The sequence below is a fragment of the Osmia lignaria genome, chromosome 4 (genome assembly GCF_051020975.1).
Source record: "Osmia lignaria lignaria isolate PbOS001 chromosome 4, iyOsmLign1, whole genome shotgun sequence".
Lineage (NCBI taxonomy): Eukaryota > Metazoa > Arthropoda > Insecta > Hymenoptera > Megachilidae > Osmia > Osmia lignaria.
In genome coordinates, this window is record NC_135035.1 from 4,183,608 (window position 1) to 4,310,910 (window position 127,303).

Here is a 127,303-nt window from a genome sequence, read left to right on the forward strand (position 1 = left end):
TGCCGATTACTCCGAGACGTATGGACCAATCGGAACGAAACTTTTTGCGTGTTGTAGAGTATAACTCCCCATTGGTCCCGTCAAAAAGACATTTTGCATTTTTTCATTGCAAACGATTATTTTGCAAAGAACGTAATGCTTGATTTACATTTTGCACCGATTACTCCGAGACGGATGGACCAGCTGGATCGAAAATTTTACATCTTGTAGTGTTTGGAGGGGAACGAGGGGTTCGTGCCGATATGGAGTCCGAACAATTAATTTTACACGAGAGGTAGTCTAGATAGTCAGTTTATTAAAACCACAGTATTTGAGAAGACACAAAACGGTGGAGGAAGGCCGGTATACCGTGCGCGTTTCGCGCGGATAACAAAAGTACAAGCGTATAATCTCGGCCGTTCACTCCCGATTCACCCCATTCACAAACGTTCAATGAAGAGACCAAATAGGTTGGATTAACCCGAAACAGTTTCAAGCGGTTCGAATCACGAGGTCGAGGTATCCGTTAAACGCTACACGACACGTGGCGTCGTCTGAAAATCGCGTCTCGCGAGGTTTTCAATCACCGTTTACTAGTGTTAGGAATCGGAATTATCGGCTGATAACACTGTCCAACAAATTTTAACTTTTTCTCTGTTTTCTAATAGCCACTGGGTGATCGTTGTAGAGCTTCTCGTCCTGAACACGAATCCGAAAACCGAATTGCTCTATCACCCTCAGTTTTCGAAAAACACGAGTTTTTGTAAAAACATGTATTTTGGGGGGAAAATGACGTATTACGCGGAAACTAAAAGCACTAGAACGTTCGCATTGGTCTCATAAGATAGAGGAGAGTTTCCCGAATACATTCATATATATAGTTATTATATTACATGGTTCTGAATAGATGTAAATGTTGATGAAAGTTTAAAAAATACCCGGCGCACGTATTTCGTACGTATTACTTTTGTATTTTTAAGAAAAGTTTTCTATCTAGCGCGAATTCTCTATACAGTACCGAATTTTGTAGACATTTCCGAAGAAGAAACTATATGGGGTAAGTATTGGAGCAGTATGCACTTCGAGTAAATCGAAAAAATATCTGCCGGAGACGCGTGCACGGCGTTTTGCCGCCAGGCGGCCATAGCTCGCTCTCTTCGCCTAGTCAGTGCCGTAGCTACGCGTAATCAACACTAATGGTGGGGTTTAATATACATTCACCTTTTATATCTATAATGTTTGATTTTTTTTTTGCTATTATTATTATTTCATAATTATTATTTCTCTTTTGTTGTTATTCATCATTATTGTTAGATACCAACAATAAAATGATAAAATACTTTAATTTAAAATTTTAAAATCGATTGACAGACATTACGACTTTATCAATCGACAGTCGATTGAAGACAATTTTGAAATTTGTTTATGATATAGAAAGAATAAAGTGTATAAGATAAAGAATTACCTGCAGTAAACGAATTTAAAAATATGGAAGTTTATTTATCATGGAAATATAATTTTCTACGCTATGATTTTCAAGAAAATTATAAGAAGGTTTCTTGGAAATTCAGTATACTATTGAAAGCCTTTTCGAAATGAAAATGTAATACAATGTAGCGCTCTTTCTAAATATAAGCACCACTTGTCGTTTGTTTCGAACACTCGATACAATCAAAGAAACAATAAATATCTTGAAATTCTCTGGCTTGCTATGCACTGTTGAAGTCTGAATTTAGTTTCGTTTTGAAAATTGTCCGAGTCAGTCGTCCTAAGCAATTCAAAAAGTCTTCCGTCATATAGAATAAAAACGTGTGTTGGTATAGTGTTTAACATTTTATAAGTTATTATAGTTCATAGTATTTTGACACTTTAGTGCATAACATTTTATAAGTTACTTTAGTACATAGTTTTTTGACACTCTAGTGCATATTTTATGACCTATTATATGTAGTATATAGCGTATTTTATGTGTTGTTATAGTGTAGTGTTTTGTAATTTATAATAGTGCATAGTATTTAGTGTTGTGTAATATACATTTTATAGTACTTAACAATGTCGCGAATGTGTAGAAATCCACCAGACTCTTTTTGTTATATTTGTGGGGAGGTAGTTTTAAACTCTGAGTGCAGAAGTATAACACCTTTAATAAGGTTTGCATACGAACATTATTTTGGATGCAAAATCAGTGACCAGGATAAACAGTGGGCTCCACATGTTTGTTGCCAACGTTGTGCCACAGTTCTTTTAGCTTGGGTAAGAGGTACACGAAAAGCCATGCCATTTGCGATTCCCATGATATGGAGGGAACCGACAAATCATGCCATAGATTGTTATTTTTGTTTATGCAAAATTTCTGGCATTAACAAGAAAGGGAAAAAAAAGATAGAGTACCCAAATTTACCTACTGTTATTCGTCCCGTTGCACATTCCGAAGAATTACCCATACCAACACCACCATCAAATAAACAAAATCTATATGAGGACCAAACAGAAATAGAAAACGTTGAAACGGAAGAAAATGACAGAAGAACTCCCTCCCCCCTGGGGCCACATCTTTTATCGCAATCTGATCTTAACGATCTCGTACGAGATTTGCAGTTATCGAAAGAACAGGCAGAACTTTTAGGATCACAATTAAAACAGTGGAACTTACTCGAGAACGCAACAAAAGTGACACATTTCAGAACTCGAAATCATGCGTTATTAGAATATTTCACAACACACGAGGAACTTCACGTTTGCACCGATATTGACTCATTATTACATACTTTGGGTTTCGAGCATGATCCGAAAGAATGGCGACTCTTTATAGATTCGTCAAAACTTAGCTTAAAAGCAGTTTTACTACACATTGGCAAAGTATATCCTTCCATTCCAATCGCATATACTGCAAAAATGACAGAATCTTATGACATCTTCAAAACACTTTTACTCAAGATTCAATATAATAAATATAATTGGAAAGTATGTGGAGATTTAAAAGTGATTGGCATATTACTCGGACTACAATCAGGCTATACAAAATATTGCTGTTTCCTTTGTGAGTGGGACAGCAGAGCAAGGGAGCAGCATTATATAAAAAAAGACTGGACACCGCGGCAACAATTAATCCCTGGCGAGAAAAATGTAAAACATACAAATCTTATCGATCCTCAAAATGTTTATTTACCACCGCTACACATAAAATTAGGGATAATGAAAAATTTTGTTAAGGCAATGGATAAATCAGGACCAGGATTTGAATATTTAAAAACAAAATTCCCATCAATATCCGACGCAAAAATAAAAGAAGGAATATTCGTTGGCCCTCAAATTAGAAATCTGATGAATGATAACAATTTCACATTAAAACTGAATAATTTGGAAAAAGCAGTGTGGCTTGCATTCAAGAAAACAACACATAATTTTCTCGGAAACTATAGAGCAAGAAATTATATTTCCATAGTCAATAAACTCCTGAAAGCATGTAAAGAACTCGGATGCAATATGTCTTTGAAGATTCACTTCCTAGATTCTCACTTAGACTTCTTTCCGCCAAATCTCGGTGATGTGAGTGACGAACATGGAGAACGTTTCCACCAAGACATTTTTAGGATGGAAAAACGGCACCAAGGAAAAAAATCATGTGCAATGTTGGCAGATTATTGCTGGACTTTGATGAAGGACAACAAAGATGTGAAGTACAAACGTCAAGCAAGACGAAAACATTTTTAAGTTCGTTTACTGCAGGTAATTCTTTATCTTATACATTTTATTCTTTCTATATCATAAACAAATTTCAAAATTGTCTTCAATCGACTGTCGATTGATAAAGTCGTACTGCTCGTTAATCGATTTTAAAATTTTAAATTAAAGTATTTTATCATTTTATTGTTGGTATCTAACAATAATGATGAATAACAACAAAAGAGAAATAATAATTATGAAATAATAATAATAGCAAAAAACAAATCAAACATTATAGATATAAAAGGTGAATGTATATTAAACCCCACCATTAGTGTTGATTACGCGTAGCTACGGCACTGACTAGGCGAAGAGAGCGAGCTATGGCCGCCTGGCGGCAAAACGCCGTGCACGCGTCTCCGGCAGATATTTTTTCGATTTACTCGAAGTGCATACTGCTCCAATACTTACCCCATATAGTTTCTTCTTCGGAAATGTCTACAGAATTCGGTACTGTATAGAGAATTCGCGCTAGATAGAAAACTTTTCTTAAAAATACAAAAGTAATACGTACGAAATACGTGCGCCGGGTATTTTTTAAACTTTCATCAACATTTACATCTATTCAGAACCATGTAATATAATAACTATATATATGAATGTATTCGGGAAACTCTCCTCTATCTTATGAGACCAATGCGAACGTTCTAGTGCTTTTAGTTTCCGCGTAATACGTCATTTTCCCCCCAAAATACATGTTTTTACAAAAACTCGTGTTTTTTGAAAACTGAGGATGATAGAGCAATTCGGTTTTCGGATTCGTGTTCAGGACGAGAAGCTCTACAACGATCACCTACTGGCTATTGGAAAACAAAATTCGTATTGGACAGTGCAATCTCTGTCAGCTAATAGTTCGTAAACTACCGCTTTGTAAGGCGCTCGCTCCTCTGCTGTCCCCACCACCGATCTCTCTCTACCCACTGGATTCTTACCAAGAGCTACGTGCTCGTCACTTATTAGAAAAGAATTGAGAAGAAAGGATCGCGAAATATCAAAGGCTAAAGAGAGAGATACGGAGTGCAGACCAGAAGAACGAGTTGCAAACTTATCTTAAAACCAAACGTTTAAACTAAACTGACTTTATTCTATGACTGTAAAATAAATTGAGCATTTACAAACTAAAAACTGGAAGCTTCAGTCACCCCGATAGCTATTAAAAATCTCAACTTAAAACAACTAGGTAACCGTCTCCCGGTTGACACGACACTCGATTCGTTACAAGAGGGAACGAGGTGACACAATGAACAATACTAACATTCACTAGCTTCCGTACAATCGTCGATTTTTACAAAAAAGCTCAGCGCGATGCTAACAGTTCCGCTGCAAAACTCAATATGGCTCCGCGGTACGCGTCGCTCGCACGAGGGATTTAGTTACCGATAAAAAACGTGAAGCGGCAGCACCTCCCGGACGGGCCCCGTGTAACGAGGGGACCCTTTATTCGCGCGCTCACGCAACATGTAGAATATATCTCCCGATTGGTCCCGCAAAAATTTTTGTATTTTTTCATTCCTAACGACTTTTGTCGCAAAAAGCGGAACACTTCATTCATATCCTTCGGATTTTACGCTGCAGGGAATGTACCGATTGCGATGAAACCTTTCACATTTAGTAGGAGGTATATCCGCGATGATCCGACTTGCAAAAATTTATGGAATTTGTTAATAACTACTGTTATAGCGAAAAATTTATTACTTCATGTTACTCTGCAAGAAATGTATCGTTCGCGATGAACCGTTTCATATGTAGTAGGCTATACAGGGTGTCACATGACTACCTCGACAGACAAAGAGGGATGATTGCTAAGGTGATTCTAAACAACTTTTTTCTTTGACAAAATGTTGGTTAGAGCTTCGTGTTCGAGTTATTAACAAAAAACACCGACCAATCCGAGCGCGTATAGCGTGGTCTCAGGGATTGCAGTGTCGGCTATGAGAACCGGGTCTAACGTAGGTCGCGAACGAACGGCTTGGCACCCCGCTGGCATAGCACAATAAAAATACTGAACTAGTAGAACGTTTTTAGTCGTTGTTTAGAATGAATACGGAACCTAATCTCTTGTCGTCTGTCATAATGTAAAAAAGGAAATTCTAAACAACAAATAAAAATGATCGAAATGGAATAATTAATAAACGTTTGAATTTGAGGCTACGTTAATGATGAAAAATTTGAAAACAACTTAAATGAAACTTACCCATTCGTTCCTAAATTAACCTGCTATGCTGAAAGCAGATAATTGCCACTGGGTCACTGTGTCGGTCCCAACCATTCGACGAGAAAATATCTTGCCTATTATTCATACCTAAGTGCAATAAATGAGACGAGTTCAGTGGCCCTGAAATCAGCTGTTCTACCGAACGTGTTTCCTTTCCCCTCTCCCCTACGTGGGCCGCCACGCCGGTACCCTTCCAACTAGTGATGCGCACGAAACGAGACGAGACGAGATTTCTGCGATCTCGATCTTGATCTCGAAAAATCTCGAAACATGCGTATCGATCTCGAATTTTCGAGAATCTCGAATATATGATCTCGATCTCGATCTCGATCTCGACGAGATTGGCGATACAAAATATAGTTCAAAATATGCAAAGATCTGTTAAAATTTTAGCAGGAAAGTATGTATACTGTATACTATATATACTTGGTGTTCCTACCTTAACCTTTTTTTAAAAGACTTGAAAGTTGTAAGGTCTCTACTGTCGACAAAAAATTAGTTACAAAAGTTATTGTCAATTATTTACACATCTTCAGAAGTTAATAATAATTTTACTGGATGTCTTGTAGCTCTCCTATGTTACATAAAACACCCTGTATATGTTTGCATATTTGTATTTTATAATTCAATTTTATAAACGTAACTCCTAAAATAATATGAGCAATAAGTTTTCAATAAGCAATTTTATATTAAAATTCTAGACAAAGGTCATGTAGTAAGGAAAAATACAAAAGCAAATAAATTTTATCAAAATTTATTTATGTAAAATAAAAGTAAATAAATTTATCAAAATTTATTACAATAATGTGTGTAAGTTTGAGGTGTACCACGAATTCAGACATATTAATGACCTGGCAGATTCAGCAGTTAGCTGGTTACGGTGCTTGCGTATAATTAAACCAGCCTTAGAAAATAAACGTTCCGCTGGAACAGACGTGGCCGGCGTTCCTAGGAAGTCCCGAGCCATTGTTGATAAACAGGGATACTCTTTTGAATGAGTTGACCACCATGACAGTATGTCAACATCCTTATCCGCTCTTCTTGTGTTATAATATTTTGTTCATTCATTTGTCCAATCTAAATCGCTGACAGATTTCTCATATACAACACTCATATCAATGTCATCGTCATCGTCAGTCGAGGATTTACGGAAATCATTAATTATGGAGCTATCTGAAGAAATGAAATATTTGTTCTTATACAAGTCTTCAAATTTTTTAATACTTTGATCTTTCATTTCTTTTCCCCAGGTTGTGGTATTAAAACTTTCAATTTTGTGCCTCGGATCTAGTACGAGGCAAATACAGTAAATCCAGTTAGATTTATAATAATGTTTAAGTAATTTATCTCGACCAGCTTGGTATGCATTGAACAATTTATCAGTACGGTTTAAAGTTCGCATCTTATTTTCGATTTTATCTAAAAGCATATTGAATGCTACTATAACGTACGGTAAGGATACATAGCTGTCACCGCCAAGAAGAGTAGATACAGTTTTAAAATGTTTTAGAAATTTCTGTACTTCTAAGCACAAACACCATTCCTCTTCGGATAGTAAATACATGTGAAATGCAGTATTACTTTGAAACAGACTAATCAGTGCAGGCTTTAACAATAATGCAACTTTGAGCATGTCATGAATCGAGTTCCAGCGTTTACACACATCGATCTTTGGCGACAAAAACTTGGTGCCAGTCATGGTGCATGCACTTTTCAGCATATTTGTACTTTGCTCAGATCTTTTTAATTTTAAAAAGAGACCCCTAATTTTTTTAATGGGACTATTGAGAGCATTATTATTTGTTGTAACCATATTATCTTCATCTTCAGAATAATCGGAATTACTTTCTTCACACTCTTCCGAATCATCTAATTGTATTTCATGTAGCATATCCTGAACTCCCAAGTTTAAGATATGCGCAAAGCATCGAAAATGACAATCTTCACAGTCGAAATCGATACCTTCACCTTGTAAAATTAACTGTAGCTCTCGAATAAATACAGTATTACTAGCAACATTGTCCAAGACGATACCTATGATCACCACATCTACTTTAGCAAAATTGTTAAATAATTTTCAACATTTTTTTATTATCCGTAACAGTACTTTGTTTCAAGAAAATAAAAAATCGAGAAGTTACAAATTTAAACGATACAATTTCATTGTTTGCAACTGTACGTGATATTACCTTGAATCTTCGACTCAATATTGAAGTTTTTTAAAGAATTGTAGAACAACATTGCTATGTCCTTGCCAGTGTGGGCTCCGTTGGATGGTACGAAGTCTAAAACTATGGATTGTAGTTTCCAGTTAGCATCCACAAAATGTGCAGTAATACCATAAAAGGATTTTCCAGCAATGGACGTCCAACCATCGACCGTGAAGGAAATCTTGGATTTATTAGTTTCCAGTATATTGATTACTGCATCTTTCTTCTTTTTAAATATTTCCAATACACTTCTTTTCATAGTATCGCGTTTGGGATACTCAATGTTAGGATTTAATTCAGTAAAAAAGTTCTGTGTGGCAGTATCATCAAAAAAATTGAACGGCAAATATTTTATTGCCAACCACTGTACTATTTTTTCTGTGAAGCTAATATTGCTACATGAAGCCTGAACCTGATATTAAAAATAAATGATATTTATTTTTATTAATTTTTATTAACAAATAAATGTTATTTATGAACGTTATAAAAAGAACGTAAGCAACCTAATTTATAAATCTCAATAAAATTATATATTAAGTCTGTAGGGAAATTTTAATTTAATTATAAAATGGTTATTAAGGTTAACGTAAATAAAATAAAAATAAAAAGCTTATATACGGTAAACAGAGTTTTAGTATGCAAATTTTGAAAACTACAAACATTTTTTTTTATATACATAATCTTAAATTAAGTTGGTTGATTTTCAAAGAGAGTATCATCATGAGTGATTTTCGAGAACATTTTGTGTGTCCATCTTAAATTTTGTAAAGCGAAAACGGGTTAAATATATGACAATTTTGTTGTGTCAAATGTGCAATATGTAATTTGCGTGGAAACAAAATATCTTGTAACAAAATTAACCGTGAGTGGTATTTGGAAAACATATGTATCTAACAATAGCTGTACTCTTTTTACGTGTTATTCACTTTATCAAATCATGCTTGTTAATTTGCATGATTTTTTAATTATTTGTATATACAACACCTCATGCGTGTATACATTCATTTATATTTTACTAAAATTACCTTCGTTTGCAGAAAATGTAAAAGTTGCTGATTATTTGATTGTGAAGTGGATCCGTACAATTTATTAAATTCTTTTCTGTGAGCAATTTTTAAATGTCTTTTCAATCCCGTGGTGTTCGATTGTTTCATTTTTATGATTTTCTTTATTTTTTGTGTTTCGCATAACTTGCATATTCCAAACTTTTCTTTTTTATCATCTACATCCACATTATAATATATTAAAAGTTTTGTTCTTTGCGGTGTAGATGAAGAAGATGATATAAAAGGCTCTTCTCGACCGCCACTGTCAGAGTCTGATGAATTTGCACAATGCTGACGTTTAGACATGGTTACAGTGTTTCTAGCTGAATTTTTCCTTTCACCTCTAATATTGAAATATACGTTTTCCTCGGAAGGCACAGCCGAACTGTCTTTCTCTTCTACCTCTTCTCTCGAAATGTTCGAAAACCGGCAACGTTTTTCCGACTAAGTTCAATACACGCTGCACGTGTACGATCTTTGTCGCTGCGCGCATTTATTGCGCCTAGATAAAAAACAAAGAAACAAAAGGCCCGCTGACTGCCGGTCGGGACTTGCCATCAAAGGAGGAGCGACTTGCAATATAAACAAAATTGTATGTGGCGTCGTTTCTTAGCGCAGCAGTCACGACGTTATATGTATTGTCGCTCGGTTAAATAATAAAATATATTGATGAGATCTCGTCAAGATCTCGACGAGAATTTTAAATAATCTTGATCTCGTCGAGATCTCGATATGCTGAATCTCGATATCGATCTCGAATCTCGTCTCGATTTCGAGACGAGATCGAGACGAGATCGAAATTTATCTCGTCTCGTGCGCATCACTACTTCCAACCTTTGGGGTTATCCCAGGAATACCGGCGTATAGCCATGACGATGCTTTTCATTTAACCGCAACCCGCCACTAGTGTGGGGAAATTACGCATCCACATCGCTACAACTCCGATCAAACGGTAAAGACATTTCCAACCTGGGAATCAAGTCCAGGACCTTTTTCTTTGGCTAGGTCAGGACACAAGATATCTTTACTCCCATTTGACAAGGCCATGTCTTCGTAGCCTGATAGGTTGTCATCTGACTTCCTGGTCGACCTTTCTTTCGACCGAGTTTTGCTTCAGCCTAGACCATGCACGATACATCCAGTTTCTCGTTGGTCAAGCTGCGTTTTTAATCGACTTCGAAAAAGGAGGAGGTTACTCAATACGATCAGTATATTGAAACGTTAGTTATTCTTTTAAAAAGGAAAAAGAATATGTCGCCAGTAGAACAAGCGTACGATTTCCCCCACGAATCTCAAGGAGTGGTTCGCGTTCAGTGCGCGTTCGCGAAGGCAGAAGGAACGGCGAAGTCAGTAATGAGATGTAATTTTGTTGCGGTGTAACAAAATATTGATTTATTTAAAATCAGGTAGTTCAGTATGGCAAGAGAGCCTATCACAGAATAGTGGAAGCACCGCAAATCGAGTGGCAATTTATGCGTTTAACAATCAACGAAACACAATTCTCATCTACTAGATGTTCGATAGACGCGCTTATCACACGATATAATATACGACGGACTTGACTAGATTGATCGTCAATGATTCGATACAAGGCACGCAGATCGGATACACGCGCGAATCGGAAATGTATTACAAAAATAATAACGCAAAAGAAAATGCACGATACCAGTCGAGCGACTTTAACGCGACTCAAAAAACTCAGTCTTCTTTTATACGGAAAAATTACTGGTTGAATAACGCACTTTTAATAATCGCGGAATAATTATAATCGAATATAATATAATATAAGAAAATATAAGAAAATATAACCAAGATGTAACGAAAAGAGGCCAGAACGCAATATTGTGACTCTACTCGGAATGCGAAAAGTAATATACACACGACGGTTACAGAATTCCGTCGGTCGTCTACGGTTCAAACGCCTTTCACCAAGGACGAGTTATTGTTCGCTGAATTCGCTTAGGAAACATACACCGAAATCGCAAGGCACGAAGGTTGCGTGATCGTGGAGCGCGTAGGCAAAAAGGAATGTTTGAATTTACTAATCGTGTTGCAGAATATTGACTTTACGCACCTCTCAAATCGCAGAATAGCGAGCCAGTGGAATCCGAGGATACATCCGATTCAGCGTGGTTTTCACCTGCGAACCTCAGATCGACGGTGGCACTGACTTCACGATTTCATTTACAATCAAAGGATGAGAAAGTCGCGCACTAAGTCCCGACCCTCGATTCCTTTGCAGATTGAAATACGTGAATTTAAGAGTAACCGATAACCGTGGATTTGCCGGAATCCGTCAACGTTCTTCCTGTCGTACAAGGCGTACTCAAGGAAGAAATTAAGACTGCCAAGAGCGAGATCACGGCCCTCCAAATTGCAATGTGAAACTTGCCAGAGCACAGGCAAAACTACGATGACTCTACCAGGTTTCCCCAGGAATCAACGACGTTTTGGATATGTCTGCGTAGAGCGATCTTTCGAGGGTACTGAGTCCCAAGATAGAAGATGAAAGGGAGATGTCCAAGCTCGGGATCTAATCACGACTTGCTGGATCGCAATATTAAGACGGTTTTCTGTAGGAAGAGAGCCGTAGGCGAAACCATCCGTTCTGCTTGTCGGTTGAGACCAGAGTGTCGATCGCTGGATCGACACTGAGCCAGTGATGCCAGAACGGTGGGACGTGGGACAAATCTTTACCCTCTCCACGACGTCCCACGACGTCCCAGTGACTCCCCTGCCGCAGTTGTTTCATCTAACACAACCGTTAAAGATTGAAATTTCTTTATATCCTTACAATTTAACTTAACCAATTTTCCTCGTATGTCTTCGAATTTACGTACTGTAATAGTTAGAATAACAGTAATATCTAATTGAAGAAATTACTTAAATATTAATTTAAAAAATATCAAAGAAAGATGTAGTTCAAATCCTTTTTTTAACTGCTTCCCAAGTTAATGTATCTCATAGTATTAATGTATTAAAAATGTATTTTTATGTATTTGAAAAACGTTAATGCATTAAGAATCAGAACTGAAATCGTAAAATCGGGACTCGAACTGATTCTCCTGGTTTCTTAATTCAGCCATATTGCCATGGACGAAATTATATTATTTTGTCGATTCGTCGATGCTGCTGCCACGTGCTTTAGCGGCTTGAGCATCGATCCGATAACGTAGAAATGACGAGAGCAGTCGAACTCCGCCAAACCCGCAGAGCTCACACGGACACGTGGGACAACGCGCTTGTGTTAGATGAAACAACTGCGGCAGGGGAGTCACTGGGACGTTTCTTTTTTTAAGGCACTGTAGTCCCTGCCTAAAGTCATTAGTTCTAGTTAACAAAGCAACTATCAATTTCAAATCAATAACATGTAACATTAGATAAGTGCTGCTACGACTGTCCATGCGATCCACATCATCAAGGACGATGATGACTCTAAGGGGGGAGGGATGTTACGTCCCGACAAAGAAAATTTCTCCAATTTCTCCAATTTCAAGTTGCAAAAGCGTTGGCAATCAGGAAATCGGTTCATTGACTGACCTCCTTAGAGTCACCAGCGTCAACAAATTCTCTCTTCTTCTCGAAACGCTGCGTCAAAAATTATGTGCAACGCATAGACATTCCAACAGGTCAGTACACTACTGAACTCTTTCCTCAATCATGCGAAATTAGCATTTTCGACCTTCATAAAAAACCAATTACGGACAATAGCCACTCAGACGGCCATACAGTCGCGAGGTGTGCGGTCTTTCTGTCCGAGAAACATCTAGTATTGCAGAATACGTTGTCACGTCCTGTGACGCATTCTATATGCACGTAAATAAACATAAGTTTCCTTAATTTTGTGATTGATTTCGCAATTAAAATCAGTACAATATATGTATTGTCACGTCCTGCGACGCATTCTTGAAACTTCTATTTCATCACCCAAATTCTTTAAACTTCTATTGCACCATCCAAATTCATCGTTCCGCAAATTCTGAGTGAGCAACTCAGCCGGGTCGTCGTACGGCGAGAACGCTGACGATCCGAACGATGTGGTTCACCCGAATTGCCAAATCAAATGTCGACCTCATTTATCAATATAAAATAACGCGACCGGGCCCGCCCGCACGCAGTCAAATTTTACCAATAGTTCTCGTAAGAAGTTCTCATAGGCGCAGTTCTTATCAGTACATCTAAACGGTTCATCGACTTATCAACATAGTACGAAACCGAAAGTATCGCGATCAGACTAAATCACTCAGACCATCTGTAAATCATTAAATCCGCGAAGATAATCCGCGAAGTACCGCTCAGAGTTCGATACTCTAGAATCTACACGACTCTGCTACGAAGCTCAGTACTTCGACAGAGCAAGATCCCGGTAATATCAATAAATTAACTAAGTCTAGCGTTTATGACTCTGCTACGAAGCTCAGGGCTTCGACAGAGCAAGATTCTGTAAGACTCGATTGTAAACGTGCGCGAATCAAGAACTGTACCAGTAACGAATAAACATTCATTGTGATCGAAAGTGCGTGATCTTCACTCGAAACATCTACCCTACCGCTCCAACACCTGGACGACATACCACCACAGGTTCCGTCCATAGATAGGTTCTACTCATCCAGCGAAAGGTAAGTGAGAACCTCTATCTACCTGACAACGTAGATCAAATTACATAAAGTACGCCGAGGAATCAGTGAGAGAGAGAACTCCGCGACATTACAACGTCGAGCAGAGTTTCGTGAGAATCAAGTGTCACGCGAAAAGACTCAGCTTTCTCGTTAAAAAGACTAAAATTTTCAAACCATTTGTAATTAAAATTGTTAGTGTAAAAATATTTAGATTTATTGTTAGTGTAGAGTCATAGTCTCATCTTGTCAAGAACATTGTATCATCATCCGTGCGTCGAGAGGAAGAGAGAGAGAAAGGAGCGAAGGATCGAACTCGTTAACCGTTACTGTTCATCTAAATATCCGGTGAGTGCGATTAAAAATCTGGATACTCTGTCCTCAGAAATTAAGGAAAATTGTAATATCTTTTGAATACCCATTATATTTTCATACCTCATTTCTTTTGGCAAAAAATATATAATAGTTATTTATTCAATCTCGATAATTATTTAGTGCGTATTTCCCAAACCTTGTGTTCAATGAGCGAGAGGCTTGTATAAGTCTAGACCGAATCCGAATCCTATAATATCTTTCCTTCAGAAAGAAGGTGTTTAAGCGTTGCGTCGGATCATATCAATCCGCAGACTAGTCACCTACCACTACGCCTGCTCCGCACGTAACAGATGTAATTTCATTCAATCGCCATTTTCTTGAAAAAGTGCAAAAAAGTGCAACCGATTTTTTCAGATTCTGATAGAGGAAGGTTCACTCTTTCCTGTAGTAATAATTAAACATGTGGCAAGTTGTGGCATTTTTTTAAAATCAAGCTCAAAGTTGAGATTTTAGTTAAATGTAGGTACTTTGTTTCAATCAGATGCTATTATTTATAAATAGTTGTTATATTAAACACTTTTATTAAACCGAAATAAAGTTTTGGATGACGAACATACACGTTGCAATGATTAATAATAATAGTTAATAAGGCAGTTAACTGGTTAATAATCGTATCTGTTACTGCTTTTCCATCTTCGCGCGCAGCGGCCAAGATGGGTGTAATTTTATTCAATCGCCATTTTCTTGAAAAAGTGCAAAACAGTGCAACCGATTTTTTCAGATTCTGATAGAGGAAGGTTCACTCTTTCCTGTAGTAATAATTAAACATGTGGCAAGTTGTGGCATTTTTTTTAAATCAAGCTCAAAGTTGAGATTTTAGTTAAATGTACTTCGTTTCAATCAGATCCTGTTATTTAAAAAGTTGTTAACATTTTAACTTACTTTATGCACTGAATAGAATTTATACTCTCCTAGTAAACTTTATCATCCATTTGAATTGTATCTTTCTGAGTAAAATTCATTAGAATCGTACATTGAAGTTACGGGTAATATTATCAGCGTTTCGTTTTGACGAATTTCTACTGACTTTGAGTGCGAACCACGGCAAAACGGAAGCAAATATGAAAAAACGGATTATACTACGTTAAACTACAGTTTATCATCTATCGATGTATGTAATTAGTTTTTCAATTTTCGAATTCACGAAAATCGAATTTTGATCGCCGAAAGCCGTTTTGTCCCACTGTGCGTCGCGTCGTGGAGAGGGTAAAAATTTGTCCCACGTCCCACGGTTCTGGCATCACTGCGCTGAGCTCCTTCGATCCGGCGTTCGAAGGAGGGGATACGCGCACGCGCTCCACTGTGACAAAAAAGAAGGGATAGCACGTATCATCGCTATAGTTCCGATCTCCCAAGAAAAATCTATACTACTTTGTACTATACTATGTAACTGTACGAATGTACGGTTACAATATATATATCTTTTATTTCTTTTTTTATTTATTTATTTTTTTTTTCTGTGTGTCTTCATTGATTGCTCCGAGACGGATGGACCAATCGGAACGAAACCTTTTGCATCTTGTAGGGTATGTCTTTCGGTTGGCCCCGTTAAAAAAAATTTATCATTTTTTGATTTTTATTGCAAAATACAGGAAGTTTTTAATCTCAACATAAGATGATTTCAATGACCCTTTAATATGTTATCGGGGGCATGATTCTGAACAACTTTTTCATTATGCATAATTAACGAAAACTTTAGTTTCCAAGATATTTGTGAAAAACTATTGTTACTATTACATTGAATTGTACGTATGCCTAGGTGTCTCTACCGGTGTATCAGTCAGGATGCAGTCGCCGATTCTCTATTGTTTCTATACACATATCGCGTCGACCGAAATTCAGTATGCATATACATATAATAATAACTATTGTTATTGCAAAATCCGATTCTATACCCCTACTCTGTAAGGAATACACCGATTGCGATGAAACTTTTCACATCTCGTACATCTGTCCACCATGAACCCATTTGCAAAAATGTATGTAACTTCTTATTCTTAATAACTATCGTTACTGCAAGAAAACCTATTCTTTAGGATTATTCTGTAAGGAATGTAGCGAGCACGATTTTTCAAATTTGTCCCTGCAAGTAAACTTCGTCAATTTCTTTACTAATTGGTCGCTAATAATAAAACAAATAAAAAAAAGGCTTGGTTTGCTTCTTCACATATCAGGCGCTGGAACCTGATTTGGACTGTTTCTTTGCGAAAGCAACTGTCGTAATCTTTGCATTTCTGCAAGTGCTCTCTCGTCATGAGGTTTAACGAGGACTTTGTTTGGTGCTAAATCAGATAAAACTAGACCATCTAAACTTGTAACACGACTAAGTGCAACATAAGTTTGGCCTTTTGCAAAATTCTTTTTGTCAAGATCAATTACAGCTTTGTTCCCCTGTAATTTGTGCACCGTTACTGCCCAACTTAGAATAAGTGGTAACATTCTGCGCTCGACGTCTCCATAACCTTTTGTTGTTTTAAACGTTGCTGAAACTGGAGATATTGGAATGTTATCATCAATATCTTTGAATCTATTTCCAATGGATTCGTCATCAAATTTTATAAGTACTGAATCCGGCAATTCTCCCTGTTCTACTTGATCTCTCCAAAGTGCCGGCCATCTTTACTATTCCCATTGCGCCGTTTATCAAACCATCAGAAATTGATATGTTTCGTCGCAGCATAATTCGCGATCCTTCAGTTATCGTTATTGTATGAAATAATCCGCCACAATTATTTACATTTACAGGTATGACATTTTCTGGTGGCCTTTATCCATATGTAGCTGCCTCACGGGACTCGTCTATTGAATCAATGACGTACATTCGACGTGATTTTGCTAATTCATCTGTCATTTTTGTGTTATATTCATCCACTAATTTTATCGTTGGGAATATTCTTACTGCTGCACCATCCTCAAACTCTCCGGTTAGAGGAACTCTCCTTCGTTCGCATAGTATTTGTAGTTGAGAAGTTGTCACTTCCCCAAATTGAAGGTTATTCAGTAAGTCGATAAACTCAACGTCATCTCTTTGTCGCATATTATATATAATGGTGAGTTCGCAGAATGAAAATTGATGCCATAAATTAATTTCTGCAGTACACTAATGTGGCTGCTCAAAACACCAGCGTCCTGTTACTGATGTATGAGTATGAGGCATGGTATCGCCAAAGAGAAATACATTTACGCCGCCAAATAGTTTATCATTGCTTTTGAATTCTTGCAATCTTAAATGAATTATTCGCAAATTCTCATAAGATACCACTGATATCTCGTCAATAATCAACCACCTTGTATGACGCCACTTTCGTCTCTCCTGTTCGAGCCTTTGTTCTGTCAGTCGCCGATACCTCATTGCAGTACCTTTTTCAATAGGCAAGGAAAACATGGAATGCATAGTTTTCCCGAATATTTGACGGGCGGCGACGCCAGTCAAAGAAGCTACTTCAATGAAAGATGGTTTTATCATCGCCTCAACTGTAGGATTATAGCAGTGTTTAACATGTTCGACAAGTAATTTTAAAATAAACGACTTGCCGCTACCAGCTCCTCCGGTAATAAAAAGCAACATTTGTTCCGTATTTTCATCATCATTTTCTTTAATATCTTTCTCAATTACTGCGGAAACTGATTTCAATAAATCTTTCTGTTGAATATTGAGACTTCGAATACTATTACGGAACACGTCTTCTGGCATTGCAATTGTTTCTTGCTGTTGATCTTCATATAAATCAACTTGATCGTAATGTATTGTTTCGTCTGCATGAATTCTGACCGGATCTCTTAAATGTTCATTGGTTTCTTCTTCGTGTACAACATTTAAAGCAGCAGCCTGGGCGAGCGCCGCTTCAATAATTTGCTCTGCGTGAGTAAATTGTTCGACGGTTACGTTACCCAACATAGGTTTCAACTCGTGTTGCCGTCGAAGAAAACATTGTTCCGAAGATTCGTTTTCGCACATGAGTGTACTTTCATCACGAAATGGAATGTGACATACTATTAAGTTATAGAAATATCCTACTCTGTCACTGTTCAGGGTATAATATCGGCGGCGAAGTACAGCTGGTTTATTTCTTATTCGCATTCGGGTATTGTCCTTTAATTTTATAAATTTTGACCTTGATATTTCTTCAGCGTCATTTCTAATTTCTGCGTCTCCATCCTCTTCTGTCCACATTCCACTGGAAACTGTTTCATATCGGACAGCAAATTCAGCTAAGCTCAAATCCACTAGATTTTCTGATCTCTTTACGTAACGATCGAATATGTTATTGAAAAATGATGTTTCATATTCTTCGAATCCCAAAATTCTATATCTCTGCTCAGGCCGACAGCTATTTATAAATGCAGCTTTTCGCGAGCTCATTTTCAGAGGCAGATGACATAACCGATAAGCACATTCAGGGGCACTAACCACACGTTGAGACAGAATTGCCATAGATACCGAAAACAGTTGATCCCGGACGGTACCGCTCCGGCGTTTCGCTCGTGAAATGGCTTCTTTAATAATATTTCCTGTGTCCTGCGGCTCGCATTTACTTGCGTATTTAGCAATATAATATGCGACAGCTGTAACATTTCCGCATGGTTGAGTATCCATGTTTGCTTCCCAAAGCTTTAAAAGAGTTGGGTTGTGATTATTCACCATAATTTCATTTCCTGTTCTCTTAACTATGCAGAAACGTCCATTGTTCGCAAGTGTGTCATCTGGACCTAAGCACATCGTTCTTTCACTTATCGGTCTGGGGAATCCAAAACGACAACAACGATTATTATGATCTTTGTAACATGTAGCAGAATGTTTATGAAGTTGGACCTTTTGAACTATGTCCCTCATATCTTCGTCTTCTGCTTCCAATGAACAAAATACAACTTTCTCAATAACGTTGCGGCCTTCGTTGGTAAGGAAATCAGGTACGTTTGCACACCAATTAAGCATGTGCAAATATGGACTTCCCCTATTCTGAAATTGGATTCTATGCCAAAAATCGATAACAACGCCAAGCAATCGGAGTTTTTTAAATACTGCATTAACGCGTTTACACGTAATATAAATTGTCTTGCGATAACTACCGGGCGTCTCTGGACCAACTGTAGTCGATCTGCAAACGTTAGATTTTCAAGTTTAGTCGCTGAACGGCCTTCGGATAGTAGTAATGCCTTCAACATATCTGGCCAGTTTAGATCATTACAAGAGAACGTGGCAAATCATGTGGGCGGTCCAAGACTTCGGACCATGGCGATTAATTCCGAACAGCAGCGTTTCCAGTATGATACCGATCCTCTTATGTTTCTCATTGTGAGGTGTATGTTATCTACTAATCCCTGTGGAGTATGTTCCACTTGACGCACTCTACATAATACTGAAACACTAGCTTTTGTGCGGTAGTATTCAACAACAGATAATGCGAAGAACAAATAATCTGTTCGTTGAAATCGTTTGTCACTGCTCAGAGTACGCGCTTAGAAGTAATCCAGTGGTGTTATTGAGATGTCTCGATGCTCTCCGAATCTATTTTTTCCATCAGGAAACAGGAAGAACCAACACAGTACTTTCATCCTTCTCTCCCTCTCTAGGATCAAAGAAGACGCTGTTTTTCTATGTATATTCGCCAGTTTTATCGTATCATTTTCTGCGTTATTATTATTATTACTGACAGAGACGATACTCTTCAACGACATCAGTTATTCCCAAACTGTTATTGGTAATATTAGAAAAACATGGTCGCACATCTTTGTACAAAGCATTATTTTCTAATAGCCATTGTAAAGCTACTCGAAGTTTGCCAACGTCTATTTCAAATTGTCGTTGTCGCTCCAAATTTTCGAGGCTTTCCGCTACAATCATTATACCGGTTTGGTTTAATCTAACTGGACGTTGCTTGGCTACTTCGAACACATCGCGGGCAAATAGGACTACCTGACCTTTGCACCAATCCTGACTGAAGCGATTTTGAATTTTCATGATTTTAAGAAACGGTAGTATTCTGCACAACATTTGTTTTTCGATTTCACAATTGTCAGAATAAATTTTACCTATCAACGGAATATATTGAAATAATATTCAATGGAAAACAGCATTGCAAGGTATTAATTTAAACTGACTGCTGTTCGCCGTTTGTAACTTGGCCGTTTGCGCCTGATTGGTCGTGCCTGTTACGTCCCACCTTATAGGTGGTTATTCTACTATTACTATGTTCTGGGTTCCGCCGATCAAAACGCTAAAGCGTACCTTGACCTTCCTTGCTGGTAGCATAGGAGTACAGGACGGGGCGTTCAATTATTAAAGATAGGCATGTATGGTCTTTAGTATATATATATATTCCGTCTCTGTTATTACATACCCTTCGCTGACTTCGGGTGTTGTTGTCGCTCGTTCGTTCTTGTATTCACTCGATGGTCATTCACACTGAGGATCTCGGTTTTCGCTTGCTTCGCGGTTCGGGCGTTACACTAGACTCGCGAATCTACTGCGGGTCACGAATGGACAGAACTTCGTCCCTGCTTCACGCTATCACGGAACTGCGCGTACCTGCGTTGTGGCGATAACTTATACTCCCAAAAGGGGAGTAGGTCACGCTCTTTGCTTGCGAAAACCTGCAAGCAAAGGGTTTTCGCCATCGCATTCCGCGAGTTCCCCGATTTCGTATCGCGGGCGTCGCTAAGCGAAGAAAACGCTGATGTTACGCGGATTCCAGAGCGAGACCTCCTTGAAATGGCGAAAGACGAAAATGGGTTATAACTAGGGACGTAACATGCCCAACCTTTGCTCATACGGCTTGCAGCCGTAACGTATTATTGGTCGAAACAGCTATATCTACTGACTAGGTTGGTGTAAAATAAAATAATTTTTAACAAAAAACATATCCGACTTCGAAATGCACTAAAAAGTGTCAAATAATTTCTATTTCATTTATACCAATACTCCATAGCTATTAATAATATCTACTTAATCGTTAAACAGGATACCAAATACATTTCAAAGTTTTCGGAGGCGGCGCAAAATTAAAAATACCCGAATATACGATGCTGCCAATAACGATTTGACTGCGGTATGGCAATCCTGGTAATTAGTAAGTCGTAAAAAAAATTCGAATCGTTATAGATACGTCAGAAAACATTCGTATTTTTAACGATTGTATCAGAAGTTGGTAGCACTTCTGATGTACATATATACTGCAATTCACGAGAGACCACACTTAACTCGCGCAGCTCACTCGGTCTGGGGACATTTTTAATAACGTGTGTCATTCCTCTCTTCAGCTTGCTTTTTACTTTGCGATCATTTAAATGGTGGACAGAAACATATGACGTACGATAACTGATAACCGATGATGATATGGTATAGATACACGATACAACGAAATTCCTATTATTTTTCAAAGAAAAAATTATATGATCGCAAAGTAAGAAGCAAGCTGTAGAGGGGAATCACACACGTTATTAAAAATGTCCCCAGACCTACTGAGCTGCGCGAGTTAAGTATGGTCTCTTGTGAACTGCAGTATAGTGCATGTACATCAGGAGTGCTGCTAATTTCTGATACAATCGTTACAATTACAAATGTTTTCAGCCGGACCTATAATTTTTCTCTTACGACTTATTAATTACCAAGTTTGCCATACCGCAACCAAATCGTTATTGGCAGCATCGTTTGTTCGGGTATTTTTAATTTTGCGCCGCCTCCGAAAACTTTGAAATATTTGGTATCCTATTTAACGAATAAGTAGATATTATTAATAGCTATGGAATATTGGTATGAATGAAATACAAATTATTTGACACTTTTTAGTGCATTTCGAAGTCGGATTTGTTTTTTGTTAAAAATTATTTTATTTTACACTTTTTAGTGGAACCTGTAGTATTTTTAGGATAGTGCAAGGTGATTTTGGATTTCTGTTGCTTAGCTAATAACCATAAACTGAAGAAATATTGACCAAATTTAAATGGTTAATAAACAACAAACTTCATGAATTTTTGCAAGTGGGATCATCGCGAATATACAGAGTGTCACGCGACTACCTCTACAGCCGAAGAGGGATAATTGCTAAGGTGATTTTAAACAACTTTTTCCTTTTCCACAATGTTGGTTAAGGCTTGGTTTTCTAGTTATTAACAAAAAACACTGACCAATCCGAGCGGCTCAGGGACTGCAATGTCGGCTATGAAAACCGGGCCTGACGTAGGTCGCGAACGAACGGCTCGGCACCCCGTTGGCATAGCACAATAAAAAAACTGAACTGGTAGAACATTTTTAGTCGTTTAAAATGAATACGGAACCTAATCTCTTGTCGCCTATCATAATGTTTATGCTTTCAGCGTAGCAAGTTAATTTAGAAACGAATGGATAAGTTTCATTTAAATTGTTTTCAAATTTTGCATCATTAGCGTAGCCTCCAATTCAAACGTTTATTAATTATTCCACTTCAAACATTTTTATTTGTTGTTTAGAATCCTTAGAATTTCCACTTTTACATTATGACAGGCGACAAGAGATTAGGTTCCGTATTCATTTTAAACGACTAAAGGTGTTCTACCAGTTAAGTTTTTTTATTGTGCTATGCCGACGGGGTGCCAAGCCATTCGTTCACGACCTATGTCAGGTCCAGTTTTCGTACCAGTCAGTGCAGTCCCTGGGACTGCGCGCTATACGCGCTCGGGTTGGTCGGTGTTTTTTGTTATTAACTCGAAAACCAAGCCTTAACCAACATTTTGGCAAAGGGAAAAGTTGTTTAGAATCACCTTAGCAATCATCCCTCTTCGGGTGTCGAGGTAGTCGCGTGTCACCCTGTATATCCTACTAAATATGAACGGTTTCATCGCGAACGATACATTCCTTGCAGAGGAACATGAAGGAATAGATATTTTTCTATAACAGTAGTTGTTAACAAATTCCATAAATTTTTGCAAGTGCGATCATCGGGGATATACCTCCTACTAAATTTGAAAGGTTTCATCGCAATTGGTACATTCCCTGCAGCATAAACGCCGGAAGATATAAATGAAGTTTTTTGTGATAAAAGTCGTTAGGAATGAAAAAACACAAAAATTGTATTGCGGGACCAAGTGGGAGAGATACTTGTTACGTCGCGAGCGAGATACGGCGCGAGAAAATAAATATATTATAAAGAAGAAGCTATTGATTATTGGTTAATTAGAGTTTGATTGATTGATTCGATGATTTGTGCGACGATGTTCTGTGAAGAATTAAGCGCGAACAAGAAAGAAAGAACGGTCCCAGAGGGTAAATTACCAGAGCCTCGGTTTCGTAGGGTCGCCTTCTTTACGTGTGAATCGGAATTTATTCAATAACGTTATTTTTCGATACCTTGAGTCTTTATACTGAACGGAACGATCTAGAGGGAAACTTTCCAGAATACACGGTTTCGTAGATCGCCCGTTCTGCCTCACTACGTCCAGATTCGTCGTATTGGATAAAAATGAAATGGACAACTTACCAAGATCGTTGTAAAATAATATATGACAAGACTTTGTTTTGATTGCTTAGTCGCTGGTGTTGTCTAGAAATCTGGAAGTCAAAGAAGAGGTGAGAAAACTGCCACTTGCACTACGCGTTCGCGATCGGCCTTTATTACGGTGTTACGAGACAGAAAGAAAGAGAAATAATTAATATACGAACGAAATTGAAAAGTATGAAATGAATTTAACGTATCCGTTTGAGTCCTTGTCACAAAACCGCGAACCGAAACACTCTCGACACTCTGCCTTGAAGAGGAATTGCCGAGCAATCTAATTACGCGATTTTGCTAACAACTCTATCTCTACGCGAACACGGTCTCCCCGTCACGCACCTTGCGATTTTTCGACAAAGAGTCCTTTGCTTCAGTCAAGCGATCGTGTCTCAGGGTTCGACCCGCGATCAAGGGTCCAAAGTGGGGACATCATTTGGCAAATCAGGGTACGTGCCGGAGGGGAAATCCCGCGCGTATTGGGCTAGTTAGCCGCTCTTCCTAGTTCTCTCATCCCTTCTTGACTTTTCCTTCTACCTTCGTTTAAGGTTGTCCATTTCTTTCTACCCCTCTAACGCTACGACGGATTTCATGCGTCGCAATTCTAAAGTTCTGGAATATTCGAAATCTATTACGACTTAATTCAAGAGGCTAATTAATGCTAATTAAAGAGGCTCTTAAAATGACGTTTCCGGTATCGAAAGGGGTCTTCGTTTTATTACAAATATTTGCTTTACTGGTTTGAATGACCATTAGTTGAATAACGTTAATTATTATTCATTCGTTAATTATTCTATTAATCTCTTTGTTTAGCGGTTTACGCGAGATGCAACCGGTGTTTTATAATCGTCGACAAATTGCGGATACATGCGTGTCGCATTTAGTTAATATTCTTTCCGCGCTTTTTAGTTATTAACGTTCTTATTCATATTTCGACGATTTACGTATATTCGAAACGTTCCACGTTTAACGTTAACGACGATGTTTATTGTCTCGACCGACTTTTGTCTCGAACATTCGTGAACAGTTTCGAATTACAGCGGTTGTCACGCAAACCCTCGCATTCCAATATCATTCAAACAGTTTCATTTCGTTCAATTCCAATCATTTCCGTTCTTAATTGCATTCATTCTTTGGTGGCAGGACCGGCTGACGCATGCTTTGCAGGTATGAGAGGTACCTCGCTAATAGAATAGAAGAAAATTCTTCTTTATGTTGCACGGTTAAGTTGGGAAATTTCCAAGTGCGTCGCACTGCTTAACCGCGTGGCGAAAGATGTTGATAGTACCTCTCCTTAACCTTAGCGATTTCGAATTTCTATGTGTTTATTGCTACGCGGTTTCGACAAGGCAATCGTCCCAAGGAAGGTTAACTTCTTATTGTTTGAAAAGAACTAATTATAGCCTCCTTTGTGTGCCTCGCCTGGGATTATCTCCAAGTACGACGAGGTACACAAATTCAGTATATTAAACGATTAAACTATTCAACACTATCAGAAAGAAGATGAAAATAAATGTTAGCCACGGTCGGATTATTGAAAATAATCCGGACGTAACACTCTACAAGATGCAAAAACTTCCGTTCCGATTGTTCCATCGGTCTCGGAGAAATCGGCGAACACACATTTGGAAAAGAAAGTCGTTAGGAATGAAACAATGCAAAATATTTTTTTAACGGGACCAATGGGGAATTATACTCTATAAGACGCAAAAAGTTCCGTTCCGATTGGTCCACCCGTCTCGGAGTAATCGGCGAACGTACACCGCACGTACATGATATAGTATGTTTTTTTGCAATAAAAAGCGTTCGGAGTGAAAAAATATAAAATGTTCTTTTAACGGGACCAATCGGGAGACATACTCAACCAGATGCAAAAGGTTTCGTTCCGATTGGTCCATCCGTCTCGGCGTAATCGGTGAACATACATAAAGAAAAAAAAAAAAAAAAAAAAAGAAACATACACATCGAATTGAGTATCCTCCTCCTTTTCGAAGTCGGATAAATAAAGGAATAGGCGGTGTAAAAAAAATATGCAATTCTATTTAAATAAAAAGTGCATCTGCATTTTTTTAGTCCATCGTTGCATACACAAAGAAAATGAAGTCATAGAAAAATGAACATTATCATGAACATTTTACATGAACAGCTTTTTCCTATCTCTTACCAAATTCAAAATATAATCCGTCCCAATTGCGTGACGCACCCTGTATGCTTTTATGATGTAACGTATCCGTCTCGGAAATTTCCTTATTTGGTGTTACAAACCCTTCTCAAAAAATTTCCTTATATGGAATCGGATGTGCACACCCGACACCAACCGTCTTCTAGAAAAGTCAAGACCAACGCAAAGCAAGGGTGCGGTGCTACGGGTCAGGTAGAGTCAGTCCCCAGCACCCTTTTTACTCTAATTTTTGAGTATAAAAAGGGTGGCGGCAAAGGCACCTCGGGTCTAGTTGAAGTCTAGAATCAGTTCGATACACATCAGTACGTTCTTTTACGGATAATCTCCGCAACGAGGAAACTCTGCGAGGTCGGGTATTCAAGTCCCTTTCAAGCACTCAGTAACTATACAGTACATTGTCTGCTGTTAAGCATTATTCTAATCATTGTAGTCCGCCCCCGTTTGCTCGCGTTCGTGAAAACCGAGAAGGATTAGATTCTTGCTTCGCGGAATCGAAACTAAACTTCATTTATTCAACTCATTTAACTTGCAACCTAGAGTTTAATTCATTGAACACCGCGACAATTACACACAACAATTGTAAGGTCCCGGAATAGAGAATAAACTCATATTATTTTAACTTACATACTATTGTTCAATTATATTTACTAGTCCAGAAACCCACTAAGGTGTACCTTTACCGCTCGAGGTACATCAATCAAGTTACGAGACCTAATACTAACATTTCCTGCGGCTCCCTACGTTAGCCATACGTAGGTTCGTCCTCACGTCTTCACCTTTCCTGTGGCTCCTTACGTTAGCCATACGTAGGTTCGTCCACTATAACCAACCTCCTGGAGCTTCCTACGTTAGCCATACATAGGTTCGTCTCTACGTCTACTTTCTTAGGCTCCCAGTGTTAATAACAACACTGGTCAATCCATTAACAAATACCATAACCGAGATTAAGCCCCGGCTACGCAGCCGCCCCCTCCGGCTCGTAACAATGAACTGAAAAACATTTATTTAAAGAGTTAATAACGTTTTCTAATAAAGGGTATAGCAGGATAAGATGGTCAAAAGTGCCCTTGAGCCGAATTTGCTTCGCAATGCACCATTCGATAGCATATCCCAAAAAACCATGGTACACCAAGTTTCAACCCTGTACCTCAACCGGGAGGGTAGTTACAGGGTAAGAAAGAAAAAGTAGTTTTTGCCATATTTTCCCTATTAAATGGCATTCAAAAAATCTGAAAAAATTCTAGAATATTCTAGCCATGTTTCTTTATGATTGTGAATTTTCTCAGATTTTTCGGTTGCAAATCCTAGGCGTGAAAAATCAAAAACGCAAAAAAAAGTCGAAAAATAGAGATTTCGGGTAGAAGCTTTCGAGACACTAGATTTTTACTTTTACAGTAGTTAGATATTAGCATGACTGGTGTCCTCAATTTTTTTCAGATTTTTCATTCTGGTGCGTCAAACCGAAAAAAATCAAAAACCGATATTTTCGATATATTTCGTGCGATAACATGAGAAATACTTTCAATTTCTACATTTCCTTTACACACTTAGTGCATTATGTGATTTCGAACATTTTTGCACTGGATGCAGTAAAATCTGAATGGAGAGAGTGAAGTTATTATAAATAATTGAAAATTACGCACCTTATCCTCTAAAATATTAGAAACTTTTTCAACGTCGCCGATGGATAAGTCGGTAAGGTGTCCGACTATGGAACCGCTGGAAACTTTTTTGTCACGAGTTCGCGCCCCATGAATGTACAATTCTATTTTTTGTCATAAAACAATTTTATTTTAAATTATTAATCACATAAGAATACACAATAATCATTTAATAACGTATGAAAATAATTTTGAAATATTTTATTATTAAGTATACATAAAAATCAGTGGTACACAACCGACTCTTTGGCTATATGTACAATTAAGGTAAAATATACATATCTGTATTGATTTCAATATCCATCATAAACCAACAACCACACAACTTTTCAATTAACAAAATATTGGGAGCTATCCGTAATTAGAACAGTACGAAATCAGAAAATCGGTAGTGCACCACTTATTTTTATGTATACTTAATAATAAAATATTTCAAAATTATTTTCATACGTTATTAAATGATTATTGTGTATTCTTATGTGATTAATAATTTAAAAAAAAATTGTTTTATGACAAAAAATAGAATTGTACATTCATGGGGCGCGAACTCGTGACAAAAAAGTTTCCAGCGGTTCCATAGTCGGACACCTTACCGACTTATCCATCGGCGACGTTGAAAAAGTTTCTAATATTTTAGAGGATAAGGTGCGTAATTTTCAATTATTTATAATAACTTCACTCTCTCCATTCAGATTTTACTGCATCCAGTGCAAAAATGTTCGAAATCACATAATGCACTAAGTGTGTAAAGGAAATGTAGAAATTGAAAGTATTTCTCATGTTATCGCACGAAATATGTCGAAAATATCGGTGTTTGATTTTTTTCGGTTTGACGCACCAGAATGAAAAATCTGAAAAAAATTGAGGACACCAGTCATGCTAATATCTAACTACTGTAAAAGTAAAAATCTAGTGTCTCGAAAGCTTCTACCCGAAATCTCTATTTTTCGACTTTTTTTTGCGTTTTTGATTTTTCACGCCTAGGATTTGCAACCGAAAAATCTGAGAAAATTCACAATCATAAAGAAACATGGCTAGAATATTCTAGAACTTTTTTAGATTTTTTGAATGCCATTAAATAGGGAAAATATGGCAAAAACTACTTTTTCTTTCTTACCCTGTAACTACCCTCCCGGTTGAGGTACAGGGTTGAAACTTGGTGTACCATGGTTTTTTGGGATATGCTATCGAATGGTGCATTGCGAAGCAAATTCGGCTCAAGGGCACTTTTGACCATCTTATCCTGCTATACCCTTTCTCAGATTGCACGTTCCTTCGGTTCTTCAGAGTAGGCATATATTTTTCAGCAGCGAGGGGTGCTACGGTGCGCTATATAAAATCCACGCGTTCAGTCAGTCAGAATTTATCGGAGCGGGACAATTCTATCATTTGGGTGGAAAGAAGGATAGCACGATCACCGTACATCTCACTCTAAACACGCGCTAATGTTTCGCTTTCGTTCTTCAGACGTATCGTCGCGATGCCTCTGGCGAGATGAACGTTTGAATGCGTTTGTAAAAATACTTGAGGCGCTGTTTTTCTCCTAGATCATGTTGCGCGCACGCTAGCTGAGAATTAAACCTTTCAAGTTCATACCAGACCACGCAAGTGGCTCCACCAGGCCCAACGAAAAAACTGCTGTAATACCGACGCGACGTCCCAAATCGGAGAGGTCACGTGCCGTGTCTACCCCCTTTACCGTTGTTACTGAACTGTCGCTGGTCAACCAATTGTTTTTCGATCGCGAATTGTATCGCGAGTGACCAGTGGAGGTAGCCGCTAATAAACCACGTACCTGTTCAAAAGAAAAGAACATCTCACATTTGTCTTTGTTTTACCCTAAACCTCACTCCGTATCCTTGTCTGGATAAGACGTGCAAACCGTCGAGGTGTTTCAGTGATCATACTGAATCGTTCCGATACAATCATTGATAACACAGTCCAACAACTTTAAACATTTTTCTGTTCTGCAACACCTGTTGGGTGATCCTTGTAGAGTTTCTCGTCCTGAACACGGATCCGAAAACCGAATTGCTCTTTCACCCTCAGTTTTCGAAAAACACGAGTTTTCGTAAAAACATGTGTTTTGGGAGGAAAATGAACTAGTACACGGAAACCAAAAACGCTAGAACATTCGCATTGGTCTTAAAAGATAGAGGAGAGTTCCCCGAATATATTGATATACAGGGTATCCCAATTTTTTCCGGCCAAACTTTACCAACATATTCTATAAGCAAAAATAAGACAAAAATGTCATATAAACACAGGCTCTTAAATGCTTCATTAAAAAGTTATAAACAAAAATATGAAATGATAATTACCTGATGTCGTTCACTGATATCACAGTTTCGACATGAGCCAACAACTAAGTCAACGGCCCAGTAAGTAAACATTAGAGTTTAAGTAAACATGTGCCGCATATCAGCTACAAATGTGAAGATGCACAATGTTTCGCCTGACGCGGAATACAATGCCCGATAATTCTTGAAGGTTGGTTTATGACGTGAACGTGCGAAACAAATTCTTATGAAGATTAACTTTTCCCGTATTCCTTTTTGACTTTACAACCGACAATTTCACTTTTGCACGACAGTAAACTTTATTTTCTCGAGTCTCTTAATCCTCACACAATAGCTTTAAATTTTGCGGCTTACCGTCCTAACAACCCGAAGACATGTCATAAACCTGGAGTCCTAAAGAGTCGGCCAGCAACACGTGCACAACGGTGTTTGCCGACAAGTGTCAACCTGAAGGAAACCATGTCATGTCGTCAAACCTTCGAGAACCCCCTCCTCTCGCAGAGCAACTCACATCCTCTCTCCAAGAGGGGTGGCCAAAGGGCGTTGTCACGTCCGGAAAATTTTACAAAGTCCACCTCACGTTCCCTTATCAAGCCTTCGGGTTGTAGGAGTCTCCTCATGTAAGGGGCGTGAGAGGAATGAATTACTTCTTCATCGTTTTAATTCTTCTCCTCAACTCTGTGCTTTTTTATTAAGCCTTCGGGTTATAAGAGACTCTTCATGTGAGAAACGCACAGGGAAGAGTTTGAGCGTATAATTATTCTATTTTGGTCTTTTCTTCCCTTTAGTTCACTCTTTTATTTCTTAATTCCTCTATTTAATTTATTACTCCTCCTTGAAACTATCGTCGTACTCAACTGCGTAGTAATAGAAGCCAGCTTAGAAAAATTCGGTTTCGGCCGGGAGAAGTATCGTAAACAACGTCGCTACGCAGTTAGCCAGTGCTTCGCATTATAGGGGTCTCCTCGGGTTAACTGCGTAAAAGTGTAAAGGTACAACTATCCTTTGAATTTTTAATCGATGCTCTCCCCTCTTTTCGCGTAGGCGCCAGTCGGTCCCAAACCAAATCGTGTGTGCGAATTGAGTGTTGAAATGAAAGCGTGAAATAGCATGAGAATTTAAATATTTGAATGAATGTAAAGAGAGAGGGATGAGAACCCTCACAAGCGAACGTTAGCGAACGTTCGAGGACTGTTTAGAGACGATGGGTCGTACGGAGCAATAAAAGTCATTGTATCGAATTTCTAAGAATTTGCCTGAAACCAAGACCCAAGGGTAAATTTTGAACAAGAAGAACGTTCTCGAACGAATTTTGCTACGGGTACAAGAACGAAAATTCGAATTAATATCGCCCCGAAATTATTAATTAAATATCAGGGCATCGTATGCTATTATAATTTTTCGATGAACAACCTGCGTTACACCCGCAATTCGCATTACTGGTCAATTTTCTTCTTGAACGAATAATTGTCGATAGAACCGATTGTTGAGCCAGTTCACCGATTATTAAATCTGCATAATGGTGCGCCAATTTTCATAATTCATTAAATGCACACAGAGGTTTCTGTCTTGTCCAGCGAGCTGATTTGCTGAACACTTCGACCTATTGCCATTAGTTAAACCCCAAACGTTTACTAATTGGTCACTTTTGATAAACACCTCTCTCGCTGGGCTTTCTCTGCGGCTTCTAGAAAAACATCAGGGAACTTGAAGGGGACTGAATTCGTCAGTCTCTTACAGAACTTGAACAAGAACAGTCTTAGACAGAACTCTAAAGCAATCGGTCAATTCTCACTATCTTCCAATAGATACACTCCGACCCAGCTTCGTAATCTCTGTTCAAGTCATCTACAAACATTCTCACACACGAACATTTTGTATAATACATATCGGATTAAACGCATCAATAGTATATCATCTCTGAAGTTCATATCCTTATTATTGTAAAAGGTAATAAGGAAGTGCGATACTTCGTGGTGTGGTAACCCGCGTTACACCATGCGCTGAAACAAAGCACATGGTCACACCACGTTAAGACTACTACCATATATGTGCGAATTAAACTCCATCAAATTGATTTGGGCTCAAATTAAACGGGAGGTACGAGAAAAGAATCCTGCAACATTAACAAGCGTGGAATTGCAGAAATTTACCGAAGACGCAATTATAATAGTTCAGTTACTCCAGACAACTGGAAAAAATGTTGCGAGAAAAGATAATATAATACATGAAATTATGGGACAATTGGAAGCTGAGAAGAGTTCGGATACAGATGCTGAAAGAATAGGTAAGCAGCAACCTCATATTTATGTAAAAATAATTATAATTGCATACTAAGAAAAATAATGAAATTCTTATTTTATGTTTGCAGTCGACACTCAACAGGACAGAAGACTACTCGACGAATAAATCTACGCCTATAGTTTAACGTTCATCGCATCGGTGACTTCGCATCCTCTCACTTACTCTCGAAGCGTCTCATTTTCCTTCTTTGTCAAGCGGCGTGCTTAGTATGTGTGAGCGTTTCGACCAATAACGCGCGACGGTCTAGAATGCGTGTGCATTAGGCGTGACTATAAACCTCTGACCAATCCTACCCGCATTCCTTAGCCTCCGCAACATTATATCTCTGCACAGTACACGCGAGTCCACAATTTTTCGAAAGTCGTTGATTAGAAAACGCAGAAAATCAGCAACGCCTTTAACAGCACTCCGAGGTGCCATGGTGACCATCAGCCGGTTCGCCAGACACAATTCCTTCAAACGTTGCACAGAAAGTACCTCGAAAGTTTTCTTTTATATCGAATCAGCGGAATGGCATACGAAATCGGCCAAAAATAACGACTCCTCACGTCGACCAGTTGAGACATCAGTCAACTGCTTTAATTCGAACATCGTTCGGTTCAAACCAAGTAACAAACGAAATCGGTCACATAATCAACGCATCCGATCACTATTTCGATTAAACCAAACGCAATCACTTAAAATATCCAATATTAATTTGGCGGATACGTGTTGTCGAAGGTCGCGTACCGAAAGGTTTACTTAGGCTTTACAACCTTAACAAGGACAATAATCCGCGCGGCAATACACAACACCAATTTCTACACGACACGAAGAAACACACAATTTGGCGAACCCTACACGGTAATGGTAGATATCAAGGGGAGACCGGGAACAAAAGTAACACGTTATGAAAGTAACAACCCCCCTCAGTCCACATGTAATGTCCTCAGGAAGATTTATCGCTATAGTGGAAGGCACAGTCATACCCCCTCCCTTTATAGTCAGTCAACGCCGGGTTACCGCCTGAACTGCTTTTGTTAACCTAACCTTTGTGATTTGATAGCCACCAAGTAAGATTTTCTCCTTTCAAGTTTTTTGTAATAAACGATAGGCAATGCCGAGATTCTGAGGCAAACAGGTGTCTATGTATTTTTAAATAGTGCATTAACTTAACCAGATCTTTGATTTAGATACCGTCGATATACTTTCCAAATTATTAATTTTCAAACTTAAAAAACGTGGTTGGGGATAAAAGTAACACGTTGTCTCGGGGATGAAAGTAACACGTCGTTTTAGTGCATGAAATGTAAGGGTTGGTCTCATGAAGACTGTATTGAAGGTGAGCAGACTTATCTGTGCCATAATGGTATTTCAAAAATTGTTTGTGGACTTTATAACCGTGTTTTATGTAAGCTGTTAAAAGTTAAAAGTTGTCTTTGGGATAAGTTTTGATAACAAATTAACAAAGTTCCTATAATATTATATGTATAACTTATACAGAGGTTATATTGATTGTTGCAATAAAGATAAAACTTTGTATAACATGTGTTGCATTGACATTTAATTTCTTATGTCCCTATTCGTAGTATTACTTTCGTCCTGGACACCAGGACATAACACTTGTCATGTCTACGGACAACGTTCGTGGCTGCCTAATATGTTGCTTACATGGAACTTGAACCAGTGTGCATTTATAGAGAAATATATGGGCTACATGTAGGTATAACTTTTTTCAAATTCACTCTTAACACTCACTGGTAATAAAGCCAAACATGAAAAATGTTACTTTTGTCCCCGGTCTCCCCTATATCATTATACATACGCACATGAATTTTTATTTATAACTTTTTAATGAAGCATTTAAGAGCCTATGTTTATATGACATTTTTGTCTTATTTTTGCTTGTAGAATATATTGGTAAAGTTTGGCCGGAAAAAACTGGGACACTCTGTATATGGTAGTTATTATATTACGTGATTCTGAATAGATGTATGGTAAATGTCGATGAAAGTTTAAAAAACGGCCGACGCGCGCATTTCCTACGTATTACTTTTGTGTTTTTAAGAAAAGTTATTTATCTAGTGCGAATTCTCTATACAGTTCAAAATTATTTCTAAGCTAACAATGCTATCTAAAAATTTACAGAACAAATTCCATCAGTACATCTGTTCACTTCTATAATTTTTAAATAATTAGGATTATTAAACATTGGTTTATTTGAATTTTTCCATCTACTCTCATCCTATTAACACATTGTATCAATTTGACCGTGATCGTGTATTACAAAATAATTACATATCAAAACTTTGTAACAACTTCTTATCAGTGACTAATCTAATAATAATTATAATTACAATCTAATAATAATAGGCAAATAATTAATAATGTTTTATTAATAATATAAAAACATTCAATTATGTTTGAATTAAAATATGTGAAATTGTTACATAAAATTATTTTTAGTAATTTTATGCTCTCGTAATCTTCAAGTATACTCCCCCTTTCAGCGACAATAAGAACGACCTTGGGTCAGGTTTGTACGGAATGATGGTTTTCTCACAAACGTCAACCTTGTAATTTCGCAAGACTGTTATGATTCCAACCTTGCTTTGAAAATATGCAAAACGAGCACCTGGAAATATACAATAAAAATTTGCCTATCACAGTATATTCGTAGATACTTATATTACTTTATCATAGTCAAAACAATATTAAATCTGGTTTTATATGATTTGGTATAGAACAAGACAATTATTGTTAGCTTCAACTAGATCATTAACACGTTTAACCCGGCGCACCTTTTTATATTCTGCATGATGAATCAGCGCGTAGTTATAAGTTGTTTACTCTTTTGGCGGCACTTGTTTGCTTATTTTTATTTACGTTATCAGTGTTGATCACCGATGGTTCACGCCGTCTGATGTGAAAATTAAGTGTGGATCATCGGTGGTTTATGTCGTCAGATAAAATCACAATTTGTGGACCACCGGTGACTCACACCGAGTTGAACGTGTTAAATTTCATTAAAAGTGATGTGTATTAAGGGGCCAGATTCCTTCGAGGCCTTCTCCGAATCGATATAACGGCTATAGAAAAGAAACAGGCATCAGTAAAAACACATAAATTGGGAAGTTGAACATTTAACAGTGCGGGATCTAACGTCATTATGCAGAACAATAAATGGAAAATGAGAAGATATAGTTGCCAAATCACATTATTTGTGAGTTTTGTCGCGCTATTGCCACATCTGTTACAATTCTGACCATCAGCAAAATGAATCTGCTCAAGACGAGATTTTGATTGCTGCCGGATATAAAAAAGGACAGCGCGATGTTCAGAATCACCCCAGCTATCACCCCCTTAAGCAGCTTACACTCTTTCTGGGCCACCCTGCATATATGTTTTATTGAACATATACAGGGTGTCCGCGCTAAAGTGTGACAGCCGTTTTATTTCGTAACTATTGATGACACGAAAAATTGTTTATATGGAAATTGCACGGTACAATGGAGCCTATGTTTTGGCGTGATCGAAAATTTATTTACATTATTAGTTTAAAAAATATGATGGTCAAGTTTCGTTTTTTAAATGGAACTATATATTTTTTTTCAGATCATGTGATAGTGCTTTTCAAGACGAATCTATTAAGCTTTAATGTATACACTCGATTTTAATTAGTTTTCAAGATATAACGTTTACAAGTTTCCCGATTTTCAGTAGATACGTCTCGATTTGAGTAGCAAGTCGTATAAAATAATTTTTAACAAAAAACAAATCCGACTTCGAAATGCACTAAAAAGTTTAAAATAATTTCTATTTCATTTATACCAATATTCGATAGCTATTAATAATATCTACTTAATCGTTATATAGGATTCCAAATACACTTCTGTTTTCGGAGGCGGCGCAAAATTAAAAATACCCGAATATACGATGCTGCCAATAACGATTTGATTGTGGTATGGCAAGCTTTTAGTAATTAATAACGTTATAGATACGGCAGAAAACATTTATAATTGTAACGATTGTATCAGAAATTGGTAGCACTTCTGATGTACATGTATACTGTGTTGCGTGTGGATTTGAGATCTTAAAGAACGTTGGTAAGGTACCCGTGGGGCGCTAAAGCACCCTGCTCGCAAGGTGCGAAAATGAGTTTAACAAAACCGTTATTCACTGTTATTTACTATTACTAAGTTCAACTCTTTATTAACAAACGAGAAACTGGTTTAATAATGCGTTTATTAGCAGCGTGAGAACAACTTTGTAAATTGAGCGACAAAATCATTCTAATGATTCTACGCTTGGCGGAGGAGATCTTCGCGCGTTGTCGGTCGATGCCCCTTCCTTGGTGGATCCTGGATCCTCCCTCAGGATCATCCCTCGTCCAATGGTGGAGGAGTCCACTCCGTCCCGCGTAGGCCCCTTCTCCTGGCCATGGTCCACCCTCAGGCGCGTGGAAGTGGAAGCGCTCCGTCAAGACGCTAGAACGTTGCAGCGCACATGTGCTACGAGAAAGCGTGGGACCCAGAGAAATTTGGAAACGACAAGACGTTGTACTTGCCAAAGCAACTCTTGAGGAAATTTACGACCCTCCTAGAGTGCATGAAAAGACAGGATATCGAAAAAGACTTCGTAGCTTTTAAGGACCGTTCGTGACTTGGTCGAAAACAACGAATTGGCTATGGTCCATCATAAATTAGTCTTAGGAATTTTCGAAGTGAAACTACAGGGTGATCCTCTCGCTACGCTACCCAAAGGAAGTGCCGCCACAATAGAATGTAGAAGTCGACATCCCATTTCTGTCATCGCTTACTTCACCCCTGCAGCGAAGACGGCTGTGTGCGTGAAAATGTGTGTAATGAGCAGAAGAGTCCCATTTAAGCGCTGCGGAAAACAGAATATTTTCTTAACACATTTTCACGCACACAGCCGTCTTCGCGGCAGGGGCCACCTCGGTCAAGTAAGCGATGTCAGAAATGGGATGTCGACTACCACATTCTATTGTGGCGGCACTTCCTTTGGGTAGCATAGCAAGAGGATCACCCTGTATTCCATTCTCTGGATTTCAGGCCTTCTCTCAGCTCGATCACCCACGTCGAAGGGTTTACAATTTAATCTCTGTCTATTTATATAAGTGTTCGTACAGATGATGTTTGAATTTCGCTCTTAATTTATGACCTAAAGGTCCTCGAAGAACATTCAAGACATATCGATACAATAGACTATCGATAAATATTCCCATGGCAGTGTCGCCACACCACTCTAAACATATTCACGTGATAACGTTTCACGTTACAACTGCAATTCACGAGAGACCACACTTAACTCGCGCAGCTCACTAGGTCTAGGGACATTTTTAATAACGAGTGTGATTCCCCTCTACAGCTTGCTTTTTACTTTGCAATCATATAAATGGTGGACCGAAATATATGACGTACGATAACTGATAACCGATGATGATATGGTATAGATACACGATACAATGAAATTCCTATTATTTTTCAAAGAAAAAATTATATGATCGCAAAGTAAGAAACAAGCTGTAGAGGGGAATCACACACGTTATTAAAAATGTCCCTAGACCGACTGAGCTGCGCGAGTTAAGCATGGTCTCTCGCGAACTGCAGTATAGTTAATCCGCAATGGGTATGTTGATTCCTGTTGAATATTGTTTACTTGAAATTATCAAATGCGTCATTTGTCATAGGTTGCCGACGCCTGAACTAGGATCTTCCTAGTAGAAGAAAAGTTTTTAATTTGGCGCCGCCTCCGAAAACTTTGAAATGTATTTGGTATCCTATTTAACGATTAAGTAGATATTATTAATAGCTATGGAATATTGGTATAAATGAAATAGAAATTATTTTATACTTTTTAGTGCATTTCGAAGTCGGATTTGTTTTTTGTTAAAAATTATTGTATTTCACACTTTTTAGTGGAACGTGTAGTATTTGTAGGATAGTGTAAGGTGATTTTGCGTTTTTGTTGCTAAGCTAATAACCATAAATCGAAAAAAAATTGACCGAATTTAAATGGTTAATAAACAACAAATTCCATAAATCTTTGCAAGTGGGATCATCGCGGATATACAGGAGGTCATGCGACTACCTCGACAGCCGAAGAGGGATGATCGCTAAGGTGATTCTAAACAACTTTTTCCTTTGCCAAAATGTTGGTTTGTTTTCGAGTTATTAACAAAAAACACCGACCAATCTGAGCGCGTTCAGCGCGCGGGCTCAGGGACTGCAGTGTTGGCTACGAAAACCGGGCCTGACGTAGATCGCGAACGAACGGCTGGGCACTCCGTTGGCATAGCACAATACAAAAGCTGAACTGGTAAAACATTTTTAGTCGTTGCTTAAAATGAATACGGAACCTAATCTCTTGTCGCCTGTCACAATGTAAAAACGGAAATTCTAAGGACTCTAAACAACAAATAAAAATGTTTGAAGCGGAATAATTAATATGCGTTTGAATTGGAGGCTACGTTAATGATGAAAAACTTGAAAACAATTTAAATAAAACTTACCCATTCGTTTCTAAATTAACCTGCCACGCTGAAAGCAAATAATTCCCACTAGGTCACTGTGTCGATTCTGAACATTCGACGAGGAAACACTTCGCCTATTATTCATACCTAAGTGCAATTAATGAAGGGAGTTCACTGGCCCGATCATGAAAACAGCTGTTCTACCGAACATGTTTCCTCGTTTCCCAGTGACAGTTATCTTCTTTCAGCGTAGCATGTTAATTTTGAAACGAATGGGTAAGTTTCATTTAAATTGTTTTCAAATTTTTCATCATTAATGTAGCCTCCAATTCGAATGTTTATTAAATATTCCACTTCAAACATTTTTGTTTGTTGTTTAGAATCCTTAGAATTTCTTTTCTTACATTATGACAGGCGACAAGAGATTAGATTCCGTATTCATTCTAAACAACGACTAAAAATGTGCTTCCAGTTCAGTTTTTTTTATGTGCTATGCCAACGGGGTGCCAGAGACACTGCAGTCCCTGAGACCGCGCGCTATACGCGCTCGGATTGGTCGGTGTTTTTTGTTAATAACTCGAAAACCAAGTCTTAACCAACATTTTGGCAAAGGAACAAGTTGTTTAGAATCACCTTAGCAATCATCTCTCTTAGGCTGCCGAGATAGTCGCGTGACACCCTGTATATCCTACTAAATATGGAAGGTTTCATCGCGAACGATACATTCCTTGCAGAGTAACATGAAGGAATAGATTTTTTGCCATAACGGTAGTTATTAACAAATTCCATAAATTTTTGCAAGTGGGATCATCGCGGATATACCTCTTACTAAATGTGAAAGGTTTCATCGCAATCGGTCCATTCCCTGCAGCATAAACGCCGAAAGGTATAAATAAAGTATTACGTTTTTTGCGATAAAAGTCATTAGGAATGAAAAAATACAAAAATTTTTTTGCGGGACCAATGGAAAAATATACTCTACAAGATCCAAAATTTTCAATCCGACTGGTCCATCCGTCTCAGAGTAATCGGTGAAAACTGTAAATCAAGCATTACGTTCTTTGCCAAAAAATCGTTAGCAATGAAAAAAGGCGAAATGTCTTTTTAACGGCACCAAGTGGGAGAAATACTCTATAAGATGCAAAAAGTTTCGCTCCGATTAGGCCATCTGTCTCGGAGTAATCAGTGAACATATGCCGAGCGTACATGAAATAGTACGTTTTTTTGCAATACAAAGCGTTCGAAATGAAAAAATATAAAATTCAGTGGATATATTAAGCAGGTGAAAATAAGAGACAGGTATTTTTTTATAGCGGCCCAATCCCAAGTTTACGAGGTAAAATCACCCCTTAAAGTTTCAGCAGAAAAATGGTATCTCGAAAACTATCACAGATATGAGAAAACTTCTTAAGGAAAAGATTCATGGTTTCTTGAAGTAAAACAAAAAGTGATCACAGATTTTGTACAAAGTCCTTTGTTTATAACAAAAAAATGTATTGTTACATTATTTTAAGAGATACAAAAATTTACCTTATGACAAAAAAGGAATCGACATTTTTTTCTGAATTCATTGATATATAATAGGATTGATTTGCCTCCTACAGTTTTGTAAATTTTCATATACAGTAAAAGCTGGATATATGCAACAAACATTGGGACCCAGACGTTGCATATATCGAGTCGAGGTGTCTAATCTCGGGTTACACGCGACGAGCAACCAAGCGTGAACGTAGAAAAGGACAGACAGTGGTGGAAAGAGAGAGGTCCGATGATCAAAGGAAAGAGCCGAAACCTATCGGTGTGACTAATACTAATTCAACTATAAAACTTTTTTATTTTTGACTTTTTTTTACTGAAACTTCTACTAGCGTATTGGCCAGATTTTTCTGATTAAAATGATACCAAACACGATATAGTTTGAATTGTAATTACTTGCTAAAATTGATGTTAAAAGTATACGAAAAGTCAGAGAGATCGAATCAAAACATTGCATATGCATATCTAAGCGAGGTATCGAAGTTTGATCGGACGTCTTGCATATACCCAGGTTTTACTGTACTGTAAATTGTTAGGAAACCGTCTCTTGTGGAAGAAATACATCGTAGAAAGGAAATAGATGAACAGCGATCACCTTTATTATGCTATTCATTGTTAGTCATTTATTTCATTTTAATCGCCTTTAGCATATAAAAAACTGCACAAAATATCCTGGATTTTTAATATTTTTCGATCGGTTGTGTATTTTACATAATATCGAAAATATGTTGAGTTTGCTACAAACTGCTACACACGATCTGTACAGGAGACTGGTAAAATGCTGATTACTTAAGAAAAGCAGCCCGAAAATAAATCTGTTGTCAGATTTATTAAAATTTTTTTAGACAGATAACTTAGTATATTCTTTCAGCATAGAATGTGTTATTATACAGGACTCTCTTGATTTTGCGTTACACCCAAATATTCGATGTATAGGTAACGAAAATGTGACGCTGGCAGAACGACATAACTCGAGCGAGTTCTTGAATGCTGGCGAGCGTAGAAAAGGACAAATAGCGAAAGAGAAAGAGGTCCGAGAATTAAAGGGCCCGACAAAAAACATTTGTGTGAGACAATATTAATTTAACCATAACTTTTTTATTTTTCATTTTTGCTAAATGGAACTTTTACCAATGTAATTGTAAGGTTCTTCTGATTAAAATAAGACCAAACACGACATAATTTGCATTATATTTACTTATTTATTTAAAACCTAATGCAAATATATAAATTAAGTATAATTCAAATTATGTCGTGTTTGATCTTGTTTTAATCGAAAAATTTCATCAATACGCTAGTGGAAGTTTCATTCAAAAGAAAAATCAGTCATTAGTCATTATAAAGCAACGAAGCGAAAGTGCAGCATAAGTACACAAAAAAAACATGTATTTTTATGTATTAAAAAAACGTTAATACATTAAGAATCAGAACTGAAACCGTAAAATAGGAATTCGAACTGATTCTCCTGGTTTCTTAATTCAGCCATATTGCCATGGACGAAATTATATTATTTTGTCGATTCGTCGATGCTGCTGCCACGTGCTTTAGCGACTTGAGCATCGAGCCGATAACGTAGAAATGACGAGAGCAGCCGAACTCTGCCAAACCCGCAGAGCTCACACGGACACGTGGAACAACGCGCTTGTGTTAGATGAAACAACTGCGGTAGGGGAGTCACTGTGACGTCGTGGGACGTCGTGGAGAGGGTAAAGATTTATCCCACGTCCCACGGTTCTGGCATCACTGCCTGTACTAACCGATGTCATTGCTCAGTCGAGCGTGACAATACACGGGCTTCTCACTTTCACGGACCTCTTAAGCCGAGTATCCACCTGTATCAAACGCCCGTATCGTATCACCGTTCCGAACCCTTTTGAATAGGCAGACGTTGCCTCGTTGCATGCCACGGCGTGCTACGGCTCGGACAATAGTTCTTCGTTTCTTGAAAGAAACTCCTATAGGTGAGAAGTTTCGATTTGCTGCATGCTGTTTCTTTATTGTAATTGTCCAAACCATATCGTGTTTGGTATCATTTTAATCAGAAAAACGTCACAAATATCTTGGTAACAGTTTTATAAGAAAAACATGAAAAATAACAAAGTTCAGTCGTTGCATTAGTATTATCTCACTGATATATCCGATTCCAAATCGTATTATCTCGTGCCTCAAGTGTCAGGTTTCCACTTGACATAGCATTTCGGGCCTTCGCTTGGGTATGTTGTTTTTACGTTTCAAGTGGTCTCCGAACCTATGCTTTGAACAGCAAGAAACCGACAATTTTCGGATCGGCCCGTTCCTTCACCTCTGTATCACAGCCCAATAGAACTTTCGATACTCGGCAACGGAAAACCTCTGGAAAATTAACATTGTCCTTTTTCAATAATCGTACAGGTGATTATTAACATTGCTCTTTTATGTACAGCGTATCACCGAAGATAATTGATCTGTTTAAATATATTTAGACGATAAAATTTATCTACATAAAATTAGATTAAGTTCATAAATAATTTCATCGATTTTGAAATGAATCCAATAATACTACAAGATTACAAATAAATTGAAACCCAAGTGACGGCACGAAACGCTATGTCAAGTGCAAACGCATGAACCTTTCCTTCGATGGAACGGCAAAGAATCGACAAATTTTTCGGATGGGTCCGTTGCCTCCGTTCCTTTAGAACGGTACGCAGCAAAACGAAACTCTTCGCCTGTAGTAGTCCAGTCCTATTGCCGAACAGTTCCTATCAAGAAACGAAGAAATGTTGTCCGAGCCGCAGCACGCCGTGGCATGCAACGAGGCAACGTCTGCCTATTCGAAAGGGTTCGGAACGGTGATACGATACGGGCGTTTGATACAGGTGGATACTCGGCTTTACTCATTTCTCGGACCTCTCACTTTGCGGGCCACTTCAAACAAAGAAGAAGGGATAGCGAGTTGCTTATTTCGAGGCAGAGACCGCTTGCTTATTTCAAAGCAATATGTACTGTATATGCTCTCATTTTGACACTACAGTAAAATCTCTCTGGTTGTCCGTTTGTTGCCCTGGTGACACTGTCCGTCGGTTTCGTCTTACGCCTATGTATTTTTAACCGACTTCGAAAAGGAGGAGGTTACTCAATTCGATCAGTATATATTTTTTTTTTTTTTTGTGTGTTCACCGATTACTCCAAGATGGATGGACCAATCGGAACGAAACCTTTTGCATCTTGTAGGGTATGTCTTGCGATTGGTCCCATTAAAAAAAAATTTTTCATTTTTTCATTGTTATTGCAAAATACATGAAGTTTTTAATCTCAAGGTTGGACGATTTCAATGATCTTTTAATATGTTGTCGGGGGTATGATTCTGAACAACTTTTTCCTTATGCTTAATTAATGGAAAGCTTTAGTTTCCGAGATATTTGTGAAAAACTATTGTTTCTACTACATTGAATTCTACGTATGCCTACATGTCTCTATCGGTGTATGAGTCAGCATGCAGTCGCCGATTCTCTACTGTTTCTATATACATATGTATACTCTGCAAGGCATGTACCGATCGCGATGAAACCTTTCGCATTTAATAAGAGATATTTCCGCGATGATCCCACTTGCAGAAATGTATGGAACTTGTTAGCGTTGAAAACTATCGTTATTGCAATTAACCAATAAGAACGGTAAACCACCTTACGGCATCCTACAAATACTGCTCGTTCCACTAAAAAGTGTGAAATAAAATAATTTTAAACAAAAAACACAACCGACTTCGAAATGCACTAAAAAGTATGAAATAATTTCTACTTCATTTATACAAATACCCAGCAGCTATTAATAAAACCTATTTACTCGTTAAATCGCATACTAAATACATTTCAACCTTTTCGGAGGCGGCGCAAAATTAAAAACTTTCTTCTACTAGGAAGATCCTAGTTCAGGCGTCAGCAACCTATCAAATCGTTATTGGCATCATCGTATATTCGGGTATTATTAATTTTGCGCCGCCTCCGAAAAGGTTGAAATGTATTTAGTATACGATTTAACGAGTAAATAGGTTTTATTAATAGCTGTTGGGTATTTGTATAAATGAAGTAGAAATTATTTCATACTTTTTAGTGCATTTCGAAGTCGGTTGTGTTTTTTGTTAAAAATTATTTTATTCACCCTATGGTCTGTTTGTTCGAGTCAGTCACGCGACACGCGATGCAGCTTCTTTGATGAGAGTTGGAGTTTTTGTAGTTTATAATAAAGCACTTGTAGGCTTTTTAACGGCATTTGGAGCCCATGAAGGTACAAGGTTGAAGAAAGTTCCATCCGACCATGTGTTCGGGCCTATAGGTTCGCTACTTTTTCAATCGTGGCCGAGTCATAAAATAGCGGGACTCGAGGCCAAGCGACGACGGCCAGTACCCCTGAGTTTTAGGGGGTGCAAGACAAAACGTTCTTGGGCAGTCACAGCACAAACACGGAAACGAACGGTCGGCTCTTCAGCGAGCCGTGCTACCTTTTTAAAATATACTCATAACCATATTATAGTAGGACTTGGAGTTTTATTTAGAACCTGACAAATTCCTTAAAAGAACGTCCTCTCCTACACACTATAACTTTTTTAATATTAATTTTGTTTGCCTACGGATTTTTTAAACGCATTGGCCAGACTCTTCTGATTAAAATGAGTCCAAACACAATATAATTTGGAGCATATTTACTTTATTTTACTTACAAGGGAATATCCCCGATGCGATTTTTTTTTTCGTCCATATAGGCCAAATTATGTCATGTTTGGTCTCGTTTTAATCAGAAAAATTATACCAATATGTTAAAACAATTTGCATACAGAAAGACCTGAAAATAAGAAAGTTAAACTGTTGTTAATTTCTCGGCTGCCACGACTGTCACGGCTCTCATGCTATTCTTCTCTTTTACGACTTTTTGCCGAAGATCAAAAATAGCCATAAGGCTCAATAAATCGTGTCTATCCTGCCCACATTATCCATTTTCGCTTCTCAGCTTACCGACAACTAGAAAGATTTTACTGTAATTGTAAAAGACTGGTTCTCGGATCAATCGTTCTGCAGGCGACTTTAAATAAAGAAGAGGGGATAGCGAGTTGCCTATTTCAAGCCAGGAAACACTTGGTTATTTCTCTAAACTGTAGTGTGTATTTAGCAAAACTCGGCATTATTTGAAATAATCTTCTGATAGAAATTTCAGCTAAATCGAAAATATTGTAGAATAAGAAATAAATTATTTACTTGAATAAATTTTGATTTCAAATAAAAATTTATTCGAAATAAAAATGTCTTTAAATTGAAAATTATTCGTTATTTTTAAATAATTTGGTATAATTCAAGATTTTTATTGAAAGATCCATGAATAGATTTTCATTCAAAGAAACAATTGTTTCTAATTTTAAAATATTTTAAATTATTGAAAATATGATTAAGAAGTTTATTTGAAATAATGTTCAATTCTGGTATTTATTGTAGGTGCATCAAGTGAGATATGATAGTTCTAATGAAACCACATCTTGCTGACTTAGGGATATGGAAAATTAGATTTTACTTTGTTTTTTGATCATATATGAAAGTATAAAATAAATTATTCACATACTAAAAAGATTAAAATGACGCCCCTGTGTGTGTTAAGTACTACTTGTAATAAATTTAGTTGTTAAGAAACATTTTAACATAAAGCTTTTATAATTTTTAAATTAGTAATTGTTAACAAATTTGGATTGTTTTTTTCAACTTACCAATGCAGTTTCGTGGCCCATCACCGAATGGTAGATAGCTCATAGAATGTCTAGCTGCAACAGCTTTCTCGCTAAATCTCTCAGGGTCAAATTTCTCAGGATCTGAGAAAACGTTTGGATTGCGTTGGATCCCGTATACTGGAATCCACATTTTAGTACCCTTTGGTATCGTAATTTTGGTTTCTCTAAATGTATAGTTCTCCAGTGCTTGTCGCATTAATACTGGAAATATAGGGTACTTTCTCAATGTTTCTAAATAAAAAATAAAATAATAATTTATTACGAACCGCGCAAATCTAAAAGAATTATAGTGTAGAAGGATTTCTCATGTTCAATTTTAAATGTTAATGGATATAAAATTTTTAATATGTATATTACAATTTTTTAAGAGTTTGATGTACTTTTTTAATACCATGTGATACAGAAATTATTAAATTTCATCTTTAAATTTAAAGAATATTATTTTCACTCATTTTGTATAAAATTTTTACTCTTTTTATAGAGCATGTGCAATCGGAAAATTGACCATTCAGCTTAAAAAAACGAATCGAAAAATCTTTAACTACAATATTATTTGATAGTTGTAACCTTTTGTAATTTTTGTTAGATATTGATTTGGAATTAGATGAATATCATAGCAAAATGAGATCTTAAAAAATTTAATTAATCTTTTACTAGTCAAAATGAAAATTTTTATATTAATGTAATGTACAGTATCGAGCAAAGAAGGTTTCCTCGGGGAATATGGTGATATCTCAGGTTTCTTAGCTGCCGCCCCCCTCCATATGTGACCCAAAAGCCTCACATAAGTCAGTGACCACCAAACACGTGCGTATAAACGTTTACGCTGAAGAATTTGAATTGATACTTATTTTATCATTCATGTTTCTTAATTACGTACAAAATTTTATAATATTTATTAATTGTGAGTAATAATATTTTGTTTCCAAATCATTTTTAACATTAATATGATCAGAATTAAGATTCTGAAAAGTGCTGCTTCCCCTATATCCCTATTTCCCTTGTAAATTGATACTGTACAAGATTAAAGAGTATTGAAGACGTGTTACAAAAATGAAAAAGTATTATAATATTAAAATGTAAATAATTAATGTAAATGTTGGGACGTACTTTCAGCACTAACTTTCTTTGATCACTTATAAATAATAAAAATATTTATTCTACGTTAATTTATAATTTCTCCTCTTTCGCTCCTTATTACGTGTGGCTATAAAAACCTTGTCTTACAATTACATTTGACATATTTTAATGATACAAACCTTTGAATACTTTGTTCAAGTATTTCATCTCTTTAACTCGATCGTATGTTAAAATTTTACCATACTTTGTATCACTCTGCCTAATTTCTTCTCGCAATTTATCCTGTATATCATGGTTTTGCGCTAATTCGTAAAAAGTATTAGCTATAGTCGTTGAAGAGGTTTCGAATCCAGCCACGAAAAAGACGAATGCTTGAGCAGTGAGCAACGTGTCTGTCAGTTCTGAAAAACACGATAAATTTTGTTTTAGAAACCTAGATAAGGTACAATAATAAATTCGAATTCATGATAACAAATGCAACTTGATCAAGATAAGAAGCGTGAGATGGTCTAACCAGGTGGACACGAAAGTGATAACTGATTTAACCCCTAACGGTCGTGCTTTCAAATAATAACTTAACGGTCACACTCATGCCCTGCGGTCCCATGCAGAAAATCGCTCACTTTTCGTGAACTATTTGATATTTGATCTCACAAAATTTCTGGACATATTTCAAGGTTCACTTTACAAGGTCCAATAGTTTGTTTGCATAAAATTGATATTTTACTATGAAAAGACATCACTGGACAAAAATTTAATGGTATACTCTTAAGGTAGGAAACTTTCAAAAAAAAATTGGGTTATTGGGACCTTGAAAAAAACATACTTATTTTTTTTAATACGTTTCTATTATAATTGCAAAACATCATAACAAAAGTTACACTGCTGTTCACATCAGCTGTAGAGCTGTAGATATACATTGAGGCGAAGCTGAACAACTGTTTCCTTTGCCAAAATGTTGGTTAAGACTTCGTTTTTGAGTTATTAACGAAAAGAACTGTCCAATTAGAGTGCGTATAGAGCGCATTAATCTAGTACAGGTAGCCCTCCTATAACACGGTAGATAGGTTCCTAGAAAACGCTGTGTTGTGTGAAATCGTGTTATATGAGACCCAGAGCTAATACAAAAAGGGGGGTTACGTTCCGAGAACTTATTAAAAACAAACTTTTTTTTTTTAATTCTATATAAGCAACTTAATTTTTATTAAAAATATAACACAAAACGAAAAAAAAAAAAATATTTTCATTTAATGTATCCTTAATTTATTAAAATTCTTCCTCATCAGTAGTTACAATGAGACGGCAAGTCTCGCCGCGGATAGCGTATAAACTGTGCATGACGCTTTCCGCTATAACATCGGAATAGAGTTATAAATGAGTAAATTATTATTTATTTATATATTTTCATGTAAAGGCACTGTAGTTCATTATTCGTTCCCGTTATTATTATTAAGTAATTTAGTTTTTAAATATGTTAAACAAAAATCATGTTATCCAGTGCTGTAGAAGTACATTGTTGTACAAAGATTTTCTCAATTTTCTTATTGTGTTAGAGCAAAACAGTGTTATAGGTTGCAGTGCTATACGAGGGTTCCCGCAATTTATCCTATCGTGTTAGAGCGAAACCGTGTTATAGGATACCGTGTTGTAGGAGGGCTACCTGTACTTTAAAACTATAAATGGGTCGTTGTCCTCATGACTAGGCAGATATATATCCTTATCTTTTCACGTGTCTCTTTGGCCGGACGCTGACCCCGGATACTACAGAATAAGCTACCTGCTCAACTGTCAGCTGTTAGCAACGTGTTTGAAAGCAAAACACGCGCTTCGGGAGTTGATATTCCAATTTTCAGTTGCTTATATCTCGAAAACGAAGCCACAGATTGTGCCAATGTGGTGTCACCACGCGTATTCATGACCACTGTTCGAACGTAATCAATAGTCAACGCTCTCGTAATTCAGCCCGCGCCCTACAAGAGTTTTAATTGGAGAATGTTTTTCGTTAATAATTCCAAAACGAAGTCTTAACCAATATTTTGGCAAAAGAAAAAGTTGTTCAGAGTTACCTCAGTAATCATCCCCCCAGGGGATTCGACCTAATACTAGGACACCATGTATACATGTACCTCGTACGGTCGTAGCCCGGTTAGTCCGTCTAGTCTGTGTACTATGTGAAAATTTCCAAACCGTAAGAGGCAATGGATAAAATGATCAAAAGTGCCCTTGAACCGATTTTACTTGGCAATGCACCATTCAATAACTCACCAAAAGCAATCACTGTACACCAAGTACAATATTGCCTCGAAATAAGCAACTCGCTCGGGACCGAACAGTTGCTTATTACGGAGCAGGTATGCTATTTGGCTTGACTTTGTTCTTAAAACGGGACGATAGAGAACACAAGAAACGAGCGAGAGATCCGAGGTAGCGGTTAACCATAAAGTGATCGGCCGAGCAGCAATGTTATTTTCTGAACAAGAATAGAATATAACATGCTCTCTCATTCTCGCACTATTTCGCTTATTTCGAGGCAAATATACCAGACTGAGAAAGCATTCTACTAACTTCTCTTACTAGTCTTCTACTAACCGATGTCACTGCTCAGTCGAGCGTGACAATTTGTTACCCAAAACATCGGCTTCTCACTTTCATAAACCTCTCATTTATTTTTCGGACCTCTCACTTTGCAGGCAACTTCAAACAAAGAAGAGGAGATAGCTAGTTGCTTATTTCAAAGCAATATTATATCAACTTGGTATCCCAACCGGGAAAGTACATAATAACAAGTAAAACAGTAGTAGCGGTTTTTATCATATTTTGCCTATTTACTGGTATGCAAAAGCAATTTGAAAAAGTTTTAGAATATTCTAGACATGTTTATTTATGGTTCTGAATTTTTCCAGGTTTTTTAGTTGCAAATCTAATATCGCAGCCATCGTGGCGGTTATGGTATCTGATCACGGAACCGGTGGGTGCTTTTATGCCGTGGATTCGCGCCCTACAAAAGTTCTATTCTTTTCTACGAAATAATTTGTTTTTAATTATTGATTACTAGACAATAAGCAATATTTATTTACAAATGTTGCAACAACATTTTTTAAAATATTTTGCCTCAATCATAGCGAAGCATACACAGAGTTGAAGAGACACTTTAATTCGCGGTCAGTTCCAACAAAATTCATCGCGTTCTGACTATAGTCCGTCCAACGAAACGCATCAGTAAATGTAAATAAAAGAGCTGCGTGGTGTTCACGCGATGAACGTTAACGGCTTTTACTATTAGCTGTCAAGGGTCAAATTCAGGGCCAACTTTCGGCGGTCTCTTGCAGTGGGCCCTTGCTTAGAACGGCAGGGGGGAACTTAGCGTTTTTTAAATACGCACACCGCGATCATAGCAAAATCCCGAATATAGGAAAAAAATTATTTATCATGATTTTAGGAAATGACCTAACACCTATTATTATTGTTCCAAAAGAAGTAGCTTCTTATTTTTTAATATGCAGGGATCGATATACCATGAGCCGACCCTGCTTCACACCCGAGAATTTGTATACATTTACTGACTCGTCTCGTTAGACGGACTATACATACAGTGTGTCCCACTTAAACTGATACAGAGCTCTTATTCCGTACCTATTAATGATACAAAAAATTGTTGATATGGAAATTGCATGGAAAAAGGGTGCCTATGTTTTGGCAGAAGTGAAAAATCTTTTGCATTATTAGTTTAAGAGATATGGTGATCAAGTTTTGTTTTTTAAATGGAACTATATATTTTTTTTCAGATTATGTAATAGTGCTTCTCAAGACGAATTCATTAAGCTTTAATGTATACACTCGATTTTAATTAGTTTTCAAGATATAACGTTTACAAATTTCCTGATTTTCAGTGGATACTAGGGATGTGCGGGAATCCGATATTACGGGCTCGGGCAGACTCGGAAAAAATCGGGTAGCCCGACTTTTTTAACCGACTTCGAAAAGGAAGAGGTTACTCAATTCGATCAGTATGTATTTTTTTTTTTTTTTTTTGTTCACCGATTACTCCGAGATGGATGGACCAATCGGAACGAAACCTTTTGCATCTTGTAGGGTATGTCTACCGATTGGTCCCACTGAAAGAAAATTTTTCATTTTTTCATTGTTATTGCAAAATACAGGAAATTTTTAATGTTAACATTGGGCGATTTCAATGACCTGTTGTCGGGGACATGATTCTGAACAACTTTTTCATTATGCATAATTAACGGAAAGCTTTATGTATACTCTCCAAGGCATGTACCGATTGCGATGAAAAGTATGAAATAATTTCCACTTCATTTATACAAATACCCAACAGCTATTAATAAAACCTATTTACTCGTTAAATAGTATACTAAATACATTTCAACCTTTTCGGAGGCGGCGCATAATTAAAAATCCCCGAATATACGATGCTGCCAATAATGATTTGATAGGTTGCCGACGTCTGAACTAGAATCTTCCTAGTAGAAGAAAAGTTTTTAATTTTGCGCCGCCTCGGAAAAGGTTGAAATGTATTTAGTATACTTTCTAACGAGTAAATAGGTTTTATTAATAGCTGTTGGGTATTTGTATAAATGAAGTAGAAATTATTTCATACTTTTTAGTGCATTTCGAAGTCGGTTGTATTTTTTGTTAAAAATTATTTTATTCGGGTTCGGTCGGGTTCAGTCGTGTTGATTCGGACGAGCTCTCGCGGGCCGCGGCCCAACTCTCAAGTACTTCTTAAGGGGGTAGACACGGGTAATGCAGCGAGGTGACATTAGCGGCAAAAACGGGCCTATTAATGGATTTACGGGAATCGGTTATTTGTCCTTATATGAGAACACATAGGGCTGGGTAAGGGCTCATTCGAAAGAGGAAGGTCCAATGCAGGGCGGTCAACTCATGGTTTAACGAGATTATGTGCATATTTAATAATATCAGTGTCGAAAGTAGAAGAAAAAATCGACAAAATGCAGTTGCAAATTGGAAGCATTTTTAGGCCACTAAAAGAGTTTTGTGACTCAAACGGTGAGTTGACCGCCCTGCATTGAACCTTCCTCTTTCGAATGAGCCCTTATTGAGCTCAAGATCTTCTCGTATAAGGACGAATAACCGATTCCCGTAAAAGCATTCCCAAAGACGAGTTCCGCCATTATCTGGATACTACAGAGCAAGTCACGTGACAAATTTAGTTCAGCTAGTAGTTATAAGGTGGCGTCTAAGTAGAAAGGCTGCCGATTTGGAATCGTAGTCAGAATCAAGCGTTAGCTTGATTACGTCATTCGAACTGTGCTGCGAAGGCAAGCGAAAAAGGCAACATCGCCCGAACGCTGAGTGAGACGCACTACAGTCATGCTGTCCTTCTCTCATTCTGAATGTTGAGATTGTCCCCTTTCGCTAAGATTTGACTGCCGCCTGCCTGGATTTTCCACAGCGCCCCATAACAAACCTCGCCCCATTCAAACTATATCGTGTTTGGTATCATTTTAATCAGAAAAATTTCACCAATGCGCTAGTAAAAGTTTCAGTAAAAAAAAGTCAAAAATAAGAAAGTTTTATAATTGAATTAGTATTAGTCACACCGATACGTTTCGGCTCTTTCCTTTGATCATTAGACCGCTCTCTCTCTCCTCCACTGTCTGTCCCTTTCTACGTTCACGCTTGGCTGGTCGTCGTATCTAATTCGAGATTTGACATCTCGGCTGAATATATGCGAGGTCCCTCCATTTATTAGTTCTAATAGTACCATACTTAGTACTTTTTTATGCAGAATGTTTCAAGGAGTTGACACAACTAAAAATTGATGCAATTCCATTTAAATAAAAAGTGGATTTGCATTTTTGAGTGCATCGTTGCATTCACGGAGAAGATGAAATCACAGAAAAATAGACATTATCATACCATTGAACTTTTACATAAACAGCTTTTTCCTATCTCTTATCAAATTCAAGATATAACCCGTCAGAAATTGCATGACGTATCCTGTATATTTTTATTAATTAAGAAACATTTATTTAAAGAAGTTAATAACTTTTTCTGAAAAGTTTCTCAGATTGCACGTTCCTTCGGTTCTTCAGAGTAGGCATATATTTTTCAGCAGCGAGGGGTGCTACGGTGCGCTGTATAAAATCCACGCGTTCAGTCAGTCAGAATTTATTGGAGCGGGACAATTTTATCAGTTAGGTTGAAAGAAGGATAGCATGATCACCCTACATCTCACTCTAACCACGCGCCAATGTTTCGCTTTCGTTCTTCAGGCGGATCGTCGCGATGCCTCTGGCGAGATGAGCGTTTAAATGTGTTTGTAAAAATACTTGAGGCCCGGTTGCATTCCTAGATCGTGTTGCGCGCACGCTAGCTGAGAATTAAACCTTGTCAGTTCGTAACCGACCACGCAAGTGGCTCCACCAGGCCCAACGAAAAAACTGCTGTAATACCGACGTCCCGAATCAGAGAGGTCACGTGCCGTGTCTACCCCCTCTGACTGCAAAAATAAGTCGAGTGTCGAAGAATGCCCGATAGTGTCTTTGTTTATTTTAACGGTCCTCGGGATAGGGACTGATGGCTTGCAGAGCCCTTACCCGTAAAGGCCTGAGTAATAAACTCTAGGCATTTCTATTTTTAGCTCTTCAAAGTGGACCCAATAGGGGCTTTTCGCTCATGGTTTTTCGCTTTCTCTTCACTTCGGTATTGGCTCTCGAACCATACGGATATTGTTACGTCCCGGCAGAAAATTTGAAATTTATCCGCCTTGCGTCACTTATCAAGCCCTTTTGAGTTACGAGAATCTCTCATGTAAGGGGCGTACAGGCGGGTGTTTCGGTTTTCCGCCAACCTTTCCATTCCTCCTCGACCTTGTACATTCTTGTCAAACCTTTCGAGGTTACGAGGATTTCTCATCCAGGGGTGTACAAGGAAGAGTTTGAGCTTAATTCTTTTCAATAGTTTACGTGACCCTCCTTGAAACTATCGTCGTCAACCATAGTAATAGCTATAGAATACAGTAATAACGCATAAAAACTCGGGTTAGCTCGAGAGCGAGAGAGAGCCGTAGCATAACATCAGCGCTACGCAGTTAGCCAGTGCTTCGCATTCCAGGAATTTCCCTTACTAACTGCGTAGAAACGGGAGAATCGTAATAATTCTTTTGTTAGAAACCTCTTTCTCTCTCTATTGCACAAAGCGCCAGCCGGTCCAACAAGGATCACCATTACCTGATCGTAACGATAGTATGAGAGAGTGGATGGATGAAAATGAATTTAAACAATGAAAGTAAGAATTGAGAACCCTTACGAAAGCGAACGTCGCGAACGTTCGACCGCCGTTCGAAAATCAAGGGTCGTTCGAAGCAATAAGCACTATTGTATCGAAATTCTAAGAACTGCCTAGCGATAACGGCAAATTTTGAACAAAGGAACGTTCTTGAAGGAACGTTCGCCAGATTGAGAATTGTTTAAAATTCATAGAATGCGAAATGCCGAATTCATCAAAGCGATAGTTTCTAATGTGCGATAGATTGTTGTAAAATGCATAATTCGCCACGGCATTACAACCACCGTAAGTGCATCATCCGCTTTTAAACCTATTAAATCCGACTATCTTTATTACAAATCAGGAAAGTGAATAACATTGATCCTGATGTACGGATGACGGTTTCCTCCATCAAAACCTGTAATTTCATCTTGCAGTTCAATCGAATCAATAGTTATGAATTAATTCAATGCAATAGTCATATTACAATTCAATGCGATTAATTAATTGTACATATAAAGAGAAATACTGCGTAGTTTCTGAAAACCGTTGAAACTATCATGGCGACGAAGTAGAAAAGAAAGGAACACCAAAGAAAGGGGATGAAAGATCTTCGTCTAGCTCGCGCGTCTCAACCAATCACCGGGCACGCGACACTACCGACAACGGACTACGATTCGCCAAACCGTCCCCTCCAAGGACGATGTTCGCGCGTCGGGCCCTTCGACCATCGATCGCGCACGAAATTTGTCACTCTTGATCGATCAATCGTAAGTGCGTGATCGGGAGTCCGTGTGTCTGAGAGACAGAGTTATTTGGAAGTTCGCGATATTTTCTCTGCGGTAAAGTCCTCCGCGTAGCGAGGCAGAGTGCCGTGCGAGTTAAAATAATCGGAATTCTGAATAAGGACTCATAGACGCGCACGTAAAACCTTCTTTCTCCCTAATATTCTATCTTTTCTTTCAGTTTTTAAACCGTTTGTTCGCGTAGTATTTCCGTATTAACTTCATTTCGCGTAATTTATATTAATCGTAATTCGTAATTCTCGTTATTCGTTTGTCTCTCGTCGACGTACTCGTCCGTAATAATCCGTTTTCGCCGCAACAAGTGCAGTGATCGAAATCTTATCGTTCTTTAGTGTTCCAGATCATCAAGCGAATACACAGAATCTTAGCAAGCGAAAATTATAATCTTGTATTGTATTAAACAGCGTAACGGTAAGTCGATTCCATTACATTTTTCAATCACGACGTTATCAATTGGCAAAACGGGCGATCTGGTCCAGCCCTTCAGGGTTACGAGAAAGACTCAGGTCAGATCGTTCCACCGTACGAGGTATCGACTGATTTCAGTATTATTTTTCCGTTTATTACAATCTCGCAATTCCAATTTTTCCATCATCAAAAGGGCACCTTAGTCCAGCTCTTTCGAGAGTTACGAGAGTATCTCAGGCTGGGGTGTACCACGGGCGAAAACCGCCGATTTTACAGTTAACTTTAGGAAAGCGAAATTGTAATAATCATTTCACGCGACCGCTACATTACTCAGCGCGTTTCAATTGTGATATTAGAGTGTTTTCATATTGATATGTGGTGTATGCGTGTGTGAGCTAGGTGGTGACATGAGTGAGACATGTGCATGGTACGAGTGACGAGTGACTGTTTAGGCTAAGGCTCGAGTGTCGCGCCGAAAAGCTATAAACAGTACAGAGATAAGCGAGGCGGGGTGCGGTGTGCGGTGTGCATGAGAGAGGGTGGCTCTAGTCGATGGTTTTTCCGGCAGAGTGTTTTTGCGAGGCATAGCGAGAGGTTGACCGACCGTAAGAGAATTGCGAGTGCTATTGTGAGCGGCGATTAAGTGTTGCCAAGACTTTTAATCCTTACCTCTAATTTTAAAGTTAAGTTTAACCAACTTCACTGTATTCTTATTAAAGTCTTTTAATTAGAAATACGCTAACGCTTATTTCCTACAGATATATTTTTGTTAATTAATTCTAAGAATCTTTACCCTTGTTCATGTTACGTCCGGGCTCATTTCCATAAACCCGACCTTGCGTTCCTCATCGGGTGCGCTACACTTGGAAACTTTTCCACGTGAGGGGCGCAAGGAAGGGCCTTGCTAATCTATTTCTTCTCCTCGTTACCTGTCCGCGCTCCTCCGATCTTGTGCTCTACCGTCGGGTGCGTGAGCACTTGGAAGTGATTCCTCACAGAGAACACAAGAAAGGAGTTTGAGATTAAAATTATAATTCTCCTTTTTCTTTCCTCTTGTTAGTTTCAATAGTTTAACCGTTAATATACCAAGTTTGTGCACCTCGCCAGTGCGAAGCACTTGGAGATAATCCCAGGCGAGGCACACAAAGGAGGCTATATTAGTTCTTTCAAATAATACAAGTCAACCTTTCCTTGGGATGATTGCCTTGTCGAAACTACACAGCGACAAAAACTTCGAAAGTCGAAACCGTTTAGGGAGAGGTACCATAAACATCTTTCGCCGCGCGGTTAAGCAGTGCTACGCACTTGGAAATTTCCCAACTTAACCGTGCAACATAAAGAAGAATTTTCTTCTATTTTATTAGCGAGGTACCTCTCATACCTGCAAAGCATGCGTCAGCCGATCCTTCCACGAGGAGTGCATGTGATTTAGAACAGAACGATTGGAATTTAACGGAATGAAACTATTTGAATGATATTAGAATGCGAGGGTTTGCGTGACAACCGCTGTAGTTCGAAATCGTTCACGAATGTTCGAGACAAAGGTCGACCGAGTCTATAAACATCGTCGCTAAACGTTAAACGCAGAACGTTCGAATATACGTAAATCGTCGAGATACGAATAGGAATGTTAATAACTAATAAGAGCGGAATGAATATTAATTAAATGCGACACGCATGTATCCGCAATTTGTCGACGATTATAAAACACCGGTTGCATCACGCGTAAACCGTTGGACAACGAGATTAATAGAGTAGTTAACGTATGAATGATAATTAACGTTATTTAACTAATAGTCATTCAAACCAGTAAACCGAATATTTCTAATAAAACAAAGACCTCTTTCGATACCGGAAATATCATTGTAAAAGCCTCTTTAATTAAGCAAACTCGAATGAATTAAGTCGTAATAGATTTCGAATATTCCAGAACTTTAGAATTGCGACGCATGAAATCCGTTGTAGCGTTAGAGGGGTAGAAAGAAATGAACAACCTTAGACGAAGGTAGAAGGAAAAGCCAGGAAAGGATGAGGGAACTAGGAAGAGCGGCCAACTAGCCCAATACGCGCGGGATTTCCCCTCCGTCACGTACCCCGATTTGCCAAATGATGTCCCCACTTTGGGCCCTTGATCGTGGGTCGAACCCTGAGACACGATCGCTTGACTGAGGCAAATCACTCTTCGTCGAAAAATCGTGAGGTACGTGGCGGGGAGCCCGTGTTCGCGTCGAGCAATAGTTTCGTGTGAAAATCGTAGAAATTAGCTGACCGGTAAAGTCCTTGAAAAAGGCAGAGTGCCGGGAGATTGCGGTTCGCGTTTTCCGCGTTAAAGACTCTTGCGAATACGTTAAATTTCACACTTTTCAATCACTATCCTTTTCTCTTTCGTTTTAAACCGTCCGCTGAATTAATTACTTTTCTTTTTGGTTTTTTTTTTCCTTTCGCGTCGCGTCGTCTTTGCAATACTTTTGTGCTCGTTTCGTAATTAATCGTCCCGTAATACCGTAATCAAGGCCGATCGCGAACGCGTAATGCAGTGGCAGTTCCCTCATTTCTTTTTTGATTTCCAGATTTTTCAACGACACCAGAGAAAAGCTACTAACAATCTATTATCAGATATTATAATTTCACCTTGATTTCTGGTAAGTTGTCCATTTCATTTTGTCGAATACGACGAATCTGGACGTGGCGAGGCAAAACGGGCGATCTACGAAACCGAGAATTCTGGAAAGTTTCTCCCTAGATCGTTCCGTTCGCAATCGAGACAAGGTATCGAATATTTAAAATATTTGGAAAATTCCGATTTTACACACAAGGAGGACGGCCCCACGAAACCGAGGCTCTGGTGAATTACCCCCTGGGACCGTTCTTTTCCTTTGATTCGCGCTTAGATTCTTTACACGACATCGTCGCTCGAATCATCGAACCTTTTAATCAACCTCTAACTATTCTATAATCAATAGTTTCGTTTTTCATAAAATCTAAACTTTTCTTAATAATGCATTTATTTTCTGTTATATTTGAAACAGCTCGCATTTTCTGTTAACCAACCATTTTTATTGTTACATTTACCTTTTTGAGATTATATTTCTGTTACACCTAATTAGTTTAATTCATTTACTTTTTAAATACTTCCTTTTTCCTTATTTTCACGCCTACCATCTTCGTACAAATTCACACGAGGGGCCCGTATGGGACTAGAGCATTGACGAACCCGATTAATATCTTAATTAACTATTAATTAATCTATCAACTCTTTTATTGTTCTAATCGCGAAGGATCTAACATCGTTTCGAGCGATTAGGACTGGTGGCAGCGCTAATACCATTCTCAACCGCGTATCAGCCAACATAATAATTAAAATCTCGTTTTTTTATTTTGTACGTCGCGCGCCGTATCTCTCGCTCGCGACGTAACATTCACATTTTTGCATAAACTGGTATTTTCTACACTAACGAATTTTTCCAAATTTATAAAAGTCTCAATTTTGGCATTTCTCTGTTATTATTTACTTGATTTTTCATTCACAATTAAACCAGTTTCATTGACCTAAACAGTTTCAAAATTCATTTCAAACGCACCTCACACATTTCAGCTAAAACACGCCTACCAACCCATACAGATTCAAGGAGGGACCCGCACGGGATCAAAGCGTTTAACGAACCCAACGAAGGGCTAATAATTTCTAATCTAACATCTTATCAATTTTGCCTTCCGTCTTTTAATTTGTCTAGAGCGTTAACCCGCTCAAGACTGGTAGCAGCGATACCAACCATTGCGCTAAAATAGGAACGAAGGTGTAAGGGGTTGAATTCCAACTAACTAATTGAAATTTAACCACCCTATATCCTCCAATTTATATTTTCCTTTTTACGTTGCGCGTGCGTCGGCGCAACGTAACAAGTTTCTTATATTATAAAATATAGTGAATTATTTTAACAAAATGTGTTAAATCATTTAAAATATACCCATTCCCAATACTTGCAATAAGCATGTGCAAAATCTATTTTGTATAAAATGAATATACAATGAATGACATGGAATGAAATTCATTTTAAATAAATTCGTTACAAGTATTATATTATTTTTCTACATGATAAAAATTATCTTATTTCAAAAATCCATATAAAACAGATTTTGCACACGCTTATTGCAAGTATTAACAAGTACATGAGAGTTGGGTCGCGGGCCGAGGCCCGCCGGAGCTCGTCCGAGTCTGCCAGACTGAGCTCGATCAAACCTGAAAAAGTCGGGCTATCCGACTGCACGGATGTATCGGACGCCCGCCCGAGCCCGCCAAATTTCGAACAGACTCGACTAGTTGGGAACCCGACATACAGAGTGAACCTCTCGCTACGCTACCCAAAGGAAGCGCCGCCACAATAGAATGTAGTAGTTGACATCCCATTTCTGTCATCGCTTACTTGACCGAGATGGCCCATGCAGCGAAGATGGCTGTGTGCGTGAAAATGTGTTAAGAAAATATTCTGTTTTCCGCAGAGTTTAAATGGGACTCTTCTGCTCATTACACACATTTCCACGCACACAACCGTCCTCGCCGCAGGGACCTCGACGGTCATGTAAGCGATGATAGAAATAGGATGTAGACTACCACATTCTATTGTGGCGGCACTTCCTTTGGGTAGCGTAGCGAGAGGATCACCCTGTATTAGTCGGGCCGCACATCACTAGTGGATACGTCTTAGTTTGAGTAACAAGTCGTAAAAGCGGCCCTATTGTTGCGGTAAGTGTCACAGCGGTTATTCTTTGGGTCTGCCGTTCCTAGCGTAGACCCCCGCTGTGGCACTTAACGCAATAATAGGACCGCTTTTACGACTTGCCACTCAAACCGAGACGTATCTATCGAAAATTGGGAAATTTGTAAACGTTATATCTTGAAAACTAATTAAAATCGAGTGTATATATTAAAGCTTAATGAATTCATCTTGAGAAGCACTATTACATAATCTGAAAAAAATATATGGTTCCATTTAAAAAACAAAACTTGATCATCATATCTCTTAAACTAATAATGCAAAAGATTTTTCACTCTGGCCAAAACATAGGCCCCCTTTTTCCATGCAATTTCCATATCAACAATTTTTTGTATCATTAATAGTTACGGAATAAGAGCTCTGTATCAGTTTAAGTGGGACACACTGTACATACATACACTGACGTGAGTTGGATTGAAGTTGTCGCAGTGAATTTGTAGCCAACTTCACTGCGACAAGTTCAATGCAACTCATCGTACATCCGATGGGAACCGTGTCATATGCGTTGGCGTAACAAGGTAAGAGCCTAAAGTCTAGCTTCTTAAAAATGTGAGCTGGTCTCCTCTCCATTTTTTAGATTCTAGGATTCTAAGATTCTAAGATTCCAAGATTCTAATCGTAAGATTCTAAAATTCAAAAATATTAAAATTCCAGAACTCCAGAACTCCAAAACTTCCGAAATCTAATATTTCATAATTTCAAAATTCCCGCATTATAAAATTATAAATTATGATCCATCCCAGAAAAAAATGCTAATTACGCCAGTGGGTACATGGCTATTTTGCCTAGTGGTAAGCGCGCCCTATACTTGATAAGTAAAATAAAAATACTTTTATTCCAAATTACTTACCAACATTTTGTAGTTTCTCAGGATGATTTTTAAGTTCCATGAGTATATTGATAAAATCGGGTCTATAAATATTATTCTGTTTTCTGTAGTTTATAGTATCCACGACCATTTTGGTAAAGAATTTATCGGCACCTGGGGGTTGAAGCAGGTGTCCAATGGTTTTGTACAGGAAGGGTAAAATTTCTCTAACGAAATTTCTAATTGTCGCTCGGGTGGAAGGTGCAAGGACACTTCTGCCTATTCGACGGAATTCACTGTCTTCGTTCGAAAGAGCACTCGTGTCGATTCCGAAGACACAATTGCCGATTACATCGGTTGTGAATTTTGCTGATAATTCGCGACAGTCAACCGGCTCTTCTTTATCCGCTATTTTTGCCAGATGTTTCTCCAAATACATCGAACAATCTAGCATTAAAAGAAACATTTCTTTAAGCTTGCCGGAAGTGAAAACTGGCGAGAGATTTGTTCTTAGTGGGCGCCATCTTTCGGGTTCCAGGACAAAGAGATGTTCGGTCAATGGTTCTACCTATTAAGTTTTTTTAACAGAATATTAATAGTATTTGTAATATTATTTGTGTAAAATTTTATGTATGACAATTAAAAGTGATAATCCATTAGTAGTCTGATATAGTTTGATGACATAGAAGTACAAACTAGTACTAACGGCACATCAAACTAAAGCTTTAAAATGACTACATAAACTATAAATTATCTTTAATATGAACTGTCTATTAGTCAGAGAATCATGTTATTATTTACTGTATACATATATGTTCAAAAATGCGTTAATTTCAACCGTCGCCATGCGAACCGCGGCAGCACTCTTCAGCTCGACCGGTCGCCACATTGGAAATCGGTCACTTCAACCAATCAGCGTCCTCGTCGCGAGCTCTATAGTCCGGCCAACGAAACGAGTCAGTGTATGTAAACAAATCAGCGGTGTGATGTTCACACGATGGATGTTAGCGGTTGTTACTATTGGCTGTCAAGTATCGAGTTCAGGGCCAACTTTCGACGGTCTCTTGCCGTGGGCCCTTGCTTGAGAAACCGTGGGGAACTTAGCGTTTTTCAAATACGCACACCGCGATCATAGCAAAATCCCGTATATAGAGTGCGCAAAAATTATTTGTCATAATTTTGGGAGATGACTTTACACCTGATATTATTGTTCCAAAAAAATAGCTTCTTATTTTTTAGTATACAAGGATCGATATACCGTGAGGCGATCCTGCTTCGCGCCGGAGAATTTGTATACATTTACTAACTCGTCTCGTTGGACGGGCTATAGGTGATGCCAACGGCTCGTGCCGCCGTGATGCCCTCTTCTCGGCCATTACATACGGTCTTGGAATGCACAGCTATCAACACGTGTTTCGTCATTCTCTCGATTGTTCATTTTATTATAAGTAATTTTCACCGAATCATTGTAAAGTGAATGCGGTGTAAATACCAACGGCCAACTCAATCTCGTAATCCCAATCTCAAAAACCTACATACGAGATTAATATATGTATTCATGTAGTGGCCACGTGTTGCACCAACACGTGGCTTTTACACGTCTCGATTTCGATCTCTCTTCGTGATGCGAATGAAATTCTCATCGTAGAATCTCAGGTACCCTATTTCAATTTAATTAACTGTACCTTTTTTCGTGTGTACTTATTGTATTGTGAAATAAACCATTTCTTTGTTAAAACTCTCAACGTCTTCTTTCTCTCACCCCCATCTTGATTAACGAACCACGTTTAAATCGATCTTGCTCTCGAACAATATAGTATATAACAAGAAAATTATTTAACAATTCACAATTTTGTATTAAGGACATTAATAAAAAATTCATATGGTCATGTTTAATAAATTTTAAGCTTCAAATTGTTATAATGTAAGTGGTACTTTATGATAGTTTCATGTTACTAAATTTTGTTATATTTTAAAGTTGTACATTGTTTGTTATAATTACCAGTTACTTTGCATTCAAAATGGTAATGAATCATTTATACAATAATTTTTAACGAACTTAAAGCTTCAAATTGATGTATCACAGGTGCTGTTTTGTAATACTTTTATGTCATGAAATTGTGTCAGACATTGTACATTTCAAAATTAGTCATTTGTTTGCTGTAACTAACAACCAACCATTTTATACTAATTGTAAGTTTCTTTGGTGGTACTTTTATATCATCAAATATCGTCAGGCTTTGAAGTCAATGTTTTTTTCAATGTTTTAAAGTCAACTATTAAACATTAGGACCAACCTTAGGGTAAAAAGATAGACCTCGATCTGAAAATAGTGAAAAATCCTTAATAAGAACATCCTTAATCAGGTCCAAGTCATTAACAACAAGCATAGGTGTTGTTCTGTCAAATATTCCAAATACAGGCTCCTCTTTATATTCATCGTACAATTGTTTTACACATTCGCTAATTGATTTTTTTAGAGCAATAAATTGTATTATATTTCCAAAGAGTAAATAAGGTTTAGGTCCAGGTATCTTATACTTTTTCCAATAATTAGTGACCTCATTGTAGTAATTGTAAATGTAGACAGAGGCAAGCACCAGAACGATGCCGAGGAGAGTTTGGAAAATGTCTATCATTGTGCATCAAACTTCCCAAATAGCTCTTAAACAGATAAAAGTCAGTTACACGTTATTACAAGATTATAATATACAATATCGTATTCGTAAAAATAAGTAAGTTTTGAATAATGGATTAATATTATGTTCAACATAAATAAATTGTATTTGTCAAAGTTTACGTTAGGACTGGATTTATGGCGGGGGCTGCTAGTTGTTCTCAGTCGGGTCATTTGCACCATCCTGACAAGGGACATTACCCAATCGACACATGCCGATTTTTATGCCCTTTGAGTATGATATAGAACTCAAAAAAATATTTGACACGTATTTTTTTTATCGGCAATCGTCCATGCTGAAGGGGTGAAAATAGCCCTCAAAGTTGGGGTTGCAAAACATATTTTCTTGAATATCTCAGGAACTATTAGGTGTAGGCGAAAAATTCAAAATGGAATTTGTGTGTTTTTGAACAGCAAATTTTTCTATAAAGCCACCTTTTTGATAAATTTATTTGTTTAAAAAATATATTGAAAAATAATCTATTTTTGTCATTTTTTTCACCCCTTCAGCATGGACGATTGCCGATAAAAAAAATACGTGTCAAATATTTTTTTGAGTTCTATATCATACTCAAAGGGCATCAAAATCGGCGTGTGTCGATTGAGTAATGTCCCTTGTGAGTGTCAGACTTCGGATGGTGCATGTGATGCTGGAAAGTGGACGACAATAAGCAGTCCCCCGCTGTAAATGCGACAGCAGATGGCCGGAGCTGCTCTGAGCTGTTTGGGAGCAGCCATGACCTCTTTAATAGAGGAAAAAGATAGCATCGACAGGGTGCAGATGATGGAGAGGCTGCACGATGCTGGCAGATTGATGGCGGAACTAATACATAGTCAGACTAAGTAAGTCCAGGATAGTTTTGATTCTGGCTGGTGTCGACAGGGACACACGGGCAATGTTGGAAAGCACCAAACCTGATGGGTTCCTGTTTGGTAAAAACCTTGCTGACAAGGTTCGAGAGGCAAGGACTATGGAGAAAGTTGCAAATTCGTTAAAGAAACAATCAAGTTACTCGAATCAGAGATCGTTACCAGTAAGAAGGAATTTAAACGCTGTCAGCCTGCAGGGGAGAAGGCTCGTCCCCTATCAGGCAGGCTATCGAAATCCTCAGGCAGGCCAATACAGGCAAAGACTTGTCTTCAGGAACAAGCCACGAAATCAGCCGTTCAACCAAAATACTCAGTTCCAGAGGAACGACAGACCCAGGAACCAGAACCGGATGAGATAAATGTAAGTAAAGTTGCGAGAAGACCAAAGTGGTTTGTGAGGAATTGGAAAGAAATAACTTCGGATAGGTTTATTTTAGATTCTATACAGGGTGTCCCAGAAAGCGTGTTAGTTCTTTAAGGGGGTGGTGGCTGGGGGTTTTCTTTGCGAAAATGTTGTTTGAAGCTTCGTTTTTAAAATATTAAGAAAAAACACTGGCCAAACAGAGCGCGCATGGCGCGCGGGATCAGGGGCGGCAGTCTCGACTGCGAAAAATGGGCTTGGCATAAGTCCCGAACGAACACTTTCGGCACCCTACTGGTATAGTAGGAGTCGTTGGAAAAATAAATAAATTGAACTGATTAAACATTTTTAATCGTTGTTTAAAATAAATACATAATCTCTTATCGCATGTCATAAAAATGTAAAAAAGAAATTCCAAGCATTTTAAGCAACAAATAAGAAACAAACAAGTTAGCAACAATAAAAATTTAATTAGTTCGATTCATTTATTTTTCCAACGTCTCCTGCTATACCGTCAAGGTGCCGAAAATGTTCGTTCGGGACTTAAGTCAAGCCCAGATTTCGTAATCGAGGCTGCCGTCCCTAAGCCTGCGCGCTCTGATTGGCCAGTGTTTTTCCTTAATAATACAAAAACGAAGCTTCAAACAATATTTTCGCAAAGGAAAATGTTGTTCAGAATCACCCTAGCTACCACCCCCAAAATTAGGTTTTATAAGAAACCGGTACAGAGAAAAAATCCAGTGCGAAAAATCACCTCCAGCGAAGAGGTTAAGAAAAGAACGTGATTCAGGCATTAATCACGAAGGGTGCGATCGAGGAATGTAAACCGTGTAAAAAAGTGTTTTTGTCAAGTTATTTCCTAGTACCAAAACCTGATGGATCTTATCGTTTTATTTTAAACTTAAAAGGCTTAAGGGGGTAGACACGGCACGTGACCTCCCCGATTCGGGACGTCGCGTCGGTATTACAGCAGTTTTTTCGTTGCGCCTGGTAGAGCCACTTGCGTGTTTTGTTACGAACTTGAAAGGTTTAATTCTCAGCTAGCGTGCGCGCAACACAATCTAGGAAGGCAACAGCGCCTCAAATATTTTTACAAACACATTCAAACGTTCATCTTGCCAGAGGCATCGGGACTATACGCCTGAAGAACGAAAGCGCAACATTGGCGCGTGGTTAGAGTGAGATGTAGAGTGATCATGCTATCTTTCTTTCAACCTAAATGATAGAATTGTCCCGCTGCGGTAAATTCTGACTGACCAAACGCGTGGATTTTATATAGCGCACCGTAGCACCCCTCGCTGTTGAAAAATATATGCCTACTCTGAAGAACCGAAGGAACGTGCTATCTGAGAATAATTTTTAGAAAAAGTTATTAACTTCTTTAAATAAATGTTTTTTAATTAATAAAAGTATATAGGATACGTCATGCAACTGGGACGGGTTATCTTGAATTTGGTAAGAGATAGGAAAAAGCTGTCGATGTAAAAGTTCAATGGTATGATAATGTATATTTTTCTATGACTTCATTTTCTTCGTGAATGCAACGATGCGCATGCACTTTTTATTTAAATAGAATTGCATTTCTTTCTTTACTCGTATCAACTCCTTGGAAAATTCTGGATAAAAAAGTAGTATTAGAACTAATAAATGGAGGGGCCTCGGCTCCTTCTCTCCTTCTCTCCCCTCGCTACTATTCCCTCTTACTAACAGTACAATGTTTAAAAAACTAATATTTCGTGAGATATCTCATATTTTTCATAAGTCATACCATTCAGCTTTTACATCAATAGCTTTTTCCTATCTCTTACCAAAAAGATATAACTCGAAACTAATAAAAAATACAAAGGAGTGTTAGTCAATATTCTGAGTGAATGCAAATAATTTAAATAAATAAATATCTCATATACAACTTATGTAAACATTTGCAGAATTATTGCAAAGAGGAGGTATATTCTTCTCTTGTTATACCTCCTCTTTGAGCGAGGTTTGTTAGGGGGCGCTGTGAAAAATCCAGGCGGGCGTCAGTCAAAACTTAGCGAAAAGGGACGATCTCAACATTCAGAATGAGAGAAGGACAGCATGACTGTAGTGCGTCTCACTCAGCGTTCGGGCGTTGTTGCCTTTTTCGCTAGCCTTCGCTGACACAGTCGAGTGACGTAACCTAGCTAACGCCTGATTTTGGCTACGATTCCAAATCAACAGCCTTCTTAGTTAGACGCCACCTTATAACTACTAGCTGAACTGAATTTATCACGTGACTTGCTCTGTATTATCCACAAAATGGCGGAACTGGTCTGAGGGAATGCTTTTACGGGACTACACTTTTCGTCCTTATTTCGCAACAAATGAGGACAAAATACATCTTAATTTGCAGGTAAGGGTTGTGGCTAGACCGCTGCACTCATGATTTCAATCACAGTATTCTTTTAGTAGCCTAAAAATGCTTCGATTCCGCAACTACATTTTGTCGATTTTTTCCTCCACTTTAGACGCTTATATTACTAAACATCAACATAATCCTACTAAAACATGAGTGCAGCGGTGTGCATTGGACCTTCCTCTTTCGAATAAGCCCTCACTGAGCCCCAAATGTTCTCATATAAGGACGAAAAGTGTAGTCCCGTAAACCCCTGTTTAGGCCCATTTTTGCCGGTAATGTCAACGCGCTACTATTACCCGTGTCTACCCCCTTACACAACTTTATTCAGACGTCGCATTTCAAAATGGAAAATATTAGGACGGCAGCAAGATTAGTTCATCCCGGTTATTTTATGGGAACGTTGGATTTGCAAAACGCTTATTATCTCGTACCGATTCATATCAGCAGTTGAAAATATTTAAGGTTTAAGTTTCTGGAATGAATTTACAGGGTTACCCTTTGGTTTAAACCTAAACCCTTTTATTTTTACTAAATTGTTAAAGCCGGTAGCTAGCGTATTGAGATCCAGAGGGTTTAGTTTAGTAATATATTTAGATGACTTTTTATGTATTAGCGAAAATTACGAGACATGTGAGAAAAACATTACAGAAGCAAGTAGGTTGTTAGGATCGTTGGGTTTCTTGATAAATGAACGGAAAAGCTGCAGGATCCCCGCGTCGAGATGTAAATACTTGGGGGTGATTATTGACTCGATACAATACAGACTCGAATTACGTTAAATGAAAAAGATAGTCTAATCAACCTGCTTTAATCGGAGAATAATAGAAAAAATGTGCACAATTAAAGAATGTGCAAAGTTGATAGGTAAACTAATAGCAGCCTGCCCAGCGGTCGAATATGGTTTTTCGTATACCAAACGAATTGAAAGAGAAAAGATACTGGCATTAGCAAAAAATAGAGGAGATTATAATAAGAGAATGAGCTTATCTTCTTCTGCCCGGTGTGCTTTAAACTGGTGGGTAAACAATTTACCAAATGCAAAAAATCGGCGGAGTATGCGACGGTAATATATTCCGACGCTTCGGGCACAGTCTGGGGAGCCACGGATGGTTCAGTATAAGCATACGTTCACTGGAACGGTTTCCAGAAAGATTTTCACATTAATTACACAGAGCTGCTAGCGGTGAGATTAGCATTAGAAACATTGACGAGCAAGTTATGTAATTGTTAGGGTGAACAACATTACTGCGATTGCGTACATTAATAGAATGGAGGGCGTTCGATATCCTGTGTATAACAAATTGGCGAGAGAAATATGGCAGTGGTCGGAAAAGAGAAGAATTTTCCTTTTTGCATCATATATCCCTTCAGCTGAGAACATTCAGACGGACAAATTATCAAGATTAGCGAACGATGATATAGAATGGGAACTTAACTTGGAAATTTTTGGAATTATTAAAGAACCGTTTGGTCCACCTGAAGTTGATTTATTTGCAAGTAAGGAAAACAGGAAGTGAGAAAAATTCTTATCTTGGAGACCGGATCCAGAGGCCATACAGGTTAATGTCTTTATAGTCAGCTGGTCGGAGTTAAAGTTCTATACTTTTCCCCCATTTAGCTTAATCTTAAAAACCCTAGTTAAAGTTAAGCAGGATAGAGCTACGGGAATCATGGTAGTCCCAAGATGGCCGGGACAGCCTTGGTACCCTCCATTTAGAGAGTTACTTGTAAGGGAACCTCTAATCTTCGGACCAGACAAAAGGAATAATTTATTGATGTCATCCTGTAGGACAAGGATAAACCCGCAAGCGGATTACCTGTATTTGATGGCCGGCAAAATATCAGGGAAGCATTTCTAAAGAAAGAGGTCCCACAAGAAGCGGTGAATATCTTGGTTGCTTCGTTGGCTCCAACAACAGTGAAGCAGTACGGAACGGCATTAAGAAGATGAGCCAAGTTTCGTTCGATAAATCAAATTGATTTCTATTCACCAGATATAAATAACTTGTTAAAGTTCCTTACGGAATGTTTTAAAGTAGGTGCTTCCTACGAAACCCTGAATTATTTTTAGATCAGTTGTCTCTTTAATTTCATCCAGCAAAATGGGCGAAGACCCAATAATAACGAGGTTTTTAAAAGGCGTCTACAGATTAAGACCATCAACTCCAAAATACTCACAAACATGGGATACGTCAATAGTGTTAAATCACTTAAGAAAGTTACACCCCTTAGAGAGCTTATCGCTAGCGGAAATATCACAAAAAACAGCGACGCTTTTAGCATTATGTATAGCCCATAGATCTCAGACGTTAGCCAGCATAAATATCAGAGATATTCATTCTACAACAAAAGGCTTAGCTTGTGTGTCGCCTCGATAGTACTTAGGTACATAGAGATTACAGGGTCCCTGAGAAACGACGTAGACAATTTATTTATAGCCTTCAAAAAACCACATAGAGCGGTCGGTGCCCAAACAATTAGTAGATGGATTAGAGCTACGCTAGCAATCCGGGGGTTAGATATTTCAATTTTCAGCGCATTCCACAAGGCATGCAACATCATCAGCTGCTTTAGTAAGGCGGGGTAGACTGAAGTACAATCGGACGTACAGCAGGGTGCTCAGAAGGTTCGCAGACGTTTGCGAGATTTTATAATAGGCCCATACTAGAAAATGGATATAGTTTTGCAGTTATAATAATCAGGGGATAAATATAGGTTCTTAGAGGGCACTTAAAGTTGACTGAGTTTATGTTAAGTTTAGTCAGTTTAAGACGAGTTAAAGTTACGGAAAATGTATACCAAAGTACTCCAAAGATTATATTTAATTCAAAGACTATATTATTATATACAGGGTGTCCCAGAACTCGCGTTAGTCCTGTGAAGAGGTGGTAGCTGGGGTGATTCTGAACAACATTTTTCTTTGCGAAAATGTCGCTTGAAGCTTCGTTTTTGAATTATTAAGGAAAAACACTGACCAATCCGAGCGCGTATAGCGTCGGCCGGGCTTGACGTAGATCGCGAACGAACGGCTCGGCACCCCGTTGGCATAGCACAATAAAAAAATTGAACTAGTTGAACATTTTTAGTTGTTGTTTATAATGAATACGGAATCTCTTATCGCCTGTCATAATGTAAAAAAGGAAATTCTAAGCATTCTAAACAAGAAATAGAAATAATTGAAATGGAGTAATTAATAAACATTTGAATTGGAGAATACGTTAATAATGAAAAATTTGAAAACAATTTAAATGAAACTTACTCATTCGTTTCTAAATTAACCTGCTACGCTGAAAGCAGATAATTCCAGTGGGTCACTGTGTTGATCCTGAACATTTGAAGTGGGAACACATTACGAAGAACAGTCCCGTCTGATTTCCAGACGAGATCATTGAACTCACTCAACCACACGGACACTATTACCTTTCACAGAATTTTCTTTCAGGTAAATAAACATTTTTATTCACTGTCGCATTGCTATTGCATTGGACACAAATGAAAAACATGTAATATTCCGCACTCTTCGTAACGTTTTCACGACGTGATTGGTCTTCCTTTCCAACTTCAAATGGAACTTCTAGCTTGTGCGTCTACGAGATCTGTTTCGCTTTTTGTCTTTTTCTACATTCAGAAATAGGTTATGGTTCGTGATCTGTTAGTCTCGGTAACCAAGAGTAACCAAGAGAGACTGGTGTCGACCATTTGAAGTTACCGAACGTAGAAAAGGACAAAGAGCGAAAAAGACCTCGCAACAATCAAGCTGGCATGGCAGTCGCATTTGAAGTTGGAAAGGAAGACCAATAACGTCGTGAAAACGTTACGAAGTAGTGCGGAATATTACATGTTTTTCATTTGCGTCCAGTGCAATAGCAACGTGACAGTGAATAAAAATGTTTATGTACCTGAAAGAAAATTCTGTAAAAGGTGATTGTGACCGTGTGGTTGAGTGAGTTCAATGATCTCGCCTGGAGATCAGCTGTTCTCTGTAATGTGGAATTATTTGCTTTCAGCGTAGCAGGTTAATTTAAAAACGAATGGGTAAATATCATTTAAATTGTTTTCAACTTTTTCATTATTAACGTATTCTCCAATTCAAACGTTTATTAATTATTCCATTTCAATAATTTCTATTTGTTGTTTAGAATGCTTAAACTTTCCTATTTTACATTATGGCAGGCGACAAGAGATTAGGTTCCGTATTCATTTTAAACAACAACTAAAAATGTTCAACTAGTTCAATTTTTTTATTGTGCTATGCCAACGGGGTGCCGAGCCGTTCATGAGCCCGCGCGCTATATGCGCTCGGTTTAGTCAGTGGTTTTCCTTAATAATTCAAAAACGAAGCTTCAAACGACGTTTTCGCAAAGGAAAATGTTGTTCAGAATTGTTACATTTGACACGCAATTGTTGTAGAAATAGGCCCAAAATGATTTAATCACAGTAATACTGATATATGAATTTATTATATTGGATTATATAAGAACAAAACATAATGAAGCTTAAAGGTAATAACACTTAATAATTTATGACAACTAAAAACGACATCTTGGAGTAGCTAATGGTTACGTCTAGAAAAAAAGGATCTAGAGCGCAGAAAGAAGCAGAGGAAGAACAAGCGGAAGTGACGCATAAATTAGGAGCGGCATTATTGGATTTTAACACCTCCAATGTTACGTTGCGAGGCGAGCGCGCAACGTAAAAGAAGAAAGAAAAAGAAAATTAAAAATATATATTTATTCTTCTTATTTCTGGGCGATGAGAAAGGTATCGCTGCCACCAGTCCTGACCGCGTATGACGCGGAAGCGTCCTCTACGGTCAGAACAAATTAAAAGACGGAAATTTAGATAGAATTTATTTCCGTTGGGTTCGTCAGTGTTCTGGGTCCCATACGGGTCCCTCCTTGAAACTCTGTATTGGGGTGCGTGGATTTGAAATATGAAATGATTCAGGAAATGATACAGAATGGAAATCGAAAGAAATGTTAATACCGTTTAGTGTGCAAAAAGAAAATAAATTTAATTCAAAGTAACTATTGGAGCTAACACCAAACTGAATTCCAAATAACTATTGTATGAATACTGATAAGTTCTGTTAAATACTGATAATTATTATTAAATGAATTCAAATTAGAACAATACTGGTTTACAAGGGTAAAGATGCTTAACCTATGGTGTGATATAAATGTGATTGACTCGGAAAAGATATTTGACCTTTGTTTTACAATGAGACTTTCTGATATAATTATGAACGGATTGTAGTTGAAATTTTGATGTTTAGACGACTGGTTCGACCAAATATAATAGGAAAATGAAATGTTCTATCCGCAAGGTAACGATCTGAATGAAGAGTGTCTTACAACCCCCGAAAGGGCTTTACAGGTCGTCCCTGATAAAGTATCGAAGTCGAAACAATCGTCACACGCACAAAAATCGCGATAGATCAAAAATTCGAAATGTTAATATAATGTATAGATTATAATTCGGTACCTGAATGTGAAAACGAGATGATCTAAAATGAAGAGACTCTTACAACCCGTAGGCTTAATAGATTACATTTACGGTTCTTCCCGTACAAAATCCGTATCTATCGTTAAACGAATCGTTCCCTCGTTCGCACTTAACAGACTCTTTTCTCTCGCACGTATATCTCTCACGACGGTCCTTTGTCGAATGCCTCTCCCCCCTTCCGCCAATATTTCGCGATCTCATTAGTCGCGGAATTTCGCTAGTTCCCCCGTTAGATGGGGGTTTCTGTCTGGCGCTTACAAATTTATTTTTTAGATTTTCAACCGATACTCTCCTCTTTTTCACGCGTAGGCGCTAGTCGGTCCCAAACCCGATCGTATGTGCGAATTGAGTGTTGGAATGAAAGTATGAAATAGCATGAAATTCAAATATTCGAACGAGTGCAAAGGGCGAGGATAGAGAACCCTCACCAGCGAACGTTAGCAACATGCGAGAACTGTCTAGAGACGAAGGGTCACACAGGGTAATAAAAGTCATTGTATCGAATTCCAAGAATTACCTGAAACTAAGACCCAACGGTACGATTTTGAACAGAAAGATCGTTCTCGAACAAAGTTCGCTGCGAATACAGGAATGAATATTCGAATATCGAACAATTGAATACTGCTGAAATTATCAGTTAAATCATCGTATGCTATTAGGATTTTTTTTTTACGATCAACTTGCGCTACTACCGCAATTCGTATTGTTGATCGATTTCTTTGCGAACAAAATGATTATGGACAAGCCAATTGTTAATTAGGGACTAGCCGGTCCATTATTCATACATAATAGTACAACAGATATAGTTCATGTTCATAATTATCCGCGTATTTATTGTTCAATAATTCTGATTTAAACTATTAGTTGATAATCGCATCAATTTTATATCTAATATTGGAATTATCGATGAGAGTAGAACATTCCAGAAATTCTACGGCGCACAGTGGGACAAAACTGCTTTTGACGATCAAAATTCTGTAACTTCGGTTCTATTGGAAATATTTTAATGACATTTTGGGAAGTTTTTGCCTACATTATGGTACTTAAGTTGTATAAATATAAATCATATTGAACTACAGGGTATCAAGATATTCGCGTATAAATTGTAACGCGTTCAATATCCATCACTTGTTAGACATATTTTATGTCATTTAATAAAAATTTGACTCAAAACTGTTAATAACTATAATAAAAACGGATTTAATAATTAAAAAATGACAAGACATGTATTATTATAATATATTTATTTATATTTATTATGATCTATACCAAATCATTCGTGAAAATAGTTTCGACAATTATGAAAATTTATTATGGCATATTGCAAGACGGAAATAAAATTTTGGATGACGAATATACACGTTGCAATGATTAATAATAATAGTTAATAAGGTAGTTAACTGGATAATAATCGTATCTGTTACTGCTTTTCCATCTTCGCGCGCAGCGGCCAAGATGGGTGTAATTTCATTCAATCGCCATTTTCTTGAAAAAGTGCAAAAAAGTGCACCCGAATTTTTCAGATTCTGATAGAGGAAGGTTCACTCTTTCCTGCAGTAATAATTAAACATGTGGCAAGTTGTGGCTTTTTTTTAAAATCAAACTCAAAGTTGAGATTTTGGTTAAATGTACTTCGTTTCACTCAGATCCTATTATTTATTAATAGTTGTTATATTGAACACTTTTATTAAACCTAAATATAATTTTGGATGACGAATATATACGTTGCAATGATTAATAATAATAGTTAATAAGGCAGTTAACTGGATAATAATCGTGTCTATTATTGCTTTTCCATCTTCGTGCTCAGCGGTCAAGATGGGTGTAATTTCATTCAATCGCCAGTTTCTTAAAAAAGTGCAAAAAAGTGCACCCGAATTTTTCAGATTCTGATAGAGGAAGGTTCACTCTTTCCTGCAATAATAATTAAACATGTGGCAAGTTGTGGCATTTTTTTTAAATCAAACTCAAAGTTGAGATTTTGGTTAAATGTACTTCGTTTCAATCAGATCCTATTATTTAAAAAGTTGTTAACATTTTAACTTACTTTATGCACTGAATATAATCTACACTATCCTAGTAAACTTTATCATTCATTTGAATTGTATCTTTCCGAATAAAATTCATTAGAATCGTACATTGAAGTTACGGGTAATATTATCAGCGTTTTGTTTTGACGAATTTCTACTGACTTTGAGTGCGAACCACGGCAAAACGGAAGCAAATATGAAAAAATGGATCACACTACGTTAAACTACAGTTTATTCTCTATCGATATATGTAATTAGTTTTTCAATTTTCGAATTCACGAAAATTGAATTTTGATCGCCGAAAGCCGTTTTGTTCCACTGTGCGGCGTAGAAACACCGAAAAGCCGTTAGACAGAGATGGAACACCAGAAGAGAGAGAGAATATGATCTAGAAGATTTTGTCTGACACGCGCCCTTAACCAATAGCGACGCACGTGACGCTACCGTCACACGCTATGATTTGTTAAGATGTCCCCACGACGGCCCTTCCGGCTAGGATCGCGATCGATTCTGATTACTCTTCGTCGAACAATCGAGTAAGTCGTGACGGGAGCCCGTGCGTCTAGAGATAGAGTTGTCGTTGTACTTTGTGTAATTTAGCTGCGCGGCAAGTCCTAATCGTAGGCAGAGTGTCGCGAGGGTGAAATTCCAAATACGCGGCAAGAACTCAGAGACGCGCACGTAAAGCCATTTCATACTATTAAATCTCTATCATTTCTCTTTCTTTTTAATCCGTTTGATCGCGTAATATTCGTATTAAATTCAATCGCGTTAATTATTCTATTTATTCCGAAATTTGTAATCGTCTTGTGTTACGTCTTATTTAATTTCTTATTTGCAATAAACGGCAAACGGGTGCGCGACAAGTGTTAGTACGACATCAGCCTCTCATCTTTCTTGGTGTTCCAGGTCTCACAGCGATTATTCAACGATCTTCCTGCGAATCTCAAAACGATTTTATCGTATATTATACACTACATTCTCACAGTAAGCCTGTTCAGTACTAATTTGTCGAGCACGGCATTATAATTGATTTTCGACAAGGCGAAAAGGAACTTATACAAAAAAAATAGCGTTGTGTCACACTTTATTTCGTTATAACTGAAAACAAACGCTTGTCGAAGGTGTGTACAAGAAGTGAAAACAAAATATAAGGATTTCTTACCACGTGTCGGCAGAAGTTCTTACAGAGTTAAAATTTCAGAAATGGGATTGGCCTGCCTCTCAATTGCTAATTGGTGTGGACTATTTGATTTTGGTGAGTTTATAAGACAATTTAGACTATTAGTGACCGAAAAGGAACTCGGTAGTGTCGAATAAATCGCGAAGGTAACTGATTGTTTGGGAACATTCCGCGAAAAAGGGAAGCCATATTGGAAGACGGTTACAGTCCTTTGTCCGTAGAGATCGTTTCTAGAGAAGGGAAGCCATCTTAAAAACCTGGATAAATTCAACCAAGATTGGGTCCCAGTGGTTGCGTTTACCTAAGCACGGTATCGAAGCTCGGATGACACGCGACGACCAGCCAAGCGTGAACGTAGAAAGGGACAGACAGTGGTGGAAAGAGAGAGGTCCGAAATCAAAGGAAAGAGCCGAAACGTATCGGTGTGACTAATACTAATTGAATCAAAAAACTTTTTTATTTTTGACTTTTTTTGAGTGAAACTTTTACTAGCGCATTGGTGAGATTTTTGTGAGTAAAGTGGTACCAAACACGATATAGTTTCAATTATAATTACTTGCTAAAATTGATGTTATAAGTTGGCGAAAAGCAAGAGAGATCGAAATCCAAACCAGTCGCGGTGTCGGCTTTGGTTTCAAAGGTTTCATTTATCCTAGCGAGGAGTCGATTCTGGGCGTTTAATGTTTCATTTATTCAAGCAAGGAGTCGATTCTGGGCATTTAATGTTTCATTTATCCAAGCGAGGTGTTGATTCTGAGTCCGTACACATGTTTTCTTTGCAGCCGACATGACGATTCTGTGTCCGTACACATCTTTTGTATTCAGCCGACATCATTTATATTCAGTCGTGGTCTCAATTCTATGTTGTTTATTCTATTACTATTGTTTAGAAATATAATTCAACCTATATCGAGTTTGGTATCGTTTTAATCAGAAAAATCTCACAAATGCGTTAGTAAATGTTTCATTAAGAAAAAGTTAAAAATAAAAAAGTTTTATCGTTCAATTAGTATTAGTCACACCGATATTACGGTCGGATCATATTACACGGTTTCCTTGCCGAGCGGCTCGGTTCGGTTTAGGGGGATCCCCCCAAGTGGAGGGGATAGCGATGTTGCATATATCCAGCCAAACTTTTGTTGCATATATCCAGCTTTTACTGTACAGAGAATTTAACTATCTTAAAAGAGGTACTGGTATGTTTAAGGAAACACAATTTAGAATTGAATTTAGCAAAATGTACATTTTTGAGCAAACAAATCGAATATTTAGGATACCTGATTACGAGTGAAGGCATTACTATGTGTACACGTCACGTTCAAACAATATTAGAGTATCCTCAACCAAAAGATATTAAAGAATTAAGAAGCTTTTTAGGTTTAGCGAATTATTTTCGAAGGTTCATCAAGGACTATTCTATCAAAACACAACCGTTGCAAGCACTCATGAAAAAAGATGTGGAATTTAAGTTTAATGAGGAATGCGAAGAAGCGTTTAGGAAAATAAAGGAGGAATTAACGACCCCGCCAGTCTTATGTATATATAACCCAGGAGCAGAAACCGAACTACAGTAAAACCTGGATAAATTCAACGAAAGAATGCTTGGATAAGTGAAACATCGCTATCCCCTCCACTTGGGGGGATCCCCATAGGCGAACCGAGCCGCTCGACCAGGAAACCGTGTAATATGATCCTACCGTAATATTGGTGTGACTAATACTAATTCAACGATAAAACCTTTTTATTTTTAACCTTTTCTCAATGAAACTTTTACTAACGCATTTGTGAAATTATTCTGATTAAAATGATACCAAACTCGATATAGGTTGAATTATATTTATAAACAATAGTAATAGAATAAACAACATAGAATTGACACCACGACTGAATATAAATGATGTCGGCTGAATACAAAAGATGTGTGCGGACACAGAATCGGCATGTCGGCTGAATAGAAAACATGTGTACGGATTCAGAATCGACATTAAATGCCCGGAATCGACTCCTTGCTTGAATAAATGAAACATTAAATACCCGGAATCGACTCCTCTCGACATAGAGGACAAGCTGATGTTTAAACAACTAGCCGACCCGAAATTAAGAGAGCTAGCTGAAGGATTGGAATCCAAAGACGATAAATACTATGTGTTAATCGAAGGTTTAGTTTTTCGAAAATATCAGGATAAGCATTTATTTGTAATTCCCGAGGGCATGATTAACAGTGTACTTAGAGTGTATCATGACGAGATGGGTCACGTAGGTCTTGACAAGGTGCTACACGGCATATTAGGTCACTATTGGTTTCCAGCCCTGAAGTTACGCACCAAACTATACATAGAAAATTACGTAAAATGTTTAAGCTATTCATTAACCGCGGGTAAGCCGGAAGGAGAAATGGAAATTTACGAAAAAATAGCGATACCGTTGCATACCCTTCATCTAGACCATTTTGGGCCCTTGGAGGTGACCGAGGACGGATTTAAATTTATATTATCGATTATAGACGCGTATACCAAATTTACATGGTTGTTTCCTGCAAAATCCACTACCGCTGAGGAACTCACACAAACTCTAAGTCTTCTTTTTAAATATGTTTGGATTTCCAGTACGTATCATTAGCGACCGCGGATCCGTTTTCACTTCAAAAGATTTTGAAACTTTCCTAAGCGACAAAAATATAAAACACGTTTTAACGGCGGTGGCATCACCGTGGGCCAATGGTCAGATTGAGCGAGTACATAGATTCCTAAAGTCTACTCTAGCGAAAACAACCCAAGAACCGTCCAAATGGAAAGAGCAATTAGGAAAAACGCACTATGTAATCAACAACACTTTACATAAAGCGATAAATTGTACACCCAGTAAAATGTTGTTAGGATATGACCAGCGACAAAGCGACGATAGGGATTTGCAAACTCTAATTACACAACTAACTCAAATTGACATTAATACTGATCAAGATCGCAAACGTTTACGTGATGCAGCACAAATTGCAAACCGAGCCTTGCAAGAGTACAACAAAACACAATATGATAAAAGACACAAAAAGCCGACTCGATATCAAAAGGGGGACCTAGTCTTAATAAAAATCTTGCAATTGCAACCGGGCAAAAATCAAAAGCTGCTCCCTAAATACAGAGGTCCTTACCAGATTAAGGAGGTATTAAAGAAAAATCGATTCGTTGTCACTGATGTACCGGGTTTTAACGTAACACAGAAAGCGCTGAACACGATTTTATCCTCTGACAAAATCAAACCGTGGATAAAAATAGGGGATAAGTAAAACTACAGAAGTGAGGAAAAAAAAACCTTTTGTTATTTCGTTACACATGTATATTTATCATTTAATTTTCGTTGTTTAGTAATATTTAGCTATTTGTAAGTATCCTAGTCTTAAGTATCAAACCAAGACTGAGTATTTTTTTTTGTTTTATGTTACTGCGCATATTTTATTTTAAGTTTACCAAATCAATTTCCGTTGTTCGAGGACGAACGTACCGCCAGGATGGCCGAACTGTAAGCACCAGACAGAAACCCCCATCTAACGGGGAAACTAGCTAAATTCCGCGACTAATGAGATCGCGAAATATTGGCGGAAGGGGGGAGAGGCATTCGACAAAGGACCGTCGCGTCGTGAGAGATATACGTGCGAGAGAATAGAGTCTGTTAAGTGCGAACGAGGGAACGATTCGTCTAACGATAGATACGGATTTTGTACGGGAAGAACCGTAAATGTATAAAAAGGAACTTATACAAAAAAATAGTGTTGTGTCACACTTTATTTCGTTATACCTGAGAACAAACGCTTGTCGAAGGAATGTACAAGGAGTGAAAATAAAATATAAGGATTTCCTACCACGTGTCGGCAGAAGTTCTTACAAATTGATCTTTACGCTTTTGCGCAGTTCACCTGAGGAAACCCCTATAATGCGAAGCACTGGCTAACCGCGCAGCGAACGCTGTTTATGATACTTCTCCTCGGTCGTACCGAGTTTTTCTATCTCGAGTTTCTGTTACTACGCAGTTGAGCACGACGATAGTTTCAAGGAGGGGTAATAAACTAAAGAAAAGAATAGAGAAATGAAAGAGAAGCTAAAGGAAAGGAAAGACAAAAATAGAATAAGTATAAGCTTAAACTCTTCCCTATGCATTTCCCAGATGAAGAAGACCCTCACAACCCGAAGGCTTGATGGGAAAGCACAGAGTCGAGAAGAAAATTGAAATAGTGTAAAAGTGATTTATCCCCCTAACGCTCCTTACATAAGGAGACCCCTATAACCCGAAGGCTTAATAAGGGAACGTGAGGTGGACAAATTTGCAAAATTTTCCGGACGTGACACCAACAAGAATCACCACAGCTACCACCCCTTCACGGGACCAACGCGAGTTCTGGGACACCCTGTATACGTTATATGCCATGTTTAAAATTATGATATCTTTCTGTAAACAACTACACTAGTAATCTTACCTGTAAGTGAAGTTCGATCGCAATTATATGAAGAGCCTCGTTCGAAGAGATTACTTTACCTCCCAAAAAAAAAAAATATGTATATATATATTTATATACATACATATATTTATCCCTAATCACCGTTTTTTCCCACACAATTCTAAAGATATGAAGATCGGCATAGAGAAAAGGCAACTCTACCAAAAACTTTTTTGACTCTGAACGTTGTGACCTCTAACGGACAAAGAAGGAGCTACACTAGTAATCTCTTCGAACGAGGCTCTTCATATAATTGCCATCGAACTTCATTTACAGGTAAGTTCGTTTGATCGTTCAATAAATCTTGTTTTACTATTCATTGTAAGAATAATAAAGCAGAATTTATACAGTCAGAAGGATACAGGATCAGTCAAGGATACAGTTGCTGATCAAAATCATATAATAAATTTATAATGATAAAAATATATTCGAAAAAAATATTTAATATGAAATTTCAATAATTATAATTACCTAAATATTAAACGTATTAATATAATTCCAATATTCATTGACGCCATAAACATAAATCGCCACATTCAGCGTCGGTTCAGCCTAACGATAAGTACGTATGAACTCATACAATTTATCACTGGAGATACGAGTACCTATATATTTACGAGATATTTTCAATTTGTTTATATGATAATATCAGATACTGCAATCTGATCTTTAAAGTATTTTTGATCAGATAGTTAATGTTTTTTTCGAAAGGAGTTAATTATGAATTTTGTTAAAGAATTTTGAGATAAATTATGTATGTACAGGAGAGTCGTCTAAGATATACATATTGATATTATATTTTTAATTTGCCAGTCATTGTTGTTTACATGATAATAACAAATATTATAGCCTGATCTTTAATACACTTATCAATAGACAATTAATTTTTTGTTCAAAGTTAAACAATTATAGACCCTGAGATAAAATCGAATTATTTCAGTAAAATACTGTGAATAGTTACTTTGACAATAAAATTGCAAATAATTTTTACATAATTTACATATCATTGTAATCACTATTTGTGGTAGGTCAGAACAAATTAAGAATTTTATAATTAAAAGTTGCTGATCAATTATTTCAACTGATAAGTAATTTACTAATTAATCTACATATACTAACAAAAAACAACACAAAATAAAAATTAAATGAGTTTGACCTGTGGGTCTTGGGTTCGTCATTACTGATTTAAAACATACAGTGATAGGCAAAAGTGAGTAGACACTGATCAAAATAGAATACCTCGGTTAAAATTAGACTAAATAAATTGAGGTTTTTTGAAAACCTATAAAAATTAATTCACTAAAATATGTATTTTCATCGTTTTAAAAAATTACAATTTGTTAAAATCGTGAAAAAAAAATAGTGAATGGTAATTTTTCAACTTTTTTATGTGAGTCTATAATGAAAATTTAAAATATGTCTTTCATAGATTCAAATAAGTTATGTGTATGCTAAAAATTTCATCGAGATCGGTCAACGCATTTAAAAGTTATAAGTAATTAAAATTTCCGAAAATCGCGACTTTTCGTCTAAGAACGGAACTAGTATATGTGCTATTTACATCAGTGGAACATATTTACGTGATATTTTAAGTTCAACACTCATTAATTTATTTATATAACATTTTATTTTATTTTTTTATTTTTATTTTACAATCTTTGACTGTTAGCCTCCCTCAAGGGCCGAAACGGTGAGTATGTTATGGCTAACACCTATTATCAAAGATTGAAAAATATAAAAAGAAAAAAAGAAAGTAAATATATTAATGTCTTTAAGGGGGTAGACACGTCACGTGACCTCTCCGATTCGGGACGTCGGTATTACAGCAGTTTTTTCGTTGGGCCTGGTGGAGCCACTTGCGTGGTCTGGTATAAACTTGAAAGGTTTAATTCTCAGCTAGCGTGCGCGCAACACGATCTAGGAGGGCAACAGCGCCTCAAGTATTTTTACAAACACATTCAAACACTCATCTCGCCAGAGGCATCGCGATGATCTGCCTGAAGAACGAAAGCGAAACATTGGCGCGTGGTTAGAGTGAGATGTAGGGTGATCATGCTATCCTTCTTTCAACCTAAATGATAGAATTGTCCCGCTCCGATAAATTCTGACTGTCTGAACGCGTGGATTTTATATAGCGCACCGTAGCACCCCTCGCTGCTGAAAAATATATGCCTACTCTGAAGAACCGAAGGAACGTGCAATCTGAGAAATTTGTTAGAAAAAGTTATTAACTCTTTAAATAAATGTTTTTTAATTAATAAAAATATACAGGATACGTCATGCAATTTCTGACGGGTTATATCTTCAATTTGATAAGAGATAAGAAAAGCTGTTTATGTAAAAGTTCAATGGTATGATAATGTCTATTTTTCTGTGATTTCATTTTTTCCGTGAATGCAACGATGCACTCAAAAAATGCAAATCCACTTTTTATTTAAATGGAATTGGATTTTTTTTTTTCTTGTGTCAACTCCTTGAAACATTCTGCATAAAAAAGTACTAAGGTACTATTAGAACTAATAAATGGAGGGACCTCGCGTCTACATACACAGTAAAAGCTGAATATATGCAACAGAGATTGGGAACCAGACGTTGCATTGACATATCCAGCCGAGATGTCGAATCTCGAATTAGATGGAACGACCAACCAAGCGTGAACGTAGAAAGGGACAGATAGTGGAGGAGAGAGAAAAAGAGGTCTAATGATCAAAGGAAAGAGCCGAAACGTATCGGTGTGATTAATACTAATTCAATTATAAAACTTTTTTCTTTTTGACTTTTTTTTACTGAAACTTTTACTAGCGCATTGGTGAAACTTTTCTGATTAAAATGATACCAAACACAATATATTCCCAAAGACGAGTTCCACCATTATCTGGATACTACAGAGCAAGTTACGTGACAAATTTAGTTCAGCTAGTAGTTATAAGGCTGCTGATTTGGAATCGTAGTCAGAATCAAGCGTTAGCTTGATTACGTCACTCGAACTGTGCTGCGAAGGCAAGCAAAAAAGGCAATATCGCCCGAACGCTGAGTGAGACGCACTACAGTCATGCTGTCCTTCTCTCATTCTGAATGTTGAGATTGTCCCTTTTCGCTAAGTTTTGACTGCGGCCCGCCTGTATTTTACACAGCGCCCCGTAACCTCGCCCCATTCAAACTACATCGTGTTTGGTATCATTTTAATCAGAAAAATTTCACGAATGCGCTAGTAAAAGTTTCAGTAAAAAAAAGTCAAAAATAAAAAAGTTTTATAATTGAATTAGTATTAGTCACACCGACACGTTTCGGCTTTTTCCTTTGGTCATTAGACCTCTCTCTCTCTCCTCCACTGTCTGTCCCTTTCTACGTTCATGCTTGGCTGGTCGTCGCATCTAATTCGAGATTCGACACCTCGCTTGGATAAATGCAACCACTGGGTCCCAATCTTGGTTGCATTTATCCAGGTTTTACTGTAGATCGTCATTTCGAGCATGTCCGTGACGCGAACCCGTAAGATTTTCCCCTACCGAAAATCGCACAACGCGCCAATAGAAGTTTTCACTTCAAAAATAAAATTTATTTACTAGGCAATAAAACACTACAATTGATTAATGTTCATTTGCATGAATAAATCTGTATTTATTGAATTTTATCATTGTCCGCATTCTATAAATTGTAGATCGACTTATGAACAGACCTGATAGTTAATCTTTTTCCAAGAAGAAGTTTATCTGCAATTGTATATTTGAGATATTTATGATTTCAATCAGTCATTACGATTTTTCAAACATTCATTGAGTTGGCGCTTTGATAGTCATCATCATGTTTACATAAACTGTAATGTCCACAAAATATCAGTACGACAATCAAAATACTAACACCAGAAAACATGAGAAAATAGTAGCTGAATTTACTTTCTATGAAACATTTTATAACATTGTATAAAAGTTCCGAAGATCTTGTACTTTTCCTGCCACTATTTGGTGACTTCTGATTGGTATTCATATACGTGATGTTAAAAGGAAAAATCAAGGCATGATTTAAGTAATCGGTCTTCTTACAGTTAGTTGTACTTGTTGCTCTCCAAAATGGTATCGACTTTGAAAGTTCTACATTAGCAAATGGAAATAATAATAAAACTATGGAGAAAAATATAAGCTATTAATTAATAAATGTTTACATATTATAATATGTATTAAAAATGAAAAAGCATCCAACCTATTTAAAAAATAGGCTACTCACTTCACTGTTTATCAGACTTTACATGAAATCATATTTTATTAATCACAGTTAAGGAAGCAGATATTTAGTAATAGCTAAAAGGGTTCATTAATTTTAATGAGTTTTAAATATGTTGTTGCGGACAATATTTTAAACAGTTTAACATAATTATCGCTCGGCCTTAGTTTTCGAATTTTTTGCAAAAATATTCGATACTTTACACGTGTGCAAGATTTATATTATTACTAGCATCCCCGCTGCGGCTTCGCACAGTCTCACAAATAAAAACTTCGAGAATTTGAAGTAATAATTGTTATATTATTTTTTGGTGATCAATCTCTAGTATTTCAGAAAAGTATTGCTGCCTGCAGAAACAGTAGAAAAGCGGTGATCCCATACTAACGCGTACGTTGTCACGATCGCACACTCAAAAACTAAGGTCGAGCGGCGGTTATATGTATAGTAAAAAGTTGTTCAAAATGTTGATTTCTACACCATATTTAAAAATCATCGAAATCGGAGGTGCGGTCCGTAATCTAAATAATTATCTTCACCCCTGAATCTAGAAATCCTGAATTATGTTTTTAATCATTTGTATGGGTGACCTTCGTAAGCAAAAACTAAGTCCGATTTGTGTAATCTGTGTAAATAGATTTTAACCCTTTTTACACTCTTAAGGGTCCAATTTCTAAAAATCCCTTCTTCGTAGGTGCTTACGTCATGAGAGGAATACACTACTCGAATTTCATGTTTCTAGGTTCAGGGGTTCGGGCTGGGCGTTGATGAATCAGTCAGGACATTTGTCCTTCTTGTCCGGTTAAACTTCGACACCTCCGGTGTGTATATGCATTGTTTTGATTCAATCTCTCTGGCTTTTCGCCAACTTTTATCAATTTTAACAAGTAATTATAATTCAAACTATATCGTGTTTGCTATCATTTTCAATCAGAAAAATCTCACCAATGCGCTAGTAAAAGTTTCATTAAAAAAAAAATAAAAAATAAAAAAGTTTTATAATTGAATTGGTATTAGTCACACCGATACATTTCGGCTCTTTCCTTTGATCATTGGACCTCTCCCTCTCCTCCACTGTCTGTCCCTTTCTACGTTCACGCTTGGCTAGCGTCGCGTGAAACCCGAGATTCGACACCTGAACTGGATATATGCAATGTTTGGGTCCCAATTTCTCTTGCATATATCCAGGATTTACTGTACACGCCCAGAAACCTTCGCGGGCGTTCGCACAACAACTCACCAAAGTTTCATCGCAATCGGATGAATGGTGTAGGAACGCATACGGGACAAACAAAGAAACATTCATTTATTTATATATAGATTTCATTAAAATCCGTTTAGCCGTTTAAACGTGAAAGAGGAACAAACAATCAGTATTTTCACTTTTATATATTAGTAAGGAGTAGGGATATCATGCAAACTTTGCGAGTCCTCTTTTGGGTAGCCACGAACGTACAGTCACTTGACGGTTTGGAGCGGTAGTTAGGGAGTAGCGGGCATAGGCTTAGAGCGCCGAACGCTCAACATATTCTTACGTACTTTTACGCGGATGTAATATCATTTTTATTAAAATAATATAGCCTATGTCACTTCAGAGAAGGCAAAAAAGCCACTGTTAAAATTTGGTATCAATCGGATAAGTAGTTTTTGAAATTTTTCTGTACATACAAACAAACGCTGTCTCTTTATATAATAGTATGATATGATGATATGATGAGTTAAATATAGGATGTATCACAAACGTTGAAAATATCACATATGATATTTAGTATATCTTTGTGAATATCTCGGAAACCAATGCCGAGTGATCTATGGAGGGTCCTCTTGGACACCTGTTCTTGGACCATGTTCTTACGTGGCAAAATTGAATTTAAAATTCGACCAAGTACACATGTACTCGGTTATCCCCTACTTGGACGCGTTCAGTACAGATGTCAACGGAATATCAACTCAATTTTGTATACGCCAATATCGATGTCGCATCGGTACGTTTTGATAAATAATATTTTTGGCACTTAACTGATCTCGAAATTAGTGAATAATTTAATAAAGGTCATACCTAACAAGAATGTTTTTTCCACTATCTTGTATTCTTACACCACGGTAAACTTGTTAATGGAGATGGATATTGTTCATTTTCATGAATTAATATTTATCAATTTGTAATACATTGTAACATCTTTTAAATTAAATTTAGCTCTTTTATTTATTAACCGAACCAATACGCCGAGTGACAGTACGAGTGCAGAAATTACATTTCGAAATATTTCAAAAAAGCGCTTTTGTTTTCGGGTGTTATTTAAATTTAAATAAACGTCCACATATGCTTGACCATTGTTACATTTTTTTTATTTTTCATAAACTTGCCATAATTAAAACAAAACCATAGGGCTTGCAGTATTTTTTAATTCAACGGTTCAATTTCTTTACTTCTGAAAATCTTGCCATCGTTGACGGGTACAAAGTGTTCCATGTTGAATTAAAGAATTGCGGACAGGCGACAACGTATGAAGTTCTTTGTTGTAACTCCTTCGTTGTGAATTGTGACAATTCAGCTAGTAATTCCGAAGTCGATAAAGTATCAAAAGTGTTGTTTATCACAGCATGCTATATCAGCGCGATACCCGTGTATAAAGAGATAAGAGTTGTTGATACTCCGTCAACATCCGTATTGAACGCGTTTCGGCACGGGAGAGCCGAGTACGTATGAATTTAATCAAACTTCAAACGCGACTTTTTCGAAAACAAAGCACATCAGTATAACTACTTACCTATGTAAGGGTTTAAATACCAATTGCCACGTTTATTGTTCTAAAATTCCGAAATTCAAAAATTCTGAAACATTATAGCTAATATCCATATCCAAAAGGTTGTGTATGGTATACGTTATGACACGTTGTGACCTTTATTAGTTCAACTATTAATTTCGATATCAATAAAATGCCAAAAATATTATTTTGCCACAATTTTAATTTAATTTTGTATTCCATATTACAAGATTTTCATTATACAAATTTTTCACTGTCCCATGAAACTCTTTCGTTTAAATATTACACAGTTAACTTTAGCTTAATATTCTTGTACATGTTGCGTAAGTTTGGATCACGATTGACCCAGGCTCTGCTGTTCAAAGGTTAAAACGCCCCTGAATTATTCTCGCTATCTATGTTCCCACTATTTTGATACTTTCAACTTAACTTAATCTATATAAATACCAGTTAGAAGCCAGGAAATAGTGACGGGAAGAGTACAAGGTCTTCGTAACATTTTCATGATATAAAAAAGTTTATAAAAAGTTTGTAGCAGTCGAGAAAACAAACGGTGTTTCGTCTCGAGATCGTCTGTTAGACTCGTCAGTGGGGCTGACAACAGACGATCCCTGCCCCACACACCTATCATACCGCGGTTCGAAACTTGTATATATTGCATGCCGGGCGAGCGCTTGTGAGAACACGGTTCCTCTCGCCGCCACCTAACGCTCCTGGCCCGAACTCAAGGCGTCCGGGGAGACGAAACCCCCTTCACTAAACACGATTGCGACAAGTTAATTTAGCTATTATGATTTTTCGGGTTTCCAAGGTGTTGGTAATTTGATTGCCGTACTGACATATAGTAAACATTACAATTTATGTAAACATCATGATAACAGTCAAAGCATCTTCACTGCAGGGGACAGCCAAGTAGATGTGCACTTAATCAAATTTCTATCGCAATTTTTCTCGAAAACGAAATCTCAACCGGAAAGATGTTAATCTTTTTTTCTTATTTATTTTTATGTGCAGAATGTTCTATTTGAGGTGAATACGTTTGTGATGATTATATTTCTACAAAATATAGTGACAGTTAATTCTGTATAACATTTAAAGTTTTATATTTACATTCTTATGGGGAGAAGTTCCTATAAACGGTTTAATTTTGTATCAAGTTTTAGGAATATGTTACAAAGAAACCAATGCGCTAATACTGTCGGAACGTTAAGGGTACTTTATTTAACATTATAACAAACAAAAAAAATTGTTACAACGGTAAAATTATGATAACTATAAGAGAAATAGACCAATATCACAAATAAGTTTTTTATCGACGTGTAAAACAGCGCCGGTTGTAGCATCCCTGGTAGTTATCTAAAAGCGCTCAACAAAGTTCTTTTTCAATATATCTGACCATTGTAAGAATATGAATCTAAAATGGTGCAAAAAAATTGCATATTTAAGAAATAACGGCACTTCAAACAAAAAAGTGTGATTTTCGCACAAAAGGGTATAGTCGGATAAGATGGTCAAAAGTGGCCCCAAACCAAATTCGACTTGCTATGAACCATTCGATAGGTGATAAAAAAAAACGGTAATTATTTAGAAGTTGGCCCTCCTCACCGATTTTCGTGACCTTGAAATATGTTGTCAAGGTCATCATTCTGAACAACTTTTCCCTATACATGTTACCGCTGCTCGACCATAGTTTCCGAGATATTTGCAAAAATCTTTAGTTAAACTTAAATTACGAGTACACTGTATTCCGGGAAAAATGGAGACTGAATGGTGATTGAAAAAGTGATTGAACTGGTTTGAGGTTAGGGTTAGGGTTAGGGTTAGGGTTTTGTTTTTGATATTTTCACGGAATAATTACTCTTTCTTTCACCTTTTATATATTGTATACCTATTATTCAGTTTGTGTTTTGTCAGAAATCGGAAACGTTTCGCCCATCATGTCGAAAAATGCCATTATACGCTTATTAACATCATGTTGACGTCGGAATAAAAACTAAGCTATATATCCCACGTAATGAGACGTACGAGTTCCATAACGGGGAATATTAGATCCCGTATCACACCATGTATGCTCTAAACCTAAACCTAACCTAAACCTAACCTAAACCTAATCTAACCTAACCCTAACCCTAATCCTAACCTCAAACCACTTCAATCACTCTTTCAATCACTATTCAGTCTCCATTTTTCCCGGAATACAGTGTACTGGTGACATAAGTATAACTGCAGTTTTTTACGAATATCTCGGAAACTAAGGCCGGGTGGCGGTAACATGTATAGGGAAAAGTTGTTCCGAATGATGACCTTGACAACATATTTCAAGGTCACGAAAATCGGTGAGGAGGGCCAACTTCTAAATAATTACCAAAAAAACTAGTCTGTGCCAAGTTTGAACCTTGTATCTCATCTGGAAGATGGTTACGGGTAAAAATGTGTCGCGAGGTTTTTGGTCAATTTCTCGTATTTAATGACATTCGAAAATTCTGAAAAAAATCAGAGACATTTCTATTTGTGAGGCACATATTACAGAATTTTTTCAGATTTTTAGATTGAAAATTGAAGCTGTCAAAAATCAAAAACGTCAAAAAATGCTGAGAAATTGCGATTTTGTATTGAAGGAGATGAGGTTCTACGATCATATTTTTTTTATAAGTGTATATTATTGATACTATCATCCTCAATTTTTTTCAGATATTTTGGTAAGGTGCGCCATAGTTAAAAAAATTAAAAACCGATTTTTTGGCTGTTTTTTGCGTGGTACAGTTACTTATTCGGCGAATTTTCGTCTGTTATTTATCAAATACACGGTATATACACTGTTCAATGTTTTTACATGCAGTGGAATAGAATAGGAATTAAACTAAATAAACCTAATTGATAAAAGTACGTTACGTCTGTTATATTTCAAAAGATTAAAAGTATTTTTAACGGTGTCGGTGGTCCAGCGGTGAAGCGTCTGACTGCTAAAACTCTGGAAGCTTCTTTTCGTAGGTTCAAGTCCGCTCAGACTCAATCTTTTTTTTTTGAAACTTGGCACAGACTAGTTTCTTTTTATCACCTATCGAATGGTTCATAGCAAGTTGAATTTGGTTTGGAGGCACTTTTGACCATCTTATCCGGCTATACTTTTTGTACTTTATTTGTTTTAAAAAAAATGGTTCAAATTAATAATTTGGTTAAACCTTTAGGTTCATGTTCTTAGGAATCTTATAAGCTAAAATTGTGCAAAATTTGAAGTTGATTGGTCAAATAGTTTTGAAGTTATCACCGGCGCCAATTTTGAAAACAAGGTTTCGAGAAAAATACGTTTAACGTTGCTCGGTAAGTGTGCTTCGCGCTGATTTATCGGGCCATAGTATCGATACAAAGTTGAATTTTGGTTTATTTTGAGAATACATTTTTGAAATGTTTTAAAAGTGATTTATGAGAAAAAAATTTGTTCGATTTTTCGATTGTTTTATAGGGTCTTCTCCCCTTAAGTTAAATAGTTTATAGAAACTATTGCATATTGTATATTGCATTTGAAAGCGATAAATGCAGACCTAGTACAGTAAATCCTCTTACATTGTCCCTATATTGCTCTACCCACATTGCCCGTCGGTATCTTCCTACGCCTATCGAATCAGTCACGCAACAGGGACATGGCTTCTTTGATGAGAATTCAGAGCTCGGTAGTTTATAATAAAGCAATATAATTTTATTAATTTTACTTTCTTTATTGACAAATTTGGATCATATTTACTTATTTTATATATAAATTCATATGTACAAATTTTTTTTGTCCATATAATCCAAATTATTTTAAGCTTGATCTCATTTTAATCAAAAAACTTGTACTAATATGTTAAAAAAGTTTGCATCCAGAAAAATTAAAAAATAAAAAAGTTTAACTGTTGTTTTTGTTATAGCATTGTTGTTGCATTTGTGTTAGCATATCGATAAGCTGGCATTTAAATTTTTCGGCTGTTACGGCTCTCATTCTTTCCTTCTCTTTTACGACTTGTCGCCAGCGATCAGAAGCAGCCGTGAGACTCGAGAAATAGTGTCTTCTCTATCCATATTGTCTACTTTCGCTTCTTAGCTTAGGGATAATGTGGGAGGATTTACTGTATTCGTAGTTACATGGTTCAATTCAAATGGAACTGCCCGTATAGAATCGCCTGTATCGAAGCTTGACAAATTTTCAACTCCTACAGTTCTTTCGGTGGCAGTATAACGAGAGTCTGCTGTATAGGGAAAAGTTATTTAGAATCATGCCCGCCGTCCCTCAACATATTTCAAGGTTATTGAAATCAGTAAGGTAGTGAGAATGCCCTTGTGGAAAGATTTATAAAATATTCTACATAAGGTATTAAAACATTATTAAATAACAGATAGCCCAACAACAAATTTTTATTTTCTTTAATACTACTCTATAACCTTGAAGAACCCGTACCTTGAATTTAATACAATTTCTTTTTATGTTCAAATAATAAAAAAAATTTGCTCATATCCTTTTTCTGATTACTTAGTTATTTAAAATATATTTTAATTATTTATTTATAAGTACCAGTGCGTTTGGTACGAGTTGGAATACGTGATCAATTTATTTATAATTAACAATTTATCAATTGTAGTAAATGCAACATATATTATACATAAAATTAATGTAGAATATTCTCCAACAATATTGTTTTTAGAAATATATAGAGATGCAAAGTAGAACTATATTGTGAATTCATAATTAGCTGAAGTAAATTGGTTACAAATTATATAAAGTATATCTGATTTTATAGAATATTTATAGTTCGCTAATAAAAGTTCTAATAATATAGTTTTATATATAGAATAATTTAATATAGTTCGAATAAAATAGTAAATAATTTGAAAATCTTTTATATATATTTCTCATTGCTTATTTAATTTATATTTTTATAATTAGACATCATTTATATTAATGAAAGAGAAATTGCTAAGGTACGATTTAGACAACGCTCTCTTAATAATATTTATACCAAAATATTTTCACTAATAAACAATTTCATTGACAAATGTAAATTTCTTATTCAACTAATTAGTCTTTAGTTTGAATATTAATTAACAATATTTGAGACATATAGTTCAAAACATGATTAATAAATTTTTAACAAGTTAATAAAACAATATAATAAGCATAACAATATTAAAATCGACATCATAAATTTTTATTTCAAAATTTTACTATAATTTTGAAATACAATAAATTGAAAAATAAATAAAATTAAAAAATTAAAATAATACATACGTATTTTCGGAACTGCACAAAAGTTATAATGTACAGCCTTCAAAAATCATCGGCTCACAATGAATTGATGAACCGTGGATTTTGTTACGACTGTTTGATCTCACGTTTGAATGATAACTGCGACTAAAAAACGATTCCCGTTCTTTTTTGTTAGGAGTCTGACCTTATCATCAGAAGCTTAAATAGTTGGTAGCTACGATCTGTTGCTGTATTATGAAAGAGGAATCACATTAATATCGTAACAAACTGTAATTAATTGTTCCTTGTAATACAAAGGACATATTATAGAAGGACGAATTGTACAATCAGTTAGAGAATGATTTTACATACAGTGTTGTGGACTAACTTTAAAATTCCTCGTCATATTACTACAAATAAAGAAACAAAGGACGTTTAGATACGTAATTAGTTTATGGATGATTTAAATGAGAAACACTGGCATAGCTAAAATTTTTTCCCGCGATGGGCCAGGTAAAGAGTTTAATATTTTGCATTTTACAAGATTTAATGAGAGAATCTTACAATATTAGAATTGGAGAGCTTAAGAATTTTACAATTTCATAATTTTGGATTCTTAGAATATTAAATCTTGGAATCTTGAAAGTTTGAAAATTTAGAACCTTAAAATCTTATTGTTAGAATAGTGAGGCGGCAGTTCACACGGGAGAGAGGAGTACACCAATGATGGCAATCGTAAAATATTTTGATGACCTTCATTTTAAAAACACCAAGAGGGAGACGGATTAAACCGACCTGTTAGGAATTATTAAAATAGTATTATTACTTTTCTCACCTAAGAAATTTCCAAATTATTTATCCTCACTTATACTTTCAAGATTAATACCGAAGAAGTGATTTTGGTTTAATAGAGATATGTATTTAAGAACAGGCTTTAGAAATGAATTATTATGTATGAAGGTACAGTGGCTCGGAAAAGTATTCGGACACTCTTTAAAACAGAATACCTCATTTGAAATTGGACTAAATGACTTGAGGTTTTTTGAGAAGTTATACAAATTAATTTACTAAGATATGTGCTTTTGTCGTTTTAAAAAATTACAATTTTTTCAACTTTTTTTTGTGAGCTTATAATGAAAATTTAAAATATGTCTTTCGTAAATTGAAATAAGTTATGTGCGCTATCAATGCACTTTGAAATTATAAGTAATTCAAATTTCCGAAAATCGCAACTTTTCACCTAAGAACGTGACTAGTTCCGTTATTAATTTGTATAACTTCTCAAAAAACCTCAAGTCATTTGGTCCAATTTTAAATGAGGAATTCTGTTTTAAAGAGTGTCCGAATACTTTTCCGAGCTATTGTATATATTGATGGTTTTGAATACTCTGAAAAAAATTACCTTGAAAAGAATAACCTTATCGTTACATATGCCCCTTAAAGTAGTATAATTTTGTCCTGAAAACTTCTTCCATTAAATTATAAATGATGCAATAATTATGTAAATTACAAAATTAAATTATAAATAATGGAAATATTTAGGTGTTCCTATTTAAATGGCTCATAATAGAATTAAATAAGGCTATAAGTGTCAAAATTAAATTTCTGAAGATAACAATTTTTTGTTTACCAAAATATTGTGTTCTTTTTTTCATTTATAAGAAATGTTATCAACTATAACAAGACTTTCATAAATAAACTTCCATTTTATGAAAAAAAAAAATTCTTTTTAAAATAGCACTTGTAGCCTTTTTTATTTCCACCTTTAATTACATTTTTTTTGTAAAGTATAAACAAGATGCCAAATGAAACCGAACTGTTTCTTTAAAAGGAGTGTATATGATACATAGCTTGTAACTGGAAATAACAAAAAATATCAATAGTGTGGCAGCATATGTCCGCACGATCGGCGGATCTCGTGACTGATCATAACCGAAAGGGGAAAGTCGTCGTTGATCTCACGCCATGCGTTCAACGTGCGATTATAATGCGTTTTTTTTCTGTTATTACATTTGTATTTTTCCTTTTATAAATATATTATATATACATAATCTAAATTCGATGTGTAAGTTTTATCTACGCAAACCCACAAATATAAACTTTAAAATATATTCATTTTTAAATTCTTTAATTCATGATGCTAATTCAGTATATATAATACCTGGATTTTGTTTGATAAAAATTTTGCATATTTAATTTATTTCATTGAGGTCGACTTAAACGCTGTTAATCTTGTTGATCTTTTGAGTACATATGCACCGTTCATTTGCCAAATCGCTTAACTCCAAAAAACAAAAAGTGGAGGAATTGATAAAGTATAAAAGATTAAGCATTAATCAAGTACATTAGTACTGAAATTTTAATAACTTTGGTCTGTAAACGATTTATATATTTTGAACTGTAGACCTTTCTATATGGAAATAAAATAATTTTTAACAAAAAATACAACCGATTTCGAAATGCACTAAAAAGTATGAAATAATTTCTACTTCATTTATACAAATACCCAACAGCTATTAATAAAACCTATTTACTCGTTAAATAGTATACTAAATACATTTCAACCTTTTCGGAGGCGGCGCAAAATTAAAAACTTTTCTTCTACTAGGAAGATTCTAGTTCAGACGTCGGCAACCTATCAAATCATTATTGGCAGCATCGTATATTCGGGTATTGTAATGAGTCCCTCGTTACCTAGGGTCCGTTCTGTTTCACGCTTGAAGCGCATAGACTGCATAGAGAACCGTTCCGCTTCATTCAATGCACGCATCAGAGCGCACAGAATTCCCCAGATTCCCACCACTTCTCGCGCATTAACTGTGCATCAGTTACCGCAGCTCAGACCTGAAGCGTTTGATGCGTAGTGGATGCTTCCGCGGAACATTTAAAAAAGGTTTCTTCTTGCAAGAAGATGGACAGAAGATTAATTGAATTTCCAGTTATTTTTTCGGTAAAAACAATCTCTCCTTGCGTTTCGCCCACTATTAATACTAAATAAATTAATTCCAAATCAACATTTACAAAAATATCTTTCAATTCATCTTCGCGGTCACTGATATCAGTAGTATCACTCAAATCAATACAATTGTTCAATTCTTCTTTTTCAATGTTTTTATTTAACAAAAATAACATTAATGCAGATAACGTTTCGTCACCTATGTAAGTAGCCATTTTTTATTCGCATCAAATGTATAGAAAAGTGTTCCGTTTCCAAGCGCGCATCATCACGCATCATGCGCATTAACGATACGGAACGATATCAATGCGCGCATCACATTGAATGCGATCCATGCGCTTAATGCGTGAAACGGAACGAACCCCTAGTAGCCAAGGACAATAGTTACACCGCTCGCAGTATCTATAGCAGGCACGTTCACCTGAGTGCACCTTACGGGCACCTGAGTGCAGTCGAACTTGCGACGGGCGTATCTATCTACACTGCTGCGATTGTCAATCAGTAATGGGAGGCATCATCGCGACAATAGGCCCACCAGCACATTTTATGAAGGACATACGATATCACGTGATACCTTAAAGTAAAGTTTACACGGGAATCCTGAACGTTCTTTGTCCTATACATGATGCTTTCATGTAGACACATTGGAGTTGTAAATTGGATTAACAAGGAGAAGACAAGTACTTCGGATCTCAGATTTAGTTGAAACTTCGTACACTTATAGATCTTGTTCCCCTGTTTACGAATATATACCATTATAGGCGTAGATACTCAATAGTTTTTTAGATATTTATATTTGTAGTTTCATTATAAGGAGAACTACAGATTTGGTGAAACGTTCCGACAAGAAGCGAACTGGCGAAGTGGCAACGTACCTGATACGTACTCAGAAGGCACGGGTTCGAATCCCTTCGTTGTATGTAATTTTTTTTTTCGATTTATTTACTGCAATTAATTGGATTTCAAATATATATGTAATGATACTATTCATGACAAACAAGAAATAAAAATTGTGTGCAAAATTAATATAATAAATAATTAAATCAAAGCATACCTCGTTGAATGTGCCTGAAAACAAAACATATAATAACGAAAACATTTCCACATCTAATAAATGTAGTTTTATTGCACGCACATCTGCTCGTTTTGTTGTTAATGTCCTTCCTAAAGTGTGCTTTGATTTAATTATTTATTATATTACTTTTGCACACAATTTTTATTTCTTGTTTGTCATAAATAGTATCATTGCAGTAACTAACTTTAATTGTTAATATCTTTTAAACAATCAGCCGTCTGCCCCCAAAAGGGGGTATAGGCGTGTTCAGGGCGACGAGCTCTACAAGGTGGCAAAGTTTCATTAATAAGTGAGCGTAACACTTGGGTAGTTCCCCTCGTGAGTACGTATCAGATACGTTGCCACTTCGCCAGTTCGCTTCTTGTCGGAACCTTTCACTAAATCTATATTTCTCTGTATAATGAAACTTCAAATATAAATATCTAAAAAACTATTGAGTATCTACGCCTATAATGGTATATATTCGTAAACAGGGGAACAAGATCTATAAGTGTACGAAGTTTCAACTAAATCTGAGATCCGAAGTGCTTGCCTTCTCCTTGTAAGATGTGAAAGATACCTATTCAGGTGCGTGATCTCGATAAACTTTGGGAAATACCTCACTATGTACTACACCCAACGACTCACCCGAAACGAAAACGTACCTCGAGCTCGTAGCAGTGGAAGTATAGGCATTGGTAGGCGACCGAGCCCGATTACTATTTACTGAAGATCTCTGGTCTAGACGCACACATTTGTCATTTTTATAAGAAATTTTTTCTGCGTAAGAACGTTGCGTGTAATCGAAAGCGGCGAACACATACGATTCGACATATGCATCAGATGCATGTAGGAAATTCCACGTTAAAAAGATTAAACTATTGCTATTCATTGTATTAGTATGAATAAGTCAGATGCATATAGGAAATTCCACATTAAGCATAATATTTGTCCGATAGACTGCAGAATTTTGCCTTATACACTGAAGATTTTTGAAAAATGAATGGCGATATTTGTAATTTTTCACGTTTATGTATTGTTTTATTTGTACACTCACGATCAAATCTGCCTTCCCACGGAAAAGTGGTGGTGTCCTGGGTTCTCGCCCTTCCCCGTAGACGTCCCCGGAGAGAATGACAATGTAGATAAGAGGAATAATTGGAGTCAGGTTGTGCATAAACGTTTACGCGAAAATATTTAGATTGATATTTATTACTCATATTTCGCAGTTGTATGTATATTAAATCTTATAATATACAGGGTGTCCCAGAACTGGGGGCGAAAACGGAGCCGAAAAGGGATGATTGGTGAGGTCATACTAAACAACTTTTTCCTTTGCCAAAATGTTGATGAAGGCTTTGTTTTCGAGTTATTAACGAAAATCACTGGCCAATCAGAGCGCGCCGTTAGCGCGGACCGAACCACGAGAGTGTTGGGTATGCTCCACGCGGTCGTAATCAAGTGCATCGGCACTATAGAAAAGAATAACAGCATCGAATTATTGATTGCTCATGAACAACGAATAAAGTAATGAATGGTTGTTCATGTAGAATGAATAAATCGAATTGATCCAACACTTTTATTAGTTGTACGATAGGAATTTAAAAAAAAATACTTTGTAATCATTTTTGAAACAAATATGAAAAAACGAATACACGATTTCGAAATAACAAAAATTTCCACATACTAAAAAAAGGATTGAAATGGAATAACTAATAAACGTGTTAAATTCGAAAACATTCAAAAATGTTGTTCCGGATTCATAGCGCCATAATTTTAAAACCGTATAGTGTTCGACAACACCATCGCCTCGGCGTTGTCATCGGTCGATCGGTTTATAAAAACAACAACGTGGCGACAAAACGGCCTATTCGCTTGCTCTCATCACAACAAGCAGTACGTGACTCGCGACTAATTCGCAACATAATTCTTTACTAATTAAAGAATACTTATTTACTAACGTAATTATTAAAGGTGTCAATTTAATTCATCCAGCACTCCTTTCCTTTACGAAATTAACCGGCGTTCTTGCCCAGTGCAAAACTAATCCTCTGCGCGCGACAAATGTAAATAAAACTTACCCATTCGTCCGTAAATGACCCAGTTGCAATGAAAACGGTTTGCTGTCACTGGGTCATTGTGCCGATCCTGAACATTTGATGAGGGAACACATTACGAAGAACAGCTGATCCCCAGACGAGATCATTAAACTCACTCAACCGCACGATCACTATCACTTTTCACAGAATTTCACTACATACATAGTCCGAAAGGGTCCAATTCTTTCAAGTAAATAAACATTTGTATTCTCTGTCACGTTGCTATTGCACTGGGCACAAATGAGAAACATGTAATATTTCGTACTACGACGTAACGTTTTCACGACGTTACTGCTCTTCCTTTGCAACTTCAAATGGGACTGCTAGCTTCAACTTGGAAAGGAAGGAAGATAGGAAAGGAAGATGGCGATGTTGCATATATCCAGCCAAACTTTTGTTCCATATATCCAGCTTTTACTGCATATGCAACATCGCTATTCCCTCCACTTGGGGGGATCCTCCAAAGCCGAACCGAGCCGCTCGGCGAGGAAACCGTGTAATATGATCCGACCGTAATATCGGTGTGACTAATACTAACTGAACGATAAAACTTTTTTATTTTTAACTTTTTCTTAATGAAACTTTTACTAACGCATTGGTGAGATTTTTCTGATTAAAATGCTACCAAACACGATATGATTTGAATTATATTTATTTATTAAAATAATAATAAAGCTGTACATATGTATAAGGCAGGCCGTACACCAAAGATACATCAAGCACGCAACATGCAACATGCAACACGTCGCATGTTGTGTACGAACGTAGAATAGGTATCGCGGCACGGTACAAACGATTTGTACGGACGCTGAATCGACACCAAGACTGGGTATATGCAACGTTTAAATGCCCAGAATCGACACCTCGACTGGATATATGCAACGTCTGGATCCCAATGTTTGTTGCATATATCCAGCTTTTACTGTATCCAGCCAAACTTTTGTTGCATATATCCAGCTTTTACTGTAGTTAATTCGCAATGGATATGTTGATTCCCGTATAATATTGTTTACTTGAAATTATCAAATGGGTCATTTATCATAGATTGCCGACGCCCGAGTTAGGATCTTTCTAGTAGAGGAAAAGTTTTTAATTTTGCGCCGCCTCCGAAAACTTTGAAATGTATTTGGTATCCTATTTAACGATTAAGTAGATATTATTAATAGCTATGGAATATTGCTATAAATGAAATAGAAATTATTTTACACTTTTTAGTGCATTTCGAAGTCGGATTTGTTTTTTGTTAAAAATTATTTTATTCGCTCTTCGTCGTTTTCTACGTTCGGCAATATTCAAATGGTCGACACGAATCTCTCTCGGTTACTCTCGGTTACCGAGAATAACAGATTTATGGCCACGAACCATGACCTATTTCCGAGTGTATAAAAAGACAAAAAGCGAAACAGACTTCGCAGACGCTCAAGCTAGCAGTCTTATTTGAAGTTGGAAAGGAGGACCAATAACGTTGTGAAAACGTTACGAAGTAGTGTCCAGTGCAATAGCAACGTGGCAGTGAATGAAAATGTTTATTTACTTGAAAGAAACGGACCTTTTCGGATAAAAAGTTGTAAGGAAGAAAGTTGTTTAGAATCACCTCGGCAAACCCCCATTTCAGACCGTATAATTTCTACATGTCAATAGTATGTCAATAATTTATATCAGAATTATTAATTATATAGGTCGTCAATAGAATTAATTTCAGAGTAATATGATGAAATGTTTAGGCCGTGTCACGTCCTGTGACGCATTCTTTGAATTCCTTTTCATCATCCAAATTCATCGTTTACCAATTCTGAGTGAGTAGTTTATTTGGGTCGGCATATTGTGAAAATGCTGACAATCCAAAGGAATGTAATTCACCAGAATTAACAAATCAACCTCGTACCCTCATTACATTATTATAAAATAACGCGATCGAATACTCTCGCGCGCAGTAACAATAATATCCGTCTTTGAGTCAACGCGCAGTAATAGTAATTGTACGATCGAAACTCTTCAACATGAACAGTTCCAATCTTTTCGTTGAATAAAATCTTTAGAAAGTTAGAAGTTAAATCTTGCTCCGTCCAAGGTTCGAACAAGAGTGTGCTTGTCCTCTCGATGTCAGCTCTTTTAAATCTGTTTCCCCCTTTGATTTTAGATCTTTAGTTTACTGAACACTTGAGAACGATAAGGGTGATGATTTGGGAAAGGACCGTAATTACCGAACGTTTCGAAAGGATGTTTAGGATCTGTCGACACCGTGCCGGTTTGATAAATAATTAATCAATCAAGATTAGTATGGTGGTAAAATAAGAGTTTATTTGTGAATGCAAGGGAAAAAGCCCGAAGACGTAAAAAACCCTTGAAGTTTGATTTGTGTGTGTGAGTGTGTCGTGTGTTGTGTGATATGGATGATATAATGTATTCGAACGTTCGACGTTCTTTAGCGATTTGTTAATCGCGTGGTGGTGTGTCGGGAAGCAGCTCCCGTAGGAGATTCCTGCGAGGAGAGATCATCCAGTCGCAAGGACACCGTTGGAGACTTTCGCGCGAGGAGACGTCCGTGTATGATGGAACTAGGGTTCCGTTGGATCCCCTGCGCAGGGAGACGTTTGTTAGTTGCCGGCGGGACCCTGGGTTTGTAATCAATGGAACAGGCAAGGCCCCGGGCGTTATGTTTTGTTGGTTGTGGCCGGCAGGACCTTGGGTTTGTGTTCAGGGACCGGCAAGGCCCTGGGCGCGTTGGTGTTTTTTTGGGTAGAAAATTGACGTGATCGCGGAAAAGCACTCGACTTCATGGTAGAAAACTAATCGCGGCAAACACTACTAAACTCCAATTAAGTGGTAGAGAAAAGGAAAACTGTTCGACCGATCGCAACCGTGGTCCGTTGACGACTGTTTTATTGAGGCAGGACGACGCTCCTTATTCCCAAGTGTTTCAACGTTATCTTTTTCTCAGAACGAAATTTCGGTTAGCCCATATCAGGCACGTTTTATAAACACTGATTAAAGAAAGTTTTAGACGGCACGTTTTCTACATATTTAGTAGTGGACGCTCCGACAGTAACACACATTGTTTTGACTCGTGGCAATTTCGTCGTGATTTGCTCGAACATCGCGTTAAATTCAGAACTAATTGTTTCTAACTGTTTGTGCTTTCTGGTCTCCGAAACGACGAGACCGGACGATAAAAAAAAACATTTCCCCAAAACGATGGCTGTGCGTGGTCTAAAATTATTTTATTCTCGGTCTTATCTTTTTTTTAAATTCGCGTACGAAATCTTGTAAAGTAGTGAGTCTTGATGCGTTACGAACGCGGCTATATTAGCTCCGATGGAAACGTCGAGTTGGGGGACAACGCGCTGATTGATTTTCCTGCGAAAAGTCAAAATTCCAATTGGCGTGTCCCCCTGAAGATCGGTCCCACCCTCCCTAGCGCCCTTAGCGCGTCTTCGTCTAAAGAGGGTGGGGCAATATTGGTGCGTACACGAGAACCTCGAAAGTCCGGCTACGCCGGGGTTTTTCTATCCAGGTTGATCCTCGAAGGCTCGGGTACCGTTACGAAATACTGAATTTTAATTTACCCTTCGGAAAAGCCAGTTTATGACATGAGCGGAGCTATTGAGGAAGAAAACGAAACTTAAAATCGGACTCTATTATTCAAAAAGGTAAACGGTTATTGCCAGAAAATGCTAAAATCCCTAAACTCAAAAATAGCCTTTCGTCGAAGAACTGTCATAAACTCCCTTTAGAAATTCTCGCACATCTGTTCCGTCGAACGGTCGGAACATACATCTTCAACACAACCCGCGAAGTACAATCCGCGAGTACAATATTTAAGTATCAATCTTCAAATTCATACATGACTCTGCTATGACGGCTCCGCGCCCCGACAGAGCAAGATACGGGATTAGCTAAACATTCCGAATCTACACGACTCTGCTATAAAAGCTCAGTGCTTCGACGGAGCAAGATTCCAATAACTCGATTAACTGAATAGTCTGAACGGCTTATCTCGGGAATAGTACCACACTCCGATTGTGTTAAAACTTCATACATTTATATGTTAGGTTAGTGGTAACGTAAATATAAAGTGTCAATGTGCGGAAACTTTAACGTGCCGAGATATAGAAAATCGCGAAAACTGATCTTTTTCACCTTTTCTGCGCATTCTCTTAAAAAAAAAAAGAAACTAGCTTAACCAAATCCAACTAATAAAAGAACAGTAAGGTTAGGTTAGGTTAGGGTTAGGTTAGGTCGGGTGGGCGGGGCTGGGTCCCAGGTCGCCACTGCACGCGGCTCGAGGTGTGGCCGCCGTCGGGCGTGGCCCAGGGCGTCGGCGGAGTTGGCACATAGGGGGAGGGTCAAAGGTTAGACCCTCCCCCGAGATAGGGCGTGTAAGCGCCATGGGTGGGAGGGTCCCTATAGCCCCAGTGTAGGTCACCGTGGAGGTTTTAAGGGGGTAGACACAGATAATGCAACGAGGTGACATTACCGGCAAAAATGGGCCTAAACAGGGGTTTACGGGAATACACTTTTCGTCCTTATATGAGAAGATTTAGGGCTGGGTGAGGGCTCATTCGAAAGAGGAAGGTCCAATGCAGGGCGGTCTTGTCATGGTTCAACGCGATTGTGTTGATATCTAATAATATGAGTGTCCAAAGTAGAGGAAAAATCGACAAAATACATCCGCAGATTCCAAGTACTTTTTAGGTCACTAAAACAGTTCCGTGACTCAAACGGTGACCAGACCGCCCTGCATTGAACCTTCCTCTTTCGAATGAACCGTTATTTAGATCAAAATCTTCTCATATGAGGACGAAAAGTGTATTCCCGTAAAAGCATTCCCAAAGATGAGTTCCGCCATTATCTGGATACTACAGAGCAAGTCACGTGACAAATTTAGTTCAGCTAGTAGTTATAAGGTGGCGTCTAAGTAGAAAGGCTGCCGATTTGGAATCGTAGTCAGAATCAAGCGTTAGCTTGATTACGTCACTCGAACTGTGCTGCGAAGGCAAGCAAAAAAGGCAACATCGCCTGAACGCTGAGTGAGACGCACTACAGTCATGCTGTCCTTTTCTCATTCTGAATGTTGAGATTGTCCCTTTTCGCTAAGTTTTGACTGCGGCCCGCCTAGATTTTTCTGCGCATAACCTCGCCCCATTCAAACTATATCGTGTTTGGTATCATTTTAATCAGAAAAATTTCACCAATGCGCTAGTAAAAGTTTCAGTAAAAAAAAGTCAAAAAGAAAAAAGTTTTATAATTGAATTATTATTAGTCACACCGATACGTTTCGGCTCTTTCCTTTAATCATTAGACCGCTCTCTCCCTCCTCCACTGTCTGTCCCTTTCTACGTTCACGCTTGGCTGGTCGTCGCATCTAATTCGAGATTCGATATCTCGGCTGGATGTATGCAACGTCTGGTTCCCAATCTCTGTTGCATATATTCAGCTTTTACTGTATATGTAGACGCGAGGTCCCTCCATTTATTAGTTCTAATAATACCATAGTACTTTTTTATGCAGAATGTTTCAAGGAGTTGACACAAGTAAAAAAAACATGCAATTCCATTTAAATAAAAAGTGGATTTGCATTTTTTGAGTGTATCGTTGCATTCACGGAGAAAATGAAATCACAGAAAAATAGACATTATCATACTATTGAACTTTTACATAAACAGCTTTTTCCTATCTCTTACCAAATTTAAGATATAACCCGTCAGAAACTGCATGACGTATCGTGTATATGTTTATTAATTAAAAAACATTTATTTAAAGACGTTAATAAATTTGGGTATAGTTCCGAATAGCCCCGGCGGAGGAGGAGGTCCCCCTTTGGAGGTGGGAGGGGGGGGGGGGGGGGGGGGGGGGGGGGACCCCAAATATCAAACGGTATCCACATCAGACCAGCAGTTTCGGAGATATTAATTAAAAACTTTCGCAGAATACATAGAATTCTGCCTATACAGACATGACTAACACAACCATCCCCGCTGTAGAAATCGTGGTCGTCGAGTGCATAAATATTATATAAATCGTGGCATAGAGTGTCTCATTCAGTTGTGATCATTGTACCATTGTATTTAAAGTAATTATTCTTGTGTTTTAGGCTTTGCCCCTCCCCCGGCACCACCGCCACGGAGAATATAACCAAACCTAACCTACTACGGTTTGATATTCGTAGACGAACAAAGTGTTACCTTCTGTTCATATATGTATAACTGGCAAATTCGCCTTACATGTGCCTTACATTATTGGGTAAAATTCTGTGTAAAGTTGTTTGCAAATAGTTTGACAGCTTGTTATTTCCATTAAAAACAAAGATCATATTCGTATTCAGCATATCAAAACGAGTAAAACGACGAGATTAATGTAAACGTGAACCACAGTTTACAAAATAATGTGCTTTATACATATACGACACCCTGTAGATACCCAGGTCGAGACCCCCTACTGTGCCATCGGCTGCTTCACGCTTGACGACCACGGTTTCTATAGCGGGGATGGTTGTGTTAGTCACGTCTGTATAGGCAAAATTCTATGTATTCTGCGAAAGTTTTTAATTAATATCTCCGGAACTACTGGTCTGATGTGGATACCGTTTTATATTTGGGGTTTTCTGCCTCCCCCCTCTCCCCCCTCCAAAGCCCATGTCGATCGGCCACCGGGGCTATTCGGAACTATGTACAGCCGCGACGATAAACAAATACCTATCAATAATTTTTGCTATTAATCATAACCAAATTGAAGATGGACATTGAAAAATTAATCGGTGAAGTATTTATTAGATCTCCATTACGGGATCAGAGAAGTAGCCGTTAAATTAAATACAACGCGTAAGTATAAATTATTACTATTCCTATATTACATTAATTATAATTACACATGATTTTTATTGCAGTAAATTTTTGGAAGTATTTTCAAGAGTATTATTTACAAGTATTTACAGTATTTACATAGGGTTGTGACAATATCTTTTAAATAAATCACGTACGTTTTGAGTCACCTGGGTTGGCCTATCAAAATCATGCCTCACACTTAATTTTCTTGCAACTGATAAATTCTGTAAATGATGCTCAATACCTTCTTTATCAATAATAGCGTTATGCAAGACGCAAATAGCTTTAACAATTATCGTCTGCTACAGTTACAGAAGTTTCTATGGCTTTGCTTGAAATTCTCCATTTAGAGAAAATAATTCCGAAAGCCCATTCAACGGTTCTTCGTGCTCCTGACAATCTTGCATTAAAATATTCTTTGTGTGCGTTTAACTGTTGTCCACTGTAGGTTTTAATAAATTTTTCGAAAACGAATAAGCTTCATCTCCTATAAATACATAAGGTGCACTAATTTCTGAATTCGGCAGTGCAGTGTCATTTGGAATATTGAGACGTCCATCTGACATATATAAAAAAAAAACCGAAGATCTTAATGTTCCACCATCGCTCTGTTTTCCATAACCACCAACATCAATGTTTATAAACTTATAATTTGCATCTACTACTCCTTGAAGAACAATCGAAAAAAATTGTTTATAATTATAAAACATAGAACCAGAATGTAGAGGACATTTAATTCTAATGTGTTTCCCATCAATAGAGCCGAGACAATTGGGAAAGTTCCAAATATTATTATAGTCCTCTGCGATATTCTTAAAATCAAGTTGCGTTGGCACTTTCATATGAATTGGTTGAAGTATGGTCCATATTATATTTACCATTTCGCTTGCAATTTTTGAAATTGTTGTAACTCCAACACGAAAGGAAAATGCTAAACTTCTAAATGATTGTCCCGTAGACAAGTACCTATAAAAAGCATATTATATACATAATTATCGTCACAATCTAATTTAGTGCGTGTGTTAATCTGTAATGATAGTGATTTTCTCGCATTTAATTTCTAGGATTAATAGTACGAAATAAATGGAAGGCGTTGAGAGATAAATTTCGAATCGTCCTTTCCAAAATTCATAAACTTAGATCTGGGGATGCTGCAAGTTCGAATAACAGCAGTATCCAATGGAAATATTTCGAAAAGCTTTCTTTCTTACAAGATCAATTTACCCCAAGAGAATCCACAGGAAATTTGGCAAAAAACGTTAACGAAGAAAATGTGCTAGAAATTTATCAAGGGGATACTATATTAATAGAACCTGAAGAGACTGAACTTAATTCATCGAGTTCTTTTGCGACTATAATATATGAAAAAAAGAAAATTAAAAAAAGACCTTGGAATTAGAAAAAAAAAATTGAAATATTTAGAAACAAGAAACGACAAAGAGAAGTAGAAGATGATGACCTAAATTTTGTTAAAAGCTTAATACCACACATAAAAAACCTGTCATCGTATGATAAAATATCATATAGGGCGAAAATATTAAAACTTACACAAGATTTTATGAAATCAAAGGACACAGAAGACATATTTTCTGCAAGTTATGGCGAAATGTCCACTTCTCAGGAATCCAAAAATTAAGAAAAATCATTGTATTATTTTTTTTTAAATTCTTCATTTTTTAGTTTATCATTCGTATATTTCAATTTATTTTTCGAAGTTTTTAGTTTATCATTCATATTTTTTAATTTATCATTCGTATATTTTAGTTTATTGTTCGAAGTATTTAGTTTATCATTCATATTTTTTAATTTATCATTCATACTTTTTACTTACTTGTTTTAAGAATATGTTCCTCTTTGACAAATAAATATTTTCAAAATAATTAGGTTTCTAACCTTATTGTAATCATTAAACGAAACCTTAAACGACCGAAGTTCAAGATAATAAGAAATTTTCTAAGTTATAGTGTTCGAATTTCAATAGATCCTCGTTATATTGCCACGTGAGCGATTTGATCTTTACTGACATTTTCAAAATGATACTATTTCATCTCCCTTTCCCCTCCGGCTGAAAGTTTGAAAACTTGAAAAATTATTCGTTCCTACAACCCTGTCCGCGGCAATATAATGAGGATCTATTGTACTTGTTTCTGCTAGTAAATCGTGATAATCTTACTATTTCTTCTACCTCCATCTTATAAATACGGAGGTATAGGAAATCAATATTCATTGTATGTAGAGCTAGAATGTGTATCAAACGTTTCATATTCATGCACATAATATTTATTAAATTTTACCATGAATACGTATTTGTTGCTTCACACATGTTTATTACATTAAGTAATCAATAACATTATTATTATTATTATTATTATTATTAAAGATAACGTTTTCTTGCATTGTATCCATTCATTCGTTAGTAATTAAAACTATGTATAACCCTTATAATAGATTCAGTAGATTATTCTTATCAATATTCTACTTTTGTAAATGTCAGGTTTACTCCTCCCTTCATCATTAACATTAACGTACGTTTCTCATGTTGGAATGGAAGTATAGTTTTTTCGCAAACATCAACTTGATATTTTCGGATGACTGCCATAATTCCAAGTTTAATCTGATTTTGTGAAAATCGAGCTCCTAAAAGTATAAATTAGAAATCCGATCAATTATGTAATTATTATAGTTTTTAATTTGTATAATTAAGAATGTATAATTTGAACACTTTTTACAAATATTAATATGTAATGTGTATGTATATTTTTCAATCATTTCAGGATAATCTTTAATAGTGCTATTATTGTAGATTGAAAGTCTACATTGAAAAATTCAACATTCGAATTATTAATCCTTTCGCAACGACGAAATTGTTCCTAAGTGCGCCTCGAATAAATGGTTGTCGTGCCACTCTACGTATGAAGAGTATTTAATTTTAGATACGTGTTAGTTTGTGAAATTTTTGATATTTTGAACTTATCTCTGAAATTTTGAACTTATAAAACTTAGAAATTATACAATTTTTTAAACCTGAAATTAGAAACTTAAAACTTGGAAATCCCGAAATATTTTGAATTTAAAATTTGGAAATTCTGGCATTTTTACATTCTGAAATTCTGAAATTTCAGAATTATGAGATGACCCGTATTTAGTTATGCCAGTGATTAGAATACTACAGTATGTATAAATATGTTGACTGTTGTGTACTATATTAATTTGTAGAGAATATTATACTGAAAATGTAGATAATAATAAGGTACCAATACAGTTTCTTGGTCCATCACCGAATGGTAAATAGCTCATTGGATGTCTAGCAGCAACAGCTTCATCACTAAATCTCTCAGGGTCAAATTTTTCAGGATCTGGGTAAATATCTGGATCTCGTTGGATTGCAAATATTGGTAACCACACTTTCGTCCCCTTTGGAATGGTAACATTCGTACCTTTAAACGTATAATTCTCCAATACTTCTCGTGCTAACGATGTCAGTACTGGATACTTCCTTAGTGTTTCTATATATAAAAAAAAAGAAATAATTATTAAAAGGTACACAAGTAGAAATATTTTTTGACCATAATTTTTAGTAATTGTTTTAGAATTATTTTATTTGAGTATGAACAGAATTTATCCTAACAAATATAATTTTGTAATTTAATATTGTATATTACAATTACATTATTTAATTTATTAACGGTGACTAATACATGAATTAAATTTTATTTCCCTTTAATTGTTTCGTTTATTAATAAACTTTAGTTAATTTATAAACTCGCAGACATTGTGACTGCGTACAGGACCGAATTAAGCTTTCTGGGGTATCATTTATTTATTTCAAATTAAAGTAAATACCATTTAGACGTAAAGGAAAAGGGAGAACAGTACAGAAAAATGTCATTAAATATTTTTTTACACGGTAAGTGGAAGGCTTATAACGAGGCCTCTTGGAAAGGGAGATACATGGCTGTAGCCCTATTTGAACGTCCCCTTATTCGGCGCTGGCAGTACAATAAACTCTTATCATTCAATTTTTAATCTTTGCAAAACTTTAACTATGAAACCATCTAAACATTCTATGTGAAATTATTATTGCTAAGTTTATTCTTTTATATTACTCGTTTCAGTGATAGGTACCTTTGAATACCTTGTCCAAGTATCTCATATCATTAACTCGATGGTACGTTAAAGTTTCACCATGCCTTTCATAATCATCTCTAATTTCTTCCCTCAATTTATCCTGTATTTCATGATGCTGAGCTAATTCGTAAAGAGCATGAGATATAGTCAACGATGTATTCTCAAATCCAGCCACAAAAAACACAAATCCTTGAGTTGCGAGCAACTGATCTGTGAGTTCTGCAGAACAAAAATAAAAATTGTTATTATTATGTAACAACTGTGTATAATATATATTATCACAATTTAATATTAAGATATACTACTTTATCTCTAAAAAGATATATTATGTAGTATTTTATAAAACTATTAAACGGCTGGATAGAATATAAAAAGTTTTTATATTTACAATAAAATAGTTAGAAAACATGTGCATATTTAACTTAGAATAAGCAGCATTTAATGATAAATGGTTCTGTACAGTATTCAAATACTGCATTTTATTTTTAACACTATTCACAAGAAATAAATATTTAGCACCTTGTATATACAGACATTCATGATACATCGGAATATAAACATTTTTGCGGTTAACTATACATAAGTCTGTTAATAAAAGTTGTTAAAAATGACATTGGCCTAACTTGAATCTTTCTTTGGAGTGGGCCTGGTCGATTAGAAATTTAGAAATTTTAGAATTTTTGAAGTAGGTAATTTTGTAATTCTGACATTTGGTAACTTCAGAACTTTGAAATTTTGTAATTCTGAAAATTTAGAATTTTTGTATGTTAGTATCTCAAAATTTTGTAATCTTGTAATTCTGCAATTTAGAAAATCGGAAATTTTGAAATTCTAGAATTCTGATATTTTGAATGTTTAGGACTTTAGAATCTCAGAATTTCTTTAATTTTGTAATTTTGAAGTATTAATATTTTGGAATATTAAAACTTTTAAATTATGAAGGTCCCCTTTTTTATGGGAAGGGTTAGTCCAAATTTTTAGATTGGTCAGGTTGGGCTCAACTAGTTATGCAAATACATGCCAACTTAAGAATATTGTATGTAGCATTGTAGCCTAAGATTATTACAAAGTAAGTACAGATTTTAGAATTTTATCGATACAGTAACGCTCGGTTAAATTTCACTAAAATCTGCTCGGTTAAATTTCCACGACCCAGCCCTACTCTTCTCCCACCACTCAGCGCAGCGAGCTCGACGAAACCTGGTCGCAGTAGACAAGGACAGAAAATGAATACAATGAAAAGAAAGAGAACAGACGCACATCAAATGGATGCCGCGACTGGAAAAAGTAAACATGCAGTAAAGAAAATTTTATTTTCAGTCATTTTCGTCTTACTTTTATAATTGTAACACCAATGAATAACTGACATTCTTCCGATTAAAATGAGTCCAAACACGATATAATTTGAACCATATTTACTCTACATGATTCATTATGATTTACTCTACGTGATTCATTATGTATTTATTGGATAACGTAAATATAATCCGATTTACGTCGTGTTTGGACTTATTTTAATTAGAAGTATCTCAATAATCCAATGGTATAATATTCATAAAAAGAAGTTGAAAATTACTGATAGTGAAATTCTCGTTATTGCATGTTTACTTTTTCCGCTCAGGGCATTCCTTTGAAGCGCCGTGCCTCGACCGTCGCTGCTAGACGTAGTACGTCTATCTCGTTTCCTCCTATCGTATCTATTCTCTTACTCTGTCAAGTTCTGCTCGAGTCAATTCTCGGAACAAAAACGCTACCCTGCTCGCGTTAATTTCACTGCTGACTCCCGAACGTAGTTTTAACCGAGCATTACTGTATATCAGAAATACTGATATATCTTTTTCTAGCAATATCTAGTACACCAGCCGAAAATATAGACCAATACTATATATTATAGTACGGTTGTCAACCCTAGTCAACGGTGAACCGCGAAACTTAATAATTTTAATTTTACGAAACTTAATTTGAACATATGAAACTACTGGATTCTATTCTACTTACTAAGACTCTGCGCTTTCTCAGGATGTTGCTGAATGTCTAATAGCGCGTTCATGAAGTCTGGTCTGAATATGTTATTCTCTTTCCTATATTTCAAGGTATCCAACATAGCTCTTGTAAAGAATTGAATGACCCCTTCAGGTTGAAGTACATGGCCGACCCAATTGTATAAACGAGGTAGAAACTGTTTAAGCGTATCTCTAATTACCATTTGTTTACAAGGTTTAAATATTCTTCTGCCCATTTCTCGGAATTCACTGTCTTCATTTGGAAGGGTACTTATGTCGATTCCAAAGATACAGTTACCAATCACATCAGTGGTATATTTGCCTGCTAATTCACGGCATTCTACTTGGCCACCTTCTCCAATAACTTTTTCCATGTATTTGTCCAGATTCTCTGCACATTTTGCTATAAGAGGGAACATATCTCTGAGTTTCCCGGTGCTGAAAGCTGGTGAGAATTTTGGTCTCAATGATCGCCATCTTTCAGCGTCCAAGAAGAAGAGATGCTCCTCCAGTGGTTCTACCTATAAATATAATTATAACATTGCACTTTAATTCTTAACCCTTGAACATCAGGTCCTCGACCAATCGTGATCAAAACGTACAAACCATATACAAGAATATTAACCTAAGTTTAAATGTATAATTTTTAAACGAAAGAGTCGTATATTAGTAAAATAATTTTGAAATATGAAAATTGATTTCACTTGAAGTACATTTAAGGGTGCTTTTTATAATTTTTAAGCGATAGCTAGGATGAATTTTGTAAATATTTGTGCTATTGAAAATTTATTAAGACTAATGCCGCATTAAGGTTGAAGGCTGAAGGGGGGGGGGTTACAGTCCCGCGCCTCATTTTGCAAGGAAACCCATTCTAAGCTGTCCTTTTACTATAGCAAAAAATATTCACTGAAATTTCTTTTACTGTTACCCTGTTTCTTTTTGATTAAATGTTATTCAATTTTATTTCGAATGAATTTCAATTTGTGAACGAAGTTTATAAACCAAGAAGGCCGAGAAAGGTTTCGATGGATGTTGCGCTTCAGCCATCTTCACTTTCTCTAGTGATGTCTTTGAATATGGCAAGGCGCCGAACGGTGCTGCCGTTGGCGGTCTCTGTTGGGGCCGGCTGTGAGCCTAGTTACTTTTGCGTCTGTTAGTAGAGTGGTCTGCCATTTTATAGAAAAGGGCATCATGATAGAAGCGCCAGAAAAGCGTAGTTATTTTTGTTTCATTATCCTATTATAAGTTAGTTATGTACTATTTTTGACTTTTCATTCCTTGTATTCATTTGTGTTTATTTTAAATATATTAAGATTTTATCAGGTTTGATAACCTTGGGGCTCCAAAAACCTAAATCCGGTCCTACGGTTAATATCACTTTAATTAGTTTATCACTGGTGACCCTACAGGCAGTCAATGATTTAATAGCGAGTAAAAAAAAAGTTAGTTATATTGAATAGCAATACCTTTTTAGAGTAACCTAATCCTCGTGTTGCAAATATTGGAAAGTCTCTGATGAGAACGTTTTTGATCAGTTCTAGGTCAGTGATAACAATAGTTGGTGTTCTTCCTTGATATATTCCAAACACTGGTTCATGCTTGAATTGATCATACATTTTCTTCAAACATTCCGTCATTGACAGTTGCTTAAAGGCAACCTCTTTCAAGTTACCAAAGAAGAAAGTGGGATTAGGACCATTAACATTACGATTCTTCCAGAAATCAAAAGTGGAAGTGTAGTAGTAGTAGATTGAAAGCAGCACCACTGCAAGGCTACAGAAAATTTGGAAATAGTCTGTCATGTTGCAGCCTTGAATAAACATAAACAAAAACTAATTAGTAATTTATCGACATTTTAAATTATTTAAAAAATAATTATAAACTTTGAAACATCTAATATAAAATGTAGTTTAAAAAATGTAAGTAATTACGCATCTACATATCAGGAACATAGTTTTTCAAACAATGTATTGTATCTTTTGTCTCTTTTTTAATGGTATGAAAATTGAATTTTTGGTAAAAAAATTAACTTTTTAAAAGAAAGTAAATCTGGGATTTACTTCTTTTAGATAGAATAAATACCATTTTTATATTAATATTTCTATTTGTTGAAGAAAATTAATTTTTTATAATATGCTAAAGCGGGTATTATTAATTATCACTTATTTCAACAATTCTGTAAAAAATATTGGGTCCCTGTTTCAAATGATAGGAAAAGTAATTTTTTAATTTTTGTTTCAAGATAAACTTGTTTTCCATTCAAATAAAATAATACAGTGTTATTCTTTTATTAATCTTCTACTAGATAAAGAAAAATCAGCTTTTCACAATACTTCAAGGGGGATATTATTAATGATTATTTATGTCGATAATATTTTAAAAAACACTATCTTAATGGTATAAAACATACATTTCTTTAGTTATCTTTAGTTTTAGAAATAATAAAATAATTTTTAACAAAAAATACAACCGCCTTCAAAATGCGCTAAAAAGTATAAAATAATTTCCACTTCATTTATACAAATACCCCACAGCTATTAATAAAACCTATTTAATCGTTAAATAGTATATTCAATACATTTCACCCTTTTCGGAGGTGGCGCAAAATTAAAAATACCCGAATAAACGATGCTGCCAATAACGATTTGATTGCGGTATGGCGAACTTGGTAATAATTAGTAAGTTGTAAGGAAAAATACGGAATGTTATAGATACGGTAGAAAACATTTGTAATTGTAAAGATTGTATCAGAAATTGGCAGCACTTCTGATGTACATATAGTTAATCCACTTGGGTCAGTTGGCGATCCGCGAGTTATAGATTGCCGACACCTGAACTGGAATTTTGTGCCGCCTCCGAAAAGGTTGAAATGTATTTAGTATACTATTTAACGATTAAATGGGTTTTATTAATAACTGAGGAGTATTGGCATAAATGAAATAGAAATTATTTTATACGTTTCAGCGCATTTTGAATTCGGTTGTATTTTTTAATAACAATTATTTTATTTCACACTTTTTAGTGGAACGAGCAGTATTTGTGGAATACCGTAAGGTGGCTTTACGTTTTTATTGGTTAGGCGATAACCACAAAAAAAAAAAATATACTGATCGAATTTAGATGGTTAATGAAATAAATTTTTGCAAGTGGGATCATCGCGGAAATATCGCCTACTAAATATGAAAGGTTTCATCGCGATTGGTACATTCCTTGCAAAGTAAACGCCGAAAAATATAAATGAAGCATTACGTTTTTTGCGATAAAAGTCGTTGGAAATGAAAAAATGCTAAATGTTTTTTAACGGGACCAATCGGGAGACATACTCTGGAAGATGTAAGAGATTTCGTTCCGATTGGTCCATCCGTCTCGGAATCATCGGTAAATATACATTAAAGAAAAAAAGAAAAAGAAAAATATACTGATCGAATTGAGTAACCTCCTCCTTTTTCGAAGTTGGTTATGAAATAAATTTCTGTATATAATTTAAAAATAAATCGTTTTTCATCTTTAGATGAAACGATTTTTTTTTAAATTAATATCCTGTTATACAGAAACAATTAACTTTCTATACAATTCCAAGGAAAGTATTATTTATTATTGCATATTCCCCTAAGTTTTAAAGATGGTACTACAATTAAATTACTTAAATTAGTTTTCCACGGCTAATTTCAAAGTATATTTGTTTTTACCTTTTTTTAGATAAAATGGTACCTATTAATCGTCAGTATCGAAGAAAATTAGTTTTTTATCAAATTCGAACGAGAATACTATTTATTATTGTATATTTAAACAATATCTGGAAAACGCTGGGTTTCTATTCTAATGATCTAACAAAGAAATTTGTTTTTTAAATAATTGCAAGATAAATTTGGTTTCCTTTTATAATACGTAACACTTTTTAACAATTTTTTACTAAATTGAAAAAATGATTATTTTATAAAAATTCATGTGTACATTATAAATATTTTTTATTTCTATTAATAGTACGTTACCTTTGCAACACTGCTCCCTAAATTGCAATAATTTAATAAAAATCCGTCAACCGATACACCGCATTGAGAGATTACACCTTTTTCAGACAGAATTACCGAATTAATTTAAAATTGATAGAACTTGCAGATTTTAAAAGGTATTCTTCGAGTGACCAATTCTATAATTGTCCTATATGTTGACAAACGAACGATCCTTCTGCAATTGAACGATCTTGTTGACTAAGGTAAACTTCAGCTGATGCCGAATATTAAATCTGAGACGAATGATAACCCAATATCATGGGTCAAAGTGTACATTTTAATAGAAAGTAATTGTGCAATTCTTACAACACGACACGAAGCTCTTGTAAATAAACACAAACGTCTTTCACAGATATTAACTTTTAAATTGGCTCTTATATAGAATTTATTGCTTTTATTCGAGTGCGTTGAGTTTTATGACGATACAATATCATTGGCGAAATATCATCAAATACAGATTGCACCTTTATTAAAATTCTATAAATTTTTCTAAATTTTCATAAAATTTGATGTTTTTCCAAATTTTATTTCTTTTATATTATTTTTCTTTGTTTACTTGTATTTTAGATTTCATATACTGTTGAATATGCTCTTTTTTCGCAATTTATTATATTTGTTGTCTTCAGTAGTACGTTTAAACGATCATTGAACGCGGAGGAACCCCGATTTGGCACCAATTTTTTAGGATATTTTTCAGTTCATCTGAAAAAGTAGATGTCCAGCGTAAAATCGGATTATACCACACAATAGAGCAGATTTTTATCTTGAAAAACCTCCCGGAGAAAGTTGCAACATCGATTTTTTTATCAAGACAGAAAGCGAAATAGCTTCGCGGCGGACGAAGTACCGACAGTGATACTCCGCGTCAGGGCGGTTGCTCAGCGTCCCGCCTATATTACCACTTAAAGCAACTGCATTAGTATTTATCCCTGTATTTAAGGGATATTGACATAGAAAGATTTTGAATGGCAGACTTTGATTTTGATGAAACGTTGCAGCTTTCAAAACTAGTCAAAAATAATAGACACATAGACTTTGATTTTAATGAAACTTTGCTGCTTTCAAAACTAATCAAAAATATTTTTTAGCTGTGGTAACTCAGTTTTAAGGGATGAAATCACCCTTCAAAGTTTAACCTGTTAAAAGCTAACACGCAAGGAATCATATCATATCATTGAGACTGTCCGTCTCCGATTATGATGAAAATTGGTAAATATATTAAGCAGGCAAATATAAGAGATACGTATGTTTTTTGTAATCGCAAGTTTAGGTGGTTAAATTGCCCCCTAAAATTGCAGCTGAGAAATGCTATCTCGGAAATTACATATATCATAGATATAAGATATAATATTGTTGAGCCGAGGAGTGGTGCTTGCATTATAGTATCCATTAATAATTTCAACAATCAAACCAAAAGCAAACAATATATTTCAACACTAGAACACAATTCGCAGGTCTGTACACATCGGCTTCTCGAGACCTTTTCTACATTGAAATACCGCGCGGTGGTCCAAGCGACCCAAATCCACCGATAATACATTTCCGTTCGAACTAACGATAAGTAATTTAGTAGCTTCATTACGCCAGCTTCCCGCAGGGCCTTTTCAAATAATGACAAAATAACAGCTTCTCGTCGTCGCAACAATATTCCTATATTATAGATATAAGAAAACAAAAGATATTCACGGATTTTGCAAAAACCAATTTGTTTATAACATAACAATTTATTGTTACATTATTTTAAAAGTTACAAGAGTTTACATAATAATAGAAAAGAACCGACATTCTTTTTCAAATCCATTGATATATAATATGATAGATTTGTCCTACAATTTTGAAAATTTTCATGTACATAGTACGCAGACTGCACGGACTAACCAGGCTGCTGCTGTAGAAGATATGTACTCGTATATGCAACTTAACTTGTATGTACATACATACATTACAAGGTTATTCAAAGCTCACAATGATGATGTTTTTTTATTTCAGTATTCATTCCAGTATAATATCGATTAGAAGTAATTTGTTGTATATATATATTAATATCCAGTAGTAACAAACTGATATAAAAATTAATTCATTCTTAGGCATTATTTCTTTATATTCTGAATGTGCGATGCTTTCTTTCTCTTTGGTCACAAGTTCTACAAACCTGATTTTGACATAAAAAATACTATATGTTAATTTAGTTACGAGCCGCAGAAATTTCGTAAAATTAAGAAAGTAGTAGACATTATGTTCGAAATAGGCATATGTTTTTTAATACAGGTATTCCTCGAGTTACTACGGGATTCCGTTTTGGAACCTTCGTCATAAATTGAGTTTCATACAAAATAAGTAATATATATATATATATATGAACTTATTTTGTATGAAACTCAATTTATGACGAACTCAATTTATATATATATATATATATATTGTGACCCGCTTCGGGGGTTCACCCTATACAAATTTTCCAATTCAACTTTCAATCTTTCCGGATCGTTTATAATCGTTGGGCGCCAGTCACGTCTCGTGGCGTTCAAAATCGAAAGGGAAAAGGGGTGATCACGGGTGTTGTACAGGGGATGGGCCTCGGGGCACTTACGCCCTTACAATACTTCGCGGGGGAGTACGCAAGGAGGATTGTTGGGGGAGAGGAGATCTCAGGGTTAGGACGGGTTCCCAAGAGGTTCGCACGTTACGCGTAAGAGGATCACTACAAGGGGGGGGGGGGAATACTAAGGGTTGGACCCGGGTTTCGCAAACGCGGGAATCTCTAGAAACTCGCGGCAATACGCGAACACGAAAATACGCGGGCGAAGGTGGCCGTTGCCTCGATCTCGCTTTACAATTAATTTTAAATCCGAGGGACTCACCCAAACTTTTCACACGCGCCTCTCCAATTCACTCTTTGCTCTCTATAAATCTCTCGTCTCAACTCTCAAAATCCTCTACACGCTTTCTTTCGCTTAGCCTAGTGCTCAATGACGGTTCGCCGTCGCTGCTGCGACGACGAAACCGTCGCGGGATGGTTTGGGGAGGGGATGGGTCTAGGAAGGGGCCTCTTCCGGCCACGGGATAGATCGATTATCGATCTTCGATATACCGGTGCTCGGTGTCGATGGGGCTGGCGGATATCCCGCGATGACGGCTGGGCTGAGGTCTTCGGGCTCGGCGTCAGATGGCTCCGGATGGACGTTTTGCATTATCTGGGCAGCTTCGTCTATTTCTTCGCAGTCCCACGTTGCTCCGTTTCCTTGGAGGTCGGGTTAGGGGTCTGTCGCCGGCCTCGTAGCTCCTTCTGCGGGTATTCCTTGTGGGTTTTCCGTCGCCTCCATCGGCCCGATACCGGCGAGCAGGGGGAAAGGGTTAGGTGAGGGAAGGGTTACGGGTGGTTTTGAGGTGGAGGTGTAAAGTGGGGAAATCGCAGCGATTGTAACGGGGGGGGGGGGGGGGGCACGGGTGTCACCACGTTACAATATATATATATATATATATGTATATCCTTTTTTTAAATTGAATAAATTGCGAATGGCTTACGGTATATGTACTTAGTTTCAAACAATATATATAATAAAAGCGTCGCATACGACGCTGTAAACAAATGCATTGTTTCTGTGAACCACATTGCAACATTGCAAAAGAAAAGCTTTTTTTACGGTCGTAAATGCGAAATGTCGTTAGTCGAGAAGGTCGTAACTTGAGGAATACCTGCATTTATGTATACGACTTGTTCGACGATGCAAGGCTAGCACATGTCGACGCAGATATTTTATGTTTTATTTACTATCTCAACCAGGAGAGGATTGGACTCATGTCCTTGAGCACATCCATTGAGTAGCTATATCGCTCCGGCAATTGCAAAGAGTTCTCTTAGGCAGGTCGGAGTGGCAATTCGACGCTTAAATGCAATTATCACCTAATCTGGATACTTTCAAACATCAAATACAAAAAATTTCGAACAAGAGTCACCTATCCCGAAAACATGCACATCATCTATGTAGCACTCGATAGACACTTTACGATCCTTTCAAAACATTTCCAATTTCTACATTGTGACCAAAGAGCCTTTTTTGGTCACAAAGAACTTAATGTATCGTTTCACGAAGGGTCCTCCTTCTCGCATCATAAAACTGGAACTCCCTGCAGTACACGGGTCTGCAAACTTCGAATTAACTTAACTAACTATTACATCAATGCCTTAGCATCAGGTAGTTGCCGACTTGCACTCACGATCCTCCAAGGACAACACAAAGTCGAACGACCTCCACGTGCACCGCACATGTACTCTGCAAGGAATGTACCGATCGCGGTGAAACCTTTTCACATCTAGTAGGCGATATTTCCGCGATGATCCCACTGGGTGGGAGCGTGGTACCATCCTTGCACTCTACGAGCATGAGCCGCCCCCGCATTCTGCGTTCTTTTGCTCTTGTGTCTGTTAGAAAGATGTCCGTTACAGAGTGTGCGAACAACTGTGTGATCGCGGCGCAGAATGTGACATTTGGCCAATCTAGCGGGACAAAAATATTGTATCAAAGAAATACTAATTATAGTTAATTTTACTGGTTGTTCTATTAATCAAAAACATGATACTTAATTAAATATTGATAATTATGTACATTTGTAAAATTATTACATAACATTTGTACATTTATACATCAAATAAACATACAAAATGATTATACAAATTTTTCTGTTAATTTATACATTATTTTATACAGAATTAGTGGCCATATCACCCCCATCACGTACCAAATGCGTTTCGCTTTTCATTCAAATTAAATAATACCTACATAGGTAGGACTTTGACAATTAATTAAGTATATGGCAGACATAAAGTAAAATAGTTGGACTTTTGTTTCTTATCTATAAACATTAAATTTAAATTTAATTCGATATCTTTTTGTTACGAAAAAGATACTAGCTTTAAGGGGCCATACCAGTGTAACACTTTTGAAAAATCGACTTTTTTTTTGCATTTTCTGAAAGTCTATACTCTCTAGAATATCATATAAAAATTTTAAGGTCGAATCTTAAATAGTTTAGGAATGGCAGCGTTCTAAAGAGTAACTGCTGGCATGTCAGAAACGCGCTTACCGCCGATGGATCGCGTTTTTCTCAAAACGGTATTTTTCAAATTTGCTGCAGCTCTAACTCGAATACAAATTATTGCATCGACTCGAAACTTTTTTCAGCGTGTTCAGTACATGTTTTGTCATACCTTCAACTAGGATTTTTTTGATTGGATGAAAAATGTCAATTTGGCATTAAAAAAACTACTATTTTTTTAGGCTAAATTCCAAACTTTTCTTCAAAACTTCGCCATTATGTCAGATTTTGATATTTTTCAAAAATCCTAGTTCATGGTACGGAGAATACCTTCTAGTTTAACAGCGTTTTTGTTATTTTTCATTTTAAGCACTCAGGCGGCGGCAATCACTGCATCAGTCGAGCAACTTTTTTTTTTCAGCCCTGGGAGATAGCGCATAAGTCGCTTGTTTTTTATTTTTGTACCAAAAAATTATTATACATATAATATCTACTTCTGTCGGTGGGGTTGGGATTGTTCGAATAAGTAAACCAAATTTGTTTCTCTGTAAATGAGAGAAGTTTTATATTATAACCGATGTTACTATTTACAGTATATACAGAATTTACAAGTTACCTGTAAATGAGAGAAACGACAATTAAGGTCAATTATTCGTCTCTCCTTCACAACTCTGTTTTAATCTTTTCTCAGCACGTGTTCTCTCCTATAATTCTTCTATCTCTCCCTCTCTCTCTATCTTTCACTACCTCGCTGTCGATTCCTTCCATCCTTGACGAGGTATCTAGCAGGTGTCATAGAACTAAATTTAAAGAGAGTATATTCTCTTTACATACATATATGATTTGTAACTAAATACATCCCTGAAGTTTAAAAACATTGGTTGTAATATATCTTTAAAAAAAAAATTCCCGAAAATCACCTAATTTTAGAACGGTCACACTGGTATAGCCCCTTAACTTTCTAGAACTTAGAAATTTTGCAATTTAATATCATTTTTAAAGTAAAATATTCTGAATGTAGAAAAAAAAAGCGAACCAGACCTCGCACATTCAAGCTGGCAGTCCCATTTGAAGTTGGAAAGGAAGACCAATAACATCGTGAAAACGTTACGAAGTAGTGCGGAATATTACATATTTTTCATTTGTGTCCAGTGCAATAGCAACGTGACAGTGAATAAAAATGTTTATTTACCTGAAAGAAAATTCTGTGAAAGGTGATAGTGACCGTGTGGTTGAGTGGGTTCAATGATCTCGTCTGGAGATCAGCTGTTCTTCATAATTTGTTCCCCCCTCGAATGTTCAAGATCAACACAGTGACCCAGTGGGAATTATCTGTTTTCAGCATAGCAAGTTAATTTAGGAACGAATGGGTAAGTTTCATTTAAATTGTTTTTAAATTTTTATTAATTATTCCATTTCAAACATTTTTATTTGTTGTTTAGAATGTTTAGAATTTCCTTTTTTACATAATGACAGGCGACAAGAGATTAGATTCCGTATTCATTTTAAACAACAACTAAAAATGTTCAACCAGTTCACTTTTTTTATTGTACTATGCCAACGGGGTGCCGAGCCGTTCGTTCGCGACCTACGTTAAGCCCCGCTTTCGTAGCCGACGCTGCTGTCCCTGAGTCTGCGCGCTGTATGCGCTCGGATTGGTCAGTGTTTTTGCTTAATAATTCAAAAAGGAAGCTTCAAACCACTTTTTCGCAAAGTAAAAAGTTGTTGAGAATCATCCCACCTACCACCATCTCAGAGGGTGATAATACGTTACGGAACACCCTGTATATGGCTTGCGCATATGGAAAAACTTCGTCCGAAAATTTTCCGACCTTGTAATATTAAAAAATTACGACATTAACTTGCATCTTCGAAATAATGTTATTAAACTTCAATTGTTAGTACATAATCAGCTATCGGCACCAAAATATCACAATATGTTTTCATATGCATGGTACAAAAGTGGGTATATTGAAGAGAAACCAAGTAACTTTGAAAATCCAGTACATTTTGCTTTTGCTCAAGAAGATCCTATAAACCCACCACGTTGTTCCATACGTGGTAGCTATGCTATAATACGTTGTTCATGGTGCAATCAATTTTTGTGCTTTAAACACTTTTTTGAAGAGTTCCATCATCATAAAGATTAACACAAATCCTACGTGACACATAATACGTAACCATTGCGGTTTTTTTTAAACAACGTTAACTCCGTGTTGTTTTTTAAATCATAAATGATAGATGGGATCAAGAACAACAATTATTGTCCTAAGAACCTTTTTATATCAATAACTGTTTGTAAATAAAATAAAAACGAGATATATCATTATGTGAATTCAGTAATAATTTTTGCTTCCTTAAAATAACAAATGATAATCAAATGTTACGTCCTTTTAAACAACAGACCATTTCCTATATTCATAACGAGTTTTAGAACTTTTCAATAGTTTTTAAGCTTTTTTGTTTATAACTTTTTGTAATTGTTTAAACAATTTTTTGTTCCACCATAAACAAACATTATACATTAAGACGAACAACTTTCGTTTATGATGTTTTTGGATATCTTTAACGATTTCGGAGAAAAAGAAAAAAAACGAAAACCGGTCGAAACTTTGAGGGCCATTTTCACCCCCTTAGACCGAAAACGGACAACAACAAAAATTGCATTTTAATCAGGGTGACACCCTCTACGTATCCACAAAGTTTCATAATTTGTTGAATTTCCGGGTTCAAGATCATTCCTTGTTAGTATGTATGTATACTTGTAATATTAATAATACTTATTGTTAGTATACTTATATACATGCTTTATAAGTATACTTAGTAAGTAGAATCAATATTATTCGTAATTTTTAGTTATATACTACATTTTAAAATATTCAATAATTGAAAATTACATTATTTTTTTTTAAGTGTACAATAAATGTATTAATGGATTTCAATGCGTCCAATAGCGGTCATTTTTTATCAAAATAAAATTGAGCTGACTAAAGAAAACATGAAACACTTTTGCAGCAATTAATTATATAATTACGTTTTGATACACGAACGGACGTTGTATGTTGTTAGTCTTAAATTTTAAGTTGAGATTTCAGATAAAAAAATATCATAGGTTATAGGAAAAGTTTCAAAAGCAATAAATTATATGTTACAATGCGTAACGAATATTTTAGTAAACAAATATAGAAATCTTTTGCGGACGTCGTCTTTTATCTCGATTTTTAAATATGTATATACTAAATACTAAATGGTACATCTGAATTTTTCCACGATACAAACTTTGGATACTGTCTTTATCGAATCAGAAAGAGAACAAGTCTAAAGAAACTGATATTATACCGGCAGAAACCGGATCGTCTAAGAGAGTTATTTTCCAGCCAATTACCCGCAAACAAACTTTTACTTGACATTTAAACGTAATCATTCTAAGAGTTCAAATGATCCAACGTGTCAGTGAATAAAATATCTAATTTATTTGTTGTGCCCTCAGGCGATTTTTGGGATTTCGGGTTCTGGAGCGGTTGAAGAATTAGAATTCACCGGTGTCCGAGTAACAGTCGAGAGTTTATTACCAAAACGAGCATCTTACAATCTGCCTCTTTTACAATTGTTCGCTCTTTTATAATCTATCGCGTTACGTGGGAATGACCAAAAAAGGTCGTGCTGCCCGCCGCGTAGTCTGCTAGCTTGCAGAGTTTCGTTGGGTATGTGCTGCTGATTCGGACATTCCTTAGCCGGGCGATGGTCGTACGATGACCCTTATGCTCGTTGCCGGGCACAACGTCCCTTCCCCCGTGGAAGGAGTGCGCTTACACTTATTCGACTTACAATTACTTATCGTACATAAGGTTTCTTTTTTTTTTGAAATATATTAAATAGGTAATGGTGTTTAATAATATGCCGCTTTAACGTGTTATTAATATTTATAATGTTCGCTTCTGATCTGATTTATTGCGTTTCGCTGTGATGACGATTTGTGATTCATTGAGGGATGGATCTGGGGTTTGTTCTGTTGTTTTTATTTGCGAATTGTTAGTTTGTTGGTTTTTACCTTTACATTTCATTTTAGGAACGTATTTATAAAAAATTACTATACTTGCGATAATTACAATTATTATGGTTACAAAAGCTGGTGTTTTTAAGGGGGTAGACACGGGTAATGCAGCGAGGTGACATTACCGGCAAATATGGGCCTATTAATGGGTTTACGGGAATCGGTTATTTGTCCTTATATGAGAACACATAGGGCTGGATGAGGGCTCATTCGAAAGAGGAAGGTACAATGCAGGGCGGTCAACTCATGGTTTAACGAGATTATGTCCATATTTAATAATATCAGTGTTGAAAGTAGAAGAAAAAATCGACAAAATGCAGTTGAGAAATCGAAGCATTTTTAGGCCACTAAAAGAGTTTTGTGACTCAAACGGTGAGTTGACCGCCCTGCATTGAACCTTCCTCTTTCGAATGAGCCCTTACTCAGCTCAAGATCTTCTCATATAAGGACGAATAACCGATTCCCGTAAAAGCATTCCCGAAGACGAGTTCCGCCATTATCGGGATATAACAGAGCAAGTCACGTGACATATTTAGTTCAGCTAGTAGTTATAAGGTGGCATCTAAGTAGAAAGGCTGCCGAGTTGGAATCGTAGTCAGAATCAAGCGTTAGCTTGATTACGTCACTCGAACTGTGCTGCGAATGCAAGCGAAAAAGGCAACATCGCCCGAACGCTGAGTGAGACGCACTACAGTCATGCTGTCCTTCTCTCATTCTGAATGTTGAGATTGTCCCTTTTCGCTAAGTTTTGACTGCGGCCCGCCTGGATTTTTCACAGCGCCCTATAACCTCGCCCCATTCAAACTATATCGTGTTTGGTATCATTTTAATCAGAAAAATTTCACCAATGCGCTAGTAAAAGTTTCAGTAAAAAAAAGTCAAAAATAAAAAAGTTTTATAATTGAAGTAGTATTAGTCACACCGATACGTTTCGGCTCTTTCCTTTGATCATTAGACCTCTCTTTCTCTCTCCTCCACTGTCTGTCCCTTTCTACGTTCATGCTTGGCTGGTCGTCGCATCTAATTCGAGATTCGACATCTCGGCTGAATGTATGCAACTTCTGGTTCCCAATCTCTGTTGCATATATTCAGCTTATACTGTATATGTAGACGCGAGGTCCCTCCATTTATTAGTTCTAATAGTACCATAGTACTTTTTTATGCAGAATGTTTCAAGGAGTTGACACAAGTAAAAAAAAAATGCAATTCCATTAAAATAAAAAGTGGATTTGCATTTTTTGAGTGCATCGTTGCAGTCACGGAGTAAATGATATCACAGAAAAATAGATATTACCATTGAACTTTTACATAAACAGCTTTTTCATATCTCTTACCAAATTCAAGATATAACCCGTCAGAAATTGCATGACGTATCCTGTATACTTTTATTAATTAAAAAACATTTATTTAAAGAAGTTAATAACTTTTTCTAAAAATAATTCTCAGATTGCGCATTCCTTCGGTTCTTCAGAGTAGGCATATATTTTTCAGTAGCGAGGGGTGCTACTGTGCGCTATATAAAATCCACGCGTTTGGTCAGTCAGAATTTATCGGAGCGGGACAATTCTATCATTTGGGTTGAAAGAAGGATAGGATGATCACCGTACATCTCATTCTTAACACGCGCCAATGTTTCGCTTTCGTTCTTCAGGCGTATCGTGGCGATGCCTCTGGCGAGATGAGCGTTTGAACGTGTTTGTAAAAATATTTGAGGCGCTGTTGCGTTCCTAGATCGTGTTGAGCGCACGCCAACTGAGAATTAAACCTTTCAAGTTCATAACAGACCACGCAAGTGGCTCCACCAGATCCAACGAAAAAACTGCTGTAATACCGACGTCCCGAATCGGAGAGGTCACGTGCCGTGTCTACCCCCTTAAGCGGCTTGGCTGTTTTGGCAAAATCCTTTACAAACTTCCTGTAATAACCGCACAGTCCTAAGAACTGTTTGATCTCTTTCGCGTTTTTCGGTACCGGGTAGTTTCTGACTTTGTCGATTCTGCTAGGATTTGGTTTTACGCCGTCGACTGATATAACGTGCCCTAAGTATTCTAGTTCCGGCTTCAAATATTCGCGCTTGTCAGGTTGGAGCCTCAAACCGCATTGTCGTAATCGTTCGAACAGGGTTTTTAGGTTTTTGTTGTGTTCTTTTAACGTTCGGCCGAAGACAACTATGTCATCGATATGTACGAGACAATTGTTGCCGACTAGGCCACGTAGACCGCGATTCATGACTCTTTGGAACGTAGGGGGCCGCAGTTTTTAACCCGAAGGGCATCCGTACGAATTCGTAGTGTCCGTCTTTGTCCGAAAAAGCTGTATTATGTATGTTTTTCTCGTTGATTCCTATCTGATGAAACCCTGAAGCGAGATCGAAGGCCGAGAAATATTTCGCGTTTCCAAGTTTGTCTAATATTTCGTCTATGTTAGGGATCGAATACGAATCTTTGGTTTTTTC

General features: G+C 36.7%; 2 protein-coding genes and 2 long non-coding RNA genes across 5 annotated transcripts; 2 read left to right on the forward strand and 2 right to left on the reverse strand.

Moving 5' to 3' along the window:
* Window positions 1–31,672: 31,672 nt before the first annotated feature.
* LOC143305255 (uncharacterized) lies at window positions 31,673–32,278 on the forward strand. Its single transcript, XR_013062119.1, has 2 exons — window positions 31,673–32,064; window positions 32,149–32,278. It is a non-coding gene; the product is annotated as an uncharacterized LOC143305255 (long non-coding RNA).
* LOC117610870 (cytochrome P450 6A1-like) lies at window positions 32,032–92,863 on the reverse strand. Of its 2 annotated transcripts, none has more exons than XM_034338703.2 (6): window positions 92,723–92,863; window positions 63,276–63,642; window positions 61,021–61,546; window positions 47,104–47,325; window positions 45,824–46,075; window positions 32,032–34,695 (listed from the first exon to the last, which is right to left on the reverse strand). In XM_034338703.2, the coding sequence occupies exons 2-6, from the start codon at window positions 63,615–63,617 to the stop codon at window positions 34,532–34,534; spliced, it is 1,506 nt and encodes a 501-aa protein (XP_034194594.2). In that variant the 5' UTR covers window positions 63,618–63,642; window positions 92,723–92,863; the 3' UTR covers window positions 32,032–34,531. The 2 variants fall into 2 exon arrangements, with proteins under 2 accessions (XP_034194594.2, XP_076544179.1); XM_076688064.1 differs by lacking the exon at window positions 32,032–34,695 and adding an exon at window positions 42,950–42,999.
* An 11,992-nt stretch (window positions 92,864–104,855) lies between these two features.
* Window positions 104,856–106,846, forward strand: LOC143305256 (uncharacterized). The gene is made up of 3 exons (XR_013062120.1): window positions 104,856–105,610; window positions 105,922–106,575; window positions 106,678–106,846. It is a non-coding gene; the product is annotated as an uncharacterized LOC143305256 (long non-coding RNA).
* A 640-nt stretch (window positions 106,847–107,486) lies between these two features.
* On the reverse strand, window positions 107,487–115,972 carry LOC117610869 (putative cytochrome P450 6a13). Its single transcript, XM_034338702.2, has 6 exons — window positions 115,737–115,972; window positions 113,211–113,554; window positions 111,740–112,265; window positions 109,739–109,960; window positions 108,868–109,119; window positions 107,487–108,250 (listed from the first exon to the last, which is right to left on the reverse strand). Exons 2-6 carry the CDS (start codon window positions 113,544–113,546, stop codon window positions 108,081–108,083), a joined length of 1,506 nt encoding a protein of 501 aa, XP_034194593.1. The 5' UTR covers window positions 113,547–113,554; window positions 115,737–115,972; the 3' UTR covers window positions 107,487–108,080.
* Window positions 115,973–127,303: the final 11,331 nt, after the last annotated feature.

Coding starts and splice junctions, on each gene's coding strand:
- LOC117610870 (XM_034338703.2), bottom strand. CDS start 63,617: ATGATAGACATTTTCCAAACTCTCCTCGGCATCGTTCTGGTGCTTGCC. Junction 61,547..63,275: donor GTCTATCTTTTTACCCTAAG/GTTGGTCCTAAT, acceptor AAAACTTAATAG/GTAGAACCATTGACCGAACA. Junction 34,696..45,823: donor TGGGCCACGAAACTGCATTG/GTAAGTTGAAAA, acceptor GTATATTTCCAG/GTGCTCGTTTTGCATATTTT.
- LOC117610869 (XM_034338702.2), bottom strand. CDS start 113,546: ATGACAGACTATTTCCAAATTTTCTGTAGCCTTGCAGTGGTGCTGCTT. Junction 109,120..109,738: donor CTTGGACAAGGTATTCAAAG/GTACCTATCACT, acceptor TTTTATATATAG/AAACACTAAGGAAGTATCCA. Junction 108,251..108,867: donor TGGACCAAGAAACTGTATTG/GTACCTTATTAT, acceptor TTATACTTTTAG/GAGCTCGATTTTCACAAAAT.